This window comes from Numenius arquata, chromosome 24 (assembly GCF_964106895.1).
Source record: "Numenius arquata chromosome 24, bNumArq3.hap1.1, whole genome shotgun sequence".
NCBI lineage: Eukaryota > Metazoa > Chordata > Aves > Charadriiformes > Scolopacidae > Numenius > Numenius arquata.
Window position 1 is genome coordinate 3139755 of NC_133599.1, and position 127552 is coordinate 3267306.

At 60.9% G+C, this 127552-nt stretch overlaps 5 protein-coding genes across 5 annotated transcripts; 4 read left to right on the top strand and 1 right to left on the bottom strand.

Annotated features, from left to right (window-relative positions):
* The first annotated feature begins 35039 nt into the window (after positions 1-35039).
* Positions 35040-52896, top strand: PLEKHA6 (pleckstrin homology domain containing A6). The gene is made up of 20 exons (XM_074163344.1): positions 35040-35141; positions 35238-35342; positions 35435-35507; positions 35997-36097; positions 38806-38942; positions 39155-39643; positions 40050-40560; positions 45675-45743; positions 46155-46235; positions 46506-46655; positions 47109-47204; positions 47653-47764; positions 47922-48061; positions 50268-50394; positions 50527-50636; positions 50929-51111; positions 51289-51453; positions 51693-51826; positions 51941-52083; positions 52781-52896. The coding sequence occupies exons 1-20, from the start codon at positions 35040-35042 to the stop codon at positions 52894-52896; spliced, it is 3144 nt and encodes a 1047-aa protein (XP_074019445.1).
* Positions 52897-56470: 3574 nt separating this feature from the next.
* Positions 56471-57918, top strand: GOLT1A (golgi transport 1A). Its single transcript, XM_074163445.1, has 5 exons — positions 56471-56495; positions 57086-57177; positions 57287-57465; positions 57629-57692; positions 57880-57918. The coding sequence occupies exons 1-5, from the start codon at positions 56471-56473 to the stop codon at positions 57916-57918; spliced, it is 399 nt and encodes a 132-aa protein (XP_074019546.1).
* A 6164-nt stretch (positions 57919-64082) lies between these two features.
* On the top strand, positions 64083-68685 carry REN (renin). The gene is made up of 10 exons (XM_074163214.1): positions 64083-64183; positions 64818-64977; positions 65125-65248; positions 65474-65592; positions 65761-65957; positions 66665-66673; positions 67055-67177; positions 67738-67882; positions 67992-68090; positions 68524-68685. The coding sequence occupies exons 1-10, from the start codon at positions 64083-64085 to the stop codon at positions 68683-68685; spliced, it is 1239 nt and encodes a 412-aa protein (XP_074019315.1).
* A 3441-nt stretch (positions 68686-72126) lies between these two features.
* On the top strand, positions 72127-80477 carry ETNK2 (ethanolamine kinase 2). The gene is made up of 8 exons (XM_074163215.1): positions 72127-72402; positions 76243-76502; positions 77247-77384; positions 78541-78683; positions 78786-78869; positions 79297-79466; positions 80167-80240; positions 80405-80477. The coding sequence occupies exons 1-8, from the start codon at positions 72127-72129 to the stop codon at positions 80475-80477; spliced, it is 1218 nt and encodes a 405-aa protein (XP_074019316.1).
* Positions 80478-82542: 2065 nt separating this feature from the next.
* On the bottom strand, positions 82543-91115 carry SOX13 (SRY-box transcription factor 13). Its single transcript, XM_074163375.1, has 13 exons — positions 90915-91115; positions 90217-90322; positions 89954-90040; positions 89415-89587; positions 88734-88802; positions 88437-88551; positions 88273-88355; positions 88030-88189; positions 87724-87833; positions 87500-87596; positions 87266-87409; positions 84495-84711; positions 82543-84374 (listed from the first exon to the last, which is right to left on the bottom strand). The coding sequence occupies exons 1-13, from the start codon at positions 91113-91115 to the stop codon at positions 84101-84103; spliced, it is 1836 nt and encodes a 611-aa protein (XP_074019476.1). The 3' UTR covers positions 82543-84100.
* Positions 91116-127552: the final 36437 nt, after the last annotated feature.

Consider the following 127552-nt stretch of genomic DNA (forward strand, 5'->3'; position numbering starts at 1 on the left):
GCTTCTAAAAGGATTTTAAACTAAATGAAAACAAAAAGCCCCACTGGTATTTCCCCTTTGAATTTCCATTGGATTAAGATATAAAGAAATAGGGGGAGAAAAAATTCTCTTGTGGAAAGCAATAAAAGCTGATTTATTTACCTGGCAGGAGAGAGCCTGGAGCTGCTTGGGATTCTTGGCTGAAGGTCCTACAAAGTCCTCCAAGAACCTCAGCGTTATTTACCCTGGGGGCTGCACCAGCTCCTTCTCCTTTCTGGAGATGAGTCGGTCCCCTGTGACTGCCGGGGAGAAGAGAGGGGGACCCTGAGAATATTCATGGTCAGGGGCACGGGGGTTACTAGAGAAGGAAGGAAATCCTTTAGGATCAGATGAGGTTATCTGGCACGGACCCTGATCCCTCAAACCCTCCAGGCACCTGGGAGAATAACCCTGCAGTAATGGGAGAGGTTTTGCCCTGGGCTGGAAGGTGAGGGCCATGCCCAGTGAGCTCCTGGGACTGCAGGGTGGGCTCGGTCGCTTCTGCTTCTCTTAAGGTTTCTATTTCATGTCTCTATCAATAAATCGGAAGCGGTTTTGAGAGCTCAGCCCTGAAAGCTGTACGATGGGGAGATGGCGGCATCGTCTCAGGAGCGGTGCCCGGAGCTGCTCACAGACCTGGCTCCCGAAACCTTTGTGCTGAGAACTAACCCCATGTGCGAGCCGTGACTCGGGCGAGGGGCTGCTTCCCATAAAGAACCCCCCGTCTGTGAGCGGCTGCAGGGACAGGGAGGCCGGGACGACCCGGTGTTCCCCACAGTGCCATGGTTATCCCTGCGGCGCCTCCCCCAGCGCTGAAATAGGATTAAGGCAGCTTAGGAACAGACCTCTCGCCACGTTTGACTTTATAAAACTATTTCTGCCTTGAGCCAGCACGTGCCACAAGCCATCTCTCGGCCAGGGCTGGCTACTGGGGCTTTTCCCCCCCAAAAAACCCACGATGGAAACAGTTAAATGTGGCAGCTTTGTGCACAGACGCCTGTTTTCGGTGAGGAATGGCATGTCCTGGCTCCCAGGTTGAATTTCCCTGGGTTGAAGCACCACCAGCCCGAGCTGCTCATGCGCTCCCGAGGTTTGGCCACAAATATTAATTAAGCCCCGGGATTTCATCGCTGTGGTTTGGCTCCCTCCTGCAGACCCCGCGTGGATGCAGAGGCTGGGGAAGCGGAGCTGCCTCTCTCAGGGTCACCCCATCACCTCCCCAGTCTCGGGGTCGCACCGTCACCTCCTCAATCCTGGGGTCACACCGTCACCTCCCCAATCTCAGGGTGCACTGCGGCATCAGAGCCGCGGGGAGTTCCCGTGGTAGTTAATCGGGCGGTGGTTAATCGGGCGGTGATTGACGTTTAGCTCGGCAGCCGGGGTCACAGATGGTAACGTGATAAAGGTGGCAACTCCCCGGCCGCTCCGGCGTGACCGTAACCTAACTGGGGCGGGCGGGCGGCCTCGGGGTAACGCTATCCCTGTTTTGCCCAAACCTGGGCAAAAAGCCCAATTTTTCAGAAAGCTGATGCATAACGTAACGCTGGCGAGCCGTGCTCCGAGCCCCCCCGGGGCCACAGGCAGGGGGGTCTGAGCAGGACACGAGCTTGGCCCGCAGTTTGCGTCCAAGCGTTTCTCCCATGAAATGGAGCATCCCCAGGTGAACTGATGCCCAGGACCGTGGCATCACTTCCTGCCGTGCCGGGGTCCCATCGGATGCTCTCCCCACAGGCTCGCTGGCACTAACCAGACATGTTTTTCCCACCCAGTCATTCAAAGAACTATAGGAAGAGCCTTCCCCGAGGCTTCGGGTGAACTGGTTTCCCCAAATCCTGGCAGGGAACTGCTCTGATGTGGGGATTGTGCCTCAGCTCGGCAGGGCAAGCCCTTTCCTCCCTGCTTTGGGGACCGGCTCCTTCCTTTCCGCCTCTCAAGCCTCTCCTGAATCGGCATCTGTCCCCTTGTGCCACGAGGAGCTTTGCAAAGGCACCGCTGGGACATGAGACCAACTGCCTCCTTCACTGTTGCCCAGCCCAGGTGCCTCCCAGCCCCACCTTTCCCCTTAAAAGACATTTAATTGACGGCTAAGAACAAGCAGAGAGAAAATACCCATTGGGTAGCTCCGAAAAGCACCGCAGATAATCATCAGGGTGCCCTACATACTGCCTCGGCTTGGCTGCGAGATCAGACGGGGGAGAAGAATTTGACATTGTTTAAAATGAAAAGGAGAGGGAAGTAACAACTCCATAATTACTCACCCCTGAGTTAATTGACGGTAATTACGCCGAGTAGGCAGTGGAGGAAGCAGTGACGGGCTAGCCCCGAAGAGTCATTCGGAGAGCCGTGCTGGGAGGATGCCCTCTGAACCCCGGCTGGCAGGCGGGGTGGCAGCTCGGCTCCGAGGGGGTTAAGTTGATGGGTTTGGTTGGGATTTTTTTTTTTTTTTTCCTTTCCCTCCCTCCTCGGTTGGTTATTTGCAGCAAACAGAGTCTGGGTGGAAGGTCTGAGCTGAGCAAGTGTTTGCTCCTGGCGGGGGGGGAACGGGACGGGACGAGACGGGACCGGGAGTGGTTTGGCGTTTCCCGAGCCGGGTGCCGTCCCTCTGTGCGGCGTGGGGCTGCTTCTGCGCCCCACATCTCCCACCCCCGCCGCCGTCCCCATGGCGGATGACATCGACTGGCTGGACCTGCCGGGCAGGTGGACCTACGGCGTCTGCGGGGACGGCCGCGTCTTCTTCATCAAGTACGGTCCTGCCTGGCCGGAGCAGGGGCTGCTGCGGGGATGGGGTTTAAGATGGGGCGCTGGGGAAGCCGGCTGTGTGGCGGGGGGGGGGCTACAAAGTGTGGGGGGGGCCTAGTCTGGGTTGGGAACAAGGGGTACCCCTTGCTGCAAGCCTCTGCGTCTGGCTGTTTTTCTGTCACACGTGGCCATCTCTCCTTTCCCCCCTCTTCTCTCTCCTCGGGGCTCATCACTGTCCCAGCCTGATGGATGCTGTTCCCCTCTTTCCTGAAAATCCCCTCCTTTTCATTCCTTTGGCTGGAAAAGTCACCTGTGTTGCAAGGACCCTTCCCCAGTGGTGGGAAGGGGTTCCCTAGACCTCCCCCCCGCCTCCCCGGGTGCTGACAGCCCCTCTCCTTGTCTTTCACAGTGATGAGACCAAGACCACGAGCTGGGTGCACCCCGGCACGGGATACTCCATCCAGAGCGGGCACTTCTCCTGCGCCGGTAAGGGATGGGGCTCGGCGTTTGCTCTCTGCCCTCCCCGGACACTGGTCAGAATTTGGAGGTGTGGAGTGAAATCCTGCAGAAATGCTGTGGAGACCCCAAAAAGTTGTGCGAGCAGGAGCTGCCTTGCAGCTGGGGAGGGTTGGGGGGACTTCGAATGACGCGTGAGGTGATGCTGCATCTCTGGGACCTGGGGTTTCTCGCTGGACAGATGTTCTCAGGGGGCTTTTAGGAGTCCCCTTCGGCAGAGAGGCTCCCTGTGGTCTCTGAGACCTGTCACTGATGAGGGGGGCACACAAGCTGCTTTAAAAATGCAGTTTGAGTGTATAAGACTTGAACATGGAAGGATGCTGCACCCCGTGAGGGCCACAATCATCCCATGGCTCCCTGACCATGAGCTCCTGCCCTTCTCTAGTGCTCCGGGGTGCAAGGAGGGGGGGTCTGCTCCATGGTTACCTCCTGGTGAAGCCCCCCACAAGACCAGGCATTGCCAACTGTCCGGCAGCAGGTCCTTCAGGCAACAGCCCAGTCCACAGCAGGACACTGGTGGGGAGGGCAGGGGCTGTGTGTGGGGGCGATGGAAGGTGACCGCTGCTTCTGCCCTGTCCTTCCAGGGCTGCCCCGAGGCTGGGAGGTGGACACCACGCTGCACGGGGGCTTCTACTTCATCAAGTAAGTGAGAAGGGGCTGAGGGGAGAAGCTTCACCCTCCCGCTCGCCCAGGGCCGTTGCACCCTGAGGATGCTTCTCCCTGGGCTTGTCTCTGCCCAGAGGCAGCCGCTGCCAAAATCCATGCGAGTGCAGCGCGGGTTGTTGTAATCCAGCCCGGTGGAGGACCAGGGCAGTAAAGATGTGATTTGGGAGGCTTTGGAGAACAGTGGTTGCTAGAGGATGGGGCCAGGACCGTGCTGCTAGTGTGTGCCGAGGTTTGGGTGGGTGCCGTGGCCCTGCGGTGGCTCGTCCCATGCTGCTGTGGCCATGGCTGTGATGGGTCCCACGATGGCTTGTCCCACACTGCTGTGGCCGTCGCTGTGATGGGTCCCACAGTCCCAGCAGATGAATGAACCCGGAGCTTCCACTGGAAAGGGAAAAAGCAGCATGTGGGGTTTGGTAGGCATTTGTAGGGCCACGTCCCAGGGGCTGCTTGGATGCTGCGGTGAGTGAGCCTGGCATACCTGAGCTTTGGCAGAGGGCTAAAGCCCATCCCGAGGCCAGGCTGGAGAGGAGAAGGCTCCAGGGAGACCTCATAGCAGCCTTCCAATACCTGAAAGGAGCTACAGGAGAGCCGGAGAGGGAGTCTTTGTCAGGAAGTGTAGTGACAGGACGAGGGGTAATGGTTTTAAATTGGAAGAGGGGAGATTTAGATTAGATATTAGGAGGAAATTCTTTCCTGTGAGAGTGGTGAGGCACTGGAACAGGTTGCCCGGGGAAGTTGTGGATGCCCCATCCCTGGAAGTGTTTAAGGCCAGGCTGGATGGGGCTTTGAGCAACCTGCTCTAGTGGAGGTGTCCCTGCCCATGGCAGGAGGGTTGGAACTCGATGATCTCTAAGGTCCCCTCCAACTCTAACCATTCTGTGATTCTGTGATTCTGTGTACCCATCCCTGCGTGGCCGTGGCAGCCCCTGTAAGTGATTAGCAGGGACCAGACCCAGCTCTGGGCGGTCCCCTACGCCTGGATCCTGCAACTGGAGCTGCTGGGACAGGTGAATCTCGCCCCATCCCTGCGCACAAAGCAGCTCCTGTGCCAAGTTACCGTTTCAGATGCAAATATCTCTTCTGAGGGCTCTGGCAGCTCCCGGGTGGCGTGGGCGAGCCAGCCAGCCCCCCGCCCTGCATCATCCCTTGGGGACAGGTCCCCCGGAGCTCAGTGGGGACTTTCTCCAGGGCCTTGCAGCGCCCAGCCCTTGTGGGAGGGAGCTCAGTGGTGCAGAGGGTCCCCGGGGGCACACACCCCTTGGGGCACGCACTGCAGAGCTGGGGCGAAGGCAACAGGAGCGTAACTCGGTGCGGAATCTGGCCCGAGGTGTTGCTCCGAGAGCCCTGGTTCATCCCGGCGGGTGGTTTCCCATCGCCTCTTGCCCCTGTCCCTGCCTCCAGTCCAGGAACTGGGACCCCGGCAGGGTGATGCTGGTGTCTAGACAGGCTGAGCTGCAGGGCTGCCGCCGTCTCACCTCGCACGGGGCTCCGGGTCCTGCTGGGTGAGGGTGTTTCGGTCGGGATCTTTGTGCCCGTCCCTATCTGGCGCGCGGGGAGGTTCCTCTGTTTGCTCAGACGGCAGTAAACCCGGCGAGAGCAAAGATCCCAAGGTGGGCTGGAGCAAAGCGCCAGGATTAGCCGGTCTAATCTGTCGAGCAGAGCCAAGGTGTCCTTGAATCAGCCCCGTGCTGGAGTCGCGCAGCCACAGACGTCGCCGGGAGTGGGTGGCAAACCTCCCGGTCAGGTTGGAGCTGCTGCCTGCAGCACGTCTGCGATGCTCCTGCGTGGCTTCCCCCCGCAGCCGCCCGTTGCTGCGTGGTATTATCCGTGCTCATGGTTCCCTGTGCCCCCTTCCATTTGGGAGCACCGCAACTGAGGCGGGAGAGGGTCAGGGCTGGAGGTGGGGGGGTCTCCGACCGGGAGCTGCTCCCCAAATCCAGCCCTGGCTGTGGCGGGCTGCGCTGGCTCCTGCCTTTGCGACAGCACCCACAAGGTGGCATTGAGGCTGGCACAGCGGTGCATGCCCTGCACGTTGCTGCACACGTGTGCAGGGCCCAGCTGCGGGCAAGGGACCCGCTGGCTCTGCGCGATGCTGGCCACCCTCCCACCAGTGCCAGCCCGGGGTGCCGGAGGGCAGCACCCAGCCCCGTGGCCCGGCTGGGTGCTCCTGCGGGGAAGCATCGCTACTAAAAGGGCTCTTTTCCACCCCATTCCTGCCTCCAGCTCTCTGCCGGCAGAAGAAAAGGTGCCCCTGTCTCTGCGCCTTGGGGTTGAGATGGAGCCGGGAGCCGATGCAGGCACCGGGCACCTCTTGTCCGTGCGAGGGGATAGGGAACAACCGCCCCCCAACCTCCCTGGGGAGCACACACAGCTGTACCCTTCCCTCCTGCTGCTTAGGGCTGCCTGGCTAGGCTGGGGGGGGTGTCCCTGAAAGCACCGCAGCTCCCCAGTTGCTTATGGGCTTCCTGGGCTGCTTTTCAGCTCTCCTGGGCGGCAGGAGGGCAGTGGGGTGCAGACCCCCCCCAGAGGGTCCCCAGTGGCTGTGGAGCAGGGGAATGGCTGGGGACAGTGACCTTGGAGAGGGAACGACTGCCAGGCACAGCGTGTAATTTTTGGGGGTGTGAGGGTCCCTCTGCTGTGGGCTGGCAGGGAGGGAGGGGAGGGAGGATCTCGCCATTGCTGGGGGGGGCAAGGAGGCAGAGATGCAGGATGCAGAGCATCCAGTGAAAGCCAACCCCCTCCACAGCTCCTAATGCCGTGTGGCTAATGGGGGATTATAGGATCAAGGGCAGCTGCCAGTTTTTTCTTCCCGGAGAGCCTGTGTCTCTCCCCATGCCAGCTTGGAGGAGGAGGAGGAGGAAGAGGAGGAGGAGAAGGAAGGGTCCCTGCAGGGTCTGAGCCTCCAGCCGGGCGCAGGCAGGGTCCCAGCAGCTCTGACAGACAGAAGTAGGGCAGTGCCATGGATCGGGGCACGGTGCCATTGCTGTAGGGCTGCAGTTTGCAGCTCCCCAGCGCCTCCGCGAGCGCCCGGCTCTGCAGCCTGGGAGTCACCCCGCTACCGGGCCGGGGCTGGGGGCCTGTGCAGGGCTGGGGAAGGGTCCTGCCAGCCCTGCCCGAGCCATCGCCGGCCCTCGGCACGGACCAAGCGGTGGCCTTTGTGCTCCAGAGAACAAGCTGTGGTTGTTGAGATGTTTTGCTGCCCGTTCTCTGGGTGCTGCATCCTCTCCCATGTGAGTGGCTCTCCCTGGGGTGCAGAGCCTGGGGGGTGCAGAGCCTGGGGGTGCTGCCTGACCTGCTGGGTGGGCTTCATTGGGCCTGGCTGGGAACTGATGGGCTCCTCCACCCCAACAGATGCGGGATGCAGGGGGGAGCACGGTCCGGGCTGCCCCCCTGATGCTGGGGTGCAGGGGGGAGCGCAGTCCAGGCTGCAACCCCTAAAGGATGCAGGGGGGAGCGTGGTCCGGGCTGTCCCCCCAATACTGAGGCGCAGGGGAGAGCACGGTCCGGGCTGCTCCCCCAGGGATGCACAGGGGTATCAGGGGGGCAGTGTGGTCCAGCCCCCCGTCCAAGTGCTGCTGGGGGGGCACTACGGAGGCGGCTCCCCCCAGACGATGCTGGAGGAGGACGGTGCGTTACCCCCCCACCCCCGGGGTGATGCCGGGGGTGACAGCGCGGGGGGGCGGCGGGGCGGGGGCGGCCCCCCCGCCGTGCTCGGTGCCAGCCCGGCATCACGTGCCGCTCGGCGGCCCCCGAGCATGCCCAGCTCCGGCTCCAGCTCCGGCTCCGGCTGGGGCTCGGGCTGCGGCTCCGGCTCGGGCTGGGGCTGGCCGGGAGGATGCTGCGCCCGTAGGCAGCGGGGGGGACCCGGACGATGCCCGCCCCGCACGGTGAGTGCCCCCAGCGCGGCTCCCTTCCTCCTCCTCTTCCTCCTTCCCGGGCGATGCGGGGCGGCAGAGCATCCCCCCCCGCATCGGGGACGTGTGCCGTGGGGCAGGCGGGGGGGCGAGCGAGCCGTGCAGGGGCTGTTTTCTCGGGGGAGGGTGAGGGAGACCTGCGCCCCAGCCGGGGGGGCGGTCAAAGCCCCCCCGGGGTTTGCCGTGGCCGGAGCAGGGTGCGCTGCGGAGGCCAGCACATCCCAAGGGGCTGGGGGCCAGGCTCCCCCTGCACCCCCTGCCCCTCCTGCGGTGATTTCGGTGAGGCGTGGGGACCCCCAGAGCTGTCCCCCCAGTGTGTTTGTGTGCTCCGCGCTGGCTTGTGTCCTCGGACCCCACAGCTGCGGGCTGGGATCCCCCGGGCTTGGACCCCACTCTGTGCACAGGCGGGTAGCACCGAGCCTTCAGGAGAGACCTGGCTTCTGGAGCCCTGGCTTAGCACCCCCAAACCCCGCCGTGATTGTGGCTGGGGGCTGAGATGGGCCAGACCCCCCCCAGCCCTGCATGTGGGGCTGGTCCCTGTGGCTGGGCGCTTTGCTGAGGTCGCAGCCAGGACGGGCTGTGATGGATGGAGCCCGAGATACCGTCTGGCGCTTCCCGGGGACCCGAGCACTTCCCTGGGCTTCACAGCTCCCTCCTCTCTGCCTGCTTGTTATCCAGGGAGCCAGCCTCCTCCTCCTCCTCCTCCTCCTCCTCCTCGGCAGAGAGCAAGGGCGAACCGCCTTGGGGATGCGTGTCGCCTGCGAGATGCTGTTCTTGCTTGGCCCCCCCCTTGCATCGAGGTGTCTGGCAGTGCCGGAGACAGCGTGCGAGCCGCAGCCGCTTCCCTGAGCCGTCAATCGCAGCTTTGTTGCGCCGCTGTGAGATCTGAAGGAACAGGGTCTGATTCATCACATGATGGGGCATGTTAAATACGCCACAAGTCTATTAAACCCCAGCGGAAGGGGCTGGACCGGCCGCCCTGTGCCATTCCCCCCCCCTCCCGGGACTCGGTGGGGACCCCAGCTCCAGCCGCGGTGCCCCTCTGCGGAGGGAGGTCCAGCCCCTCCATCACCCCTTTGCAGGGTCTTTGCCATCCTCCCAGGGCTGTGCTGTGGTGTGGGAGGGCCGAGTCCCTGCGTCCACAGTTCGATCCGTTCCGCCCGGCCCTGCCACCCTGCCCGTGACGTGTGCCGCGGTCCCTTGGGTGCGGGGGGCCGGCTCCCCCCCCTCCAGATGGCTGCTGGAGCAGCTGTGTAATCCCTCCGTGCGGGGAGGCGGGAGGGAAGCCGCGGCGGGAAGGGACTGCGTGGCCATCCCGGGGTGTGGAGGGGTGCAGGGACCGGGCACGGAGGGGACCAGGGTGGCATTTGCTGGGGGAGGTGTCCTTCCAGGCAGGCGAGGCTGTTTGCGGCGCTGCGTGCTGCTCTGCAGACGGGAACCAGCAGCACCCGTTGGTTTCTCCCACTTCTCCACGTCAAGAGCGTCTGCATCCCGCTGTGCATCCCGCTCTGCATCCCACTGTGCATCCCCCGGGCTGAGCGCAGGGCAGAGCTGGGACCACTGCTTGCCGCACCGTCACTCCCAGTATGGCTCGTCCTGTGGTGCACAGCCATGCACATGCGTGTGCACACGCGTGCACACACTGTGTCTGTGCTTGCAGCCCCTCTGGTTCCTTTCCCCTGAACATTCCCAGCATTTCCTCATTGGGAAGGAGAGCTCCTGTCCTGCTCCGCTCTGCACTGGTCTCTCTTGTCCCACCGTGAGAGGACAACCCTTCCCTGCATGGCCCCGGGGGAGCCCCCTTCCCTCCTCCGCCTGGCAGGAGTCATGGCCAAGGGACCCCTGGCCCAGTTGCCCACCCCAAGCCAGCCCCTCGGGGAGCCAGAGCCGGGATTAGGACTCGCGGAGATGGGGTGGCCGAGGTATTAAAATTCTTGAGCGTCTGCTAAAAATCACATGGTGATCCCAAAGCCTGTCCCCTCCGGCTGCTTTGGCTGGAACCTGCCTTGGGGGAGCAACCCCAGCCCCTCCAGCCCACACTGGGGAGCCCGGCGGGCCACGGCACCCATCCCACTGCACCAGACCACCAGTGCCATCCTGGCTCCGAGCACCCCATCACCCTGCCCACATCCCTGGCTGTCCCCTTGGGGAGAGGGGCTGTGGCCAGGGGTCCCTGCCCTCCCGGGCAAGGCCAGGCACAGTGGCCCCTGAGGCAAACATGGTGACGGGGCCGCTTGCTGCCTGGGTTTGGGCTGCCGGCGCTGGGGCTGGCCTTGCTAGAAACCGTGTTTTCCTGCCGAGTTCCCATAGAAACCAGCGGGAGCAGCCGCTGGGCTGGTGGGGATGAGGAAGAGGAGGGACGAGGGAGAGGAGGGACGGGCAGGAGCAGGCAGGAGGGTGAGCTCCATGCCTGGCGCTGCCGGGATGAAGCCACTGGACCGCGTGCCGGCTGTTGCCAGGGTGCTGGCAGCCATGTCCCCCCCACCCCGGCTTCTCCCTGCCATGGGGAAGATGCACCAGCATCACCCCGTCCACCGGCCGTGGCTCGCCGTGCCACGAGCTGCGTGTGCACACGCGTGTGTGCGTGTGTGTGTGCACACCCATGCACGCCGCTGCTTTGCGGCCAGGCCTGGCATCATCGGGCACAAACACCAACCCAGATGGGCAGCGTGGGGGGTTTTAATCCCTCCCTGGAGGCTGCCGGGCAGGGGCTGGGGTTGTTTTCTGCTCCATCTGTGCCCCTGGGACTCAGCGGGGCTGGGGATTTCTCCTGCCTGGCTTTGCTCGCTGGAGGGGAAAGCGCGGCTCCTTCTCTGCTCTCCTCTCTCTCTCTCAGGCATTTGTAGTAGCATCCCCCCCTTCTGTTTTCCTTAGCTTGAAACACGATAATCCGCAGCAGGCAGAAATAGTACGTTGAGGAATGTGCCGTCTCCTCTTTAGCCTCGTTTTTCCCTGTTTTCTGGCAGCCGCCCGGGGAAGCCCCGCTCCAGCAGCGGCCGTGTAGCCCCTTCCCACAGCCCTGCAGGGAAGGGGGGGTGCCTTGTGCCAGCCCTCCCCTCCGAAAACACCCCTGATTTCATGGTGCTGCCGGAGAGCATCATCCCCTGGCGTGGGACGATGGGCAGATGGGGAGGCAGAGGTGACCTGCAGGGACGGGGAGGGGGCACATGTCCCTCTGACCCCCACCCCCAGCCCTGCCAGTTCCTTCCAGCATCCGAAGCGGGAAAAAAAATCCTAGAAATGGGTTGTTTCTCTGCAGGCAGGTTGGGGCCCTCCTGGTTTCCAGCGTGGTTCTGGTTTTAGTCCGGTTTTGACTCCGCAGCAGGGCAAAGCGAGGGATCCCCAGGGAGCGGGGGGCTGCGGGGAGAGGTTGCTCCGGCCGCGGTATGCGGGGAATCAGGTTGGATGATCCCAGCGGCCGGTTGTGCCCTTAATCTGCGAATTCACCAAAGCTCTTTAATAAAAAGACTCAAAGTCACCAACTTCTCAATTAAAGGATGAGAACAGCTCTTGATCCGTGTTTCTGGGTCAGCTGGAGAAAGGCCATTTAAGACCTGGGCGATTATTTTCCTTTGATGTTTCTGGAGGAGACGACTTTTTGAATAAACACCTTTGAGCAAACACCTTGCCAGCATGCGCTGTGCAGAAGGGCTTGTCGCTTGGCCGCCTCCGATGAAGGACCCGCAGCCCGGAGTCCAACCCCGGCTGCTCACGGGTCACGGGCTGAGCTCGGGAGAAAGTCTCTCCTCTTTCCCTGCGGAGCTCGGGTGCTCCCTGCCGCCTGGTGCTGGGTGACTTCCCGCTCCCTTGGGATGCTCTGGGCAGTGCCACCAGCTTCCCAAGATCCTGCTGCTCTCTGGAAGGTGCAGGGTTCCCTGCTCAGCCCTGGCAGGTTCTCCCGGAGCACCTGAGGGGCTCAGGGAGGGTGGGTCAGACCCTCCTGGAGCTCAGCACCGGGGCCACCTACTCCTCGGTGCATGCCCATGGGTGGTCTGCACCCTGCCAGGACCCCCCAGCTCTCTAGGGTGCTTCTAACCCTCTGTTTACCTCAACAACAGCCGTTTGCATGGGTGTTAATTGCAGGAGCTGCCAAGGCACTAATTAGGGGATAATGAGATGGCTTTTGTGTGCGCCTAGCATCATGTCGACAAGCGCCCTGCTCCAGTGCGGTGATGGTGATCCCCCTGTGCCGTGTCGGTGATCCCCCTGTGCCGTGTCGGTGATCCCCCCTGTGCTGTGTCCGTGGTGACCCTGTGATGTGTCCCCGATGCCCCTGCGCCATGTCAGTGATGTCCCTGCGCTGTGTCCCGCTGGCCCCTCTCCCCTGCCTCCCCCCCAACCTGCTCCACAGCTCCAGCCTGGCAGACTGGGGCAGCTCGGGGTTTTCGTCCACCACCCCGTGTCCACACCGTGATGAGTCTCAAAACCACCTCTCGATGCTCCTCTGATTATTTCAAGCAGAGGAGTCCTCGTCCCTGCTCTGCGGGACTCTGGTGGCAGCTCGGCTGCTCTGAGCCCCTGAGTCCCCCTGGTAATTAAGCAGCCACCGGAGCCTTCCCCGTTCAGCCCTTTGTTCTCGGGGCAGGGAGGCACGATCCGGCACGGATTCAGGCTGCCCCCTCCGCTGCCACCATCTCCCCTCACCAGGTACCACCCCTCCCCATCCTCATAGTGTCCCCAGCCCTGGGGGGACTGGAGTTGGGGACTGAGGCTTGTCCCCACGGCTCGGTAACCGAGCATAGAGCATCCTCCCGCATCCTCCCGCCGCGCAACGCTCCGGCACCCATCCTCCTCCCGCTGCCGCCGCCGGCAGAGCCGTGCATCCCTGCCGAGCAGCGAGAGGCTGTTGTTCCTCTCCGCCTGCCTGCGGTCGCTGGGGACTCGGAGCCAGCGCTCGCCTTGGAGGCTTCTTTACGTAACCAGCAGCAGCGCAGCCGCTCCGGTAGCGCCGGTGACTCGGTGCTGCCGAGGCCTGGACCCTCGCACCGGCTGCTGGCAGCCAGGTAAGGGCCACCCCAGCACCGTGTAGGACATAGGTGTGTGGCTGCCAACAGCCTCTACCCCGTGGTGATGGCACCGGCACTGCCGGGCTGGGCTGAGTGGGAGATGCTTCTGGGGGTGCAGCTGGGGTGGGAGCACCGCTCCTGTCCCCAGAGAGCCGGGGGATGATGTGCCGTGGGTCGGGCTCCCGTCGGTGGCTGGCGCCCGGCAGAACAGCCAAGACCAGTCTGGCAGCACCGGCTGCCTCCCAGCCCTTGCTGGGCCGGTTCTGCACCAGCCGGCACGGCAAGCCCCGGTGCTTCCCGGGGCACCGGCCGGGTGCCCGGGCGGCGGAGCTGCTGCACACCCAGCGATGCAGTGGGTGCCAGGCTCAGCACCTGTCCTGGGGTGCTGAGCCCCCGGGGGAACCGTGCTTGGCACCAGGTGAGGATGGGGGGTGTGTGCCCATGGCGCAGCACAGCATCCCAGGCTTTGGGGGGGAGGGGGGGGGGGGGGGAAACAGCTTAAAAACTCCATCATCCCGCTGGCATTGCCCCCCGCAGCCTCCTGCCCCCCGCTCCAGGCACTCAAGGGAGGGTTTGGAGGGACCCAGCTGGGGTGGGAGGTCCGAGCCCCTCCGTGGTGGGAGCTGAGCTGCAGCCGGCGGGTGGGTGGTGCGGTGCCTGTGATCCGGCAGGCGAGGGCTAATTACAGCCCAGACTGGCTAGTTCAAAGGGCTCAGCCGGCGCAGGTGGGGCTGGCCAGGGCGAGCCCGGCGTGGGCTCAGCGTGGGTGCTTGCTCAGCCCAGCCTCCCCTCCTGCGCCCCCACCTCTGCCCCTCTCTGCAGTTACGGGAGGTGAATCCTGCAGGGATTCACTTCCAGCCGGTTAAAACCTGTGGATGATTTGGGCTGGGGGGTTTTGTGTGTTCCTCAGGGCCCGGCAGACGGGTGCAGGATGAGGCCAGCGCTGGAGGATGCAGATCAGGCAGCTTTAGCATCCCCGACCCACCAGGAGCATGGCCGGAGGCAGCTCAGCTCCTTCCCCAGGCTCCTGCTCTCCCCATCACCCCCATCCTGGAATCACCATCACTTGTCACTTGTCCCCGTGTCACCTCTGCACAGTCATCCTGGCTCTGGTGGGGGTTCAGCTCTGCCCCCCACTTTGCAGGGGGATGCTCGAGGGGCGGGAGGTCCCCCAAAGCCCCCGGCCGTCTGCTTGATGCACCGAAACTAATTTTCTAGCCTTTATTCTTCCGGAGAATTTGAAAATGCGATGGCACCCTCAGGGCCCAGAAAGCGAGAGCAAATCAGGAGATATAAATGATAACAAATCTGCTGGTTTCGCCTGCGTCTGATTATTTTAAAGCGGATTGCATGGTGCCAGCCTGCCAAGGCCGGGGTGCTGAGGGCTGGGGGGGACCCCGGTTTGGGGCAGGGTGGGCTGGTGTCCACCGACTCCTCCGTCGTGCCGATCTTCCCGCAGCGTGTTCGCCGTATCTGCCGTGCGAGTGTGGGATATTGTTGGTTTTTTTTTTTTTTTTATAAGAAAAAAAAAAAAAGCGTGTTTTGTGAATGTGCAAATGCAGTGACCTTTCGCGGGGGCCGCCCGGAGCTCTGGCTCTGGCTGCCGGCTGCTCTCCCGCTTGTCAGGGAGATGAGGGTTTCGAGAGCTACGTGCAAACTCCAGGGCCTCTGGGCTCCAACACTCAGTTGCAATTGCGGTGATGAGTTCCTGGAGGGGAGGAAAGAGCTCGTTTCCCGTCTCTCCCCGAGCGCCCGGAGATGCCAGGCCCTTCACCAGCCATCAGCGCTGCTGCTGCGCATCCTGTCCCCGTCCCCCCCGCGTCTCCCCCCTGCTAGATCCAATCTGTTATTGGCATGACCTTGTCCCCCCACCTCCTCGCCGCCGCAGGAAGGTCTGGTGGCAAAATGTCCCCCCCACCCTGTCCCTGAGGGTCCCTGGCACTGGGCAGCCCGGGATGGACCCGCGATGCCACGGGGCGATGGGGCAGAGCACTGGGTGCCGGTGGGGAGGGTCTGGCTCCTGCCCGTGACTGTTCGTCCTGCACGATCCGGGCAAGTTGTCCCCTTCCCTGGTGTCCTTGGGCACGGCGATAGGGCTGGTGGCCTCCGCGGGCTGCGGACAGGCCTGTGCTAGCCCTCCACAGATAAGGGCTGTGCCGGCGGGGAGCCAACAGGAATGTTATTTATGCGGTTAAAGTTCACCTGCCCTTAGGAGCCGTCCCGGGCACATGCTCACGGAGGTTTGGAGTGGCTGAGAGCAGGGCTGCCCTGTCCCTGTGGTGGCAGGGTGGCCCCTGGTCTGGGTGCCACCGTAGCCCTGGTCCTGCTGGGAGCGGGCTCTCGGGGCTCCTCCGGTTCCCAGGAGGATGCTCGTGGGCAGCAGGGGGGTATGGACCCCAACTCCCAGCCCAGTGGGACTGGGGTTCGGTGGCAGCATCCTCATCAAACTGCCAGCTTGAGGATGGCAAAAGGATGGGGCCGGTGGGATGGGGATGCTCCTTGCTGATGGAGAGCTGCTGTCGGTGCTTTTGGGGTGCAGGGGGTGCTGCGGCAGAGGGCAGGGCTGGGGGGGCCCAGCACAGGGGTGTTTCGATGCCTCTGGGGTGGCTGCAGGAGAGTGGGGAGAGGCAGGACAGCGGCTGGGAGCAGGATGCCCAGCCACAAGTGGGGAAACTGAGGCATGGAGCTGGCACAATGGGGATATAAACCGGGATGCCCAGCCACAAGTGGGGAAACTGAGGCACGGAGCCGGCACAATGGGGATTTAAGCTGGTGCCTCCCTCTGACGTGTCCTGTCACCGCTCCAGCGAGCTCCTGAGGTTTCGTGGGGTGAGTGTGCATGTGCGTGTGCGCCGGTGCACGCGTGCACTATCTGGCACCCAACAGTCCCATTTCCTGATCGGGGTTTGGGTGTTACCATCATATAATTAGTCTCTAATTGCTCTGTAATGAGGGAGGAATCCTGCGGCGGGGCTGCACTTAAAAGGGTTTCCCCCGCCCTTGGAGGCTCCCCGCAGCCCCCCCTCTCCCCCCCGGCATCACACCCTGAGCCCCGTCCTCCTCCGCAGGCTGCCGGGGTGAGGGGGTGCCTGCCATGGGGTCAACACTGGCCCTAGGAGCGGGATGGAGAGATGTGGGGCAGGATATGCTGAAAGAGGGGGGGGGTGTCTCCTTTGTGCTTGCCCACCTCTCCCGCTCTGCTCCTCCCAGCGGGTGGTACTGGGGGCACTGGGAGGTGGCGTGTCCCTGTGGTGCCCGTGCCAGTCTGGCAGGTTGCCCCGGTGGCTATCAGCGCTGCCTTTCACTCCCTCCTGGCACTCGCCCCACTGCCTCCAGGGCCCTGTGGGGATTTCCTCTGCCTCACCCCCGCTTGTCCCCGACGGCACGGACACCCCGCTGGCACGGACACCCCGCTGGCGGCATCCGGCTTGCCTGACCTGCGACCACCGTGTCCTGCTCCCGCATCCCCCCAGGGGAAGAGCCACCCCACCCTGGCCCCGGCATCCCCCCCAGTGCCACCGGGTGGGTGCCCCGCTCCTCTCCCTTCCTCCCACCCCGCGGGGCTGTTTCCATCCGATCCCGTTTAAACCCCCCCACCCCGCAGCCGGAACGGAGAGTGCTGGGTATTTATAGCCTGGCACGGATGCTGGGAGGCAAACATGCGTGGAGGGGGGGGCTGTTTTGGTCTTTTTTTTTTTTTTTTTTTTCCCAGTCCTCCTATTTTAAAGGCCAGGCTGGCTCCGCCGGAGGTGGGGGTGCCCACGCCTTGGCAGATCCCGTTTGTAGGTCCTGGGAATGGGATCGAGGGTGACAATCCTCCCTGTCCCCTCCCTGTGCTGCGGGCAGTGAGTTCGGGTGGGAGGGAGAAGGGGCTGGATACGGAGAGGCTCCAGGGCAGACCCCATCTTTTGGGGGGTCACCAAGAGCCGCTCTCCCATCCCCGGGGGGGGGGGGGGAGTTTGCATCCTCCCGCCCTGGGATGTGGCATCGCCCCACGGGGGATGCTCAGCCCCGGTTCTGGGCAGCACAAGCAGGGGTGATGGGGTGAGAGGCAGTGAGGAGGAGGAGGAGAAGTCGTCCGAGGAAGGCTCAGGTGCGTGTGCAGGCCCCGGGTGAGGTCCACGTGCCCCGCTCCGGCATCCTGTGGGTTTGTTTTCCTCGGCAGCATCTCTTCTTTCAGGTCGGCTGAGCAGCAATAATTAGCAATTCCAGTTTTTATTGCGAGCCTAATGCCATCAGGTTGTGTGCGCCTCTCCCCTCCCCGTCCCCCCCCCCCCCACCACATTTGCTGCCAGGTTTCCCCAGACAAATTATTTCATTCGGTGTGTGGGTTTTGTTTCTTTTTCTTTCCCCCTTCCCCTTCCCCCCCACCCGCCTTGTCTCCCCTGAATCAAGGGGATTGTCTGATTTGGAAACAACAAGCAACTGTTGTGTGTGAACGTAATGAATCTTTTAAAGCTCATCAACGTGAAAGGTTGCCTGTGTGCTGCAGGGGGGGGAGGCTGCTGTGAGGGGGTGTGTGTGTGTTTGGGGGGTGCAGCGCCCCTCAGCCTTGGGGCTCAACGCCGGAGGAAGAGCTCGTGGGGCCTTATCTTATCCCTCCCTTGCTGGGCTTATCACCAGACATGCTTGTGCCACAGATAAGCAGGACCTTGGGTTCAGGCGCGGGTTGGCGGTGGGGGGGGGGCGTGATGCTCTGTCTCCTGGCTCTGTCTCCTGGCTCCGTCTCCCGGCTCCGTCTCCCGGCGCAGGGATGGACCGTGGGAGCCCAGTCCCCCAACTTGGAGGAGGGGGGGGGGGGCATCGATGCTGGGGTCCCTCTGTGGCCAGGCTCCCCACCACCTCGGTACAGCCCCCTCCCGCTGGTGGGTGGAGGATGCATTTTTCATTGCATGGATGGTGCCGAAACCAGGGCTGGGAACCGTGTGTCAGGTTTGACCCCATCCCATCTCGTCTTTACGCAAAAGAAAGTCCAAATCCCCCATTTTTAGGCCAAGATGATGACTGTGGGCTCATCTAGGTGCTTGAGTAGTGTATTTAAAATACCCAAGGAGGAGCCCCCAGCTTCTCTCCCCAACCCCCAAAATCCTTGTCTGTGCCAGCAGGAGCCCCGGACCTTGCTGGTGGTCTCTGCTCCATTCCCAGTGGATTGGTGGTTTGCTGGAAGAAGATAATTCTGGGCACTACTGGGCCATGTCAGTGTGCACTGGAGGAGCCGGAGAGGAGAGATGTTCACGCAGAAGAGCTGCCCGGTGCCAGGGCTGCTTGCAGGGCACAGTGGGCGCTGCCCCGGTGGGGCAGGAGGACCTGCCGTGGGGCCAAAGTCCCATGGGATGGCCCTGGGGAGGAAATCCCTGCCCGAGGCCACCTCATCCCCCTCACGCCCAGTCAATCCAGACTCTCCGAAGGCAAATTTGCTCTTCCAAAGTACCTTTGCCAGTTGCTGGGGGTCAGGGTGCTCCACGGGGTGGAGCCCCATGCTGGGAAGGGTCCTCGTGCCGTGGTGGCGTTTCGGTGGGGGGGGTCTGGTGGCAGCCTCTGGGGGGGGTGGTAAATGAATGGCAGAGAGTGCCCAGGGAGCCGCAGGCAGCCGGGCTGGGGATCGGCGGCATCTCCCGCTCTTCCTCCCCACGATCGGGCGGGATGATGAGAGCTCTGGAGGCAGGTGGCTGGGGCGATGCCCTGCCCGCAGCCGGGGCCTCGTGCTGCCTGCTCCTGCCTGCTCGTAAACAGGCTGTTATTGTTTGTGTGCAGCCGGCAGCGCCCCAGGGCCGCTTGTGCAACCAGGGCGGGGAGCTGGCTCTGAGCACTGTGGGGCTCGTTGCACCCCAGATGGAGACGCCTCGACCCCATCCGCCTCCAGGAGCACAGGGAAGCCCTGGGCTGTGCTCCTGCAGAGCTGGCAACCCCCAAAGATGAGCTGCCCCTTTTCAACCCCGAGCACCCCAGCACGGGGATGCCATGTGCGATGGGGAGGTCCTCACGGACGTGCCCACCGAGACCCTCTCCGTGCCATGGAGCGGCTTCACCCCCAGCTGGCAAAGCAGTTTGGAGAGGCCCCTTTCCCGCGGGTGATGCCCAGGACTGTCCCCGTGTCCCCAAGCAGGACACACGGCACGGCCCCGCTCGCCCCGCGGGCTGGAGCCGGGGTGAAGCAAGCAGCCCAGCCTGGCTGCTGGTATGTGGCCGCCCCGGTTCTGGGCTGTAGATGAGCCTGGAGAACTGGGAGAAACAGGGCAGGGTTTTGTCTTTCTTGAGTGTTTCCTCCCGCTGGAGGAAGCGCGGCCGTGGCGGCGCTGGCACAAGGAAGTCCCGCGGTGGCACGGCGCGGCCACGCTCTGGCTATCGGCCACCATGGCCCTGGCAAGCAGAAGGGCTCAGCTGTGTGCTCCGCTCATCGGGGACAGAGCTGGGCACCCACCACCCTGGATCAGCATGTGGCATCACTGCCCATCACCGCTGGGCGAGAGGGACCGAAATTTTCTATTTTTTTTTTCTGTATTTCTATTGCGGGCACCCTGTGTGTGGTGCCGAGTCCCTCCAACCTCTTTTATCGGGTTAAAAATATGCACTATTTGCTTTTCCCACATTGCTTTTTTTAGCACCCAGGCAGGTGGTGTCCGGCTGGTGGGTCCCTGCCCCTTTCCCGAGGCACAGAGCCCGCTCCCACTGCCCGGGGAGGGAGAACTGTCTGGGGCATGAAAATACGCCATAAACCAGCGTCAGGCTTTGCTTTGAGCCGGTACCGGTGCGTTTGGCACCAGGACTGGTGGCGGGGGGGTCTCGGGCGGCGTGGCCGTGGCCGGCGGAGGGCTAGCGGGTGCCTGGCGTGGCCAGGAGCGGCGGGAGTGGCGTGAGAGCCGGCGCGCACGGGGGTGTGTGTTGTGTGTGTGTTGTGTGTGTGTGTGCGAGCGAGCGCCTGTTTATATAGGAAGGAGCCAACCTACAGTTTCAGATTTCAGACCTCACTTATCAGCCCTGGGCCGCGCTCGGACGTGGCAGCTCTCGCAGACGGCTGAGGCTTCTCCCCCTTCCCCACCAGCCCCGGGGGCTCCCCGCCTGGGCACCGAGCCCACCGCCCTCCCCACGGCCGGCACCGTAGCCCCGGCGGCTCCCGGAGAACAGGTAGGCTGAGCTGACGGACTGTGGGTGCTCTGTCCTCGCCGGCTGACCCATGGCGGGGGTAAGGAGGGGAGCAGGGGGATGGATGAAGAGCCCCCAGGGCTGGAGCGAAGGGGATGGAGATGCTGGAGGGGTTTGCACCGTGCTGCGGGGGCTGCCAGCGAGTCGGGCTTTGCCGGAGAATGGCTACAGAGCCGCTCGTGGGGCAAGAGCTCATGGGGACAGGGGCTTGGGGACACAGCCCTGGATGTCAGGATGGTGGAAGCATCAAGCTCGGGGACGGGCAGCGTGTCCCACCGGGCACGGGAATGGACACGATGCGCGGGAAAGCCTGGCTGCGCTCTGCCAGGGGTTAAACTCCTCGCAGGGAGCTAAATGGAAGGTGTGGCAGCACGATAAGGCTGGCAGAGCTGGGACTGGGGCAGAGGCACAGCTCTGCTTCCAGCCAGGATGTGGGGTGGGATCCTGCCCACCCGGTGGCTGGTGGCTGGGAGGGGATGTGCCCGTGCCCCGTGCCGTGGGGTGGCTCTGAAGCCTGGGGGAGCTGCCGTCCCTGCCCTGAGCTGAGCTGGCTGGGGAATAATGCTGCGATCTCCTGGAAGCGCTGCTTAAAATCACCTCTTCTCCTGGGGGAGAGACCCGGCTGCGTCGCCTGCTTTGTCCTGTTTTGAGAAAGGCTTTTTTAAAGCAACCCTCTGCTCTGCCCTCTGCTCTACCCTCTGCTGTACCTGCCGTGCCTCCCTGTGCTTTCCCAGAGCCTGGAAAAGCCCCTTCCTCCCCATACCCTCCAGCCGAGCCTCTGCCATCTCAGGGCAGCCGGGAGGGACGGTGACACCAGCACCCTGCAAGTGCCAGAGGATGCTCCAGCACCGGGCACTGGCGGGTACCACAGCCCCACTTTGGCATCTGGTAGCAGCCTGTGGCTGTCATGGGTCTTCTCCACTCTGCAGAATGGGATGGCTGTGGTTTCCATTCAGATGCTCCCAGCCCTCCACGGGGATGCCCGGGAGATGGGAGGGATCTCCCCGCTGCTCTCCGGCATTGACAGGGTGGTGGGTTTGTAGCTGAGCCTGATCCTGGCACCATCCTGCTCCGTCCTCCCCTGTTGCTCCAGTGATGGCTCTGGTCTGGAGCAAAGCACTCCCTCCTCCCAGCAGCATGTCCTTCACTCCATCCCAGTGCTGCAGGGCCACTAATTAATTTTGTGACAAGAAGGGACCTTTGGCAGCTTCTGGCAGTGCCCAGTGTGGTTGGGACGCCACCTCTGTGGTCCCTGTTCAGTGACTGCTTTGTCCTGCTGGGGCAGGGAGACATATGGGGAGGGAGAATGCATTGGGGCAAGTCAAGTGGCTTTTTTCCATTTACTGGTTTCCTACGGAGTTGAGATTTGTGATCGCATTCCCTTGTCCATTCCCACTGACTTCTGGGCCAGATTGGGCTGGGGACACTGGTCTCCGTGCATGCGGAGCATCCTCCCCTGACCCAAACCCACAGGAAAACAGGAGCCATGCCGGAGGCACACGGTGAGGGGATCTCCCACCTCTCTGGCGCCCGCCTGCTCTTCTTGTGTATCAGGCCCATCTCTGCCCTCTGGAAACTCGGCACAAGCCTCCGGCTCTTCCCACCACCGAGCAAACCAGTTCCTTGTGGAGGGCAGCCGCCGTGCTTGCTCCCTTCAACCAACCCGGCGTCCTCGGGGGGATGCTGCGGGCTGCTGCGTCGGCGAAGGGCTCATCCGGGATGCGCCACCGGTGGCAAAGGTATCGCCAGCCCGGCTCAGCGACTCCCGTCCCACCGGCTTCCCTTCCCCAGGCACGGCAGAGGACGCGGGGCTGGGACCGGAGGCTGCATCTCCCCCCCAGGACGGAGGGAGGGCCGGGGCGGCGTTTATTTACGTGATGCTGGAGGAGAAGGGGGAACTGGCAACAGGCTCGCTCGCAAATGGGATTTCTGGGAAGCGGAAAGCTGGCGCGCGTTCAGCCTGGAACTGTCCTGATTTCCAATTGGAAACATCCCACGGTGACTAAACTTCATTCAGGGGAAGAGCTCGTTCTGCAGAGCCGACGCCGCGCCACCGAACTCGCCCGCGGTGTTTGCACCATTGCGGAGGTGGCTGCGGGGAGGGGGGACGAGGAAGAAGAGGAGGGCTGTTTGGTGGCACAGAGGCGTGCCCTGTCCCCATGCTGGCTTTGCACCACCCCGGGAGACTCTGAGGGTCCGGTCTGGTGGGTGCGGAGGGTTTTTTTCTTTTCCCCCAGCAAATTCCTTGCCTTTCCCCATGCAGCTGTCCCCCAGGACTGCTGTCAGCTTTGTGTATTAATTAGGACGCGGTCGGGAAGCTGAAAACCGTGTCGGTGATTCACCGGGAAGCTGTACCCGACTGCCCCGGCCACGGCCCTGGCCACACCAGGGTGTGTTGGGCTGGAGATAGCAATAAAATCAGGGCTGTCCCATCCGAGGGCAGCGGAGGAATTGCTGCGCCCGTCCTGGCGCTGGTGCTAATGGCTGAGCTGAGCGTTTCATGGCCGGTGGAGGAGGCTAATGGCTTGATATGGCAAGCACCTGCAGATAGCCGAGCTCTCAGCAGGTATTAATAGGAAGAGGACGGCGTCCAGCCTCGTTTGTCTGCCCGAGCCTGTGCCCCGGGATGGCTGTGCTGGAGGCAGGAGATGGCAGATCCCCTGGCTCCCCAGTGCCCACATCCTGGGGCAGAGCCGCTCCGAGCTCAACAGTAGGACCCTGGGGTTGGTCAGCTGTGGTTTATGGGACCAGTGGGATTTGGTGCAAAAAGCCCTGACAGATTTCTCTCTGCTTCCAGAGACCCGTTCTGGCTGTGTCAGCCCGGCACAGGGCTCGGGGGGGGTTTGCTGTGGTTGCCCCTGGGATGCTCTGCACCAGGATGGCATCTCTGCTGGAGGTAGAGACCAGCTCGGCAAAGGCAGCGGATCCCGAGCCTGTGCCTGGGATCTGGAGGAGGCTTGTTCATGTTTGGTTTAGTCTGTTTGCTTAAGAACAAATCTCCCAGGCTTGGGGGACCTTTGGTTCCCGCTGTGTTTGTACATGGAGGCCAGGTGGCTCTGGGGCTGGGGGCTGTTGGTGCCAGGGCCAGGAGGAATTGGAGGCACCACCGTGCCGTGGGTGCCGGGCTCAGCTCCTGCCCATGGTCGATACCCACCATGGTGCCTGTTCCTGGGCACTCAGGAGTGCTTTTGGCTGCTCTGCATCCACTGGCACCCCCACCGGCAACCCCACCGGCTGCTCCCCGGGCCGTGGGACACGCTGCAGGCGGCTGCAGGGTGGGGGAGCCTCACTGGTGCTCGCCCCGTCCTTGGGAGCTGTTTTGGTGCAACACACGCTTGCACAACTGAGACGCGTGCACTGTTGCGTCACAAGCTCGGTTACAAGCTGTTCCGAGGCCTGTGAAGGTACAGGATCAGATCTAAAAATGGAGAGTTTCCCCATATACCGCCATCACACCCATGCCGACGTGAAGGGAAGGGTGGCATTGCACCAGGAAGGCAACTGGGACAGCGGTCGCGCTGCTGGGGAGGATGACGGGCTGCCCGCCATGGCAACCCATGGCACAGCAGAGCTGAGCTGCTCCTGCCTCGGGCTAAATCCCCACGGGCATAGGTGGCCACGCTGGGCCGTCGTGGCCATCAGACCATGATGAAGCCCGGGGATGCGGGAGCCTCCTTGGGGAGACCCGAGGGTGCTGCTGGCCTGCACCCAGCCTCGCCGCTCCGGCAGGTGTGGGGCTCGGCGCCGGCACGGCACGGCACGGCCGGCTATGCCAGGAATGTGCCGAATGCGTCGGGGCTTGACTGCGGGAGGTCGGGGCGCAGAGGAGCCGATGAGTCACTTGGAGGGCTGGCAAAAGCTCGGGAGCTGGGGCAGAGCCAGAGCTGCCGCATCCCCCTTAAACCCGCAGCCTCCCCGCACCCCGGCGCCGGTGGGAAACGTGCCGGCAGCACCCTGCCACGGTCCCGCGGTGACAGCAGGGACACGCAGGCTGGCAGTGCCAGTGTTAGCAGTGCAACGTGCCGTGTCATGCCCCCTGCGCCCCGGGGTGCTGCGTTTACGACTTTATTTTCCATCCGTGCGAGCGCACCCTTTTGCCAAAGCACTCAAGTGAAAGAGGAGCCCATGGGAAATCCGACAGCGGAAAATTGGTAATTTAGACAAAAACAATCAAAAGCCTCTGCAGGGATCGGCACGACCTGCTGCGGCTGATTGAGCCCAGGCTGGGGCTCACCCCGCTCCCTCTCCCGGGGGGGCTCAGAGGTGAGCACCCACCTCTGCAGAGCCCCGAGACCTGTGCCGGGAGCAGAGGCATCCCCGCACCAGGGCATCGCTGCACCCCGCGATGGGCCCTGCGCCCTCCGAGTGCTCCCAGCTCGGCTCCGTGTCCCGCGTGGGTGGGGGGAAATCCAGTTTTGAATGGGAAATGCAAAAGCCGTGCCCGTATGCAAAGGGGCCACGTACACCCCGGGCACGGGGAGCCGAGCCCAGCCCGGCCGCCGGCGGGTCTTATCAGCATCTGCACGGATTTACAGCTCGCTCCCGCCTGGGGTTTTTTTAGCCATTTGATGGTCTTATATCATGATTAAAACCATCCCCACAGCAGCCCTCTGCTTTCCAGCCTGCGCGGGGTGGTGCCGTGCAGATGTTTGTCCAAGGCTATTTATGAGCTCTCGCAGCCCGGACGCCCCCGAGGCCGCGGCTGGGGCTGGAGAAGGCAAAATTCGCTGCGTGTCGGTGCGCGAAAGCCGGAGCCGGGCTGTGGTGCCAGAGGGACGTGGCGGGCTGTGAGTACCTCCAGACCCATGGGAGCCCCCGGGAGGTGGGACGGGGATGAGGATGGGGGCTGAGCCCCTTTTGTGCCCCTCTGTATTGGCACAAAGATTGGCACAAAGCCCTTGCCCTGGGCTGGCCAAGGTGGACACGTCCCTGCTCCAGGGCCTGGCACAGGATGCTCCTGGGGCAGCAGGAGCCGGTGACGCCGGGTGGGCTTGGAACCAGGGGGGATACAGGTTTGCTCCCCACTTGCTGTCGTGCCCCAGGGCGGTGCATGGGCAGAGCAGGGCTCCGCCGGCTCCCGGCGATGGCACGGCCGGAGGTTAATCATTCAACCCCTTCGCAGGTTGGGTAACGCAGCCAGTGGCGGCGGGGGGGGGGACATGTGTCCATCTACTTCTCAGACCTCAGACAGGAACAGCCCCTGTGTTCCTCCTCCAGCTCCAGGTGCCTGTGCTCCCTCTCCCTGGCGGTGATCCGGAGAGCCCCGTGGGTACCGCAGCGTGCGGGAGACCCTGGCATTGGGGCACTGGCAGCACCGTGTGCTGGCTGAGCGGCAGCCTCGGGAGCTGAGCTGGCCCCCGGCACGGCCCAGGGATCCAAGAGCCGGGGGTGGGTTGTAAACACGCTGGGATAAAGTTACAGCCATTGATGTTCCTTGGAAAAGCTGCGGAAAAGGGAGAGCTCGGGGACCCCTGAGCGGAGAGATCCCATCCTGGCCTGGCTCCCACAGCGAGGAGGGGATGGATGTGCCTCCTGCCTCCGTGGGCAGCCAGGGGGTAGCAGCCCCACTCCTTGGGGGGCAGAGGGCTGTGAGGCTCAGCACCCCGGCTGCCCCCCCAGGACGGGGGAGATTGGGGCTTCCCCATGGCTGAGTTCCTTACGGCTCGGCTGGATGTGGAGGCAGGATACAGCCCTCGGGGCTGCACGGGGACGTGCAGGGCGGCTTCTGGAGCCCACGCTGCCGAGGGAGCAGTTTGGGGTGCATTAAGGTCCATGGGGGGTGCGGAGCCCCTTGGAAACCCCTTTGCATCCCTGGTGGGTTGGGCTGCAGCAGCGTGTGACACCGCCGTGTCATTAAAGGGGCTTTAATGGCAAAGGATGCCGTGCTGTGCTCGCCCCGCAGCGGCGCGGTGCCGAGGGGGTTAAGGCTGCCGGCAGCTGCGGTGGCTGTTAATGATTGATACCAATGACGGTCTCCGTGGGCTTGGAAGGAAACCATCTACCCTGGCTGCTGCTGCGGGAGAGCCACCACCGGTTTGGCAGGCGGCGTGGACGGAGGGGACGCGGGGTGGCACCGGTGAGTGCGTGCGTGTGTGCGTGCGTGCAGCGTCGGCAGGGAGCCCAGCCATGCCACACGTGGGGCCATTGTCTGCGGCCGGTGGCCGGCGGTGGCCGAGAGCAGCCTGGGGACCCGAGGGTGGCTGGCACGGTGACGGGCGCAGCTGGGAATGTGGCGGGCAGGGATGGCGGCAGGGGAGGCGGCAGGGTGCCCATGCGCTGGTGTGATTATCCTGTGCGATGGGTTAAGCAGGTGTAGAGGATTTGTCCCAGCAGGATTTTTCCCAGCTCTGCTGCCCTAATCCCTGCTCCTGACCCGACCTGGCTGGGGAGGGGATGGGGCCGGGGTTGTTTTGATGCCTCGTAGCGGCGATTGCTTAGGACAGGTATTTCTGCCGCTGGAAGTGGTTTCCTAAAGAGCTTAGCGAGAGGTTTAAACCCTCCAGGTCTGGGTCCGGCTTGTGGCTTGGAAGCTTCATTAGTGGGTCACCGTTGGCAGAGGTGTCACAGCTGCCCAGGTACCTCCGTACCCCCCAGCTGGGTTTTGGTGGCAGTGCCAAGCCCAGCCACGAGCCGTGGCCGTGCCACCCCAGCCCCACAGCGGTTCCAGGTTTGTGGGAGGATGCAGAGCGCGAGGGGAGAGGCTGAAGGATGGCACCCTGATCCGATAAACGCTCTTCATGTCTCGTGTCCGCTCACCCGTGATGGTGGCCCGTGCTTCTCGGTGTCTGCCGTGGTCCGTCTCGGTGTGCCAGCAGCCTCCCGCCCTGGCTCCTCGCCTCCGAGCCCCGCAGTGTGCATTTGTATTTGTCCACGACTGACTTCATCCCTGCTGGTCCCCTGGGGGTCCGCTCCCAGCTCCCAGGCCACCCCACAACTGGGGAAGGATGCTTGGCTGGTGATGCCACAGGAGAGCTGCCAGCTGCCGTGGGGCTGCCCTGTCCCGCGTGGGCACGGTGGCTCGGGGATCCTGGCGATGCCGTGCACGTGGCGTCTGGGTTTTGTCCCCAGGAAGGGGCGATGGATGGTTAAAATAGGGCGATGGATGGACTCAGCACTGCCGGGGCGTGGACCGTGACCTGCTCTGACCCAGGTCCTTGCCCACCCTGTCCCACCACTGTGACACCCCCACACACATGGGACGCCGCTGCGCCTGCCCTGAGCTCTCCCTCTCCTGCAGCAGCGCTTTTTTGGCTGGGCCACCCCCCGTGGGCCATGCCTGTGATGGAGCCGGGGTTGCCAGGGAGATAAAACACAAACTCCCCGTGCTTTTTGTGCTTTTTGTGCTTTTTCCTGACCCCAGCTGGAGCGGGAACAGGAGACTCGCCCTCCCCGCCGCCGGCGATGCTGGCTGCCAGCAGCCGCTTTGTTCTCTGGAAATCCCCTGGCTTCCCCCTGCTCCCGGCCATCCCTCCCTGTGCTGCCGAGGGCAACGGGGGGGCTTCTCCCGCTCTCCGTCCCCCCCACCCCGGACCACGGCCAGCCGGGATGTCCCTGCTCGGGGGCCACCACCGCTCCTGCGCCAGCCCGGCTGCGTGGCGACGGTGACGTTGCACGTGGGTCGTGGGCGCGCGGAAGCCACCATCCGCCCTTGCCGAGGACTTTGCCCCAGCACGCAACAGCCCTGCTGCTTCCCAGACGGATCCAGCTCAGGCTTTTCTGCCGTCTCTCCCGGCAGGGCTCCCACGGGGACACTTGGGGCTAATGGCGAGCGTGTCCTTGCAGGAGCCTGGCCTGGCCGCGGTGCTCGCTGGCTGCAGCCTCTTACGCCCAAACCCTCCCCAGGGTGCTCTCTGGGCTGAGGCCGCTTTGCTCCGGGGAGGCTCTCATCGGTGGTGGGTGCTGAGCCACGGTGCTCCCTGCCTGCCACCGTGGTGGCAGATGACGTCTGTGCTTTGTCACAGGGGTGAGGTGGCAGAGGGGACCGGTGCTGGGACCAGCACCCTCCCTCCTGGGGCTGCTCCCACAGCAGGACCCAGCGCAGACGAAGGCAGGAGGCAAAATTAACCTTTGCTTTTGCCTCCCCGGCCCCATCGCAGTAGCGGTGGCACTGGAAAGGGAGCGTGGTGGGCTGGCACGGACACCGCTGGGCTGTGCCGGCACCGAGCCGGGCACAGGAGGAGGCTGTGCCTGCGCCGGAGCTGGGTTTTGTTAGCACAGGGTGGGGGGGCTGCGCTGCCTCCTGGCCCCCAGCCCTGATGGACGCGGTGCCGGAAACGCTTGCTCAGCTGGATGGCGGGGCCGGGATTAGGACAGGGATGAGGTTATGGAGGAGAAGCGGCTGCCGGTCCCTGCCGTGCCGGGAGCAGCGGGAGCCGGGCAGCCGGCAGCACCGTGGGGATGGGCTGGAGAGAAACCTTGGCTCCACACCGGGGGCTGGTTTTCAAGTGCCCACAAGCCACTTTCTTCCCAAAGGCTGATCTCCCTGGGATTTCCAGGGCTCCTGGTCGGCTCCGATCAGCCCTTGGCAGTGCCTGGCTAGGCACGGGGAGGGTGTTTCTTGCAGCTCTCCATCCGCCTTCGCCTCTGTCTCCTCTTCCCCTGCAACCTTTTCAACTTTCGCTGCCCTCTCCCAGGGTTGGCACGGAACTCTTCCAAGTCCAAGGCAATTCGGAAACAGTGAGCAGTGTTTCCCACCGGGTTGTGGCCCGGGCTTTTGGCCGGGGCTGGGGCTGGCACAGGGTGCCCTGTGGCCGGCTCAGCCCTGCCGAGGGCGTGGGGAGAGTGTGGGGCTAGCTTTTATTTTTTCCTGCTTGAGTCATCTGACAGGGGCTGAAGTAGCTGCAGCGATGGAGCAGCCCAGAGCCTCGCTCGGCAGAGAGCCGGAGCCGGAGCCGGCCCCGCGCAGAGATGCTGGAGCAGCCGAGCTGCTGGCACTCGTCCCCTGGCTGCAGCGACTCCGCCAGACCCGCTCGTGCTGCGCCTGCAGAATTTCATTTTATTTTTTTTCATATTTTTTTTTTTTTCCCTATTGCATCTCGAACACGTGCTGCACCGGCCCCACGGGGCAGAGCCGAGTCCCCTGAACCCCCAGCACCCAGCGGGACAGCCCCGGGGGTGTGGAGGGTCCCATTTATTAGTGGATTATAATGGATTTGCTCCTGCCCTTTCTGTGCAAGACGGGACTCGGCAGTTTGCGCTTTCTCATCCAAGGGTGGATTTTCTCTGCCAACCCCCTTTGCAGGGGCCGCGGGTGACCCCGCATCCCTTCCCATGGGTGCTGAGCGCTGCAGTTAACTGGGAGAAAAGGGTTTTCAAGGGCTCCGGTCAGAGGAGAGGGATGTGGCACAGGAGGAGGAGAAGAGGTGAAGAAAGGGCTAGAAAAACAGAGGAAGGAGGCCAACGCATAGGGCGTGTTTGGCCAGTGGCCACGCAAGCCCCTTGCTCGGGAGCTGCCTGGATGCTCGCCCCGAGAACACGGGTAAAACCTCCAGACGAAGGGTTTTCATTATCACTTGGGAGGGGGGCTGCCGGCAACCTTGGCCGCTTGCCTCCCCCTCCTCCTCCTGCTGCTGCCTGCCATGGTCCCAGGGTGGAAAAGCCCAGCAGCCACGATGGCAACCCCTCCATCCCTGCCAAGTCCCCCAAGGGTTGGGGCGATGGGGTGCAGCAAGGAGCTGAAATTCGGGCTGGGATGTGGGAGGACACGGTGGTTGGATCCACATCCCTGGCAGGGACAGGGTGTCCTGGTGGGGACAGGGCGGTGGGGCTCCCCGTAGCCCCCCTCTCTGGCCATTCCGCTCTGGATTTAGAGCTTGGCAGGCCCCGGTGCCTGGGCGTTGAGCCTGCATCTCCCCTCCTCCTGCCGCCCTCGCAGCCGCCAGATAACAGCCAGGAGCCCCGACGTCCCGGGGAGGGCCACGGAGCAGGAATGGTTCCCATTAGCTGACGTCTGCCGCACTACGGGGGGTTTGAGGGGCTGCATCCAGCCAGCCGAGCTGAGCTTGTTGTGTGTTGTTGGAGAGGACCCCCCTTGCACCCCACAGCAGCCCTCAGAGGGCTTTTTCCATCCCTTCCAGTACATCCTATCCCACGTCCAACAAGGAGATCTCCCCATGAGGAGGGGTCTCGATGCAGCTGGCTGGGAATCGTGCCCAGCAGGAGCAAGGCTGGCATCATTCACTGATGCTTTGCCCCACTGGCATCACCTATTGGTGCTTTGCCCCACGGTGAGCGGTGCTGGGGGCTTGCTGCTCCTCGCACCCACTCCCCCCGGCGCTGGCTGCCAGCACCCTGGGTGCACCAAGCCTCGGCGTGGGCTGGTGCCGGGAAATCGCTCCCTCCTGTCACCGTTTCACCTGCTTCTTCCCAGCTGGGGTGGCGTTAACTCTCTCGCACCCTCAGCTGCAGCCGGGGGTGGCTATAAAGCATCCCACCCTCCTGCCTGTGGTGGTTCTGGCATGGCTGGGTTGCACTCAGTGCTGTTCCTGGTGGGGGTCTGGGTGATGTGGATCTGGCACTCACACACTGTGTTGTGGGGGTCCTTGGGCTTTGCCGTGGTTTGCAAAAGCTGGAAATCCATGACCTTCATGGGCTGTGGAAGAGCAAGGGGGAGCCAGGAGGGTTTTCTTCCTGCTCCCAACAAACTTCAGCTTTAGGGAAGGGGAAGAAAAGCAGCTTTGAGTGAAAGTTCTGTTCTTCAGTTATTGCGTTTATTCCCTTCTCTTGCTCCTCACCTTTATGAAAAAGCAAGAGGAGGTTCAGAGGGTTTTTCTTTGATGTTTACCCCACGGAAAAGCACCGGCTCTTCTCCCCCATGGTTCTTCTTGGAGGTCTGGGGGAACCCCCCACCCCTGAGCTGCCGCTGGGAGCCCTGGAGCGTGTCCGCTCGGTCGGCCGGGGAGGATGCCGAGTTCCTGCCCGCCCCCGGATACTAATGACTGTGAAATAGCCCAGCTGGTGCAGGGAGAACCGCGCCTGCTCTGGGCTGGCAAAGCCAGGGCTGAACCCGGGTTCAAGGCTCCCTGCGTAGCCCCCCGTGCCGCTGAACTGGGGTGATACCCCCACACTGGGGGGGACGGTGCCTCTGGTGCAGCTGCAGGCAGACTCCGTGGCTCCCACCTGCAGCATCTGGCACGTACAGAAGCCGTCTTTTCTGCTCCTGCCACACCACCCCCTGGGGCTGCTGACCCCAAAAGGGGCCACAGCTTCAGCTGGTGGCTCCCCTGCCTCTGTGGCCACTGTGCCACTGGGTAAGCATCGCCTTTGGCGCATGGCAGAGGGCTGGCATGCACCCATGGGCCGTTGGGGAACCTTGACCCCGACTGCTTCGCTGCGGAGGGTGGCAACCATCGAGGAGCGGGTGAGTCGCTGCTGCGGGGACACGGGGACAATCAGAGCTGGTGGGTTTGCCAGCGGGGTGGACTGTGATGAGGAGGTTTCTCCGTGCACGCCTGACTTGCCCCGTGGCTAGTGGCCAGCAGCGTGCCAGCGAGGAGAGCAGTGGTGGCACCGTTCAACTCCTCCATGCCCAGGGAGCAGCCTGAAAGGGATGGATTTAGGTGTTTGGCCATGCCAAACCATTAGGTTTTTGGTGATGCCACTGCGTTGGCACATCCTCTGCCCATGCTGGGGGGACGTGGTTCCCATCCCTGGCTGCTCCCCGCTACCCTCCTGGCAGGGACCAGCTGAGGAGCAGTGGGAGCATCCCTGAGCCGGGCACTGGTGCTGACCCAGCTCTCCCCAGGCTCAGCGAAGTTCCAGGGCACCGGTTTTCGGGAGGAGCAGGTGAATGATGCAATTGCTGGGAGAGGTGGTGTCCCGAGGTGGTCCCGGGGTGGTGGCGGAGCGGGGACGCGGCGTGATGGAGGCCAGCTGGCTTTCTGTGCTCCACTTCCTTCTTTGGAGGTTTCTTTGAAATGTCAGCGCTGCCTCCCCTCCCTCCCCAGGCATTATCATCACAGCCCTCGTGTGTTTGCCTTCGCTTTCCAAAGGGCCGTGCCCAGCCGGAGGGTGGGACACCCCAAATCCTGCTCCCCGGGCTCCCCCCTCTTAACCTGCTGGGGTGCAAAGGGCTTCCCGGACCTTTGGGGGTGCTGAAGCCCCGTTGCTGGGTGCCCTATCCCCCCCCCCCCCTCCTTTCCAGCTGCTGGGCTGCTTGTGCCCCTCCCGTTCCCCGGAATTTTCTCCTGGTGTGACCCGGGAAAGGGACGGCGGTGCGGGGAGGGATGGGAGGGGGAAACGGGGACGGTTTGGGGACAAAAGCAGGGGGAAGGGATGCAGGCAGTGAATCCAGGGCAGCGGCAGAGCTCATCTCAGCGCGGCTGCCTCCCTCTCCGCGACACCCCCTAGCCCCCCCCTGCCCCGTCCTTTCCGGGCAGCAGACCCCCCCCCCGCCCCCCTCGCCTTGTACCGCTGCCTTGCCGGGGTGTGGGGGGGCGGGCAGCCCCCCATCCTGCCCCTCTCGCCCTTCTCCCGCCGCTCCCCGACACCGCACCTGGGCTGGGGGAGGCGGCGTGTGCGGCGCTGCCCTTCGCCTCTCCTCTGCCGCGGGGACGGCAGCGGGAGCTGTTTGTCCCCGTGTCGCCTGGCTGCCGCACACCGGGGCTCGCCAACCCCGGCCGCACCGGAGCCCACAGGAGCTCCGCCACCGCCACCACCGGCGACGCCGATGCCACCGGCGCGGGGTTGGGGGGACTGGGGCAGCTGGGAGAGGACAGCGAGACCCTTCGCCTGCCACCGGCATCCCCTTGCCCGCCTGGGGCTGGTGTCCCCCATGGCACATGCCACCGCCTCGTAGCGTGGCGGTAGGTGACACCGGGCTGGCCGTGCCCACCGCTGCCATGGTGGGAACCGGGAGCCGGCGCTGAGCTGGGAGGGCCCCCGGCATCATGCTGAAGTTTCGGGCGGACCGGAGGGTGAGGTAGGACCCCAGGGTGGGCTGTGGGGGGGGACCGTGGGCAGGCGGTGGCAGGGGACCCTCAGCCCGGGCAGTGGCTGCTGCATTGCAGTGCTTGGGAGGCGATGTGAACTCGGGAGTTTCTGGAGCGGGGTCAGCCGAGGGGGTGGTGGTTTTAAGGAGGTTTCCCGGCTGTTCCCAGGGTCTTGTCACATCTGGGGATAGGGGTAGACTTTTTTTATTTTGGGGCTGGCGGGGGGGGCGTGCGGAGAGCAACGGTGTGGGTGCCAGGGGGAGCCACAGGGGCTGTAAAGAAGGGTGGGTGTCCTGGGCTTGGCAGCGGGATGGGGGGAGAGTCCAGCCTGCGGGAATAGGAACCTGCTGCGGCGTGGGGTGCGGGGGGGACACGTCCCCAGCTGGGGTTTAGGCATGCTGGTGGGTCAGGGCAGCCCCCGCTTTCCAGGGCTGGGGCGGTCAGGGTGCTGCTCGCTCGGCGTTTGCACCCTCCCTGTGTGTCAGCGTCGCTGGGGAGGCTGGGGACCTGCTCTGGTGCCACTGTGTTGTGCCCCTCCAAAGTCACCTGCCGGGGGCAAACAGTCCGGGAGCAGCTCCAGCCCCGGGTGACAGAAACCCCCTTTGCTGCTGTGGGAGCGTGGGCTGGGCGGGCTGTTCTCCGCGGATTACGCCTGTCGGTCATGACACAGAAAATCCCGGTGCTGGGGGGGCGGGGGGCTTGGGGAGCAAGTGCTGCACCCCATTACAGGGTGCATACACATCGCCTAGGTTTTTAAGGTGACCCCGAGCGAGGGGAAGGGCTGGCAGAGGAGGACAGATCCGTGGCAGGGCGCAGGATGGGACCTGCAAGGGGGAGCGGCTCTCAGCAAGGCTTTTTTGGGCAGAAAGCAGTTAATATCTTCAGAGCCTGGCTGCAGCCCAGGTTGGGGGTGAAGCGTGTGTGGATGGGATGGTCTTGGCAGCAGCGTTTTCTTGCTCAAACTTCCCCTGTTCTGCTGACAGGCAGGAGTTCAGCTGCGTGCCGGGCTGTTGGCGTGTTGGCTTCACGTGTGGCTGGGGGGGACCCGTGTCCTGGTGCCCGGAGCTTTGGGAAGGAGGGATGTCACGGGGATGATGTCCAATGCAAACTTCCCGGGATAGAGCCCTGTTGGGTCCATCTCATCCTTTGCTCCTGAGGCGGCTCCGGCAGGGAAGCAGCGTGTGAGTGGGTTCCCCAGTCGGAGCAGTGAGGTGCCGGGTTGCCCGGCAATACCGGCTCTGTGGGACAGGGCAGGGACATGGCAAACACTGCCAGCGCTGCCAGGGGACCCTGCACTGCCCGTGGTGGCCGCCTTTGCCAAAACAGCACCGGGGCCTGATCCAGCGGCACCAGCTTGTGCTGGTGGGTCCTGGGCTGATGGTCGGGGTCTGCGTGGGGCACAACCCCACGTCGCCAGGTGCCCCTGCTCTTAGCCTGACTCGAGGTGCTTTGACACATGGCTCCGAAAGCAGCAAGCCAAAGGGGAGGATGTGACGTCGGGAATGTCACTGGCCCCCAGGATGGGCCATTGCGGCTGCCGCGACTTCTTCTGAGTGGGGTTTATGGTATCGTTTGGGACGTGCCCAACAAAAGGAACGAGGGCTCGGCCACCATAGAGCTCGTTTTGGCTCCCAGCGAGGCAAACACTTCCTGGGAAATGGTGATGAAATGTGCTGAGCAGATCTGAAGTGGGGGTTAGTGGGGGCTCGGGGGGAGCGATGCTCAGGGGTGGGACAGCGAAGTGCTGGGGTCAGGGCAGCAAATGTGCTAAAGGCAAAGGGGTTCGGGGGGGGACACAGGGACAGGAGATGCTAACCACTGCCCTGCCGCTGTCTCTTGCAGCCACAATGAAAGGCGGAACACGTTCCTGCACCCAGTGACGGGACAGGTCCCTGAGGACAACTCAAGACTTGACTTGCAAAAGTAAGTTGGCTCCCGACTCCTCTGGTTTTGGGGCCCAGGAGTGGGTTTTGAAGAGGGACCAAGGTGGGCTGGAGTGTGGAGGGCCAGTGCCCAAGGTGGGGCTGCCCAGGGACAGCTTCTGCAGGGTGGAGAAAGATGGCTCTGCTGACTCAGCTCTCCTCCTGTGCCACAGACCGACCTTGGACATGTCAAGTAAAGCGGGTGGCAAGCGACCGGCGACCATCACCAGCGAGCCCACCAACCACGCCATGGTGTCAGAGGTGCCCCCGGAGCGCCCCGGAGGCCGGGTGGGTGCCCGGAGCCATGTGGTATGGCAAGCGGTAGTGGAGACGGGGTGCTGGGGACCCCCCCAGGGACTGAGTGGCTCCTCTCCCCCTCTGCAGGCTCCACGCTCCTCCCGCAAGGGCATTGCCTTCGGGAAGCGCTCCAATTCCATGAAGAGGAACCCCAACGCCGCCGTCACCAAAAGTGGCTGGCTCTACAAGCAGGTACCCCAGCCCCTGCCATGCCGGGTGCCCCCCCCGGGGCTGTGCCGTCCCCTCCCTGGGTGGGTGCTGCTCTCACGGCCCCTCTCTCACAGGCCAGCTCGGGGGTGAAACAGTGGAACAAGCGCTGGTTCGTGCTGGTGGATCGCTGCCTCTTCTACTACAAAGGTACGGCAGCAAGTACCTGCCCTGGGTGCCCCCTGCGGCTTGTGCCCCCCCAGCAGGACCCAGTGGCCAGCAGTCAGGCACCTGCAAGCAAACCCTGGGCTGTTACCAGGCTCGGAGCAAGTTTTGCCATCGTGGGAAAAGGGGTCTGGAGGTGACAGCCCCCTGGGGAGCGGTGGCCATGCACAGCAGCCCTTTGTGTGGGTGTTTGCCACGCCGGGGACCCGAGGGGTTAATGCAGGCACCTTCCCTCCCTGGCAGCTCGATGGGCTCAGCCCTGGCAGCCCAGCCAGGGCGGGCATGAATAATTGAGCAGGCTGTTGTTCCAGCCACATTAGTGCTGCCGGGGAGCAACAGGCAGCGGTTTCCCACAGGTGGGAAATGCAGGAACGATGGGACCCATGTCCCCACAGCACCTCGTGGGTCCTTGTTGGGGGGCAGCTGGGGCTCCCAGCCCCTCCGTGCGTTGTAACCCCTGCATTTGGCCGGCAGACGAGAAGGAGGAGAGCATCCTGGGCAGCATCCCCCTCCTCAGCTTCCGTGTGGCAGCCGTGCAGCCCTCCGACAACATCAGCAGGAAGCACACGTTCAAGGTCAGTGCTTGGAAGGGACACGGAGCACCGGGACAGCGCTGGGGCAGTGGTGATGCTCGCAGGGTCCCCGCCGCTCCCTCTTCTTGCTTTCTTGGTGACGGAGCATGAAGCAAGCCGGAGAGAGGGGGGACGGCAGTGTAACCCCCCCAGGGATACCCTGCGCTATGCAGATGTGCCTTCTGCTGGGGAAACTGAGGCAGGTGTGGGGCCAAGCAGCGTTTCCAAGGTCATCACCACCCTGAGACCTAGGCTGCTCCCAGGCTCTGCCCCTTGGGTACCCCGCTGTCCCTCAACTCAGGGAGATGCTGGGTGTGGGGCAAGCAGCACTGATGCTCTCGTCCCTCTCCCTGCCCCGCTTTCCCCTCCGCATCGCTGCTCCTGGCCAGCCTGTCCCTGCTGCTGCTGCGGCGCTCCTCGGAGCCAGACGTAGAGAGGTGTCCCCAGCTCTGATTTGTTTTTTATTTTTTTTTAGCCTGCTCTGACGGGTGTGCAAAAGAAAGGGAAATGTAATTGCAAGGGGGTAGCCCGTAATGAGTCGCTGCTCGTCAGCCTGCGCTGCTGTGAGCGTGGGAGAGGAGGGGGCTGGTGCAGCCGGGGGTCTCCCGCCCCCATCCCCAGCAGCAGAACTCGGCTCTCCCTCGCTCAGAGCAGGGGCTGAGCTTCCCTGGCACCGCACGGCACTTGTCGGCATCACCGTGCACCTTCACCGGCACAACTGCTCCTGCTGCCTGTGGCTGTGTTAGCACTCGCTGCTGGACCGATATCGACCCAGGCTGGCTTCCACTCGTGTGCACTTGTGCAAAAACCCAGCCTGCACCTTCCTGCCCAAGAGTGTGGCCTGGGGTCCCCGCAGGGTGCTGTGGAGGAGTTTTCCCAATCTAAGAGATGGATTTTTGCAGCTGCCACCCTTAAATCTGCGTTGATGCTATAGCTGAGCCCAGTTTAGGGGTGAGGTCTCTCTTTGCCCGTGGCTTCTGTAGCTGAGAGCAGAGAAGTGACCTGGGGGTGTCAAAATGTCTCTTGGCTTGTGAGCAGGGCCACGGAGATGCTGGGAGGGCTGGAGCCCCTCTGCTGTGAGGACAGGCTGAGAGAGTTGGGGGGGTTCAGCCTGGAGAAGAGAAGGCTCCGGGGAGACCTTGGAGCCCCTTCCAGTCCCTCAAGGGGCTCCAGGAAAGCTGGGGAGGGACTCTGGATCAGGGAGGGGAGCCATAGGAGGAGGGGGAAGGGTTTGACACTGAAAGAGGGGAGATTGAGCTGAGATGTGGGGAAGAAATCCTTTGCTGTGAGGGTGGTGAGAGCCTGGCCCAGGTTGCCCAGAGAAGCTGTGGCTGCCCCATCCCTGGAGGGGTTCAAGGCCAGGTTGGAGGGGGCTTGGAGCAACCTGGTGTGGTGGGAGGTGTCCCTGCCCAGGGCAGGGGGTGGCACTGGGTGGGCTTTAAGGTCCCTCCCAATCCAAACCATTCTGTGACACTGGTGGGGAAGGAGCTTTGCAAAGCCGCTGCCCACCCACTGAGCTCTGCAGGCAGGTTCCTGTGGCTCCATCTGCACGTGAGGGTTTTAGGGGGATGGTTTTGTTCAGAGAAGGGTAGAAAGGGCCCCAATGACCAGGAGAGGTCTGTGCTGCAGCACCCGCGCTCCTGCCACACTGCGGCTTGACCCTTGTCTGTGTTTCCTCCTCTCTCCGCGGGCGAGGATCCCCGGACAGGAGGTCTCTCTCTTCGTGCCCGTCCACTGCTCCAGCACCCAGCCACCACCTAGGTAGTACCTTCTTGTGTTTCTGATGCATGCAGAAGGGTGAGGGACCCGCAGGCTTGCTGGCATGCTCTGCTCACCCTGCTCGCACTAACTCTGGGGGATGAATCGGTTTGGTTTGATCTTTTGCTCTGGCCACAGAGCTTTTAGAGGCAGGAGTGCACGGGGATTGCAGGGGGTGACCCCACGGCTGGTCACGGTGGCTGCATGCTCTGGGGAAGATGGAAACCCACGGGAGGGTTTTAATTGGATCCCCAATTATTTTTTTTTAACTTTGTTTTTTTAAGGAAGTCTTTCGAGGAGGAAAAAGCCTCCTGCTTTCTCCCTTTTAATCCTCCTCACTGCCTCCCATCCCTTTCCACGGAGGGGGAAGGTGGAAGCTTCAAAAAGACCCTAAATAACCCTGCCTTCCAGTTGGAGAGTGGGCACTGACATCTTTGACCAAAATCGAACCTTTTTCCCCCCCCAAAAATGTTGTCTGGGCAAAAAAGCCACCTTCCTCCTAACCCTGCATGAACGGTAATGCTCCATCCAGCGCTGCTGCTCTCACTGGGACGTGGACCCTTTGCCAGCCCCGTGCGCCCCACGGGGACCCACTCAATGCTGGGGCGCAACATCCTCTACACTGGGGTGTGGAGCCTTGGGAAGGGTGGTCCCGAGCATCACTGGCGGTGACCACAGGGGACTCATGGCCCCAAGGGATGCCCTGGGAGGGGACGAGGGCTGGCGCTGGAGCCTTCATTCTGCTTGGTGCTGCCGAGGATGCACGTGGCTCCGGCAGGGAGGGAAGGACCATGTCTGTCTTCTCCTGCGGTGGCAGGACCTCGTGCTGGGGTGGAAATGGAGCTCTCACCCTCCCATTTGTCTCTCTCCCCACTTCTCTGCCCCCCCTGCAGGTGACGGTGTGCTGGGTGGAGGAGATGCCGGCGAGTAATGAGCAGTCCCTGTCTCCCCAGGCGGAGCACGCTGGCATCCGGACATACTTCTTCAGCGCTGAGAACACGGAGGAGCAGGAGTCCTGGATCCAAGCCATGGGCGAAGCCGCCCGGGTGCAGATCCCCCCGACCCAGAGGTCAGCACCCACCATCTCCCCGTGCCACCCCTCTCCCCTGGTCTCCCAGAGATGGAGCGGAGGAGGCCGTGCATCGCGGCCGGGGACCTCCTGGGAGTGTGAGGGTCCCTCTGGAGAACGGAGCTGGGGGAGCGTTGGCTCCCCAAGGCTGAGGGAGGGACAGGACGTTACCGGCCACCCCAGGGCTATTGCAAAGGGAAGGTAACAATCTCTCGTGCTTCGGCACCCTCCAGGCATGAGAAGCCAGACTCTGAGAACATCCCCCCCAGCAAACACCACCACCACCACCGCAACGCCGCCCACCGGGAGCACCCCAAAGCCGACCCCGACGCCAAGACCCGGGGGGAAGGCGACGGCCGCGGCTCGGAGAAGATCGAGAGGAAGCCGGAGAGGACAGAGAGCAAGAAGGAGCCCTTGGCCAAAGCCAACGGCATCGCCGGGCAGGAGATGCCCTCGGAGCCCGGCAGTCCTTACCCCGAGGCACCCCGGGTACCGGCGAGCGCGGAGCGGCCGCCCCAGCCCAACGGCTGGACGTACTCGTCACCCAGCCGCCCCGGCAGCACCGCGTACCCCCCGCCCGATGGGGACAGCGTGACCCACCGCCGGAGCTTTGCCCCCCGCACCAACCCCGAGAAGATCGCCCAGCGCAAGAGCTCCATGACACAGCTGCAGCAGTGGGTGAACTCGCGCCGGGGGGCCGTGCCCCCCGAGGAGCTGCGGAGGTGAGGGCTGTGGTGGGGCTGACAGGGGGTAGAGGGAGGGGTCCTGCTCCTTTTCTCCAGGGCTGCCCCTCAGGTGATGCTCTGGGAATGATTTTCCCCTTCCCACCTGCTTTATCCTCTCCTGGGGTCGGAAAATCTCATTTCTGGGTTGTCCCCATGTGCCAGCTCCGAGCTGGGAATGGGACACCCCGAAAAGCCAAGCAGGGTGGATTTTGGAAGGGGGGGGGTACCATGGGGTCCCCAGGAGGAGGGATGGCATCCAGCCCAGCTTTCTGGATGCTGGTGCCAGAGCTGCCTGCTCTAAGGCTGTCCTCATTCGCTGGGACCCCTGGCTGCAGAGCAAGGTGCCAGGCACCTCCTGGCCACCAGCCCGGCTCTCACATCTCTCCTCCCCCTCCCTTTCCAGCCCCACCAGGTTTTACCCAGTGTCTCGCCGGGTGCCCGACTACTATTCCCCCTACTCGCCCCAGTACCCCGAGGACTACCAGTACTACCCGCCGGGGGTGCGCCCCGACAGCATCTGCTCCATGCCCGCCTACGAGCGGGTGAGCCCCCCCTGGGTGTTGGAGGACAAGCGTCACTCCTTCCGCAACGGGGGCACCTACCAGCTCCGCGACTGGAAGGAACACCCCGGGTTGGGCCGGCAAGACGTCCCGCTCTGGCTACCCGGTCCCGGGAGGCAACCGACTTACTTAGATGAGGTGGACGCAGCCTCGGGCTCCCTGCGACGGATGTCACTGCAACCCCGCTCCCGCTCCGTGCCCCGCTCGCCCAGCCAGGGCTCCTACAGCCGGGCGCGGGTGTACTCCCCGGTCCGCTCCCCCAGCGCCCGCTTCGAGCACCTGCCGCCTCGGGGAGAGGAGATTTACGCCGACCCCACCACCTTCATGATGAGGCGATCCATCAGTTCTCCCAAGGTAAACGCCCCTCGGCGCTCGGGGGGGAATGGGGTCGGAGGGAGACCCTCACCGGGGATGTCAGAGCAGGGATGCTTCAGCACAGCCTGGCCTCAAAATGCCACCAAGTCCGTGGCTTGCAGCAGTTGATGGCTTTAGGTCCCCTTTTGTCATCCTGCAAAGCTGCCCAGGTTGTGATTGTTCCCTTCTGGCTGCTCCTTCACTGCTGCGAGCCCAAAGGGATGAGGATGGGGATGTGGTGGGGCGGGATGGAGATGGGGATGGGGATGGTGTGCTCAAGGCCACCACGAGTGATGTGCTCCTGAGCAGGGAGCGCTGGTGTCCCTGTCTTGCTGCTGTGCACCCCAAAGCCAGGCCTGACCCTGCTGCGGGGCTGGGGTCTGCCCTTGCATGTGCTTTCTGGCCTCTCGCACACCTCTCACATGTCTCTGGTTTTGGGGTGGGGGGGGGTCTCCTCTCTTCTCAGTACGACTATCTGGGTGACAGACGGCCCATCCCTGCGGGAATGTATCCGTACCACTACCCGGCATCCCCCACCGTCCATGACAAAATGGTACGTACGCTGCTGGCACCGAGGGGGTGAGCCCCTCAGAGCTCCCCGGCGAGGTGGGCCAACTCGGGGGCTCCTTGCTCGGGTGGCTGAGGAGGAACCGCTCCACTCCTGTGGGCCAGAGCTGGGCTGCTCTGGGAGAGGTTGGGACCGCATGTCCCTTTACTGGTGTCTCTGGTGCCTCCTGGCTGTGCCCAAAGGAAACCCTGATGGAGAGGCCCCCAGTTCCTGCCCTGCAGCCCCCAGGTCGTGGGGACAGTGGGACACCCGTGGACCCCCGTACGCCCTGCGATGCTGGCCTGGGCTTGTCACCCCCAGGGTGGTCCGTGGCTGAGGCTGGCGCCCACCCTGCACCTCTCCCCCTCTTGCTTCTTCACTTCTGGCTACAGCTGCTGCTTTTTCCTGCATTGTGTTTCCCTTCGGAGCTGGTGGGGTGAGACCGGGAGGTTACCCCGCAGAGCACGGTCCCGAAACCACGGGGCGGGACCGGCCGTTGGAGGAGGGAGAAGCACAAGTTACCATGAGCTACCCATTCTGCCATCCATCCTCGCTGGCCGGAAAGGCAGGGAAAGGGCCGTGCCTCTTCCAAGGCAGCGTTAGCCGGGAGGGAGAGCCAGGAGGGACAGCCAGGGTCTCCCAAAGGGCACATCCATGGCGGCTTTCCCAGCTCTGTGCCCAGGGATATGCCTCTCTTCCCCGGCCAAGAGGTCTTCGCATCTCCGTAGCCTTCACCTAACCGCTTTGCTTCTTCTTTTATATGTTTTGTGTGTTCGTTTCTTGCCGCGTGCCTGCTGGCTCCTGGTAGGATGAACTTTTAGACCTTCAGTTGCAAAGAAACCTAGAGTATTTGGACCAGCAGGTAGGCAGAGCTGGCTGCGAGCCTCACGCTGCTTATGTCCCCGTGTGCCCTGTCCCCAGTGGCGTCCCCTTCCCTCCCAGTGCAGCATCTCTCCCCCTAACATCCATCTGCACCCTTCTCGGCATTAAAGCAGCACGAGTTGTCTTTTGGTTTGCTTCTTCCATCCTTCCCGTCCGTAGGGTCGCTCATTGCTTGGCAGAAAAATTCCCCTGACACAGTGCCTTCTGTGTGGTGTGTTGGAGCTGGAGGGGGGGGAGGAGGGGAGGATCCTTGGGGAAGCCAGGACACCTTCCCACATACCCAGAGCCTTGGGGAGCTGCTCCTGGGGTGCAGGGGAGGCAGCTGGCTCTGGGGTGGTGTGGGACACCGATGGCACGGTGCCACATGGCGTGTCCCCGCACCCAGCAGTGCCACCAGCGTCGGTGTGAGCTGATGGGCTGCTGCAGGGACCATGGGGCTGGTGCCCCCCATGCTGGGGGCAGCCAGGCAAGCCGCGGGGAGCCGGATGAATCTGAGGTTGTTTTGGTGACGTCCTGACCCTGTTCCTCCTTGAAGGCAAGAGGTTTGATGCAGGGCTGGGGTGAGGGACCCACTGGGACTGCTACCAAAGCAGCAGTTCCTAGGTTTTTTGCATGGCAGGGAGTGTTTGGAGGAAAGCTGTGAACAGACTTCATCCCAGGAGCCGGGCTGGGGGCAATCCAGCTGGGAGAGGCCCCCAGGACTCAGGGGAGTGGAAACTGCAGGCTCTGGCTGATGTCAAAGCCAGGGACAGGAGCCACCGGCCAGTGCTGCAGCCCCAGCGCTTGCCTGCAAAAGCCGGGCTTGCACTAAGGGAGCTGCTCCAGAGACAATCTCATTAGTCTGCAAATCTCCATCGGTGCAGTAATCGCCAAGATCTGTGTCTGCCTTGGAGCGGAGCCAAGGACAGGCAGGAGCACTCGCTGCAATAAAAGCTCTCTGGATTATTTCGCAGCCATGGGCAGCAACGCTCGCTCTCCCAGGCTCTTTAAAACACTCCCTAAAAAGGCTTTGCATCTCCTCCTCCTCTGGTGCTGACCTCTGGAGAGACTAATTCGGACTGACACTGTCGAGTGTCTCTTTTCAAATGGCTTGCTGCTTTATTTTCTCTCTCCTTGCTTGTCTGATCGTGGGGACGGCTCCCTCGGCTCCTCCCACCTTGATGATGACCTGCCTCCAGCTGGGGTTTGGTCCCTGGTTTGTGATTAAACTGGCATCACCCTTTGGAGCTCGAGGGTCCTGGTTGTGGGGTGCAAGGGATTTCCCAGCCCTGGGCAGTGGGTTCCTGCGGCATTTCTGCTGGCAAAGGCAGGGGGGAAGCTCCAGTGCCACTGATGGGGGGTGCCCTGGGCTCCCTGGTGCCCTGGGAACAGCAAACCCCCCAGGGTGCAGGGGTTTGAACGGGCTCTGGGGCCAGGGTCAGGGTGGGCTTGTGTCTGGGAGGGCTTGGCACAGCCTGGGATGGAGCTGTGGGCTGGCTGCAGCTCTGGGGGGTGTACATCCATGCCCTGAATGCCATCGCATCCTTGTCCTGCCCGGCAGCACGGCCACAATGTGCCATCTCCACGGGAGCACGCTGTTCCCACCCAACTCCTCTGCTCTAGGCTGGAGAAGGGGATACTGCTGTCCCCAACCCCGGGCTTCGGTCACCTCCCCCTATGCCCAGAGCTCGTCTGTGCGTTCAGCAGGGCCATCCCAGCCCTGGCTTCACCACGAGGGCAGGACACTGAGCCGTTTGTCAGCAAGAGGAGTCTGTCTGTCTGCTGGGACCACACTGTGCCTTGCAGCCCTGGGCGTCTCTGTGCAAGCTTGTGTCTGTGTGTGCAGTTTGCTGCCGCCCGGCTTGGAGCCGGCTCGGTTTTATCTGTGTTTTCCCCTCAACAAAGTTTTCAGGGCATGCAACCAGCCCAGGATGCTCTTCAGTACGCAAACCCGGAGCAGCAGCAGCAGCAGCAGCCCGGGGCAGCCTGTCCCCAGGTGGCTCGAGCCTCAGAGCCATCTCTTGGAGGTGGCATCTTGCAGCTCGGTGGACCGAGCCGCCTCGCTGCTCCGACGGCCGCCCGAGCGCGTCTCCGCTGACCTCTCCACTTTCCTTCCCTGTCTGCCGCAGATGAGCGAGAGCGAGACCCTGATCAGTATGGTCAACAGGATGGTGGAGACCTCCTCCCCTAGGGCTCAGCTCTACATGCAAGTAAGCCTCCGGCCAGCGGGCCGCGCATGGCTCGTGCATGGCAGCCACGCCAGCCACCCCGCGCTCCATTCTCGAGGTCACCTCCTGCCATTTCCACTCATGCAGGCTCCGGCATCCATGCGGCTCCGGCACATCACGCTCTCGGGGACCTGCTAGCCCATCACAGGCTTTGCTAATCCATCCATGAGCCATTAAAACCCGGTAAATCCTTGTGCGGGGAGCACAAGGTGGGGACGCAGCAGTCCTCGGCTCTCACCTTCATCTGGGCTGGACTTGGGTGCTTTGCCCACCCTCTGGTTGCCGTCGTGTGTTGATGAGGCAAGGAGAAGGCGTGGGATGTTTTAAAGACAGGAATCCAATCCAAGGCTCTTAAACCAAAGCAATAACTCCCGTAACAGGGAGAGGAAACAGTTTTTTTATTGCCTGAGGCTCTGGCTCGTTCTGTTCCCCAGCCCAGAGAGGGCTGCAAAAGCATGGGGATGTCCCCGCTGATGTTGGGCTGCAGCTCCAAGCACGGGCAGGTCCCGTCGCCTTGGAATGTGTCTCTGGGTCACTGGGACCCACCGCCAGCCCCAGGCAGGGAGTCAATGGTCCCCACCGTCCTGCCCGGGGCATCTCTGGCTGTGTGAGAAACCAGCAACCGGGCGATCGCTGGGGTTTTCCGATGAAGGGAAGGTGCCTGTTCCCATCTGCTGTGTGTGGGGAGCTGGGATGTGCTGGAGAGTGAAGCCGGAGCTGCCGAGATGCTCTCGCTGGCCAGGCTCCCTGCCCGGAGGCAGCAGCATCCCCATCCGCCCGGCTCTGCCTCCAGCCGCGCCGGGCATTTCCCAGGTTCAGGTCTATTTGCATCGTCCTATGGTTTTAAATGGCTCTAAAGTAGCATCTTGCTTTCTAGCAATAATGATCCCCTTCTTCCTATCTTATGCCTTTCATCTCGAGATCTCGGAGGCATTTAATTGGTGAGGTCCCATTAGTAATTTAGATTTCCAGGAAAGGAAAATGACTCACAGAGAAGCCGGATGGTAAACAGGCCCTGATGCTGCTGCTGCTGATGATTTATAGGTGTTTCCACTCTCCGAAGTGGGATTACAGCTTAATCCTTCTGCCTTTGTTTCCCTGCCTGTGAAATGGTGGCGGTCATACACCAGGCAGTTAATGATTCACGAGGCATCTCTTTAACTCAGCTCTCGGCGTCCTGCGGAGAGGTTGTCTCCGGCTAATTCCCGTGGCTCTCCCAGCTGACGGGCATCGGGGCTGGGAATGGGGAAGGAGGTTGTGCCTTCATCCGAGCCACTGGGCAGAGCTGACATCCCGTGCCACCCGCTGCCTCCCCACCTATCCAGTGCCTGCCCGGGAGCAGGGAAGCACCCACCGCCTCCGGAGACTCGTCTCTTGCCTCTTTCCCCGCTTCCAGGGATGGGGAAGAGGGGCTGGGACCTGCCTCACCTTCCCCCAGGGGCTCCCAGAGCCAGGCTCACCCCACGCTCTCCTTGCAGGTGACACCCTTCCCGGAGGCCTACAGGGAGACACTGCACGCCTACAAGATCAGCGAGCAAGACACCGATGTAAGGGCAAACATCCGTCCTCCGTGTCCCCTCCTCTGCCCCGCACTGTTGTCCCTGTCCCCGGCAGCAGCAGGTCTGCTGTCCCCATAAAGAGTGCTCCTGCACAGCCAGGTTGGGACCTGGTGATGCCCCAAGTGTGGTGTGTGCTGCCCGGGGACTAAATCCTCGGCTGAATTGAACTGCTTGGTCTTGCCCCGTGCCCAGATTTGGCCCGTGTCACCCTGCTTGGGGCTGAGGTCCCTAAAATGGGAGCAGCGGGCTGGAAACCCTCCCCAGAACCACACGTTGTCCCATCAAACCAACCCTGTGGACCATGTCCCGGCTGTATCCCATCTCTCCCAGCTGAGCGTGGGGCCATTCACACGGATGCTCTCATTCTCTCCTCCCTTTCTCTTTCCCTCCCGGGGACAGAAGCTCCTGGGGAAGCTCTGTGAGCAGAACAAGGTGCTGCGGGAGCAGGAGAGGCTGGTGCAGCAGCTCCGAGCAGAGAAGGTACGTGGTGGGCAGCTCAAGGGGCTGTCTGGGGACAAACCTGGCTGCACGGCGATGGCTGTGCCCGGGCAGCACCTTTGTGATAAGGAAGCAACATGTCCTGCTCTCTTGGGGACAGCTCAGTGGGGATATTTCTGAGCTGGAGGAGATGACCTGGCCATGCCAAGGTCCTGGGAGTCCCCTCATGCTAATGGCCTGTTAAGGAGAAGGGAAGTAGCTCCTGGACCAGATGGGCTCTCATGGCTGTATCTCCCTCCTCTTCCCCCCCAGGAGAGCTTGGAGAGTGCCCTGATGGGGACGCACCAGGAGCTGGAGATGTTTGGGAGCCAGCCCGCCTACCCAGAGAAGCTGCTGCACAAGAAGGAATCTCTCCAGAACCAGCTCATCAACATCCGGGTGGAGCTGTCGCAGGCCAGCACGGTAACGGGGTCTCCCTCTGCAACGCTCCCTGGCGCTGGCACTGTCTCCCCACCCGCTGCCATCTCTTTTCTCCTTTCCTTTAAAAAAAAAAACAAGAAGAGAAATCTGCTTAGCTGGCTGGGGACCCTGACAAGCCAAAGTCCCTCAGAGGGGACAAAGCAAATTAACCCTCGTGGTGCCGAGCTGGCACATGTGCCCGGAGCCGTCTTGGCTCCTGCTTCTGCCTCTGACTTCCCCAAACTGCTGTGCCCTGAGTGCCATTGGCACCAGGGACTGCCATGGACACAGCTTGTACCCCCCTGCTGCCACCCCATCCCTGGCTCGGGGGCGGGGGGGGGGTGTTGGACTCCGCAGCCTCGTGCTTTCCCGGGTGTCCCCATGCTCTGCTGGCCAGAGCCGCTGGAGGAACCTGCCAAAGACCCCCCTAAACTCACCCGCTGTCCCCCTCCCCAGGCCTTGGCGAATAGCACCGCCGAGTACGAGAGCCTGGAGAGCGAAGTGTCCGCCCTGCACGACGACCTCTGGGAGCAGCTGAACCTGGACATCCAGGTGAGCAGGACCCCCCCCAGCCCTAGGGTGCCGTCCCTGGGGTCTCCTCCCGCCAGCCCCATGGAGGTGGAAGCTCCCTGGTTCCTTCAGCCCCAAGGAGCTGGTTTGCAAGTGGCTGCTCCGTGCTCAGCCCTCGGTGTCCTGCTGTGGCCACGGGCAAGCGCAGAGGGGCTGAGGAACCATGGGCACCTGGGTGCTATCGAGGGGCTGCAGCCCAGTGCTCCCAGTGCTGCTGGGACTCCATCAGCTCTCCCCAGTCCGTGGTGGGGCCCAGGGGAGCAGAATGATGGCTTCTGGTAGGATATGAGTGGTGGGCGTGATGGCTCAGACTTCCCAGGGCTTTGTCTGCCTCAGATGAACACCCGTGGGTCAATGTGGGGCTGGGGTGCAATGGGGCTGGCAGTGGTGGGAGCCACTCTGACCCCTGCCTTTTCTCCCCTCCCTCCAGAATGAAGTGCTCAACCGGCAGATCCAGAAGGAGATCTGGCGGATCCAGGACGTGATGGAGGGGCTGAGAAAGAACAACCCGTCCCGCGGCACCGACACTGCCAAGCACAGAAGTGAGCAGGGTCCATCCCTGCCCTCGCCCAGCACAAACCCCACCGTGCCAGGGCTTGGGACATCCCCAGTGCCTCTGCTACCACGAGGCAGGTGGCAGCACCTGTTTGGGGACATGGATGCCCCGGTGCAGGCATTTATTTCTGATTTTCTTCGCAGTGGCCATCGGCCCCTCGGGGACGTACAGCTCCAACAGCCCCGCCAGCCCCCTGAGCTCGGCCAGCCTCACCAGCCCCCTCAGCCCCTTCTCCCTCATCTCCGGCTCCCAGGGCTCGCCCACCAAGCCAGGACCCAGCGAGGTGAGTGAACCAGGGTGTCCCCAGCAACCTCTTTGCCACCATTAGGTCCCCAAGCCTGGCTTGCAGGCTGGCCCGAGCCCTCACTCGCGGGGGACGGGTGGCCACCAGGCACAGAGGATGGCTGGGTTTCCTTGTGGCTCTGCCTGGGGATACCGTTTTTGCCACATGTATGGGCTGTGGTGTCCCCTGGTGACATCTGGGTCTGTGGTCCTTGCAGCTGGGCTTTGCAGCCTTTGGGCTTCTCCGTCAAGCAACCCTGAAGGCTGAGAGTTGCTCAGCTCCAGCTTTTTGGCTTCAGGACCAGCTCCTGCTGCCACCACAGTCCCCTCTCACTGCCCGTGCTCAGTGCTGGTCTCACCTTCATCCCTGTGAAGTTTAGGGTGGAATCTGGGGACCCCCCCAACCCCACCTGGTTGCACAGAGGTGATGCCAGTGTCTCCTGGGGGCTGCCAGCCCCAAGCTGGGGAGCCCCTTGCTCGGGCAGCCCCTGAGCCCTGCCTGCCCCGCTGCCCTGGGGATGTGCAGCAGCGAGGGTGACACGAGAGGTGGCAAGCACTGTCCCCCTCTGCATGGGGACACGGGGACCGCAGGGAGTGGTGGCCAGCTGCTCTCCCTCCTCCTTTCCTTGGCTTGACGCTTCCACTGTGTGTTGTCTCGATCTTTCTCTAACTATCTCTTCCTTCCCGGCTCTCAGTGTCTCTGCTCTCATGCCTCACGCTCCTCTCCACCCCAGGAACCAGGCCCGCCTCGACCTCCCCTCCCCAAGTCCTACGTACCCCTGGAGTCTCCTCCGACCATCCCTCCGCTCCCCGGCGAGAGCCGCCTCTGGCCGTACCCCACCTCCCCTTCCTGGCAGCAAGGCGGCGAGGCGAAGAGGGGACAGGTACCGAATCCTCTCCAGAGCAGCCCCACAGCAGCGTCCCCGTCCTCGTCCTCCCCGAGACATCAGCCGAGGCTGGGATGAGACGGGCGATGGGGCTGAACACCCTCTGCCCTGGCATGTCGGGGACGGGGACAGCGCAGAGGTGGCACTTGGCGAGGGGACAGCAGTGTGTGGCTGGTACCTGCTCTATCCGAGGGGAGCCGTGTCCCCCCGGCAGCCTCGCCATGGCCCTCCTGTCCCCACCAGGTCCCCTGCACCCATTGCACTCGCTCAGGACAGGGACGGGCTCTTCCTGGGCAGCCCCCAAAGATCCCACAGCCCCCCAGTATCAGCCCCTCTGCTTTCCTCTGCCCTCGCCTCTCTCACTGTCCTTCCGCAGCGCTGCTCCCCGCCGTGCAGCACTGGCAAGCTCTGCTGATGGGGGTGACACACACACACACACACCCTCCAACTCCCGCCCAGCCGGGGCAAACCCGGATTTGGGAATTCCTGGTAATGCCTCGTCTGTGCTCATCATGGAGGAAGTGGCCAAGTTTGGGCACCAGGAGACACAAGCATCCTTGTGGCCGGGGGGGTCAGGATGTGGGCACAGCAGGGCTGGCACCACAAGCTGAGCTGGGGAAGTGACAGACCCCAGTGCGAGTGCAGGTGACATCTCCAGCAGCCGTGGGGCTGCAGGGTAGCACAGTGGTGGCTGCATGCTGATCCACGGGGTGTAAGGGGTGTCGGGATGTATCATCTCTGTGCGGAGCCACAGGGTGGTCGAGGGGGGCATGCTGGGCTCCTCAGCTTGTTGCCGTAGCCCTCCGTTTTACTGGCACCATTGCACCAGTGCCCGGGCCCTGGGCAGGCTGTGCCCTGGGGATGTAGGAGGGGAAGGACCTCAAAAATGGCCCTTTGCTCGCTCTCTGCTGCTGCACAGTGTCCGCCCCTGTGGGACCCCGTCTTCTCCCACAGGCATGGGGTCGTGCTGGAGCTCAGCCCCATCCTGGGGCTCCCAGGTGCCACCTCTGAGCCCTGGCAGGACTGTCACCCCTACAGGAACCTTTTCCCATGCAGGAGCCTGTCCTGTCCTGGTGCCCAGACCCAACGGGCCAGGGAATAGCAGGGCCAAGCACTTCAGAGCCCTGCGAACCCCTCTCTCTGCATGTTTGGGGTGCACTGGTACCGCCTGGCTGGCGTCTGTGTGTCCATCACTCCCTGCAGTGTGTCTGCGGGGCCGTGTGTCACCCCATGGCTCCAGAGAGCGGCAGGTCTGTCCCCAGGAAGAACGTGGCCCCCAGGCAGGATGGGGTCTCACTGGGGTCCTCCTTTCCCCCGCAGCCCAAACCCAGCTTCGAGCAGAGCAAGAAAGAGGTGCAGCGACCGGCCCCCACCGGCCCCCCAGCCGAGGGGCTCCCGCAGAGCCGGCAGGAGCAGGATGCGGAGAAGCAAGCGGCTCTCAACAAGGGTACGGCACTGTGCCCAGCAGGTCCCACTCCAGCAGCACCCTTTGTGCCTCCCAGGAGCACACAGTGTCTTACTGGGACCCTGCTCTTGCTCTCCGGGGGGGCTCAGCCTGGTGTTTTGGTTTGCTCCGCAGTGGGCATCGTTCCCCCCAGGACCAAGTCTCCGGCAGAGGAGGAGGTGATGCCGGCGGCCGGTGTGCCGAGGAGGAGCATTGGTGGCATGGCCAACGGGCTCAGCTCCCGGGTAGGGCTGGCATGGAGGGGCTGGGAACCAGGGTGGTGGGGCTGGGGGCCAGGGTAGCAAAGTGGGGGCTGTACCACAGCCTGTGGGGCTGGGGCAGCGCGTAGGGGAGCCCGTCCATCCCTGTGTGACTCCACATGCAGCATCCAGCTCCTTGGGGACCCCCTCCCCGGGCTATTTCGGTGCCTTCCTCCCACCCCGGGAGGGGGCTGAGCAGCCCCATTGCAGAGGGTTGTTGTGGCACTGGGTGGATGGGGCCGGACCGTGCATGACTGTGGGGTCGGGCTCCCCCCAGGAGAGACCAAAGAGCGCCGTGTTCGCCAACGAAACGAAGGTGAAGATGAGCGTGGAGGAGCAGATTGACCGCATGAAGCGCCACCAGAGCGGCTCCATGAAGGAGAAGCGGCGCAGCCTGCAGCTCCCCAGCAGCCAGCAGCCCGACCCCCCCGGCACGAAGGCACCCGCCTCCTACAAGGTGGTGAGTCCCTGCGCTGGCCACGGGGCTGGGGCAAACCAACCTTTGCTTTGCAGAGTGCCCGAGGCCCCTTGACAGAACAAAGGGGACACTGGGGGCTGGAGAAGGAGGTGGCTGCTGGGGCAGGGGACAGTGTGCCATCCCAGGGGGGTACTCAGTGGGGTCGGGGGTCTCTCGCAGGTGCGCCGGCACCGCAGCATCCACGAGGTGGATATCTCTGACCTGGAGGCAGCCCTGCGCTCCGACGACCCCGGCAAGGTCTACGAGACCCCCCAGGAGGAGATCGCCCGCCTGCGCAAGATGGAGCTGGAGCCCCAGCACTATAACGTGGACATCAACAAGGAGGTGAGGGGGGGCTGTCTGGGGGGGTGGCTGGCAGCCTGGGCATGGAGCATCCCACCCTCCGCACCCTGCACTGGGGGGTCCATCTATCCTCCTGTGCTGGTCAGGATCCTGTTGCCACTGGCCATGGCTGGCCAGGGGTTGCCCTCGCCCAGGCAGGTGTTCGGGGTGAGTGGGGCAGGTGGATGCTGGCGTGGGGACAGGTCCCTGGCACTCAGCTCGGTCCTTCCCGCTGCCCCCAGCTCTCCACGCCGGACAAAGTCCTCATCCCTGAGCGGTACGTCGAATTGGAGCCCGACACGCCGCTCAGCCCCGAGGAGATGAAGGAGAAGCAGAAGAAGGTGGAACGGATCAAGACCCTCATTGCCAAATCCAGGTGAGGCTGCTGTCCCCGTGCCCACGCTGGCCATCCCGGGGTGCCCCCCCCTGCACCCCTTCCCCAGCCCCATCGAGGCCGGGCATGGGTGCTGATGGCGGGTGCTCTGCCCAGCCTGCAGAACGTCATCCCTCTGGGCGAGGGGGAGGTGGACGCCCCCCAGGACCCCGAGACCCAGCTGCAGGAGCAGGAGAAGAGGATAGAGATCTCCTGTGCTCTGGCTGCTGAAGCCTCCCGCCGGGGCCGCATGCTCTCGGGTAAGGCACAGGGTGGGCACAGTGGGTCAGAGCCTGCCAGCCCCATGGGAGAATGGACCACAGGGAGCGTTATGTGCCAAGCAAGGAGGAGGGATGAGGCGGATCAGGCAGGTTGGATGCAGGATTGATGGGCTGGATAAGCAGCAGGAACAAGGGCTGCATCGATCCTGGAGCAGGGCATCCCTGTGCAGTGGGAGAGCCAGCCTGGTGATACTGGTAGCTACTGGGACCCTGCCCACGGTGCCTGGGGCTGTGGCAGCTCTGAGCATCGTGGGATGGAGCAGCCACTTTGGCCGGGAGCAGGTTTTGGGACCTCATTAGAAGTGTTGGCAATGCCACAGGATGGGAGCACCTGGCCGTGCCTGGTGCCAGAGTGGTGGCACACCATCCTCAAACCAGCGTGGTGGTACACCGTGCCCAGTGCCAGCATGGTGGCATGCCATGCTTTGTCCATGAGGAGCCCTGCGGGGAGCTCACGTGTGCCTGCTGCGGACGGGCACCGCTGCGGCTGTTTGTCCTGACCACGCTTGCTTCCCCCTTTCCTTCTTTCCTTTTTTCCTTCTTTCCTTCCTTCCTTCTTTCCTTCCTTCCTCTCCCTTTCCTCCCCTCCGCTAACCTCTGGCTGGGTTGCCTCCTTCCCCTCGCCGCTGCCGGCAGCTTGTGTCCTTCATGCCCTTCTCCCATTTCTTGTTTCCAGCTCAATGCGCTACCCCAAGCCCTCCCACCTCCCCAGCCTCCCCGACTCCACCGACCAACCCCCTCTCGTCTGAAACATCCCGGGCCGCCGACAACAGCCATTTTATGCGTGTCTGAGCCATGAAGTAAGAACCTCTTCTCTCCTACTTCATCCCATCCTCTCTCCATCCCTCGGGGGGCTGGGCAGGGGCATGCCCGGCGTCTGTCCATCGCTGCTTGCTCCAGCTAACATCTCCCGAGCCACGTCAGCCCCGTCTCCTCCCATGGACCAAGCGCAAGTGTCCTCCAAGGCAAAGTCGGGGACCCCAGGGACACCAACATGGGCAGGGGGGCACTCAGCAGGCTGCTGCGGGTGGGGGGGGCCCCATGCAGGGACCAAAAGAGGGGGGGCGGGTCTCAAGGCCAGGCTCTGGGGGACACCTGACCTGGCACATCTGCATTGGTGGCTGCAAGCTGGGGGGGACACGGCGTCCCCTTGCTCGGTTGGAGGTCCCTCCCACAGAGGTGGGGGCGCGGAGCTGAATCTGCACTAGGTTTTCCTCTGAGCAGGGCAGGAGGGGTCCGTGGGGTGGGCACAAGGGGCTGCCCCACCGCCGGCCACCCCACGCGTAGCTCAGCCCCCCTCTTCTCTCCCTCCAGCTCAAGCCCTGGCTGCTGCCGGCGCCATCAAGTTCCACGGGGCCACGTTTTAGCCCCCCCCCCCGGCACGACACTGAGCCTCTCGCCATCATTTTTGGTTCTCCCAGACCCTCTTCCCTCCTGCCGATGGCGAGACCACCCGGCACGGTCCAGCAGGGAGATGCATCGCCCACACCTCCAGCTGCTCTGCCCTGTCCTGGAGGAGACATGCGGCTGCTGGCAGGTTGTCCACTGGAGTGTGGTCCCCCGAGGAGCCCCCGGGCTGCCAGCCGGCACAGGGACAGATCGGCGGTGTCCTGGGCATCAGGCAGGGGCATCTGCAGCGGTGGCCCCCGGCACAGTGGCCATCTCCCTGCCAGAGTAGTCCTGGGGGGAGTGTTGGAGTCCCCAGGCTGATGTGTTGGTCTCCCAAAGGTCTGTAAAGGGGCTCTTCTGGGTGGAGACCATCCAGTCCCCACCATGGATGGTTCTTCCACCTTATGCTGGACCTGGATGCTCCATCTCTGCTTCTTGGGCACCTCTTCCCCTCTCTGTGCCCTGAACCTGCTTTTAGCATCCCTCTGGCCGGTGGTTGTCACCGATGGAGCCTGGCCTGTCCCGTCGCCCCTCACGCTGGTGGCTCAGCAGGAGGAAGAAGGACCTGTGACAAGGACAGGAGATGGGGGGGAGGACACGGAGGTACCCAGGGGACGGTGTGCTCAGGATCGGGGTGGTGTGAGGACTGCCGGGGGCACTGGTGCGCCGCTGGCACGGAGCAGGAGGGATGGGGACATGGCACGGGAGCAGAGGAGCGATGCGGGGAGCTGGGGTACGAGGTGGGACGGCAAAGCCGCGGGCTCGGCAGGGATCCCTCTGCGGTGGATGGGGATGGTGACAAGAAGGAGAAGGTTCTTGGGGCCAGGTGGCAGCAGTGGGGCTCATCCTCAGCGTGGGGAGCAGTGCCCCGACTTGCCCCCCCATCCTACTGTCAGCTCATCCTGCTGTCGCCTCTGTCTCGTCCCCTGTGAAAATCCAGCACCGCGTCTTGCCCCAAGACCTTGCCAACAAAACCCTTCAATCTCTTCGTTTTTCCTGTAGCAAGTTTACCCTTTTCTGTAGCTTTCGGGGGGGGGGGGGGGAGGGAGAGGGGCAAAAAAAAAAGCTGGTTCTGCCCAGAAAAGTGGAATTTCCCATGAGGTTGTGTGGTCGGTGGGGCTGGTGCCACGGGGCAGACGGAGTGAGGAGCTGGGTACCCTCCATCCTGCAGCTATTTCCCTCCTGGCCTGATCCTGACGCCCACCAGGACCCTTGCCCCGCACACACCCCCTCCTGCACCCTCTGCACCCCCATTCCCCCCCCGCACACCCCATCTTAGCAATACCAGTAGGATCCCAGGAGCCCCGCGTCCCGCTCCGCTCCCGAGCCTCCTGCAGCCCTCTTAGCTCATAAAGCTGGCCCTTTATTTTGCTATTACATGCCTTAATATATGTTTTATGGAAATTATACATTTATAATATATATCTATATTTGGTTTTTCTCTTCTTTTCTGGGAGGTACTGTTTTGTGCTAATCTCTCTCGCCGCAGGGTTGTTGGCACCAGCCCTGCCCATGAGTTACAAAAGCAGATTCTTTGCCAATCTATCAGAGGAAAAAAGAAAAAAAGAAAAGAAAAAAAAAAAAGAAGAAAAAGAAAAAACCTATTTAAAATATATATATTTTTTCTGCTTTTATTAAAAGCAAATTTATTTAAAATAAAATATAAAGAGACTGTAAGTTTTAAGAGATATGACGCGTTTATTTCCCTGTCCCTGAGCGTGGTGGCTGGGGCAGGCTCCCCAGCTCGTGTAACCGGGGGAGACCCCACTTACACGGGTTGCGGGGACACTGCCGGGGACCACGGTGCACGGCTGTGGGTGGCCCACACAGAGGCTGTGCTGGCCCGGTGGGGAGCCAAGGGGGCACCCAGAGCCATAGGCAGGAATTCCTCCTGTCTCGGGGGCCGGAGGGGACAAGGAGCATCCCGGTGCTCCTGTTCCCAGTGTGCCCGGCGCAGCCCCGTGCACCAGGACCCCACGGCTGCCCTGTTGTGGAACCTGGTGGTCGTTATTTTGGGTTTTTTTTTAAATAATAATAAAAAAAAAATCGAAACTTAATTCTTAATTTTATTTTGGTTATTATTTTTCATAACACTTCATATACCAGTGACTTGTAACTGAGAAAGGATTTGCATCGGGAGGAAATCTATTTATGCACTGGGGAGGGTGGGAAGGGAGGCATTTGTTTTCTGGGTTTTTTTGCTAGTGTTAGAGAAATAAAAGTATCTAAGAAACAGCGAGGTGTCCGTGTCTTTTGTCTAGAGGTGACCTTGGCTAACTCTTTGATATGAGAGCGAAGAGGCGGTGGATGAATGGCTGCAGCAGTTCAGCCCTTGGGGAAGGGTCTCACCTTGCCCATAGCTCGCTCCAGGGCTGGTGGCACCTTCTCCTTCCTCTCCCTGGTTTGGGGGGGTCATTGTCCCAGTGGGGGTTTATTTTAGCTGTAGCTCCTCTTGGAGGAATAAACCCCCACATTTCTACCTGGCAAATTTGTATAAAGCCAAGGAATAAAGGCAGCTGGGTTGTAAATGTGTGGAACTGGTCCCTGCGGGCTCTCCTGAGGGACACGGGTGTAGAGGTCCCTGTGGGGTGGCTCAGGGGTGGCACATGCCACGTGGGGACCCTGCGTTGGCCACAAGCAGCAGGTCTGGCCGAGCCATCAGGTACCACTCAGACACCCCAAGGGCCACCACAGCTGTCCCCTCTTTCGGGGATTGCTCCAAGCCATCCCTTCCCAGGGAGGACACACAGGCTGGAAGCAGGGACCGGTGACCACCAACCCCTCTATGTGTCACCCTGCAGCAACACCCAGCCACTGCGTCCCCCCCCGAAGGAGGTGCTGCTGACATGGGGCGGGCGCTGCCGGGCTGTTAATGATTTGCAGGGTGACGTGGGGACTAAAGGGCTTTTCCAAGGGTCACTGCTGGGGAGGGCACGTGGAAGGGTGGCCGCCCTCGCCCAGCCCCGTCGCTGCCAAGATGGTGTCTCTGACCGACTTCCAGCGTAAGTGGGCGGACGGGCTGGGGCGGCCGTGTCCCCGGGGTGATGCCCATCCCTGTGGGACCAGGGCACACCATGGGGATGTCCCACAGCGCCCAGCCAGGGCTGGAAGCTGCTGATGGGGGGCGTCACCAGGGCAGGGAGGGAGTGCAATGCCCCGTCCTGGGGTGGGGGGACATGGGGACCAGGCAGGGCTGTGTGTGGGGACCAGCACTGTGGATGCTGCACAGCCGGGTTTGCCCTCATCCTCTGCCTGAGGTCTGCATTGGGAGCGGTAGCTGGGAATGTACCTGGCTTGTCCCCAAAGCATCTCCAGCCTCTCCCACCGGCCACCTGCACCAACACCCTTCATGCAACTATCTAGAAAAATGCTGGAAACAACCTTCCAGTTTATTTTTTCTTTGTGGTTTACTGTTTGTCTGGCAGCCCAGAGGGGTTTCTGGGGTACCGACAGCCTCCCCAAGGCCTGGGCAGGTGGAAAGGCTGTTTCTAAGCTTTGGAGACAAATACAAAGCACGTTTGTGGGAGGGAAGGGGCCAGGGATGTGCCAAGGAGGGTGACTGCAGCCCGAGGTGCTTCCCTGTCCTCCGCAGGGATCGGTGTGGGACTGGTTGGCTTTGGCCTCTTCTTCCTCCTTTTTGGGATGCTTTTGTACTTCGACTCGGTGCTCCTGGCCTTTGGGAATGTGAGTACAGTGGGGCTGGGGCTTCCCACAGCGGGCACTGGTGCCCAGGATGGAGCCATGGGTCCATCTGGGCAGGACTTCTCTGACCTGCTCCCCTTCATCCTCCCAGATCCTCTTCCTCTCTGGCTTGGTCTTCATCATCGGCTTTAAGAGGACCTTCACCTTCTTCTTCCAGCGGCCAAAGATGAAGGGCACCAGCTTCTTCCTTGGTGGGGTTGTCATCGTCCTCATGCGATGGCCCCTCCTGGGCATGTTGTTGGAAGCTTATGGCTTCGTCAACCTCTTCAGGTCCGTCCCACAGCACCCAACTCCCCAGTGTGGCATGGGTGCCCTGGGCTAGAGACCGGGAGCCATCAAGCCCCATGCTCTGAAGACCTGGGCAGACCCCTACTGCTCCCATCCCGGCAAAATCCTGGCACGGAGCTTAACAGAGACTTTTGTTTCAATGCAGGAGTTTTTTCCCGGTGGCTTTTGGGTTTTTGGGCTCGCTGACAAACATCCCCATCCTGAGCAAGGTGAGCAGGGCGCTGGGCACAGTCCTCCTGGGTGGATGTGACCCTTGGTGTTTGCAGTCCTTGGGTGATATCAATCCCGATCACTGCGGTTGGGACCAGATAGAGAAGGTCACCGTGGTCTCTCCGCAGCTCCCCCAAGGATGCACTGGCAGATTTTCCTGCTAATCAGGATCTCTCCATGTTGCAGCTCTTGCAGAAGGCGGGAGACAGCAGCTCCATGGTGTGACCTGCGAGATGAGCCGCATCGCCGGAGATGGGATGGCACAAGAAAGCCCTGGATCCGGCTGTCCCGTGGTGAGCTGCCACCTCTCCTGGCTCCGGGACCCTTGGTGCTGGTTGGAGCCACCCCCGCTGTGGGGATGATGCCTCACTGCCCCCTGGGGCTCCCGTGAGCAGCTCCTGAGCAATGCTCTGGAGACCAAATGCTGTGCCAGGCAGGCTTCTGGAATTATTAGCGTTATTTTATTCTTTTTGTCTTCCCCTGTTGAGAGATTTAATTAAAAATTGTTTCAGTCTGAGACTGAAATCAGGCTGTGCTCCTTTCCTCTGGCTCCAGGCTTGCTCCAGCTCTGGCTCCTCTTAGTGTCACCAAGAAGCATCATGGCCATGGCTGGAGATGACACAAGGACCTTCCCTTGTCTGTGGCTAGAGGTAGCACGGGGACCTTCCCATGGTCACAGCTGGAAATGGCATGGGGACCTTCCCATGGCTGTGACTGGAGGTGGCATGGGGACCATCCCATGGCTGTGGCTGGAGATGGCACAGGGATCATCCCATGGTTGTGACTGGAGATGGCACAGGGATCATCCCATGGTTGTGACTGGAGATGGCATGGGGACCTTCTTATGGCTGTAGCTGGAGATGGCACAGGGACATTCCCATGGCTGTGGCTGGAGATGGCATGGGGTTCTTACATTGGCCATTGCTGGAGGTGGCATGGGGACCTTCTGGTGGCCATGGCCCCAGCTGCCCTGGCCAAGCCCTGGCCAGTGAGGGCAGCCCTGGCTCGCAGGCAGTAGCCATGGCACTGCCTTCCCACGCGTCCCGCGGGGACATGGGCTGCGGAGAGCAAAGCCCGGGGAGCCGCGGGAGAGGGCAGGGGAGGTTAGGAAAACACCCATTAAACCACATTAACATTTCATGACCCAATCGGAGGAGAGCAAATTACCCCGTTCAAATTCAGCGACCATGAAAAAGCAAATGACATCTGGGGTTATTAATTAATTGAGAGATGCTGGGGTGGGAGGGGGGCCTGGAGCAAATCCATGGAGTTACAGTGCTGGTTATCTCTGAGGATTTTGGGCAAGGACTCACATTTCCCATAGAGCTGCTTCCTGCGGGATGTGGCCGGGAGGGAGCAGAGTTGGACCCGCTGGCTGGTGCCTGGCAGGATGGAGCTGGTGGGAGCTGTGGTGGCAGTGAGCTCTGCTGGGGTCTGAGCCAGGAGAACATCTCCAGCGCCCTGTGCCCATCCCATTGCCGACATGGGTGCTGGGAGCAGGGGGGCTGTCTGCCTACCCATGACCCAGCTGTCTGCATCACTCCCACTGAGATCTGTGATTTACACTCCAGAGAGGGATCCAGCCTCATCCACTGGCATTCAAAACGCCTTTTCATCTGCTGCACATCCTCACAGCTCCTCATCCTCACCTTCTGGGAGGGCGATGGGAAGCTCCTGCTTTCCAGCCTGTGTTTGTAGGAACAGAAAGTGACTATTTTGGCCAGCTGCTGGGTGCCCCATCACATCGCGTCACCCACTCCATCCTCTCTGTGTCCTCTCTGCAGCTGATTTGGCCCCAAGAACCACTCGGGCCCAGGTACATCAGGTGCCTTTAGACCCTGCTTCAGGCAGGACCTGCGGTGCTGGATATTCTGGAGGATGAGCATCCCCTGGTGCGAGGGGCCGGCTGCTCGCTGGGAGACAGACCTTCACTGCAGGCAGGAATCTGAGGATGGCACAGAGCTCAGATGATTTTAAAGAAGCTGTTTCGCTGGGGCTGCGGGAACTCCTCTCCCCAGGAGAGCAGCCAGCACTGCTGGGGAACTGGTCGGATAACTCAGCCGCTCTGTGCGATCAGAGACACAAGCTCAATGGATGCGAGCCAGGTTTCTATGAGCGCTTGGGAAGCTGGGTGCGAGCTGGAGCTTAATTAAACCCCGGCAATCACATCAAAGCTGGTCCCTGTGCAGATACCCTTCTTAACTTGCAAGAATTAATTAATGAGTTTGAGTTAAACCTGTTCCCTCTTGATTGAAGCGCAGCCTGATGGAGCTGGTGGCAGTGCCTGTTGGCACTTGGCAGGTACTGCACCGGTGCCCAGTTTGCAGTGGGTTGGCACCAGGTGAAAACTGGGAGCAGCTCTGAAAGCTCAGCTGATGTGGGGTAACTCATTTGGCTACCCAAACCCCAGCCCCAGCAGCTTGGTTGAGCCCTGGGGAACAGAGAACGAGCTCCCCAGCAGGTATAAATGAGGGCAGCCCGCCCCCCCTCCAAAGCTGGGTATGGATGCTTTGCACCCCTGGGAGGGCTGGCTCTGGAGAAGCTGCTCTCTTGATGCTGGTTTTTGAGGGGGTGCCTTGATTTTGAGTGCAGGTTGCAGCAGAAGGCTCCTGAGATTAAAAAAAAAAAAAAGACAAAAAAAAAAAACCAAAAAAAAAAACCAAACAAACAAACAAAAAAAACCACCCAAAAGCAAGCAGCTTCCCAGCATCAGCTTGGCTGCGGGCAGGAGGAAGGCAGAGGTGGGTCCAGCTCTGCTGGTATCAAGGCCAGCTTTGATGAGAGGTTTGGAGCAGAGCAAGAGCTGGGCAGCTGCTTGTGGAGGAGGGGTGGGATGGGCACCACACAGGTAAGCGAGGGCCGCAGCATCCCTGATGCCTGGCTGCAATTCCTGTCTTTGCCTCACCCTCGAGCTGTAGAAGCAACTTTTCCTGGTGAAGTTTCATCTTCAGGGCTTCACCAGAAGAAAGAAGAGTGGCCCTAGAGACACCACACGCAGGATAATGCAATTGCTCCTGTTTAATGCCCCATCCCCGCAGCAGCAAGCATGGATGAGCTGCGGGTATGCCCCCGTTGCTTCACCCTGCCGGGAAAATCAAGCCAGGCTGGAGCATCATCCCCAGCTGGCAGCAGGAGATGCTTCCCATCAGGGTCCAGAGTGACCTGGGGAATTGCTGTGGGCTGTCTCCATGATGGAGCAGGCAGCAGTGAGCCGGAGCCGGCGCTGCTCTTCCCAGCTTATTGCAGGGAAATGTTTTCCCTCTTGTTCAGTAAATCGCGATTTCGCTGTGCCCTGCCAGAGCAGCTCTGGTTCTAAGCAAACACTTTGGGTGAAGGCCTGGCTCTGCTGACGTCAATGGCCGAATTCCTCTGGTGTCGGTGCCATCCAGAGCCTCCTCTAAGTCCTTCCCAAAAGTTGCTTTGGTGCTTGAGCTTTTCGATCACCCGGAACAAGGATTCTCACAAGCCTTGCGTGTTTTTACTAGCAACAAGCTCACCAACTAGAAAAGCACATAAAATGTGTGGGAAGGACAGAAATGTGCCTACCTTTTTGTACCGTTTTAAAAGATCCCTTAAGAAATAAGGCTGTTCAGTAAAACTTCCTAATGATTCCATTTAGAGAGGGAAGTACTCAACATTTCACATTTTATTGGAAGAAATGCTCTTGTTCAGCCCACCACTACAGAGGAACACATTTGTTTCTCTCTGGAAAGCATTTTTCCTTGAATTCACTCTTAGCTCAATCGTTCAACTCCTTGAAAGCAGGCAGGGAAATAACTTAAGAGCATTCCCCTGCTATTTCCAGATGAGCTGCTCTTCGTAGGATACAGAATTGTAGGAAACCCAGCCCTTTGCAGCAAACTGCAGCCGGATTCCCACATCAGAGCACAAACCGAGCAGGGAGATTGCAGCCTTTCCTGCTGGCCTGTTACCTTCAGTCCTTGCGGATTCAGGTTAAGTGATGCTTTGGTTAGAGCTGATGGATTCTCCGAGGCTGCGTGGGAATTGTTAAGCATCCTCCCTGTAGGTCTGGGTCTCCTGAAGGGCTGGGAATAAAATCAATGCCATCTCAGAGCTGGCTGATGTCCCTGATGCCGTCCTTCCCCGTGCTGCCCTGCAGAGCCTGGCTCTCGGCACGGCTCCTGCTCCAGACCTTTGAGCCTGGGGGGGATGCTCCTTCCCCCTCCCCTGGTTCCTATAACCCTGTGCACAAATTCACCCTTTGCAGGTTATTTAAAGCCCCGCATCAGGTCTTTCCATCGCTTCTCCTGTGCACCATCTCCTCATCCTTGCTTGCTGCTGGCAGAGGTGAATGGAAAATCCTTCTGGGGATTTTCCTTGCGTGGGGAAGGTGTCCTGTGCTGAGGGCATTCTCCAGCCCTGGTGCTGCCAGCGAGGCAAGTCGGCCTCAGGGCTAGTACTGGCCACTGCAAGGCAACATCCCTGGGTTCTCTGATGGGCTTGGGTAAGTTGGTTTTTACCTGTTTATGCCTTGGTTTTCTTTCTAAAGGGTCTGTGGTGCCAACCCCTTGGCAGGGAAGGGCTGTCTCCCTTGGGCACCCATAGCCCTCCATCATTCCCAGCTGCATCCCACTCCGGCTGCCCCACGGGAGAGGAGTCCATCTGTCCCTCCCAGGGAAAAGCCATGCCCAGAGCATCTAACACTCCTCGGGACTCCTGTCGACGTGTCTCCCCTTGGCCATGGGTCAAACGGGAGCCAGAAAAGCCAGAGCCCCAGGGCCCCACATCTTGGGACCACCTTCCCAGGCTGACGTGGCCCCTTCCCTTTGAAGTCACACTGCAGTCCCAGCATCTCCTTTGGGGAATGGGGCTCGGCAAAGCGAGCAGAGCCCGCGGGATGCCTGGAAAGGGGATTTATGTCCGGTGGCTCCCTGCCAGGCTCTCTCTCTCACATCGCTGCGGTTCCTGAGCTGGTTTGCTGCCTCCTGACCTCTGCACCTCACTGCAACCTGCTCCAGGGCACAAGGCTCCCCCGAGTGACGCAGCACCGGGGCTCAGCGTGGGAAAAGACGTCAGGGCCGGGGGGAACGGGGCTGCGACCCACAAGGCAGAGCCTTGGTGCCCGCCGAGGTCAGCCTTCCCCTGGCTCCAAACGCTGCAGCCAAAATCTCCCAGGGGAAGGAGGCTTTGGAACCCTGGTTTTGGGGGGAAGCAGTCCATAGCTTGTGGGGTGTCCTCCTCAACCCCACCCCCAGCACTGGTGTCCCCTGGACAAGGGTGACAGCAGTGCCCTAAACAAATCCCATCCACAACAGGAGCGCGCTGGAGTGGTTGCGTAGCTGGGGTTTCGAGGCAAGGGCAAGTGTGTCATCAGGTTTCTTCTTCCAAGAACATTTTTATTGCCTTTGCGGTCATTTCCCACCGAGATTTCCTGAGCTCAAGCTCTGGGCTTGGAGCCACAGGGCCTGATCCGGCACCCACTACCCTGGGCTTGGGGAAACACAGCCGTGTGTGAGCTGGGGACCAGGGATGCACCTCGTACAGAGGAGTCCTCTGCAGCCCACGCTGGGGTTTTGGAGCAGTGTCTCCCTTCCAAAGCACAGGGCAGAGCGGGCACAGCAGCACGGGCACCCAGAGCCACGCTGGGCTCCTCTGCACCCCACTTGTACAGGGCAGAGAACAGACTGCTCCTCCCAATAGTGCTGTGCCTGTCCAGGCCGTGTATGCTTGTACCTTGGTCTTATATCACATGCAACACCTGCAATGAGTTCAGCTGTTCTCTGCCCCAGGCTCTGCTCCCTCACTGGTGTAATGGAGCTGGGGGGGAGGTTCCCCCTTGCTGTGCCCCCATAAGGGCAGCAGGGTCTGATGGGTTTGCAGTCAGTGTCTGTGTGGCTGGAGGGGCTGTGGCTGAGTTCTCTTTGCTGTTCCCGACCCTGGGCCTTCAGGGAAAACCCCATTTCTCTGCAGCACAGAGCTCGGGGACATCTCCTTGGCCAGACTGCCCTCTAAACCTGAGCCACCTGTGTCAGCATCACCCACCAGCTCTCCTGATTGACACCAGCAGGCATTTGGCCCGTGCCCTACGCATGCCCTGTTAGCAATGGCCGGGTGCTGACACGTAGCAATGCCATTAACCGCAAGGAGCGTGGGTTTGCGGATCCCAGTTATTCACAGCTCCCCTTGCCAGCCACACTTGTCAGCTGTGCCCACCAGGCACAGGGCTCTCCTGGCCATGCCACCCTCCGCAGCGACTGTCACCATCCAGCCACCTGCCCATGGTGCTGCCTGTGGGATCCCCAGCCCTCCCCCGGCCAGCGGGGAGGAGAAACCCACACGGATGCAGAAACCCGGGCTATAAAAGCATCCTCCCCTCTGGGATGCAGCGAAGCTGCGGACAAAGGAGGCGGCTGCCCTGGGAGAGCACGATGCCAGCAGGACACAGCAGGAGGGTGCAGCAGTACCTGATGGTCTTGGCCGTGACCTGGGGCGCCAGCTTCTTCCCCTCACCAGCCCAGGCTTTGCAGAGGTAGCAGGCGTGCGTGTTGCAGGTGGCCCATGATGTCGTGGGTCTCGCTGTCTTCCCCCTTGTTTTTTTGGGTGCTTGGGCTGCTGCTGAGGACCGAAGGAGAAAAACCATGCTGGGAAACCCCTTTCCTCCTCCTTTTCTGTTCTGTGCTGGCACCCCTGCTCTTCCTTGCTACTCTTCCTCTCTCCCCTTGAGCACTGCATGGCTCAGCATCACTCTTGTCTCCCAAAAAACGAGGAGGCCAAGGTGAAATGCTTTGCTTTCAAACAAATGAGCCGTGTGTGGGGCTGGGCTCCCCCGTGGGTGGCTGCCCGGTGTCGGTGGGTGCCTCCTGCAGCAACCAGCCCCCGGGGGGGGCCGTGGTACATCCCGCCTGCTGCATCCACCCGGGGGCCGGTGTGGGGCTGGAGGGTGCCGTGGGAGCGGGACCCACCGGGGCCCGGCTGGCAGCCCCACGGTGCGGGGAGCTGCTGCCATCTAGAGCCGCCCGGCTGGATTTCCCACGGCAGGAGCGCTGCGGTGGGGGGGAGGGGGGGGTGGTGGTGGCAGGGAGCTGGGAGGGGGTCTTCTGCGGGTGCCTGGGTGCTCCCTGGCCCCCCAGCCCTGCCCTTCCTCCCCACCCCGCCCCCGGCAGGATCGCGCTGCGGAGGATGCCCTCCATCCGGCAGACGCTGCAGGAGATGGGTATGAAGGTGTCCGACGTCTTCCCCGAGCTGAGGCAGAGCAGACACAGCAGCAGCGTGGCTGGCCCCAGAAACGGGACGGCTCCCACCCTCCTCACTAATTACCTGGACGTGAGTCTCTCCTTGCCTGGGGGCTTGTCACCCCGACACAGCCCTGCACCCCCCAGCTCCTGCTCGCTGCCTCCCCGTTGCATATTTGCTGCTGGGGGCTCGGGTCTGTGTGACCTCATGATGGTCCCCATGCCATGTCTCTTCCAGACTCAGTATTTTGGCGAGATCAGCATCGGAACTCCCGCACAGACCTTCAAGGTGGTCTTCGACACGGGCTCGGCCAACCTGTGGGTGCCATCCTACAAGTGTTCCCCCCTCTACAGTGCCTGCGGTGAGTACGGGGGCACATCCCTCCACCTCAAGAGCTGATCAAAGTGGGCTGGGATGGGTTTACCTTTGCACGGGGGGGGTGTCTCTCTGCTGCTGTCCCATCCCCTGGCACTGGGGCAGGGTGGGTTCATCATCCCACAGAGACTGGGGGAGCAGAGACCCTCGGCTGGTCCTGCCGTTGCTGCCTCCATCCCTTTTCTTTGATGCACCTTCTCCCTCTCCCCAGTTTCCCACAGTCGCTACGACTCCTCCAAGTCACGGACGTACATATCCAATGGCACGGGCTTCGCTATCCGCTATGGCACGGGAAGCGTCAAAGGCTTCCTCAGCCAGGACATCGTCATGGTGAGTGCGTGCCCTGAGTTCACAGACCCAGAGCTGCTGTGATGCCCACGTGTGGCTCTGCTCCCCTACATGAGCAACCCCAGTTACCCGAGAGTGTGGGGGAGGGAGGGTCTGGTGGGGATTTAGCCCCCCCCAGCTCCCTGCGTGGACACTTGTGCCCTTCCCCAGGTATCAGACATCCCCATCATCCAGGTCTTCGCCGAGGCGACAGCGCTGCCCGCCTTCCCCTTCATCTTTGCCAGGTTTGATGGGGTGCTGGGGATGGGCTACCCCAGCCAGGCCATCGACGGCATCACCCCCGTCTTCGACCGGATCCTCTCCCAGCAGATCCTCAAGGAGGACGTGTTTTCCGTCTACTACAGCCGGTGGGTCTCGTGGGGTAGCAGGCACCGAGGCTGGGGAGATGCTTGTTTTGCAGGGGATGGGCATTGCAACCGCAGCGGTGCTCGGTTTGCATCTCGGGACCGGGAATGCAAGGCTCAGGCTGGGTTGGAGGACACGGGCATGGGGAAGGATGTCTGGAGGAGCTGGGGTGGAACGAGGCAGCACAAGAAGCAGAGCCAGGTGGATGCTTATCTGGGGCTGCCGGGCAGGGAGTGCCGAGACCGAGAGAGGCTGCTCCACGCTCGTTTATCACTGTCGGATTGCACAGTTGCCAGCTCTGCTAGTGGGGCTGGAGCAATCACAGCCCGGAGTGGATTTAGTGTTTCATCTAAAAGGAAAAATTTAAAAAAAAAAAAAAAAAAAACTATTGAAGAAAAATCTGCACGAGCAGCCAAACCCCCTTTCATTTCTTGCCCCAAACTGTTGTCCCCCAGCATCCCTCCTCCCAGCAGCACCAAGGTACCGCAGCCTGGCAATGTGCAGTGACAAACAGCCCCCCAAACGCATGCTTAAAGCAGGCACGGTAGCTCTTTACCTCAATTAAAGGTGGATCCATCAATAATGAACAAAGCCTAACGATGCTGGCTGCAACTGCAGCCTCATCTGGGTGCTGCTTGGGTCCCCTCTGCACCCAAGGGAGGCAGTCGCTCTGGGACCACAGGCTTACGGAGCATCTCTCTCTTTGCAGAGCTTCGAAGTAAGAAGACGAAAAGCACGAGCGCTTTTGAGACAGCACCCACTAACAGTCACCCGTGCACCCTGGGGCTGAACAGCAGACCCCACTTGCACCGCCTGGCCCAGGCAAACCCTGTACTGGTCCATGGGAGCTCCCACCATCCCAGGCACTGCTCACATGCCTGCCCGGCACAGCTCGAAGACCTCAGCATGTGGCACCCCCTCTTCTGCCGGCTCTTGCACCTCTCTGAACTAACTCGGGGTTTCTTCTGCTCCACCTTGCTCTCTGCCGCTGCTCATGGGGTCAGCAGAGCCTCGTGCCTGGAGCTGGTCCCTTCTCCCTGCTTTTTTTTCAGGGACAGCAACCGAGGGGGAATCACTCCGCTGTGTTTTACACCCTTAGGAATGCTCCTCTGAAACCCGGGGGGGAAATAATCCTCGGAGGCAGTGACCCAGCCTACTACACGGGGGACTTCCACTACCTGAACATCAGCAAGAGCGGCTACTGGCAGATCAGCATGAAGGGGTGAGGCCAGGGATGCCCCTGCATCCTGCAAACCTCCCTGGGAGTGCGAGGCGGGGGGCCTGGGAAAAGCTTGCTGGGTGTTGGGGAAGGTGGTCCACGGAGGGATGTGTTCATTCCGTGCTGCTGGTGGATGCTTTTCCCTCTGGAGGGGAGCGGAGTCGGTTCCTCCAGCACCGAGTTGCATCTCCAGGCTCAGGGAGGAGCTGGGGAATGCAGAGGGGGTGGCACCGTGGGCTGATTCAACTTGGAAGCCGCAGTGGAAGAGTTTTAACCCCCTTTAGTCCTACTGAAGGAGTGTGAGGCACTGAAACAATCCTGCTTTGTTTGATTTAAATAAATAAATAAATAAATAAACCCCACATGATGAAGCTTAGCATTCGCATTTGAGACGGTTGAAGGGAGGGTTCCCAGTGCCCCTGGAGAGTCTCTGCTCCGGAGGCACCGGGAACAGCACATTCTTGGCTTGGCCGGTGTTTTCTGGCCAAAGATGTGGCACACTCGCCCGTGGGTGTGTACAGCCCTGGGAGCCCAACTACAGCCGCTCTGCCCTCCCGCTCCAGGGTGTCCGTCGGGGCTGAAATCCTCTTCTGCAAGGAAGGCTGTTCAGTGGCCATCGACACAGGAGCATCCTACGTCACTGGCCCCGCCGGCCCCGTCTCCGTGCTGATGAAAGCCATCGGGGCAGCAGAGATGGCCGAAGGAGAGGTGAGCAACCCTCCCCTGCCCTGCTCCGTGTCCCTGCCTCCCTGCTGCTTGTACCCCAGCCCATCCCTCCCCCAGCACATGGGCTCAGCGCTGTCTCCCACTCCTGCAGTACGTGGTGGACTGTGACCGGGTCCCTCAGCTGCCCAACATCTCCTTCCACCTGGGTGGGAAGCCATATGTTCTCAGCGGCTCAGCCTACATCCTTCGGGTAAGCTGCATCCCTCTGTGAGGGGCAGGAGAGGGGGTTCTCCCTGCAGTGGGTGCATCTTGCTGGGGACAGCAGTGCATCTCGGGGTGCAGCTGTCCCGCAGCATCCAGCAGCTCCCGCCCTCCTGGCTCCCCTAAAGCAGCTGAGATGAGCCCCAGAATGATGCTTCTTCTTTTGCCCCAAACCCTCCTGTTCGGCAGAGGTGTCCAGATGAGCCAGACCAACCTGTCGCTGCCTCCTTGGGTGGTTTCGGGGAGATTTGGGGTGAGCAGCAAAGAGCAGAGACAGGCAGGGATCCTCCTTCCTGGAGGAAGGAATGTCGAGGCCAAGGGAAGGGTGTTGAGAGGGGATCACAGCCCTTCCTTGGGGACGCTGAGGTAGAGATGTCCCTTCTGGCAGCTCCAACACCACCTGGGTCTCCTCCTCTTTGCAGCAATCCCAGTACGGGGAGGACGTCTGTGTGGTGGCTTTCTCAGGGATGGACATCCCCCCACCAGCTGGTCCCCTCTGGATCCTGGGTGCCAGCTTCATCGGGCACTACTACACCAAATTCGACCGGCGCAACAACCGCATCGGCTTTGCCACGGCCCGCTGATGGCCGGGGGGGGCTGGGGAGAGGGACGGGGGAACCAGCCCGAAGGCAAGAGTACCACTGAGAAGAAAGGATTTGAAGCGCAAATGAGAAGAGCGTTTCCTTGCAGCTCAGCCACCTCCTCTCTGCACCGAAGCAACTGCAAAACCTCGCCTTCTCCCACTCCAAAACCCCCGCTCTGCTTCCCGAGAGTCTCTGCTGCTGGGGAGAACCGAGCCTTAAATCCCTCTTCGGGTGAGCGCGTTCAGTCTGGAAATCCAAACGGGATCCCGGGTCTGGAATTGCAGCCCCAGGGATTTTTAGGGTGATGTGCACTAGAGCGGCTGGCATGCGGTGGGCTGCTGCTGGCACGGAGGTGCTGGCGGGTTGCAGACAGACTGGGGAGGGACAATCTGGTGGTTTGTGTTATTCCTTGGATGGGAGAAAAAGAATCTGGCTGTGTTTGAGGGTAGTTTTAGCCAGTGTTTAACCCTGCCCCTCTCCATGACTTTAATATTAAACAATCTTAGAGCAACAGGAGACTGAGTGGCTGCTTATTCTTGCAGAGGGGGAGGGATCAGACACTTTTATTAAGAGAACTGGACAACAGGTGTTCCTCTGTGACCCACCACTGCATTTATGTCCCTCCCTGCGTGGTAAGAGTGAAACACGCTCCCAGCACTGATGTGTAGGCAAATCAGGGTCTTTCCAAACAGCAAACAAGCTCTTTCTGCAGGAGGTGAGCTGCTGTGTGGGCTACCCATGCCCTGACTTGCCTTCCCACGGTGGGCTCAGGACCACTGGTCGCACCCCTGGGGACAGAGGGACCGGGCTGTATGTCTGCTCTGCTGCTCTTTGGGGAGGGGAAGGTGCCGGCTGTGGTTAAGGGTGGCTGACTTTGCCCCCCCCCCCCAGGAAGGCAGCTCTTGTTGGATCTGTTTTCGTTGCCGCTTTGGCTCCAGATAACAACTGGAGGCTGGTCTCTATCCCGGCCGTGTGCGGAGATGATGCGCAGCGGGAGCTGGGGCTGCGAGCCCCACACTGGCTGGCTTGGCAGGAGAGACAAACCAGTGCTCCCAGCTGGAGGCTGACATTTCCAGTCCTGCAGGAGAGCTGCAGCCCAGTGCTTGGAGTTACAGCCCAGCAGCTGCGAATCCAAGCGCTCCCCAATGCCAAGCGGTTTGCAACACACTCCTCTCCAGTTCCACCAGCTCAGGTCTGCGACTCGGTCCACAGCCGAGCCCTGGAAACGCGCCTGTACAGCCGAGCATGACGCTGGGGCTTCTGGAGCAGAGCCTGGAGCCACCATCTGAGTGTCACCGCTCCCAGAAGCTTCTCATCCTCATTTCTGCCACCAGCCACAGCTGCTGATGAATTCCCAGCGCTGCCCGAAGCACAGGCTGACACGAGCTGCCTCCCGGGGACATTCCGGAGAGAGATGCTCCTGCCAGCACCGAGATGGTGGCTGCTGTGTGACCTTTCCAGCCAGGTAGGCAGCAGCCTCTGCTGCACTGGCAGCCCTCTCCTCTTCTTCCTCCCAGTGTGGCCCTTCATCCTCTGCCCTGCCCCACCGAGCAGCAGCAGCAGCCTCCCAGCAGAGAGGATGTGGCCAAGCGGATGTTTGTCCCTCCTGGGAGAATCCCTGCAGCCATGTAGCATTTAAACCTCTTTGCACTGGGATGCACAACCCTGTCTCTCCAGGGACGGGAAATTCAAGGCACTCAACGATGTTACTGGTTTCTTGCCATCGTCTTCTGCAGCACTGGTCCATCATCTCCACCACGGGGGCGAGGGGAGCGGTGGCGATGGCTCTTTGGGGGCTGGGGGTGGAGGGAAGGGGGCCCAGCTGTCAGTGTGTCTCGCTTTTATCCAGCATTTCCTGACCACTCCTGGGCAGTACAGGAAACCCCAGGGGCTGGGAAGCAGCGGCAGCGCAGGCAGGGAAGGCACAGGGAGGGAGGGCAGAGCTGCCCAGAGACCCCCAGCTTGGGGACATCCGCGCAGGTCAGAGCTGGAGCTACAGCCCGACCTCTCCGCAACCTCCTGGCCGTACAGCGATGCTGGCAGGCTTCTCCCCTTCCTTCCTACCGCAGGGAAACTCTCCAGTTGGAAATAACTGAGCCTCCTCTGTCCTATTCTACACCGCAAAGGAGAAGACTCGAGGGGGCGTGAGCTGACTTAAGCCCCTCCATGATGGTTTCTGCCTATAGCCCTCAGCTGGAAAATGGTCAGGCTGGCCTAAAATAAGGATATTTTTGTGGATCCAGTTCTGTTCCTATTCAACACAGTTGTTCCGAGCAGTGGGAGGGTAAAAATGCCTGGGCTGCTTGCGGTGCGGCTCCTGGGCCCCTTAAGCCATCCTATTAACACCTCTAATCGCCTGTGCCAGGGCAATTTCCTGGTGGCTGCTGCGCGGGGCCGGCTGCGAGGCACCGCTCACCCGCAACTGCCCCGTATTAACACTCGTGATTGTTACGGGCGAGCAATTAGGCCACGCTCGGGCCAGCAAAAGCGGCGGGAGCAATTATGACCATCCTATTAAAACTGACAGAGCTCGCGCTATATTTAGAAACACGGGGAGCTGGCTGGTTTGTATTTTTATTTTTTTTTTCCCTGTCCTTAAACGATTTTCCCCAAGTCTCCACGGTCCATTTAGCTGGTTTCAGCCGCAGCCAGCTGTAAACTTTGGAGGGGGCATTCTCCGCTCCCAGCCATGTGCAGTTGTTATTTCCTCCGATAATGAAGCCGGGGCTGGAGCGGTGTCCAAAAGCTGCGGGGGGGCTGTGCCAACGGGCCAGCCGTGCTCTATCTTTAAATATCAAAGCTCTCTCCAGCCCACCTGTAAAACCCCCGATGGGGGTCGGCGCTTGGTGGGTGAGATGGGAGAGGGTGGTCCGGGGAGGATGTGTCCCTCTCCTGGAGCCCAGGATGCTGCCAGCACATCCTGGGGTGCATCCTGCGCCTCCCCATCCTTTTTATCCCAGACCCCAAAGGGATGGGGGAAGCTGTGCGGAGCCCCCCCTGGGTGGCTGAGGGGGTTTGGGGGTGGGGGGGCATGGAAGGCAGTCGCAGCAGGTGCGGTGGGCGAAGGAGGGGGTCCCGGTGCGGGTCCCGGGGGTGTTCCCGATGCGGGGTCCTGGTGTGGGTTCCCGAGGGGTGTTCTGGTGCAGATTCCGGGGGGATCCCCGGTGCGGGTCACCGGAGTGGTCCCCGGTGCGGATCCTGGGGGGGTTCCCGGTGCGTGTTCCGGTGGAGGGTCCCGGGGGCGGTCCCCGGTGCGGATCCCGGGGTGGGGGGTGGGGGTTCCCGGTGCGGATCCAGGGCGGGTGCCGGAGGGGTTCCCGGGGGAAGTTCCCGGTGCGGATCCCGGGGGGGTCCCGGTGCGGGTCCGGTGCGGGTCCCGCTGACCTCACAATGCGGGCGGGCGCTGCCGCGGGAGGCGGGCGGGAGGCGGGCCGGTGACTCATGGCTTCCCAACGGCGGGCGGCTCCTCCCCGCGGTCGCCGGCCCCGCGGCAGCCCCCGGCACATGGGCCGCGGCTCCGGCAGCGCGGAGCTGGGTATGGCCGTGCCGCCCGGCCGCTGCCCCGACTGCCCGGGGCCGGAGCCGGGGGGCGGCGGTGGGACCCCCGCCGTGCTCCACCTCGGCATTGCGGTGGACGAGGGGGACGTGCTGCCCGGAGCGCTGCGGCTCATGCGGGAGCTGAGACCCGGCTGGGAGCCGGAGAGGGTGAAGACCAAGGTACGCCCCGTCGTGGGGGGGGGGGGTGGGAGCCTGCGCCGAGCCCCCCGGGGACCGGCCGTTGCAGCCTCGTCAGAGCCCACCCTGGGGGGCTGGAGGGTCCGCCCGAGGGGGGCTGTGGGGCTCACCCTGAGGTGCTATAGGGCCCACCATGCGGCAGCTGTAGAGCTCACTCGGGGGGGGGCTATAAGAGCCACCTGAGGGTGACTGTAGGATGCACCGTGGGGGGCTATAGGACCTGCCAAGGAGGGTGCAGGTCCCCCCACCCTCAATTCTCCTCTCCGCTCTCAGAGCGGAACCATCAGGTGCACAAAGGTGTGACGCTGCCCCCCCCCCCCCCCCCCCCCCCAGGCTTTGGGGACCCCTCGGGCAGTCATGGAGCGGTGACAGTGAATGCAAGCGTGTCCCCAGGGTCCGCCGAGGCTGCCAAAGTGGGTGAAGGCTGGGGGGCTGCCAGGGTGTCTGATAGCCCCCCAGAGTCTTCTCTGCAGGTGCTTTACCCCTGCTTGCACCCAGCACCGTCCAGCAATGCTGATACTGGGAGCAGGTCACGCTTGGGTTATTTGGGGGCTCCCACCTTTGCCAGGTCGCGGGGGCTGAGCACAGGTTGGGATGGGAGCCGGGGTTCAGTGCTGGGCTCCTGCACAGGACGGGGCTCAGCTGTCCCGAGCTGGCAGGGCTTTTGCTGGGGGAGTGGGTCCTGCAGGGTTGGTGGCTGCCTGGCGTGGGGGTCCCTTTCCCCCTCCTCACTCCTGCCTGGGGGTGCCAGGTCTGGGGTGGAAACGCGAGGCTGGAGGTGTCTGTGCCCTCACCGGGCTCCTGGTGATGGGCACGGGGGTGCGGAGGTGGCGGTGCTGGGTGCACTTAAATGTATGGACGTGTGTATGCATGTCCTCTGAAGGTACACGCTTCCCCTGTGCCTGGAGTGTCATTAAAAATGTATTAATAGCCAAGTGTAATTAAATACAAGAAGCTGCAGGAAAATACATATGAAAGGGCAGATGGCAAAAGGCAGGAACTCGGAGTTCCTCGGAGCGCATAGTTGTAGGGGCAGGAAATGTCTGTGCAGCACCGAGCACAGACCTCGGTGGCGATGGCTGTTGGAGAAGGACCCCAGCTCTCTGGTATCCAGGCTCTCTCCAGGCATCGGAGGGGGTCAGTGTTCAACAGCAGCTTGTGTGTGCGTGCATGTGTTTTTAATTAAAAAAAAAAAAAAAAAAAAAGCCAAAAAAAAAAACCTTAGGAGTTGTTGGGGGGGCGGGGGGGAAGAGCCTCCAGTTGCGTTTCTCTCAGCTGCTGTTGCAAGAGCTGTTCGGGAGGGGATTGGAGCAGTGCACTGGTCCTCAGCTGGTTCCTATTAGCGTTCCTGTCCGCTTTCCTCCGCGTGCTGGAGCGGTGCCCGCTTCGCACCACCTCGTTGCAGGGTGTCAGTGCACAGCTGCTCGCCGGGGCTGTACCAGGCTGCGCCGGTGATACGGGAGCAAAACCTCCCGGTGCTTGGGGCAGGGTGCGGACGATGGGGAGGAAGGGTCTGGGCGCTCGGCCTCCCCTGCCTGCTCCTCTTCTCGCTGCGGCGGGGGGGCTTCAGCCCCCTGTGCTCCAGGTTGTGCCCGCTTTCCAGGGCTCCTCATCCTTTAAGCTCCATCCCTGGGCAGCAGCATCTCTGTACCGAGAAGGCACGGGCGGTATCGGTGAGTCAGCCAGCCGCGCTGTCAGGGAAGCAGGCACTCCTCCATCCCTCATCCGGCGATAAGAAGAGCAGCAGCGATGTGGAGCCAAACCCCTGCCAGGACTCCAGCGTGGTTGGACTTTTTTTTTTTTTTTTTTTTTTTTTAGCCCGAATTTGGCGACAAGGTGCCCTGCTACAGCCTGGCCCTGGGCTGCCGGCGCTGGGGGTGCCTGCGCAGGGAGGCAGCCGATGCTTCGGGGATGCTGAGGGGTCTCACGGCAGACGCAGCACCGGGGTGTCGGATGGAGCTGCTTCGCTTCAGCATCTTTGCACCGAGCTTGGGTCTTGCTTCGCATTTAATTGCTGCAAAGGCTCCTGGTGTGGACTCACACTCGCTTTTCCCCCCCCTCCCTGCTGTCACACAACCGCAGCGGGGAAGGGGTTTGGGCTGGTAGCAGCACGGTGGCTCCTCTGAGAGCTGACTGCACTTTGGATCCACAAGGAATGGCACCAGGCATCTGCCAAGCAGCGTGCTTGTCCCTCGGACAACCCTGTGTGCAGGTTGCTGACGAACCACGTGTGAGTCTCCAAAGTTAGTGGCCTGGAATTCAGGGGGGATAAGGCCCGGTAATCCCATTAAACCCTCTGGAAAGGGCTTGACGGGGGCTGTGGAGCAGCAAAACAAAGCAGCACGAGGACTTTGCAGGCGAGGCAGCACTGAGCATCTCGATGTGGAGCAGTTCACCTGCGGCTGACGGAGAGCACCGGCCTTGGGTGCAACATCTTCTGCGTGGATGGGTCACGGCACCTTTTGTTGGCTGAATTTCTGGCCTCTGGGGCCTGGCAGGACAAGGAGAGGAGAGAGCCGAGCGTGGCACCGTGGTGGAAACACAGATTATCTGCCCTGGGGAAAGCAGCTCAGTTGCTTGAGAAGCATCAGCCCGCCCCAGCCGCAGCCAAGGGGGCAGCAGCCCCGTGGGACATGGTGGCCAGCTCGCCGCCCGCCGTGCTCACCCCGAATCCAACACCGGCCAGCTGTGGAACGAGGAGCGTCAGCGCTGTCTAACTCCGGGAGCCTCATTCCAGTGCTTTGAGTTTCCCTCGGGAGGCTGCATGGGGAGCCCTATATATAGGCACCCTATATAGGAGCGTGAGTTGCTGAGTGGGATGTCTAAAATTAGCTGTCCCACCCCCGGGCACCGCTGCTGCCGTAACGTGCGCCCTCGCCCCCCTCCTGCTCCACCAGCATCACACCGGCTCCCCCAGCCCAAAGGGGATAAAGAAATCACTCTTGTGGGGAGCAGCAGCACCCCGGCACGGTCGGCTTTGGGGCTGAGCATCCCGCCTGCTTGGGGGCCGAGCATCCCACCTGCCTGGTGGATGATGGAGCAGGGGGTCTCCCATGTGGCGATGGAGACCCGAGCCCCTGGGAGCACCGGAGGCCACTGGAATTGCCGCGGGATGGGGAGAGGAGCCCCGGGGCGGGCGGCAGCGGCAGCCCCTGCATGTGCGCGGGCAGGCGGCCAAGCCGGCGGCGGGAGAACAAAACTCTCTTTCCATCTGTGAGGAGCCATCAGAGCGATGACACGAGACGTCCCCAGCAGAGACGTCCCTGCCTATCAGCAACCCAGCCCCACGGGGAGGGTCGGGAGGAGGAGATGGGGGTGGTGGTGTTTGCTCTGTGTTGTTTGCTGGTTTGGGGGTTTTTTGGTGTTGATTTTTTTTGTTGTTGTTGGTTGGTTTTGTTGTGTTTTTTTTTTTCATTTTGTGCCAAAAGATTTACGCTGGTTTTTTGGGAGTGATTCCCAGGGCTGCTCAGGTGCCAAGCGTGCTGGCGGCACATCTGGCCTGAGCTATTTCCAGGCTTCCAGGTAGAAAATGGCAGGATTTCCACTTGAACCACCAGCTTTGCGCAGCTGAAGCCTCGTGCTTGCGGCCGCAGGCAGAGCCCCCAGTACACGTGTGAGCCTCGAGGCCTTGCAAACTCGTGCCATCTACTGCGGGAGCTTTCCTGGCTGCCCTGGGCACTGCAGCTTCGTGCCCTCTTTTGCCTGTTATTGCCTTTGCCACGTTGCTTTCTCCCTGCTGGTGGGGAGGGGGTTTCCCCCCGTGCCCGGCTGGCGTGGCAAGGATGTACAAGCATCGTCTCTGCCACCCCTCTCCCCCTCCAGCTCTTCACCGATGGCATCACCAACAAGCTCGTGGCCTGCTACACGGATGAGGGCATGGCGGACGCGGTGCTGGTCCGCGTCTACGGCAGGAAGACAGAGCTCTTCGTGGACCGGGAGACGGAGCTGAGGAACTTCCAGGTGCTGCGTGCCCACGGCTGTGCCCCCGACCTCTACTGCGCCTTCCAGAATGGGCTCTGCTACCAGTTCCTGCCGGGCATCGCGCTGGGACCCGACCACGTGCGGGACCCCCACATCTTCAGGTGTGCGGGTCTGGGGAGGAAATGCAGGGTGGGGAAACCAGCAAGGGGTTTGCTCCGTGTTTCCAGCTCTCTCCCTCACCGCCTTTGCTCCAGATGGGTGCTCGGGCATCGCTGGTGTGCACAGACCTGTTGCTGGGGGGTAAATGGGCCAAACTGCAGCCAGGTTTATAGAATCACAGAATGGTTTGGGTTGGGAGGGACATTAAAGCCCACCCAGTGCCAACCCCTGCCCTGAGCCCTGGGACACCTCCCACCAGACCAGGTTGCTCCAAGCCCCCTCCAACCTGGCCTTGAACCCCTCCAGGGATGGGGCAGCCACAGCTTCTCTGGGCAACCTGGGCCAGGCTCTCACCACCCTCACAGCAAAGAAGTTCTTCCAAATATCTCATCTCAATCTCCCCTCTTTCAGTTTAAAACCGTTAACCCCTTGTCCTATCGCTCCGCTCCCTCGTAAAGAGGGATGCTCTTATCACCATGCTTTTAAAGCATCAGCTTTTGGTGAATAAAGAGCACGGCATGAGAACCCCAGCTTTTATCTGGAAGGGTGATCTCTGCGTTTGACCCAGACAGGGTCTGGAAATGCTGCAGAGGCTCGCGGCTGAAGTGGAGGGGATTTTCAGCTGCGCTGACCCCCCTGCCTTTTTAAACACAGCTTTCGGGGAACCCCCCTCAGGGCTGGTTTCGAGGAGTGCTTTTCCTGGGAATGCTGCTGCGCAGCCACCTCTCATCCGTGTTTCCTTCCAGGCTGGTGGCCCAGGAGATGGCCCGGGTACACGCCATCCATGCCAACGGGAGCCTCCCCAAGCCCATCCTCTGGCAGAAGCTGCACAAATACCTCACCCTCGTGAAGACGGATCTCAGCCCAAAGGTATCCAACCCCAGGTAAAGGCAGAGGGATCCCAAAGAGCCAGGCTCTGGCTTGGGCATCCGCTGCCCACCCATCTCTCAGTCTTCCCCGTACGGGACCTGGGGGAAGAGCCCCGGTTCCCAGGTAAAGCCTCTGCGGGACTCTGGGGCTGGGGATGGTGTCGGGGCTGGATCCGGGCACGTGGCAGCTTCTGGATCATTATCCCTCCATGAGCAAAGTCGTGGTCGAGCTCCCCCAAGAGCAGGTGGGATGGAGGCATCTCCGTGCACCCTTCAGCATCTTTTCTGCCAGTCTGGGAGCAGGGTTAGGGCAGAGACAGCTCTGGGTTGTGTCCAGAGACTCCCACCCACCATAATAATCCATCTCCTCCTCCTCCTCCCTGCATATCTAGCCAGCATTTTAAGCCCTCCTTAGAATAAGCTGAAGCTCAAGCCCTTCTTACGGCGGGGATGTGAGCAGCGAGGTTCAGCTAACGTTGGTGGAGGGGATGCTGGAAACCCAGTGTAGATTAGAGCAGCCAGCCCCCATTTCAAACCAGTTCATCCCATTTCTGGGAGCCTGGGTTCACGCCAGGTGAGTGCCGGGGTGTCAGGGAAGGATGTGGGCAGCCCCAAGAGGCGGCGGAGGTGAATGAACCCGAAGGCAAGCGAATAATTAACCTTGTTCCCTGAGGGGCAGTGGCAGGACACGGGGCTTTTCTCAGCTCCCACCCCGCCGCGGGCAGACTTTACCCAAGCCTCTACCTTCAGTGCAGCCAATTAAGTAATCATTAACTGGCTCTCTCCTTGGAATTGAAATTTCTGAGGTTACTGTGAGGGTACGTGCCCTGGCAGGATCCCAAAAAAATTTCCTGTTGCCTGGGGGTTAGTCGGGCGCTTTGGGAGCGAGTGCTGGGGGGTTCCGTGGCTTGAATTTGGGGGGTGGATGGGGAGAAGGGAAGGGCTGAGGCTGCACCGTGGCATCTGCCAGGCACCCTGGGTACCACACCAGAGGGTGTCCCCACCAAACCTGACCTGCCCACCAAAAACAGCATCGTTACCCCTCGCTTGGTGTCACTGATGAGTCTCTTTATAAAATGCACGGAGGGAAGCAAGGGGCAATGCTGTCCCTCTGCCCCCGAGGGAGGTTCCCCGTAAGCAGAAGTGATTCCACCCCGTTCCCCTTCCCCAGCCTCCAGCAGGACGTGCCCAGCCTGGAGATGCTCGAGCAGGAGCTGGCCTGGATGAAGGAAACGCTCTCCCAGCTGGGGTCCCCTATCGTCCTTTGCCACAATGACCTGCTCTGCAAGAACATCATCTACGACGGGACACAAGGTTCGTGGCAGCAGGAGGGGTCTGTCCCCTGTCAACCTCCCCGGGGAGGGGCGACAGCTCCATCTCCAGCCCCTCTCACAGCCTCTGCCTTTGCCTCCGCAGAGAACGTTCGCTTCATAGACTACGAGTACACGGGCTACAACTACCAGGCTTTCGACATCGGAAACCACTTTAATGAGTTTGCAGGTGAGCTGGGGTCCTCCCCGTGGCACCGAAGCCACCCCCCGCCCTCAGTTGCAGAGGCTGCCCTGAGGTCTCCCGCTCCCTGGGGATGGAGGAGGCAGTTGCATCCCCAGTCCCGTGGTGGGAAATGGGACAATTCCTGGGCTGCCCGGGGTTAGAGCGATGTGTGAGGGAGGGTCTCTGCTGGTGGTGGGTGCCGTGCTGCTGGCAGCAAGCAGCCTGGCTGCTGCTGGGATGCAATTCCTGCACGAACCCAGCTCTTAACAGTGCAAGGGCTGGGTGGGTGCCTCGAATCAGCTTGTGGACACCTGGAGCTGCAGGGGTTTCGCTCACCCGGCCATGCCCTGTGGTCAGGTCACTTTGCCCTGGAGAAACCCTCCCTTTCCCCCTTCCTGCCCTTGGGCATCGCTGACCCCGGCTCCCCTTGCAGGCGTGAAGGAGGTGGATTATCGCCTCTACCCCAGCAAGGAGACCCAGTTGCAGTGGCTGCGCTCCTACCTGCAGGCCTACAAACAGCTCACCCAGGGGGACCGAGGAGGTTCAGGGGTGTCCGAGGAGGAGCTGGAGACTCTCTACGTGCAAGTGAACAAGTTTTCTTTGGTGAGTGGTGGTGGCAGGAAGGAGCCAGCCTCCCTCGAGGGCTGCCCAGGGGGTGGGTTTTGCTCTGCTCTGAGCTGGGGCTTCATGCTGCAGCTCGGCTGGTGAGGATGGGGGTGCAGGTACCAGCCTGAGGTTTTGGGGTCACCAGGAGGCTGCCCTGAAAAGCCCGGCTGCACCTCAGAGACACTGAGCCCTCGGGCAAGGTCAAAGGTAGCTCTGGCTGCCTGCCATCCCCCTGACACATGCCAAGGGACAGCATGTCTCTGATAGCTGTGGCCTTGGCCATCCCTTCGGAGAGGTCAGGTGGACCCTGGACGCAGCTGAGCATGAGGAAATCCTCTTTGGTAAATGCCATGGGCAGGCAGAGCTGATTTCCTGGTAATTTAGGGAAAAATCTTAGCTGTTTTCCTGGCCGGAGCTGCCAGGAGGGTCATCCCGGCTGCAAACGCAGAAGCTGGTACCCTGAGCAGGTTGTGTGGCTGTTCAGCATCCTTCCTGCTGGCATCCCTGGCCCAGGCTGGGACCAGCCTCCGGGGCGTATAAAAACACACGTTGGGGCCAGCCCCAGCTGGCTGCCACCCCGCGTCCTGTCGTCACAGCCACGGGACTCCTGGGACCCGGCCAGGAGAGGCGCAAGAGGCTCATCTCACGGGCAGGGATGCTCCGTGCCCGTTTCTGATCCTTGCTTTGTCTGTCGCAGGCATCCCATTTCCTCTGGGCATGCTGGGGCCTGATCCAGGATAAATACTCTACCATAGACTTTAACTTCTTAAGGTGAGTCCGCCAGGGCTGGGGGGCATTTGCTCCCAGCACAATTCAGTGTTAAATGACTGGAGCAAGAGGATCCCAGCGATCCCCCCCATGCTGGAGGGATCCTTCAAGGCAAGGGGACACGGGGCTGGGGCACGAGTGTCTCACGTCTGTCCCTCTCTCCTCAGATATGCAAAGCTAAGGTTTAAACAGTACTTCAAGATGAAGCCGGTGGTCACAGCCCTGCAGATTTCTAAATAGCATCTTCGGCCCATGAGACCCTGAGCTATATTGTCCTTGCTGCGTCCAAAGCCCTCGCATCCCCCTCGCCCCTTCCCCGCCCCGGCTGGGGGTGAGGGCAGGTCCTGATGGTGGGAAGGGGGAAGAGGAGATCCATCCCAGCCACCGACTAAAGGAGACCCTTGGACATACCTGAGACTGGACCATGAGATGCTCGAGAGGACCACGGCCTCGGAGAGGCCCCTGCCTACCCGAGGAAGCCTTACCATCGCCTTAACGCCGAGTCCCGGCTCGGCCCCGGTGCCCAGCAGGTCCGTGCTTTGATGGCACCGCTGCTGCTTCGCCTGGCACCCGGATTGCTCCCTCCGTGCTGTCCCCGAGGGGGGAAACGGGTGCCACCATCTGCTCAGGAGCCCCCAGAGCTGCCCAGTTGCTTTAGCTGCCCAATGCAGACGCTGTTCCCGTCACCTTTGCTGCTCCCTCTGTCCCCTCTTGCTCGCTCGGTGCCGCTTGGGCTCCCACCCCCAAACCAGCACCTTTCTCGGGATCAGTGTCGGCGCTGGGCTGGGGGCTGTGTCCAACCATGGGACCCTTTTCCACAAGGATGCTGCTGGGTTGGTGCAAAGCAGCAAGGGGAGGCCACGGCCGTGAGCCGTATGGGCTTGGGGACCAGTGGGCTTTTGCTGGTGGGCACTGGGTGCCTGCACCTCCTGCAAGGTGCTCAGCCCATGGCTGGCTCTGCTTTTCCTCATGGCCATGGTCTCCCAGGCTCCCGATAGCTCCCTGCTCCCGTTGTGGCTTCCCTCCTAGCATCCCACGCTGCCAGAGCAAGGGGCTCCGAGCTCTACCTCCCCCAGGACCAGGGGGGGTCGGTCCTGCCCCCAACATGGGCACCGGCCCTCTGTGGGACCCCCAGCAGGAGGTTGAATGGGGCTGACCTGCTCCATGAGCTGAGCACAGCTTTATCTCCTCTCAGCACTTGGCTGGTCCCCCATCACAGGCTCTGGGAGGGTGATCATGGCCCGCTGAGGACTGTCCAGCTCATGACAGTGGTTGTGCATCAACTGGGGGTTTGGAATCAGACCCCTCTGCCCCTGCTCTGGCCGCTTGGCGAGCGGTATGGGGACGAGGCAGCTGTCCCTGTCCCCTCCACATGGGCACAGGAACCTGCCCCAGCAAGAACCCAGGACTGTTGTTGCGTCTGGTGTTTGTTTTGGTGCAAAATAAAAGCTGCTGGTAGCTGGAAACGTGGGATGGTGGGTCAGTGGGGCTGGTGCAGGACATGTGCCGGAGCAGGGGCAGCACCCCTGGGAGCTGGGGGTGTGCTGAGCCCCTCTCCTGCAGCTAGAGGTGCCAGGGAAGGCCGGACCAGGAGCAGAGATGCTGGCAGAGGCTTTTCCTGAGAGGGTGGGCTGCTGATGTGTCCCCCCCCGCTCCATGCTCCTGACCTCCCTTCAGGTGTTTGTGAGCAGTACTCGCTGCCCCTTCCCTGCTGGCACCAACTGCTGGGAATTGTCCTTGTCCCTGAGCAGTCCTTGTTCCTTCCTGTGGTCTGAAACAGCTTTCTGTGGAGCTGAAGGCTGGTCCCACATCTTCATCGTGGTCCCCCTCCAAGGCCCTGCTGGGCTCCAGCTCTGGCACGGGCAGGGTGGCTGCAGTGGGCACAGGGCAGAGGATGCTGAACCCTAAACCTGCTGTCATGTGGGGTAAGACCTCAAGAAAATACCAGAGGTGGGAAGGAGAGAGGAGCAGCCCAGGACCCACCACGGACAGACAGGGCAGGAGAAAGAGCTGGGAAACAGCACGAGTGAAAACATCACAGGGAGCAGAAGCCTTAGGAGGGGGCTGTGCCAGAAGAGGGGCAGGGAAAGGGGGGGACAAGCACCCTCCATCTGTGCCCACATGGGGTGAGAGCTCCCCATCCAGCCCCCAGCTCTCCCCGACCCCAGGCCGGCAAAGCCCAGACCCTGAGCTCTGCTCCAAAAAGTCATCTTTATTGTGCCAAGGGCGGGGGGGGGGGGGGGAGAGAATTGTAAACAAGTATGTGAAATATACAGGTTAAGTTACTCATCGTCTTATTAACAAAATAAAGCTCTATCTATATTTACAGTCTTAAAAAAAAAAAAAAAATAATAAGAGAGAGAGGAAGAGCTGCATCTTTGTGGGGCACATCTGCTTCCAGCCCCCTCTGCAGCACAGCCCGTCCCACCCTGGGAGCTGGCCCCCCCCTTCCCCAGGGACCCTGGCCCTGGCCAGAGCAGCACAGGGAGGGGGAATAAATAAAGCACTGATGAAGGGAAAGAAAGGAGAGAGGCGTTTGCTGGGTGGGCGAGGAGGCAGGACCCTCCCTTGGATAAACATCATCCTGCCGGCAGCCCCGCGGGGTGCTCCGGACCCCCCACCCTGTGGCTGAGGACATGGATCCGCTGCAAAGTCCCCATTGCAAGGCTTGTGTCCCCCCTGCTGCTGGAGCCTGGAGCCACGGTGCCTGTTTCTGGCTGTTGCCACAGGGCGGTGCACGGACTCTGTGCACAGCCGGACACCCTGCACGTACAGCCAGACACCATACACACACAGCCGGACACCGTACATGCCACCCTGCACCCCAAACACCCCTGGACCAGGCTCTGACCGGAGCAAGGTATTATTTTTTTTTTAAATTAATTCTTTTTTTTTTTTTTTTTTTAAATTGCTCTTATTTTTTCTCTCCCTCTGTGATTTTCGCGCTGCAGGTGGAGCCTGTGTCTTGCAGAGCCGGGGTGCGGGAGGGAGAGGTGCCCAGGGATGGATGGGGCACAAACGGGGCGCCTACCCACCGCAGCCGGGGCTCGTGCCCGGGGCAGGGGCTGGCGGGGGGGGGGGGATGGCGGGGGGGTAACGGTGCAGCCATGGAACAGGCACCCGCTTTATTTACAAAGTGGGCCAGAGCTGTCAGGAGCACAAAGGGCTTCTCAGAGCCTTTGGCTGGTGCCCGGCCCAGGCGAGAGCTAAAAATGGCTCCATGGGAATTTGCTGGCAGGCTCTAAAGATCGAGCGGGAAAGTCGGTGGGGAGGTCAGGCTGCGCTGAGCGAGGGACAAGCCTGTCCCCATCCCGTGTCCCTGGCAGCCACCACAGGTGAGGCTCTCTGCAAGGGACCCATGGGCGCTGGAGAGCTCGGGGATGCTCTGGAGGTTTTCCTGCACCCTGATGCCCTCGGGTTCCTCCCAGAGGGGCTGAGAGGGGGTGGCAACTCAGTAGCCATGCCACCCGCATCCCTGGGCCAGGTGACATCTCCTCCCCATGTCCCTGTCAGCCACTGATCTTCAAACTGGGCGAGCTGGAGCCACTTTCCCAGCAGCAGGAGCCCTCACCAGGTTGCCCGGCGGGGTCAGCACGTCCCAAAACCGGTAACTGGTTGCAAAAAAAATGCAACCAGCAGCATCCACCACGGCTCATCCCACCCAAAATGCTGGTTGCCCACCCTCCTGGGATACGCCAGCAGCATCCAGGGGCAGCAGCCACTCCTGCCTCCAGGGTAGCAGCTCTCCTCTGCTCCCAGCACAGCCCTTTGGCCGAGTCCCGTCCCATCGGGGGATGCTCTGACCTCCTTTTCGGTGACACTCATCCCTGCCACCCCCACCCACCGCCCCCCAGGTCCCCCCCTCAGTCCGTCAGCACCACCAGCTCGCCGTCACTCTTGTCCTCGCCCTCCGAGTCCTCCTCCTCGCTGTAGCGGTACATCTCACCGTCGGCCACCGAGTGCCCATCGTCGCCGCCGTCGCCTTCCTTGAGGCTGCGGGTGTTGACGATGACGGGCATGCTGGGGTCCATGCTGCGGGGCAGGTAGTGCTCCATCAGGGGGGGCGTCAGCTGCATGCCCACCGGCCGCTGGTACAGCACGTCCGAGGAGGCGGGGGGCATCTGGCTGCCCTGGGGCCTGCGGGACAGGGGAATGCAATCACCGGCCGGGGGGGTGGAGGTGCTCTCCCTGCCTCCCCCACCCCACGGGCGCCTCGGCGAGCCCCCCCCTTCCGGATGGGAGGAAGGGGCGCGTTACCCTATCAAGTATCCCTGCCTGGCGTCCTGCCGCCGGTTCCTCATCAGCGCCTTGTACTCGCCCACGCGCAGCCGCTTCCCCTCCACGATGCAGGTGCGTTTGGGTCGGGGCTTGTACTTATAGTCGGGGTATTTCTCCAGGTGCTGCCGGCTCAGCCGGGCTTGCTCCTCGTAGTAGGGCTGCTTCTCCTGGTTCGTCATGGATTTCCACCGGGAGCCTGTGGAGAGAGAAGCCACAGGATGTGCTTATACCCCACCTGCTGTGATGAAACCCATGCCGGCTCCCAGCTGGGATAGTCATCACAGGAGTTAATTAATGCTCATAGAATCATAGAATGGTTTGCGTTGGGAGGGACCTTAAAGACCATCCAGTGCCACCCCCTGCCCTAAGCCCTGGGACACCTCCCACCAGACCAGGCTGCTCCAAGCCCCCTCCAACCTGGCCTTGAACCCCTCCAGGGATGGGGCAGCCACAGCTTCTCTGGGCAACCTGGGCCAGGCTCTCACCACCCTCACAGCAAAGGATTTCTTCCCCACATCTCATCTCCATCTCCCCTCTTTCAGTGTCAAACCCTTCCCCCTCCTCCTATGGCTCCCCTCCCTGAACCAGAATCCCTCCCCAGCTTTCCTGGAGCCCCTTGAGGGACTGGAAGGGGCTCTAAGGTCTCCCCGGAGCCTTCTCTTCTCCAGGATGAACCCCCCCAACTCTCACAGCCTGTCCTCACAGCAGAGAGGCTCCAGCCCTCCCAGCATTTTCCTGGCTCTCTGCTGGACCCGTTCGAACAGCTCCATGCCCTTCCTGTGCTGAGGACTCCAAAGCTGGATGCAGTTTTCCAGGTGGGGTCTCACCAGAGCAGAGCAGAGGGGTCATATCATCCCCTGTGCAAACAGCACCTCAATTTGCAGGCAGCCGGTGAGAGCGGCTGCTCCGATGGGAGCCCCGTGCCCTCCCGGCACACCGGGAACAGGTCCCCAGCCCTGACCTTCCCTGGACACCTCTCGGGCCACGGCTTTTGATCCTCTCCGAGGTATGGAGAGCAGGTGCTGCAGCTAAAACAGGCTGTGCCGGTGTGTGACTCGCATTCCCCCACTGGCTGACCTTTATTGTCATCGCCACCAGCAGCCCGGGCAGGAGGACAAAGCAGGGCACAGCACAAAGGCTGGGCTGGGAGAGGGGCTCGGGGCAAGGCTGACGGAGAGAAAGGGATTCATCCCCTCAGCTCAGCACCTGGGAGGCTGCAGCTGGACTGGCGTCCAGCTTGGGAGAGAGAAGGACAAGCTGGAGGTGCTTGGAGATCCTCAACATCCTTGGAGATGCTCAACAGTCAAGAGGACACAGCCCTGAGCATCCTGATGGGACTATGGAGTTAGGCAGGCTTTGAGCAGGGTTTTGGGCTGGTCAACTCCAGAGACACACCCCCCACATCACTGAAATCCTCCTGTGAGTCCTCATGTGCCCCTTTCCTGGGTGTTCTTCACCCACTAGCACGGTGAACCTCCCCCCAGGGAACGCCCACACCTGCACCATGAGCCAGGTGGCCCAGGTAAACTGAGGCACAGAGGCATCGAATCATAGAATGGTTCAGGTTAGAAGGGACCTTAAAGACCATCCAGTGCCACCCCCTGCCCTGGGCAGGGACACCTCCCACCAGACCAGGTTGCTCCAAGCCCCCTCCAACCTGGCCTTGAACCCCTCCAGGGATGGGGCAGCCACAGCTTCTCTGGGCAACCTGGGCCAGGCTCTCACCACCCTCACAGCAAAGAAGTTCTTTCTAATGTCTAACCTCAATCTCCCCTCTTTCAGTGTCAAACCCTTCCCCCTCATCCTATGGCTCCCCTCCCTGATCAAGAGTCCCTCCCCAGCTTTCCTGTAGGCCCCCTTTAGGGACTGGACCGAGAACATGCAAGCCCCTTGCCCATGGTGTCCTCCACCACCTCCTTCCCCGCACGCTCAGCCACTCGCACTGCCCTCAGACCCACATTTCCATGAGCAGGAGAGGACACAGGAACCAAACCCCCCCCCCCACACACACACACACCTGGGTGCATATGGGCTCTGGACCACTCGTCCATCTGCTAAATTTGGACCCCTCGAGCAGCGAGTGGCTCCGGTCCCCAGGCAGAACCACACGGACATCCTATTTAAAGCCACGGACATCCACCGTGACAGCAAGCAGCTCACCGCAGAGCTCCTGCTCCCGGACCCCCTCCCCCGGACCCTGTGGTCGCGAGGGGGTAAGCGGAGCAGATCTTCCCCATGAGCTCTTTCAAAGGGAAAAGCTTGGCGGTTGTTTTGTTGGGGTTTTTTTTTTTTGGTTTTTGTTTTTTGTTTTTTTTTTTTTCCCTTCAATGAGCAGAAACGAGCTGCTAAAACGAGGTGGTGGTGGCAGAGCGAGGGGTGCGTGTCGGAGGGAACCCACGGCGCTGCACCGCCGCTGCACGCTCGCTCCCGGCCCCTTCCCACGGACTCGTTGGCGACCGCACCGCTCGCTTTTAATAGCTTTTAATGGCCGCGGGGAAGGGCTGGTGCGACCGAGAGCCGCAGCAGGACCGCTGCTGTCGGGGGGAGGGCGTGCGAGACGTCACCTGGATGAGGCTCGTGCTGCTACAGGCACCTCCAAGAGTGATGCTACAACAAGGGGAGCATCATCCCGGTGGGCATCACCCGTACGCAGGAGGATGAGGGTGAGCGGAGCGAGCAGCCGGGCCCTCCGTGGGGATGCAGAGGGGGGTCCTGCCCCAGCCCCCCCCGCCCCCCCCGCCAGCACTCACCCAGGATCTTGCTGATGCTGGAGTTGTGCATGTCCGGGAAGGCCTGCAAAATCTTCCTCCTCTCGTCCTTCGCCCACACCATGAAGGCGTTCATGGGCCGCTTGATATGGTTGTTGTTCCTAGACTCGGGGAAGTGCCGTGAGCCTGCGGGGGAAAGCCCGGCCGAGGTCAGGAGCCAGAGGATGGAGCAAGAGGCGGAGGGGGTCATACCAGCCTGCTCTCAGATGTCCTTACCGTCCATCTCACAGGTCAACAGAGCCTCGTCCAGCCGATGGGCAGGGGTCTCCTCCATCCGCTCCTTCACTGGGGAAGAATCAATCCCGCTGTGGTCCTGCAGGAGAGCGGAGGGTCAGGAACCAGCTCCAAGCCATGGAGCCCACACAGATGGAGCCCCGGCTCTGGCAGCCGACGGTGGGGTCAGAGAAGGGGATGGTGACCACCCTGTGGGGTTTCATCACCTTGCGGTAGGGGTTGCTCAGGGATCCCTCCATGGCTCCGCTGTGGCCATGCAGGAGCTGCCGCGCATCCTGGATGGCTTTGGTGATGGCGTCCCCTTCACCCAGGAACCCTGGCAGGACAACAGCACCCATCAGCGCCAGCGCCCACTCCTCCAACACCCCACAGCACCCCATCCTATCCCAGAAATCACACGTGCCAAGGAGGTGGCACAGAGCAGCAGGTGGCCACCCCAGGGACCAGAGATGTCCCCTGTCTCTGGGAGGTGGCCATGGGACATCCATCAGTGAAGGCACTTGGGAACCCACCCAGAGGCAGGTTGGACGGGCTGGTCTGCAGGTCCCTGGTGGCCCCATGATTCGGCGTGAGGGACTGGCAGCTGCTCATCTTCAAACTGGGCGAGCTGGAGGCACTGGGGAGGTCGGAACCTTTGGGTTTGGCCGTCAGGTTCAGCGGCTGCGAGGTCTCCTGTGGTGGAGGGGGGGTGGGGGGATGAAGCACAGCCCCCACAGCACCTCAGCCCAGGGGATGGAGATTCTTTGGGGCTGTACCTGCATCTGGAGGTGGCCTGAGCCGGCGGGTCTCTTCAGCGTGGGAGGAGGGGGGCTGTGAAGCAGCTGCACAGGGTAATCCACTGCGGGGAGCAAAGGGAGAGGGGTTGGGGGGACAAGGCCACCCCACAGGGCTGGGACACTCCCCGGGGGACCCCGCTCACCTGGTTTGCAGGGGATGGGCTGGATGGGCAGCGCTAACTGGGAGTCGGGAGTGACGGGAAGAGGCTGGTGGCTGGGGGTGAAGGCGGGAATCATGACGTAGGGCATGTTGACCTGCTGGAGGGGAGACGGGGGGAGAAGCGGAGAGACCAGACAGCCGCTGTGGGACACTGCAGGGAGGTGCCATCCCCTTGCCTGGCCCCGGGAGGGGACACCAACCCAGCACACGAGGGGGCTGCAGTCACCCAGCAAGGGAAGGGAAGGGGGGGGGGCTCGGGGAGGTGTCCCCCCACCTCTACCTGGATCTGTTGCTGCAGGAGGTTGATTTTGTGCTGCTGCTGGATGAGCTGCTGCTGCTGCTTGGCGATCTGGCAGGAGGGAGACAGCGGGGCTCAGTGGCACCAACGGCAGCGCCGAGCTGGCCCTGGTGGGGCTACGGCCCAGCAAGAGCTGCCCAACACCAGCAAAACGGAGACAAGAGGTCTGCAGAGGGTCCCGAGGGCCATGGAGAAGGCAGGCAGGGGCGGCTGAGCTGCCCCCGAGCCACCTTCCAGGGCACAGGGAGAGAAATGGGCTGGGAGGGACGGTGTCACCCCCACCCCAGGGTGTGCCAGGAGTGTCACCCGTGCCCTTAGCATCGTATGGGCCACCAGAGAGGAAAAATAGGTGTTCAAAGAGCAAAGAGTCAGGAAGGATCCAGTGTGGTTCAATTATTTCAAGGAGTGCAATTCCCATCTTCTTTGACACATCCTCCTGGGATCAGGGAACAAGACAGGGAGTCTTTGGGAGGGCACATTAAATGGGAGGGTTTCCAGGGAGAAAGCAAAGTCCTGCTGCCCCTAAAGCTATCTCCCCACCACTCCCAGGGGACCCTTTCCCTGCACCCACGGCCAGCAGATCCCCAAGGGATCCCTGAAGGGATGGATGGTCCTTGGCAAACGCTTCCCCAGCGCAGGTTGCCCATGGAGACCGGAGCTCACCTGCTCTTGCTGCTGCCGCGCCAGCTCCATCTGCTGCTGCTGCTTCTCGAAGAGCATTGCGGCCATGTTCTTCTGCTCCGAGTGGGCCGTCAGGAGCTGGTCCCGCAGTGTGGACAACTGGTTGATCATGACAAGTAACTGGAGCTCCTTCTCCGCCAGGCTCTCCTGGGTTCCTGGAGGAAACCAAGCGGCTGCGGGTCAGGGGCTTGGGGAAGGGGAACAGCATCACCACCACCGTCGGGTGCTGGGGGGCAATGTGTGGCCAGGGAATGGCTAATGCGCGGGGGCATAAAGATCTCCCTGTGCTAAACCATCCCCTCTGCACAGAGGCAAGTCTTCATCAGGGATGCTCCCCCCAGAAAAAAATCAAATTCATGTTTTGGTTAAAAAAGTACAAATCCCTACTAAATACATGCACTTGCAGGCACATTTTCCCTCCCACTGAGGTGGGAAATGCCGTGTTTCCAGCCCAAACTGCCCAGGCACGGGGTGTCAGAGGTAGGATGGTGGAGGTGGGTGGCCCGGGGTGGGGGCCTCACCTTTCACTTCCTTGGACTCGGTGGTGTTTCTGCCCAGCAGCCGCTCCTTCCAGTCGCTGGAGAGTAACTTCTCGATGGTTGGCATCACTGTCCGTGCCGGCCGGCACCCGGGTCGGCAGAGCAGGGAGAGGGAGAGGACAGGCAAGTGAGCATCCCATCTCATCCCATCCCATCCCGTCCCGTCCCACGGCTTTGCAAAAATAATGAGAGGCCCCAAGGGAGTGACAGGGGGGACCCAGAGGCCACTCAAAACCTTTTCTTACCCTCCTTCAAGTTCTTGTTGAAGTCCAGCTTCTCCTGGCCACCAACGGCCGGCTCGAAGGCAGAATGCCTGGGCTCTGGTGCATCGCTGGTGGGCGAACGGGACTCCTGCAACACACACAGCGTGACTCGGCACCCGCTCCCACAGACAGGGACGTCCCCAGGTCTCCAGGCAGGAGACACTTGGCCGATGGGATGCTTGGAGCCAGCCCTGCCCAGCTGACTGATGGACCACACTCTTGGCATGTTCCCCCCATGCCTGAGATGCCTGAGAGCATCTCTGCTCTTTCTGCCACAAAACCTTGCTTGCTGGAGGTTTCTGTAATTTATTTAGACTGCCCGGCTCCTCCGAGCCCCATTCCCCCCGGGAGGCAGCGCAGGGAATGGGAAGGCTGAGGCTGGTCAGGGGGAGAGAAAACCCAAGAGTAATTAAAAAGGGAAGCTGAAGGGACAGAGCATGTCTGGAGGTGGCTCCATGCCAAAGGTGAAGCACTTAAATCCCAGGGCTGATCCAAGAGCATCAACAAAGGCCACAAAGTCTTGGGGGAGCCTCAGGTTTCACCTTCGTTTCCTCAGGATGAGGAATAACCACCCGGGGAAACAACCACCCCCTCTGCTGGGGATGGAGCCTAGGTCCGGAGCAGGGGTGACCAGCGGGACCTCAGCCAGGACTAGTGCTTGTCACAGCCATGGGACTCACCTGGGGAAGGGCCTGGGGGTCAGTGCCCTCCCTCGGCGGTGGCCCCGGCGGGTCGTTGGGATGGGGCTCGGTGTTGGGGGCAGCCCCCGGCGGGGACTCGTAGCCGCTCTCCTTCTTCTCCTCCGTCTTGATGGTGCAGTTCACCATGCTGCCCGCTCCATCGAGCTCCAGGTGGGGAGAAACGGGGCTCCTCATGGACATCCTATGGGGCAACAGGGTTGTCAACAGAGCTATGGGGCACCCCCTGGCCACGGGCATCCCTTTCCCAGCCTGGCCCCATACTGGAGTGCCCTGCGCTGCTGGTTTTTCAGGGGCAATGGTCTTGCTTTTTGCCATGGCTGGGCAAAGCTGAGCTCTCATTCCTGGCTTCCTGAGCTCAGGTTTTGGCAGATTTGGGGCTCAGTGGCCAGAAGTCCCCAGGGAAAACAAGTCCTTCACACTTTGGGCTGTGAAAGGAAAGGAGCAACAAAGCAAAGCCCTAAAGAAAGAGATGTAAAGGGATGAGACTTAGGGCAAATACGGGCACGTGCCTTCGTGTTTCATCCGGCAGCCCGGCAGAGAGAAACCCAAGGCTGATGGTGACAGAGAACCCTGCCAGACCCGAGCCAGCACCCCAGGGGTCCCCGGCTCTTGGCTCACGAGTGGCTCCCCCCCGCGCCACCCCAGGAGCGTGCCTAGAAAGCTGTCAGGGCAGCAAAGCCAGTTTCCCACTCCAACGGGAAATGGAAATCCTGGCCCCGCCAAACAATGGCTGGGACGGCCACCAGAATCGCTCCTCCGGGAGTCCCCGGCACGGTGTGGAGCTGGGACCGGCTGAGTCCTGGCCAGGGCAAGGGGCTGGACCCGGGGAACGGCTCTCCCCAACTTCGCCATGGATGCCGGTCCAGCTCCCGGTGCTGCCAGCTGCTCAGCCGGGCACCAAAGAAGGGACCATGAGCTGTTATGGAGCACGAGGTGTATAACCCCAGGGGACCCCAAGCACAGCCACAGCCAGTATTTTCAGTGGGAACTGCTCCCCAAAGTGTGTCACAGCCAAGTCCCTTGCAAAGCCTCCAGCAATGGCAGGGCTGTGGGTGCCGGATCCCTGACCCCATGCCGGGCACGCCGGGATCTCACCATCCCTTTGCTGCAAAGGGATCAGCTGTGCATGGGGGGCAACCTGTAGCCATGCTCACGGGGACTCACCTTCTCAGGGCCACCAACAAGAAGGGGAACAAATATTACCCTCCCCAAGCTCGTCATTCAGGGAGGAATAATGGGAAAAGGAGGCCCTTAAAGAAGGGATTTGCACTGGCCGCTGCCAGGATCCTGCGGGACCACAGGGGCTGCTGAGGTGGGATGGGGCAGTGGTGGGATGGGGAGAGCATCCTCCCCGGGAGCTGGCACCCCCACAGGCAGGACCCCCTCTCACCTCTGCTCCCTCTCACCTCCCCGCACCCCGACGGCTCCTCGGGACCCCCCGAAATCAGGGCTGGGGGGTGGGGGGTGGGGGGGGGCGCGAGCCGGGGCAGCAATGACATAACAAACAAAGCCCAGCTCAAGCTGCGAATTAATCAAACCGCTGAAAATAAAACCTTCCTCTCAGGAACTTCAAACAAAAGAAACGAAAACAACAAGGCCGGCTGGGTAATGAAAAGCCAGGGCTGTGAATAGGGGACAAAAGGAAGTGGAACAATAGGGTGTTGGACAAAAGCAATAAAGTAAAGGGAAGTGTGACAGCTCCACAATAGGGCACTGTGTGCGCCAGCCTTTCTGATCTTAGCGGGGCTTTTTTTAATCTCAGTTCCCTCGCCCTCCGCTGAACAAACCATCACACTGGCCGGGCCGGCCGGCTTCCTCCCGGCGTCGGCATCGCCCGGTGGCCACTGCATCCTGCGGCACCGCCTGGTCACCCCTCCCTCGTCCTGCCCCGGCTCACCTTGGCTGGGAGGGCCACCTTGGGCACGGGCCAGCATCCACCCGAAAGCCCATCACCCGCATTCGACACGGAACCGGACACGCTTGGCAGCGGCGTGGTGGTGGCAGGTGGCCAGCGGGCAACCGTGCCCATGGCTCCGCTGGCTCCAATGACCCGCGGAGGCAGGATTTGCTGCTCCAGAGCCCGCGCTCTCCATGTGCTACAGGTGGGGAAACTGAGGCACAAAAGCACGGCAGCTGCAGCATCTTGCCCTGGGTGCTTTCCTAACTCAGGACCCGCAGGTGTGGGTGAGCAGCCACTCCCTCCTTCCAGCATTTTTGGCTTTTTAAAGGCAAAAAAAACCCCTAGCCCTCCCTCCCTGCAGCTGGGATGGTGCCTGGGTGCCCAGGCAATGGGGTGGCAGCACCAGTGCTGCTTCACAGAGTGATGCCTTCGATGCCTTCAGTTTGAGACACACACAAAAGCGACGTCCCACTCCTCCAGCAGGTCACATTTCTATTGTACTCGACCTCCCGGTGCCACTGGAAGTTTACTCTTAAAAATGTGGCCGGTACTTTAATAGGGGTCTGTTTGAAAGAGGCCTCATTGTGGATTTATTATACGGTTTGCCGAACAAAAAATAAAATAAAAAAAAATAAAAAAGAGAGAAGAAAAAGGAGAAAACGGCGCCGTTATCTTGTTACAGGGCTGGTTCCTCACAGCTCTGTGCTGCCGGGCTCAGGTGCTGGGCTCCGGGGCTGCCTGTGGCAGACAATAGGGACAGGAACAATTGCCTTGGCACGGAGAGCGTAACAGATCCTTGCCTTTAATGTTTCCCATTTAATGAAGGGCGGAGGGGAAGGGAGGGAATGGCATTGGGATGCGAAGTGCCAGCCTGGAAGACCAAAACCTGGACCCACCAGGGAGCCACGAGTCCCCGGTGAGGGACCAGGGACCCCTGGAGCTGCTTCCTCCGGGCACGGTGTTTTAGGGAGCACGAGGGGGGCACTTCCCACAAGCATCAAAGCCCTAAAACTCTCCAGGCATCACTCCGAACTCCAGCCCAGCAAGTCCAAGGGCTGAGATTTTTTGGGATGGCGACAGCCAGCTACTGGGCAGCTTTTCTTTCTCCATTCGTACCCCCGACCGGCACGTCCTGCAATTCTCACGGTGGCCGTGCCACCCTTCCTGCCTGCCAGCCGATCCTATCGGCCCTGTTTGTGTCGCGGCAGAACAGCTCGAAAGGACAGGGGATGCCCAGGCGCCACCAAGCCCCCACCCTGCCTGGCACCACAGCAGCTTGGGGGGCACCGGTGAGAAGCCAAGACACACACCCCCCCCTGCCAGGCACCTTGAGCCCCCTCCAGGTCGCTTGTGCAGGATCTGGCTTTGCCAAGAAGGGGCTGCCAGCATCACCCCGCCGGCACAAAGCACCAAGGGGAAGAAAAGCCAAAAAGCTGCCTGTCAAAGGTGTGGTGTGGGCTGGACCAGGCTTCCTCTTGAAATTTTAAATGATCCTGTGGAAGGATCATTTAAAATTTCAAGGCCAGGTTGGATGGGGCTTGGAGCAACCTGGTCTGGTGGGAGGTGTCCCTACCCATGGCAGGGGGGTTGGAACTCGATGATCTTTAAGGTCCCTTCCAACCCAAACCATTCTATGATTCTATGATTCTCCCTGCAGCAGAACCTGCCTGTAGTCATAAAAAAAGGGTTTCTGCTCGCAGGGCGGCTGGAGGAGGAGGAGGATGGAAGGTGAGACAGCCCAAAGGCATGGGGGAGGTTGTCTGCCCTTGCCTTGGGCAGGGACGAAGCAGGTTCCATGAAACTCAAGCTCTTTGCAAAAATACTGGAGAGTGCAGGAGGCCAGAAAGCCACAAACACACAGTTTCCCGCGCTGCCAGGGTGCGACGAAGAGACGCAGGGATGCTCGGCTCAAGGCAGTGGCATCCCGGGAGAGAGGATGGGAGTGCGGGAATGGCCCCGCATCCCTAAACCATTCCAGAGCATCCCTCCCCCATTCCAGAGCATCCCTACCCCGCGCCGCAGCACGTCTGCCTCAAGATTGATCCTGCCCCTTGGCTCGGGGAGCCGGGCTGCCCAGGTTTTTGGACTGGCCTTGCCCCCACCTGCCTCTCAGGCAGACCAGGGCACCAGGACAGGCTCTTGGGGTGTTTTTATTTTCCTCTTTCTCCCCAATTACAGCAGAAAGCTATCGGTTCACGAGTCACTGCAGACTATCCCCTTCGGGAGCCCAGCATGGTACCCAGCCATCCCAAAACCAATCCACCCATCCCGAGCAGCGCACGACCACTCGCCCCACGGCCACATCCCACCCCCACAGCCCAGGTAACCCACCCAGAACCACACAGGGCAAAAACCCGAGGGGAAAAACACCCCACGGGAGCAAAACCAGCAATGCCGACGAGAGCCGGGGTGGCGCAACAACCCCACCGTGCACGCAGCAGCCACGTGCATCATTCACAGCCCCCGGCACCCCCTCGAGAAAGAGTAGAGGAAAAAATAAGACACACACGGACGTTTTCTTCTTCCAAGAAGGGCCCGAGGAATCCCGGCCGGCCACCGGCACAGACAATAGCCCATCTCCTGCCAGACGAGCGGGCCGCTTTCCTGCCAGACTTGGAATGTCCTTTCGGGGCCGTTTCCGCCCCAGCGTGCCTTCACACATAAAAGAATGGATGGCTTCCTCCGCCGTGCCCGGGCAGGGATGGCCAGGGACGGCCCTGGAGCACAGCCCCGGCCGGGGGAAGTTCACGGGGCTGCCACCATCCCCTGGGGACGCAGAGCATCCCGTGATGGCAGGTTATTCCCCGGGAAGGCAAAAGCCGGGAAGGCCACGGGGGATGTGGGCTCTGCCACCCCCAGCTGTGCATGGAGGGGGATGCCAAAACATTTTCTACACACTGTAGGTGAAACGGGGCAGAAAGTGTAAGACCCTGGGGTTTGCTGCTTCTGAAAAAGCAGGTTTTCAACCCAGAAGACATCTGGACGCTGAACGTGTTCAGCCCCAGGGATGCTGTCCCCAGGTGAGAGCCACGGCTCCACGTGTCCCTGATGGAGAGCAGCCTCTCGGAGCAGCGGTGCTGGCAGGACACGTGTCCCCCCCCTGCCACGGATCTGTGTCACAGGTGTGCCCCGACCCGTGCTGCCCCGCAAAGCAGGGTGCTGCAGCGACGGAAACGCTCGGCATTTAGGGGAGGTCCAGCCAACGCTTTGCTGCGCACCCTCAAAGGCTTGGGTTTTCTACCCTCTTACCTGTCAGCAGCGCTCCCACGGAAAGCCGCAACCTCCATCTGCCCAGAAGGCTGCCGAGAGCTCCGGTTGCCGGAAAAGCTGCAAAATCAACGCCGAGAAGGGAGATCTTTGGCAGGCGGTGAGGGGGGGGGGGGGGGGGGGTGCATTTTGGGAGCGTAATGCCCCAGGGGACAGAGGGGCAGCAACAAGTGCCCCGTACATAGAGAACTGGGCAGCCAGCTGGTCCCTGCCTGCTAAGCCCTGCCGTGGGCAGGATGATGACCACGTGAGCTGCCCAGCAGCAGCTTCACCAGCCCAGAAAGACCCCCCCCCCAGACCCCAACTGCGCCTCTCCATCCTGGCAAGACTCGGAGTCCCATGGGAAAAGCTCTGGCGTCAGCAGGAGCTGGGATTTCCCACTGTCCACACACAAAACAGACCGGTCTTTGTCCAACCTCCATCCACCATCAGTTCCCTGAAGGCAATTTCTTGCCCCCCCGCCTCCCCAAAAAAAATAACGGCCTCCGGAAACGTCTCTGCAGGGTCAGAGCAAAGCGGTGATGCTCCGGTGAGAGCATCAGCATCATGGAAACTCCCGGGAACGGCCGGCGCGGGAAGGAGGAGTGGGTCACCCCTCTGCAAGTGCCACCACAAGCACCCCTCCTCCCACCCAGGTCCCCTCTGTCCCCTCTCTGACCGGGCCTGGGACCCCCATCCTGATGCCCTTGGGGTCTCCCCACTTCACCCCTGGAAGAGCGCCTGTTGCCGCAGCCCCAGCGCTGCCACACTGCGGCTCTTTGGGGGTGGGGAGCATCAATTGTCCATCTTCTAAGATGAAAAGCAGCAACGCAGGTCTCCTATTACCGCACTGCACTTGGAAGATTTAACCCTAAAGCAATTACAACCATCTAGCATAGCATTCACTAATTCTATCCAAAAAAAAAAACCCCAACCTGCCTTCTTCAAAGGCCTCCGGGCCACGGCCAGGGCTGCTAATGAAATGCATATCTCTCTGATGCATGCCAGCAGAGAAGCCCTTCAGAGGTTCAGGGGGAAATCGAATCAATCCTGCTATTCAAAACTGGAGGAGAGAGAGAAAATAACCCCGTATTAATCACTAAATTCACTTAAGTTGAACACTTGCGAGCCAGGGAGAAAAAGATGTAGGCTCGGGGAGAAGCAGAGGATGTGGGCTGCTGAACAGAGTGACTCTGTGTCCTCCATCGCCTCCAGCAGACCCCAGCTCGGTGGAGGGTGTCTCAGGGCACTAAGCTGCAGCAGAGCGAGTCCTTAGAGGGCAGCTCTGTCCTCAGGGACCCGGCTCCTGCCTCTCTGCGCCTCGTGGAATAATCCCACTTGCCGAAATCCACCTCACCCCCTGGGGGGCTGCCCTCTCCCTCCTCTGCCTCGGGACCGGCCGGACCCGAGGAGGCGGTGATGGGCACGCGGGATGCTCTGGGTGGGAATAGGAAAACGAAGCCTCCCATGATAACGATGAGACAAGCGCAACATATTCCCTGTGTGGTCCATTTGGCCCAGCCCCGGCGCACCTTTTAACTGGGCCACGTCCCAGCCTCCTGATGCCCCCCCTGCCCTTACTAACCATTTCCAGCTCACTGCTGGTTTCACAGTGCTCCTGTGGCAGGTTTTATCACCTTCCTCTGGTTTCTTAGGTGATGGCAGAGGGGCAAAACGCTTTCCTGTCTTGGTGTAAAAGATTACTCACCCTGCCCGCATTGCCCCCCCACCATGAGGGCTTTGCTGGGACTCCCCCATCACCACCCAGCCATGCCTTCGTGACCCAAAAATCCAGGGATGCCGCCTCCCGTGAGCCCGGCTGCGTTGGGATGCAGAAAAAAAAAAAAACCCGGCCAGTAGTTTTATAACTATCCAAACAATAAAATTAAATACAAGGAGGCAGTCGGATCCTTCCTCGGGTGTAAACTGGCACAGCTCCACCGCCTTCACAGCCACGACCCAAACACATTTTTTCCTTTAGTGGGATGAGCGATGGGATGCTTTTAAGCAGGGGGAAAATTAAAAACTGAACCTCAGGTGGAACTTCCTGGCCGCGAGATTTATTAGACGGGGAATGATCTCATCAGGGAAGCGGAGGAAACTCCATCGCGCTGGAATTATTTAAAACCGTGCAAAGCCCGGAGGAAGAAGGCGCGGGAACAATCCCAGCGACAGCCCACGTGATGGCCGGGGACCGCGCTGGTCATTCCCGTTTCCTGGCCTCAAGACTAGACAGTCTGCAGGATGTTTTATTTTTATTATTTTTTTGCTTCCACTCAAGAAGGCGTATCGATAAGGAAAAAAGAAAAAAAAAAATCCCTTTACACCGTCTCCGGCTTTGCAGGCAGATGGGTTTCTTGCCCAGGGAAGGTTACGGGATGCAAAGCATCTTTAAGCATCTGGCAGCCCCGGTGGTGCGCGGCGGGAGAAGGGGCTGCTCAGCAGAGGTGAGACCTTTGCTCCGAGCGGGAGAAGTGCTGAAAGAAGGAACTCCCCTTCCCTGCAGCTCTAAACGCTCCAGGGAAAAGCGCAAACCCCCCAGTTTTAATATTTTCAAAGAGCCCCTTCCTACTGCCTCCCTCTCCTCTGCCGCTCCTACCTTCCCCTGCATCGCACCTCAGTGAAAGACAGAAATATCACGGCGTGTTAACAAGGGCAGACACAGGGGAAGCACGAGGAGGGAGGAACTCTGAAGAACCGGTATCTACTCCTTCTTTCCTTTTTGTCTGCATCAGAAATAATTTTTTTTAAACCATTTTCCTCCTTTGCACGAGGCTTCACCTGGATGCAAAAGAAACGGGAGCAAAACCTGCTGAGCCTTTACTCCCAGCGCCGGGGGTGGCTGGATCAGGCCCACGGTCCCACCGATGCCACCAAGGTGGCAGATGGTCGGGGGAGCTGCCAGGTCCCTGGGACCCAGCGCAGGTCCTCGGGGCTGCTCCCAAACCCCCTCCCACCACCCCAGCACAGGCATCGGCGCGTTCCATCACCCCCCTCCCCAATTGAACCAGCCTCCATCAATCAACCAATTACGGGAAAGAAATTTAAAAAAAAAAGTCAGCAAACTCGGAGCAAATAATGAAGCCTTCCCCGCCTCGTAGCGGGAGGTGAAGGATGGGGACAACTCACCCAGCCAGCCCTGGTGGGACGGCGCGGTGATGCTGGCACGGCACGGGCACAGCAAGGGAAGGCGGTTAGCGCGTCTCCCTCCTTTTCTTCACAGTTTCTGTCCTCCCCTCACCCAAAAGCGGCCCTCGGGCTTATCAGGGAGGCCAATCTCGGTGTCGTTTTTGTGTAATTTCACTCACTCAGCGTTTCCAGGCAGAGCGGAGGGCACGTTTGACTCGGCTGCTTCGTAAACAATACTTTCCTATCGCATGACGGAGGGGCAAAGACATCTGACCCTCTTCCTCTCCTGCTTAGAAAATAAAAAAAATAAAAAAGACTTGGGGCTCACCCGCCTCGACAGTGATCTGCCCGGGCTGGGGCTGCAGGGTGGGCAGGATGTTCCGAACCCTTTTTCCATGCACCGTGACACGGGGGACACGGTGAGCTTTGTGGCACGCAGGACCTGGTGCTATTTCGACACAGCCCCGTGGTCCATCCCATGGCACCAGCCAGTGTCCGTCAGCCCCTTGTTGAGTTCCTCGTTGCATTTTACACCTTCCACTAATATAATTATTTTTCCAGTCAGCTCCAGGCTTTGGGGGGGAGGTCTTTTTTTGGGGGGGGAGGGGGAGACATCCCATCTTGTTCACACTCCTGTTCCCCCAGGTGAGCCAGGCAGACGTGCGCACCGAGAGGATGCTCGGAGCCAGCCCTGGCGCCTCTCATACATGGCAGCCAAGCCCACGGTGGCAACCAAAAGCCATGGGGCTGCTCTTCCGCCCGCAGCGCCCCACACCCTGCAGCGCCCCAGAAACCTTCGGGGTCCCTTTGCATGGAGATCTGGAGCTGCAGCAAACAGGTCCACACACCCAGGCTTGGACACAAGAGGGACAAAGGCTCCACGGAGCCCCTTCGCCCTCCCCAGCTGCTGCCCAAATTTGGGATGGGGGTGGGGGGGGAAGCTCCAGCTGCTGGAGCCACTTGACATTTTCAGCAACAGATTATTATTTTTTTTGCCTGCATGACGGGAGCTGCCACACAAGCCGCCGGGGACACCGTCAACCTCCCTCAGAAAGAAAAGGCAGCCTGAAGGATGGGTGCTCGGTGCCAGTAACTGTCCATTATCTGCCCCAGATCATCACACCCTTATCCTAATGGCAGCCCCGACTCCGCTCCTGCTGCGCTTCAGCTCGCAGAGTCATGCCTGGCCGAGCCAGGATGAAGACCCCCAAGGAAAAGGCTTTCAGCCTGACTTCTCCCCCTTATTAGTGTAAGCCACGGTCACTTTGATGGTGTTACCCCTAATTTAAGGTGTGAATTCATGGCTTGGGAGGCAGCTCACCCCTCCATTGTCCTGCGCCCCATGGGTGAGCCAGAGCATCCTCCAGCAGCAGCAACAGGGCTCGCAACCGGCATCGCCTCGGTCGTGTTAACGGAGCAGAGAGAAATCACAGGAGGGAGCAGGAGTCTGGTTCATGCTTTTTTTATCCTACCCTTATTTTGGCTTAGGGAGAGACCCCTGGCTCTGGGGGACCCCACCACCACCCCATCCCACTGCAGGACCCACGGGATCCAACGGCAGCGACCCTCCAAACCGTGACCCTCCTGCAGGGCTGGGTTTGCACCTCACCCTTTTTCTCCCCTCTGGCTACGGAGGAACTAAACCCCATGAAATCCTGGTCGTGCAGCAGCTCCCGGCCCGGGATCCTCTCCTCCGGGGGAGCAGAGAGATTTGGGAACAAGCTTTTACTGGCCCATCGGGATCGTTTTCATCGCACACAAAAAAAAAAACCCAGCACAGAGGAGGGCAGAACCACTCCAGCAAGAAGCTCTCAGCCCTCCCCGTTTGCGAGGGGGTGTCCGGTTGCCCCCAGCCAGCCCGGGGCTCCCGCAGGACACCCCAGCGCACAAGGGGCTCTTTGTGCCCGGTGCCACCTGTCCCCCCAGCCCCGTATCCCCGTTTCCCCTGGGGTCCCCGAGCCTGTTCCCTCCAGCGAGGGGCTTTGGCAGCTCCTGCCTCCACGTGCCGCGTTCCCCTGCGCGGCTCAGCGGGGCTGCGGGCAGGCACAGTTGTGCTCTGCCTGCACAGGCAGAGACACGCACCCCGCTGCCACTGTGGGGTGGGTGTCTGGGGCACACAGGGAGGACGAGAGGGACCCGGAGGCATTTCACGGCCACCCTGGTTGCCGGAGCCACGTGGCTGCTGGGCTGACAGGGCTGGGAGCCCCATGGGGATGGGTCAGCCTTTCTTTGCCCCCCTAAATGAAGGATGGAGAGGACTGTAAGTGACTGTGGGGCTGTGGTTTGCAGCCCGAGGTGCTCCCGGGCAGCGCTGGCTTCAAGCTGTGTGCTCCCCATGGCTGTTGCACCAAGAGCCACGTCCAATGTCCAGCCCCAACTACCAGCCTTGCTTGAAAACACCACCACCCCCGAAAAAATGCATGTTCCCCAAGTCAGTTCCCAGGATGGACCCACAGACCCGAGACAACGCAGCAGGAGGGACGGGGCAGGGGGAGCCCAAAGGCCAGTGTTGCACCTGGAGACCCAAAACACAGCCCGAGAGCCTCCAAAGAAAGGCAAATACTCCTCTGCCTCTGCCCATGCTGCAGCCTGCGCAGGTAGGGATGGGTCCTCCAGCCTGGGGACCTCCCACAAATTAACCCTCCGGCTCCTGAAATCCCTGTGTCAAGGCATGGAAAATGAGCAGGAAAGGTCCGGAGCAGCCGTCTCCTGGGGAATTCACCTGCAGAGCTGCCCACGGGCAGAAGCCCAGGTTGGAGAGGACGGCCCTGCCTGTCCCTGCCAGCCCTGCCTGTCCCTGCCCGTAAATCCCCTCCTGCACAGACAGGCACACTCGTGTGCAAGCCCCTGCCCCAGGGGACTGCCTTTCCGCCTGGGCGTGCAAGGTAGAACAATAGGGCCGAGCCCTCTATTGTTCCAGACAAAAGATAAGCCGGGCTCTGGCATTCCCCTACGCCCTCCTGGGCAGGCAGGGAGCAGGCAGCAGGCAGGGAGCAGGCAGGGAGCAGGCAGCAGGCAGAGAGCAGGCAGGGAGCAGGCAGGGCTGCCAGCCTGGAGCAGGGCAGAGGGTTTTCTAAACCCTTCCCACACCAGCTCACTTTTAGCAGGTGAACCAGAGTGTGACCCTCCTGCCCAGCTGGGAGCTCGCACACACACTCCATCCCCACAGCCACACTCGCCCTGCCCTGGGCTTTGTCCCAGCTCTGCGTGGTCCCTGGTTTCTGCTGCAGTGGCCTCAGGCACCCACGTGTCCCCAGTGTCAGGACACCGGGGACAATCTGTGCGCTCAGTGCCTACCCAGCCTCTTTACAGACCTCGGTCCCGTCCTCTCCCCACCCTGAGCTGCTTCTCCTCTCTGCATCCCGCGGGGACACGGCGGGGACAAAGCACCCTGCCAGCCATGTGGTGGTGGCAGGAAGGATGTGGGTTGTCCAATACTTGGGGACTGGCTCCCCAGTGGCCTCGCCAGCCGGCATGGGGAGCAGGGTAGACGTCTCTGTGCACCCCGACACATCCACTGCAGTCCAACCCGCACCGTCACCCAGCTCAGCTTCCTCAAACAAGTGGTTTTCCAGGCTCCCAACAAGGCGGTGACCCGGAGCCACGCTGTGCCACCACCACCCAGCCAGAACAAGGGAGGAAGACCACGGGGGATGAGGGCTCCTCGCTGCAAACCCAAACCCAGGCAAAAAGCTGCACGAGGTGACAGTGCTGGAGGTGACCAGTGCTGCAATGGGTGCTGTGAAAAGCCTTGTCTCTGCCGGGAAATGCCCCTGCTGTGTCCCCTGCCCATGCTCGGCCTCGCTGACTTTCCCAGGTTGACTTTCACGTCTGAAGAGTTTCGATTTCTGGCTCTCACCAGGCAGCAGCACCGACCCCAGCGGCGGCAGAAGCTGCTGCCTGGTGCTGGTAACACCATCGGGTATAAAAAATAAAAATATTCTGTGATTCTGTATTTCTATCTACCTGCTTCTCCAGCTTCTCTTCCTTCTCCTGTTGGGCTCAGCCCAGCTCCCGATAACCCCATTTTGCAAGGGCAAAGAGGATCAAATACGGCCCCCCAGCCTCGCTGCCACCCCACGTTCTTTTAATTCTCTTCCCTATATTTAATTTACAATCTTATCCTCTTTCCTCCCAACAGACAACGAACTGCCACAAGCTGTCTTCACCGAGCAGAATTAAAAAATAATAACTTGGGCCAGCAGATTTCAGGCCTGGGCTAGTTTTTGGGTGGGTTGCGGGGGTCTTGCAGGCGGCTTTAAGGATGAGCCACATTATCTCGTTCTTCTCCGATAAGACACCCGAGGGTCCGTGGGGGGGTAGGGGGGAGGCTGCCCGGCCTCTGCAGCCACCAGACTGCATCTTTGATAACGGTCACATGCCTGGAGCAGGCCTGGGCGGTAATGGAGCATTAAATTATGGAGAGGCAGAATTTCAAATATTTCAGATCCATCTCCCCAGTTTGCATTCTGCAGCTGAAGGGCTGCAAGAAGGAGTAGGGGACAAGAAGGCAGGGAAGGGAGCTTCCCTCCGGTACCAACGTTCGCAGAAGTAGTTTTCCCCTGGAAAAACAACACATTTGGGCTCAAAGCAGCTGCAGAGGCATTCGGGGACCGAGGTGCTGGGGGGGTGCTCGGAGGCGAAGGGGATGAGGCTGTTTCAGCTAATACTACCCTCCACCTCAACCCTGTGCTCCAGTGCACTTGGAATAAATGCTTTGTTGAGGCAGATTCAGCCTCTCCATCCCCTACTCGGGTTTTTACTGACCCATTCAAGCGGCAGGGGCATTTCTGATGTGAGCCAGTCGTCCCCCCCCCCGGCACCTCCCCAGCCTCCCTCCCCACCGAGCTGGTGGGACTGGGCAGACCAAGGGCCCTTGTTTGGGGCTGGAGCGCTTCCAGCTTGGGACATGTGGTCCTGGAGCAGGTGGACACGGAGTGGGAGGGAGGGAGGGAGGGAGGAAAGGAAGGCTTCCAAGCAGCAGAAAATTTTCCAAAAGTTGATGCCTTTGGACCCTGCCAACTTTCCTCGTGCCGGAGGAGCCCACGCACTTCTCAGCCGTCCACCAGCAGCACCCGGCCATGAGGAGCTCCCTGGGGGCACGGCACGGCCAGCTCTACCCGAGGATTTCACTCCTGAAGTTACTCCCCAAAAGGCAAAGGATGGGGGAAAGGCACCAAGATATTTCCCAGCAGAACTGTCACGAGCTGCACTAATTTATTTCCCTTTTGCGTGTTCTTCACTGGGTTAAAAGTGGGTGGAAATTAGTGATGCATCGAGCAAAACTTTTAAGCGGCCCAAATCTTCCTCCCTGCAGTGCAACGAAACCAAAACCTCCGCGAAGTTTGTGAAAAATAAAGCAGTGGAGCCTCGGAGAGCCCAGCCCTGGCTGGTCAGGGGTGGCCACCACACCGCAAGGGACCCCCCAGCCGGGGAACGCCCGACCCCGGGGCTGCCCATCTTTTCTGGGCTCTCTCTCCTGCCAAGCACAACTCCTCCGTCAGCCCCGCTGCTGTCGGACGCACGAAACCAGGCAGTTTTGACCCATCAGTTATTTTCTAGCTGAGGGAAAAGGGAAAAATAATTTCATTAGGAGCCCCCCGGTTTGTAGTGATGCTCCGTTCGGCAGCGCGGCCGCGGGAGAGAACAAAAGAGGCCAGTCGCCTTTCTCCACGGCATCGCAGGCTGGAGGGAGCGACCGCCCTGCCCGCCAGTGGCTTATTTTTTTTCTTTTCAATAAACGTATTTTCTTCAGGAAAAGCAGCGGCACGCATTTTATTAGCGTGGCTGGCGACTGGCGGGAGGTAAAAGCGGAGCGGAGCCGGACTGACAGCGCGTCCCCAACAATCGGTCACCGCCGCCTGTTAAAGGTTGTCGCTTCGGTAATAAAAGCTTTTCTGATTTCTGCAATTACACGTGCGCGCACAAAGCCGGCCCCACACAGACCCGCGGCGAGTGTTTACAATGGGATCAAGCTGGAGCAAGCGGGAACGCGGCTTTGCGGCCGGCAGACAAAGCGGGGCTCGCCGCGCTCCACGTGCGGGCCGGCTAGTAGCCACGGGCGGCGGGCTCCCGGGCCATCCTGCTGCTCTGCCGGTCCCCAACCTGCAGCGAGGGACCCCCGAAAGCAGAGCCACCAGCACTGCTGCGACGCCAGCCACCAGCCCCACACCACGATCCTTCAAAGTTTGGTTTTGCTGGAGGATGGACAGGATCCCCAAGTAGCCACAACCGCGCCGAGGGCTGGGGACAGCAGAGGTGACCCGGCTCCCCCGGCAGCGAGCAAAGCATTCCATGGTGTTCATGGCACAGCCCACCGTATCCCACTGGGATTTGCTCCATCACCCCACCCGCTCAGCAGCAAACTTCCAATTCCCTGCATCCCGGAGGATGCTCCGTCCAGGGGACACAGCCCAGACCCGCAGGTGGCACGCCGTGACCCCCAGGAGCAGCAGGCAGGCAGCCCCCCGCCATCTCCCCCCAAACCAGCCCTGAACACTCACCTGGGGAGCGCAAAACACACTGCTGGGGGGGTCCCAGAGCTGCCCTTCACCCCGTCCCCCAACCCGCTCACAGGGTGGGCAATGGGTGCTCGGCCCCAGCCAGTCTCGGTTGCAGGAAGGTGACGGGCAGCGAGAGTGGCCACCGACTCAGGCAAGTGGCCAGGGAGCCCACCGGCAAGTCACAGGTATAAAAATAAACCCACTGAAAGACTAGATTTACTGTGCTTCTGCCTTCCCCTGCACGGAGAGAAAAAAAACACAACCCTTCCTCTGCATCCCATGAACGAAATCAAAACCCCTCCAGCACGTCACGAATTTACGACCTGCTCCATCCTCCCTCCGGCCCCGCGTGCCAGGGCACAGCTCCCCCGGCCCCCCCAGGGAAAATGGACATTTCGGCAGGGAGACAAAAAGCCCAGCTATTCCCCCCGGGACATCTTGCACCCTGGCTGGAACAAACTTTTGCTCGTCAGAAGGACTTTCTGGGGGCGGTGGAGGGCTGGGGGGGGGATGGTTTGGGTGCTCCAATTTGATAGAGGTAAAAAAAGCAAAAGTGGGGGGGACATGCCAGAGGAGGGGAACTGCCCGATGGCACGAAGAGAGAGATTCCTCTTCACATCGGAGAGGAAAAATCAATTTTTTCAGATTTTTTTTTTTCAAATTTGGGATCTCCACTCCTACCTATTACTCTATCCCAAAGGGATGTCGCCTCCTGCGTGAGGTGCCAGGTCAGATGCCAAGGGCAAGCCCCCAGCCCCGTGGGAGGGCAGCCCCCGGCAGCGGCTCTGCTGATTGCCAGTGAAACAAATACTAAATAGCACGAAGGGGAGATGCTGGTAAAAATGTGTCACTCCCAAATGATTTAGAAAACTGTCTTTAGCCTGCCCACGTTTGTCAAAGGACAGCAGCTATTTTTAACACAAAGCCTCTGAAATCGCAGGCTTTCAAAAAAAAAAAAAAAAGGAAAAGAAGTAGTACTGTATCAGTGTCAACAGAATGGATTCTGTACAAAATTAAATTGAACTAAAAGGAAATTGCATGAATTACAAACACGAGTTATTGGCTCAATAGGAGAGTAACTGAGTGATATTATCTGGTCTCTGCTACGGGGAAAAGCACATTAGCTGAGCTAATGGTCCTTTTTCACTCCTAAAATCTATTACTCCAGATTTGCTTTGGAAGTCAAGTGTTTTCCGTGCTGAAGGTACCTCGCAAGATGTAACTGAGACTTGAACAACACACGGCCACGGTCTGTAATTTTTCCTGGGAAGCGTCCCTCACTGGCACCGAACCCCCTGCGTAAAGCACTGGAAACCATTAGGCGGAGGTGGAAAGAAGCACAGTTTTTTTATTTATTTGCGCATTTCACACGAAAACCCTCTCCTTTAGGGCTCCCTGGGCGAGGCATCTCTCCCTTTCTCTCTTCCGCCACTAACTTTGTCGGGGTTTAACTGCGGGGGTCCCCCAGGGGCGAGCACCCAGCTCCGCTCCATCACCCGGGGGGTGAAATCCCCCAAGTCGCCCCGACCCCACGGCACAAGCCCCCACTGTGCCCCCAGATTCGGCCCCCAGAGACCCAAATCTGCCCGGGAGGGGTCTGACATGCTGGACACGCCATGGCTGCCGGGGAAGACGTAATCTCAGTGACAAGGTTGATCTGCTCTTAGATCCCAGAGAGCGACGTTTAGTGCTGACCCCGGTCCCAAACCCCCTCTCCGGACGTGCGTTATCGTGATGCCGTCGCTGCCGTTCATCCGAACAACCCCAGCCCCTCTCGGACAGACAGACAGGCACCCGCACGTGGCACCCACGGCAAGTTTTCCTGCCCGGACCCCGTGCCTGCTTCCCAGCCGTGCTGGCGCAGGGGACAGAAGCCACCTCTCCCTGCCAAAAAGGTGGTGGGAATTGTGTGACGGGGCAGGAGCGTCCCATCCATCCCACGGCGGGGGATAAGGGATGGGGACCCCAACCCCTGAACGGTCCCAAGCCCTGTGGACACACGTGTGTTCCAGGCATGGCCACCAGGCCCTGAGCTGGCCCGCGGTGTCTGTCTGTGCCAGCACGGCATGTCCATCTGTCCATACACACTGTGACCCCCAATGCTGTGTCGGGGGGGGCTGCCAGCCTATACCCTGCTGCCCCCCCTGTATCCCTGACCCAGAGCACCCGGTGGGGGCCGGCGTTGTGTGCCCGGGCCGGGGGGACAGGTCCCACCGGGAGCCACGGTCACCAGCGGGAAGGGGCGAGAAACCTTCCTGGGGGTCCCGGGGAGGGGGCTTCAGCGGGTCAACCCTTGGTAGCCAGGTCAAGGGTCGGGGGCGGGGGGGAAGGAGGATGTCGTCCACGGATTAACCCCTTGCCTGCCGGCCCTGTACCCCCGGGGGGTGGTGTGGTATGTGTGCCCGTGGCTTAACCCCTTGCCTGCCGGGCTCTCCCTCGCCTCGGCACGGCTACCGGCGCTGGGGGGCTCTCGGAAGAGAGTTTGCAGCCCCTGAACTTTGCAGCGGGGACGGGACTGCGGGGAGAAACGGACCCTGCACAGGGGCTTTGGGAGGGCGGGGGGGGTGTGCCAGTCGCCCCCGCATCCCCGCTCAGCCCAGCCGGAGTCGGCGACGCGACCGGAGAGGATGCTCGCCGCCCCGGGAGGATGCGCACCGCCCCGGGGGTCGTGTCGGCGCCCCCCAAGGCAATGCCCGTGCCCCCCCCCCCCCCCCCCCCCCGCCCCTTTAACCCCCGTGCCGTGCCCCCGGCCGCACTCACGGCTCTGCCGCGCTGCAGCGCTGCTCCCCGGTCCCCGCCGCCGCTGTCGGTGCTGCCGCCGGTGCCGGTGCGGGCTCCGCCGCCGTCGCGCCCGGCTCAGGTCCGCTCCATGTCCCCAGCGCCTCCGGTGGGAGCTGCCCCGGCGCCGGGCGGAGAGAGGGAGCGAGGAGGAGGAGGAGGAGGAGGAGGAGGAGGGGAGAAGGAGGAGGAGGAGGGACACCGGTCCAGCCAGCCAGCAGCCGGCTCCGGGGCGGCCCCTCTGTCCCGTCCCCTCCCCTCGGGACCCCCTGCCCCGCTGGGGGACCCACGCGTGACATCGCCGGGAGCCCCCGGACCGCTCTCACCGCTCTGGAGTTCTCTGGTGGTGCCGAGACATCCCCAAAGACTGAAGCACGGTTCGGAGGAGTCCTGGGGGGGTCACCATGGGACACCCCGGGACCCCCATCGGTGCAGGGACCGACCCTACCCGCTCCCAGTGAGGGGCTGGAACGGTGCCTGGATTCCAGGGAGCACAGCCCGCAGCTCCGGGGGGAGTCCCAAAACCACGGGACAACAAGTGACAGACCCCAAAGCCCGGCTTCCAGCCTCTCTTCCCCACATCACCCCCAAATTTTGCTCCTTCGCCCAGACCACCACAACAAGCCCAGAAAAAAAGGGAAAGGGGACCCTGGCAGGGCTTTTGCTGCCCTCGGCCGCTGAGGAGCTCGCCCCGTGCCCTGCATCCCGCACTCCACACCCCGCATCCCACACTCCACACCCCGCATCCCGCACTCCACACCCCGCATCCCATCGACGGCTCTGCTGGGAATGCCATCACCCGCCTTCCCGAAGGAAAAAACCGCTCCCTTCAGAGCAAACCGGTGCTCCAGCTGGAGGGCGAGGGGATGTTTTGGACAAACAAATGTTGACAAACAGTCTTTTTTGTATAATGCAATCTTTAAAATGTTATGTCAACATTGAAGGAGAACTGTTTACGTTTTACCAACAGGGAAAATTCCCATTGACTCGGAGCCGTTTCCTCCCCCACACCGTCATTCTCTTCCATGGGAATTTCTTTTTTCCAAACATTGTTTTCACCCAGTCCCAGGAGCAGAAGACAAGAGCTCAGGCTCCCAGGACTCCCCCAGTTGCCAAGGATTAACCAGGAACATGGGGGTTCCAGAGGGGTTCGGGCACCCACACCCCATGTCCACCCTGCCACACGGTCCCCCCTCGCTCTGTGCCCATCACACAGGAACGCACGGGGCTGGGCAAGAGCCAAGCAAGAAGTTATCTGGGAGAGTTTCCCACCTGGCATCTTTACCCAGAGGATTGAACCCGAGGCACGGCAGCGTCTGGAAGCCAAAGGCAGCGAGTGGGCTGCACCCACAGACCCCAGAACGTAAAGGAGCTCCGTGATACATGTTCCCATTTCACAGCTGGAGAAACTGAGGCCCTGAGAGGACACGGCATTCCCCAGGGCTGTGCAGCAAGTACTGAACATGCAGCAGAGCAGAATGCAAAGGCAGCTCCCCCTGTGCCAGCCAGCGCCCCCCTCCCCCCCAGCTCCTCTGAAGCCCCCTCACCACCTGGGGACACTGGTGGCCCCAATGCCACCCCATGCACGGGCAGTGCAGGCAGCCTCATGCGCCCACTAAAGCCACTGACTTCTCTCTGCCGGCTGCCGACGCTGTCACCCCCCGGTTTGGGAGAAGACCCCGAGAGGTCACGTGGGGGAGACAGTTCTTGGTGGCCAAGAGAGCGCCAAGGGTGCAGGCGAGCCCACGGTGACCTCCCCGTGCGCCAGAGGCTGTGGCTGCCCCAGGGAGGCCCCCCGAGCCGCTCCGGGGGCAGGAGGAGGCGGGAGGCGCAGCCCCCAAACTGGACAGAAAAACAATTAACAAAAGGGTTGAGGACCCGCACAACTGAGCCAAAAAAGAGGGAGCGGGAGCTTTGTTCGGGTCGTCATAGCAACAGCCAGGCCGGAGGAGCAGTCACGGACTTTCACTTTCCTTTCCTTCCTCCTGGTCCCCAGTGCCCATGATGGCCACAGTAGCCTTCCCTGCCCGGTGCCTGGCAGGTCCCCCCCAGGTGCTAGCCACACTGTGGTCCCTTGGGTCCAGCATCACCTTCCAGGAGGTGGTGGCCCAACTGCCCATCCCCAAGTGTCACCACTCACACATCCATGGGTCTTGTCCCCATCCTGGCTCTGCTCCTCCCCATGTCCTCCTTTGAGCCACACTAGCTCCACCTGCATCTCATTCCCTCCACCTCAGCTGTGAGGCATCCCCAGGACACATGGGGCATCCCCAGGACCTGCTGAGCATCCCCAGGACCATGGGCACGAGGTGTCAGGGTGGACACGATGGTACAGAGTCAGTCCCCATCCTTTCAGACAGGGGTCACACGGGGACCACTTAGCTCCTGCTCCATCTCTCCCTACCTGTCTGAACCCAGGCGAGCAACCAGGCTGCTCACCCTGCAATCCCTCCCCCGGCTTTCTGCTTCCCTCAGCAGAAGGAAGCCGGGACAATGGGTGGAGGGACCAGGAAAGCTGGTGGGGGCAAAGATCCCAGCGCCGCCAGCACGAGGGGCATGGAGGGGAAAGGCACGGCCAGCGCTCGCCTTCCTTTTCCCAAGCCCCCCACCCTGCTGCGGAGCCTGCGGTGGCGCTGGCCGCAGGAGCCGTGCCTCCTGCTCTCTGCTGGCTGCGAGTCCCAGCCTCCCCATCGCAGGATACTGGTGACTGAGTCATGGAAATGGTTCAGACAATGGCTTGGCCCCTTTATAACTGGCCGGAGGGGGCAAAGCAGGGAGAACAAATCCGACCTTGCTTCCTGCACGGAAGCGGACCCATTGTTTGGAAATGGGCATGTGCTTTGCTCCTCACCAGCCTGGGAAAGCTGCAGAGCGATTGCTAACAGGGAGTAAGCAGCGTGGGTCCTGCCAGGCGCCCCCGTGGCTCCCCCCCTCCTAAAATCCAGGGAAGATGCAGATGAACGGGCTGTCGCTGCCCACCAGGTCACTGCCACCCGCCCCCCGAGTTGCTCAGCTGGTCCAGGCTGGTGTGGTGGCATTGCCCAGGCTGGCGTGGTGGCACCATGTGCCATGCTACTGGTGAGCCATGTGGCAGCTCAGCTCCTCGCTGTATCAGAGAGGTCGGGCTCATCGGGCACCTCTCCCGCCTCCCTTCCCTTCTCCCATCCAAGCCCTCCTTTGCAGCACACGGTGGAAGAGGGGCTACCACTGGGCATCTCACAAATCTTGCCAGAAAAACCGAGCATGGTGTCATCCTTGCGCTGGCCCTGGGGAGGCAGAGCACCCCGAGAAGCAGCCCCAAGGCTTTGGACGAGGAGCAGCACAAGCAGGGCCAGGGGACGGAGAGCAGGCAGGGAGCCGCTCAGGAGCCTTGGGACTGGGGAGATGATGGGGGGTCCAAACCTTCCCAGCTCCCGCCTCCAGACCTGCCTTGTGCATCTCACGATAACCCAGGCGTGAGGGATGCGGCTGTCCCTGCAGTGTCCCCATTTGCAAACCAAGCCCCATGGGGCGGCGGGTGGCCACGCTGCTCTTCTCAGACAGGAGGAGCTGTGCCAGACTGGCGGAGCAAGCACAGGGACTCAAAAGGGTCCAGACCCAGCGACAAGCCCCTGACCAAGAGGCTCCAAAGGCTGGACGTGCCCCGCTGAGGCCAGCACGGTGTCCCCAGCCATTCCACACGGTGAGAACCGGCTCTCAGGGAGCCGTACCAGGCGCACGCACTGTGGTCTTGCACGGGCAGACAGACAGACATCTGCAGCCCATTAAACCCAAGCTGATACGACAATGCTAACAGAGAAGCTCAAACCCTCTGGAACTGCAGCGGCTCTGGGGCTGTCCTCAGTTCACCCCACTGTATCTGGCTCCCGTGGTCCACAGGGCTGAGGGACATGGCACACTAAGGGCTCCACTGGCGACCTGTCTCACCCAGCCCTCTACACCCCCAGGCAATGGGCAGCTTCTCGGGATGGTCTTGGACCCACTTTGTGGCTCCCAAGGCACAAAGGTCCTGCCTTTCCCTGCGTGTGCTTCCCTGGCAGAGCTCCTCCGGTCCCTGCCTGCCAGCTCCCCCGGTTTTGGGGCTCAGGGTGGGAACACGGCCGGGCCACGTGCATCAGGGGACGATGGCTGTGAAAGCAGCACATCCCAAACCTTCCCGGAGCCACCAGCTTCTCTCCCCGCTCCCCATCCAGCACCTGCCCTCGTGGGCTCCGAGCAGGGTGGTGGGTGAGCTCCAGGAATTAAGCTATCAATTATTGCCACCCAAACGCCATAATTTATCCTGGCCACTTCAGAGGTGTTTCCAGGCGTTGGGAGCTCCGTGCTGCCTTCCTCCCTGGCGCTGGCAGTGCCCGGCTACTGCAGGGAGTCGGGGCTGTGCGAGCGAGTCCACCCGCAGCGTAACAGGCTCTAATCTGGGCATAATAAAACCAAGATGTTCCAGGATTGCTCTACGGGGAGCGCACTCGGAGCAGCTCAGTTCTTAGCCAATGCTCAGGGAGAGCTCATCTGAAAAGCAAAGTAAAATCGAGCAAATAATGATTCTGCAGGAAAGCAGAGCTGGGGTGGCATGGGCTGAAGTCGCAGGTGGACTCCGGCTGGTGCACGAGCAGAAACACCTGGGCAGAACATTTAGAAATGACTGGAAGGCTCCCTGTGGCAGGCACAGCACACGATGCTGCGGCTGCAAGCGTTTGGACACGGTGCTAAAATCCTGCATCCCACTGCCCCGGCCCCCTCCTCACCCGGCCACCAGCCTCTGCCGAGGAGGGTGGCTTTGGCCAGCGCTGCCAGCAGGCAGGGCACGGAGGAGATGCCACCACCCGCCACAGGGAAGACGTGCGGCCAGGGCAGGTGACGGAGAACAGACTCGGGAGCAGGGCCACACTTTGGGGCTGGAAAGGGGATTTTCAGAAAGCCCCTGGCTCTCGCTGTGTGGTTCTCTGGCTGCCCAAGAGCCTGCCAGATTGGCACCTCCAAAAGATGCCGAAATCACCCACCGCTTCCAAAACCATCGCAGCTACAAGCAGCCAAAGCACCCCGGGGGGTTGCCAGCACCCCGATTCCATCGGGGCTCCCTTCCACCATCACTATCCTCACACCACGCTGGCTGCCTGACCCTGGGGGTACCCGCTGCATCCCCCCGCAAGGCGGCACGCGTAACACAGCCGGACCCCATGTGTGCCAACAGCCCTGCCAGGGACTTCCAGCTCCAAACAGGGATCCGACAGGGAGAGGAAACAAAGCGGCACGGCATCTCTGAGACTCTCTATTCCCAACCTGAATGCTGCTGCTGTTTTTAATCCAGACGATGCGAATCGTCCTCCCCGGAGCACAGCCACACACAGAGCACTGACCGATAGCTCCTCTCCGAAGGGAAAGCCACGGGGTGGGGAGGAGGCAGCCAGCCTGGCAGTGTCCCCAGAGCGTCCCCAGCCGTCCCCACGCCACGGGGTTGGGGCGGCAGACAGGGCAGGGGGCTGCAGTGTGTGGGGGGGTGACAGCAGGGAGGGGAGCACAGAGTGGGGTGATGCCGAGCAGGCTGAGCCGGAGAGACGCGTGGGGAGGGAAGGGGATGGTGGCTGGACCACACAGCAGGACGGGAGGGGACGGCGGCCGGAGGGCAGCGCAGGAGCAAAGCCACGTCCCCCAGGCTGCTGCCGACCTCCACGCAGCACCCGAGTCGGGGTGGCACAGAGGGGGGGGTGGGGGGGGTGGCGGCCATGCCCATCGCCTCCGATTCTTTAAAGGTCCCTTTCCAACCCAAACTATTCTATGATTCAAAGGCGAAACTGGGCTCCCGGGGCCTCGGCTCCCAGGCTCCGGCGGCCTCCGCCAGCCCGGCTCCAGCGGGGACCCGCAGCACCGCCCGTGCCACCCACCTCCCGCCGGGCCGGGACCCTCCAGCTCAGCCCCGACAGAGGGGCTTTTCTTGTCCCCTGCCTTTGTTTTCTATTTAGTGCTTTTGTTCTCCCCTCTTTGGTCCTTTGTTCCAGCTTGTCCTTTGTTCCGATGCCTTTGGTTTCTCTTCCCTTTGATGCTTTGTCACTCCCTTCATCTTGGTGCTTTTCTTTCCCCGGGTTTTTAAGCTGGCGGTTGTTTTCTCTCCCCGCTCTGTGCTTGGCATTTTTATCCTTTCTCCTGCCTGGTCCACTCCTCGGGTCACATGGGCCCGGCCCAGATTGTCTTCAAATCCCCATTTGTCTTGTTTTGGTGCCTGGATTTCCCTGCCTTTATGTCCTTTCTTAAGAGACTCTTAGCGATTTCTTCTCCTCAGTGAGGAAAGTAGGGGGGGGGGGGGGGGATGTCGGGGTTTAATTAATTAGCGAGTGTAATCTTTAGATGCGTGGCACTGCAGGACGTGTGGAGCATCATTATTATTGTCATTAGGATGTTAAGGGTTAGAGAGGGTTTAAATACCAGCTAATTGCAGCAAAGAGCTCCAACTTCACAAAATTCTATCAGAAAGAGCCAGGCTTGTTTTTGCCCACCAGGCTTGGGAGAAGAGAGAAACTCCTAACGCAGACAGGCAGGCAGAGGATGAGCAGAGGAAACACATCCCGGTCCCAGCCCTGAGGGCTGGGTGATGGTCAGAAAGGGCTGCCGGGAGCAAGGAGGAGTGGGCTGCTGGGCTCGCCTCTCCCAAGAAGACCAAAGAGCATCATCCTGCCTCCAAGGATTTGAAACGCAGAGATGGGTGACTCCCCGGCGTGGCAGAGCCTGGGGGAAGCACGAGGGTGTGAGGGCAGAGCTGCTGTCCCAACAGAGGGGGTTATAAAGTCCCCAATTTTTGTTGGTGGCCATCGCACAGCAAGGCCAGAGCGCCCTTCGGAAATCGTAGAATGGTTCAGGTTGGAAGGGACCTTAAAGATCATCGAGTTTCAACCCCTCTGCCATGGGCAGGGACACCTCCCACCAGACCAGGTTGCTCCAAGCCCCCTCCAACCTGGCCTTGAACCCCTCCAGGGATGGGGCAGCCACAGCTTCCCTGGGCAACCTGGGCCAGGCTCTCACCACCCTCACAGCAAAGAAGTTCTTCCCCACATCTCATCTCCATCTCCCCTCTTTCAGTGTCAAACCCTTCCCCCTCCTCCTATGGCTCCCCTCCCTGATCCAGAGTCCCTCCCCAGCTTTCCTGGAGCCTCTTTAGGGACTGGAAGGCTGCTATAAAAATGGGGACTTGCAAAGGGTTTGGCCTCGCCGAGCTCCTGCCTGTGGCAGGGCAGGACGCAGCCCACGGGTCTGCTTCTCCAGCAAAGCCAGAGGGTACAAGGGCTTTAACCTGAGGGGGGACAACTGTTCCTGCACTGGCTCTGCACCTCGAGACACCGCTCAGAGCACGCGTACAAACACAACCGCAAATTCAGATGCCAGGTGGTCAAGATCAGGGAACCGTTTTCCTGAGAACAACTTCAATGTAAGACGCTGCCGCTTTGCTTTGATTTAGTGCCCCAAGTATCTCCACACACACACACCCCCCCAGCACCGTGTCCTCAGCATCTGGCCGTGGCTTGATCCACTGGCCGGGCAGGAAAGGGCAGGATGGAACCCTGCTCACCATGGCACCTCCCAGATGTTGAACCGCTCTTGCTCACCACGGTCAAACGAAACCAGGGATCCATTTTTACAAGCACCAACACACACCCCCCCACCCCCCCCCCCCGCCCCGTGCAACACACGCCGTCCCCACCGCGCAGGTTTGAAGCAGCTGTAGCTGCATAACAGCTGTTGAACGGAGGAAGCAGCCCAAGTTAGCAACAGGATGTACCCTCAGATAACGTGATCGATATCAGAAAATGCAGCTTTTCAAGTGAGAACTAAACCCATCTGCTAAAAACTGGGTGTCTCGGGAGATCGGCACCGATACAGGGCATCTCTGACTCTCTCTTCGCAACACCCTGATTTCTCCTCTCCCAAGTCACTTACGGTAACAGGGTGACATCCCCACGGTTCGTGGCAGCGTGGGAGGGATGCATTTCCGAGTGTGGGACCAGAGGGCACGAGGATGCCGGGAGCGCCAGGAGGGGACAGGTACCCGGTGGGAACATCATTCCCTGCCCAAACAGATGGGTCCAGCGGGATCAGAAAACGCCTGGGTGCTGCAGACGGGGTGCTTCGGTAACATGCCCTGCAGTAACAACCCCACACTGTAAATGTGATGGTGTGTAACCCTTAGTGTGACCCTGGGCTTGCAATGCAGCCAGCCCAGTAACAGGCAGAAAAAGACACTGGGAGACAACTGGGAAGGCCCCAAAGGAGGGTTTTCCAGGCAAAAGCTAGAGGACACCTACACCAGCTCCACTGAAGGCCATGAACCATCACAGGCAGAGCAAACGAGCTGGGAAAGCCTGTCTGATGGGAGCAGCCACGCACCGGCTCCCATGGCACATCCCAAGGGGCTAACGCTGATTTACACCAGCTGAGGATGCGGGATGCTGGGGACAGCGATGGACCAGCCACCTGCACAAGCAGGAGGCACGATAAAGAGGGCGCAGAACAGATCCCCCTCCTGCCCCAGCCCCATTAGCCATGGCAGCGGCCACACAGCTCCTGCCAGCCCCGGTATTTACATGAGAAAAGCCTGCGCAGCCTTTCCTGTGGCTCCAGGTTGTGCTGGAGCTCGGTGGTCGGCAGGAAGAGGCAGGATCCGTTGGGGACATCCTCACCCAGGGCGGACAGACTCTGCTCCGGCAGAGTGCAGTGTCTGAGCACGGCAGAGCCAGGACCTGCAGATTAACTCTTCCAAACTGCGCCATCGCCTCGCCTCATCAGGGCTGGGTGACTCACCGGTGGCCGTGGAGCAGGGGACGGGTGTGGAGGGATGCCAGGGAGCCACGTCTGGCAGCTCTGCCAGCACCCGAGAGGGGGGTTCCCAGCCCAGCGGGCACCCCCATCCCTGCCCGCACACTCCAGAGGTTAAAAACTTGAGTGCTTGAAACAAAAGCAGCTGGGAAAAGCCATCTTTCTGGTCTGCCCGGTTCTGGTTTCAGGCCTGTAAGTGGCAGCTGGCCGAATGCGAAGCTCAGGGCTGATAAGCCCTGGACATGAGTCATAAAACACACTGCCCCGGAGCCCTGGGCTCCCGCTCGCACCGGGGTGCCAGCCCTGCCACGGCTGCCCAGGGGCGCTGGGGACCCAGCCTGGCCCTGGCAGGAGGCGGCATCGACCGATGCTCGTTCTCCAGCGAAGCTGCACCATCCCTCCTGGCACCGGCGGGTGGGCTCAGCCAGCTCTGCCCACCCACCCCCTCGCTCTGCCCCGCTCTCCAAAGGGCTGGAACCTGTTTTTATTACAGAGCTGGCACCGGGAAGGCAAAAAAATAAAATAATAAAAGAACCAAACCCCCCTCATCTCTCTATCTGCAGCCATGCAAGGAATATTGTTCAGCGCAGCACAAAAGCATCCCTGAAAATAGAAGCGCCAGGGCCAGGCCTGCCAGTGGCTGTGTGAGATAACGTCTACTTGCAAACAGTGTGCCTTTGTGCCGCTGTCACTGTCCCCATTGTTCAGGAGCCTATTGCCTCGGGGATATTGTTCCCTTCTTTTGTCTCAGCCCGGCTCCTTTTTGTTTGACTTTACTTACCATTTCATTCCTCTCCTTTGTGCCGGGGTTCTTTCTTTTGTCTCTCTCTCTCTCCCTTTTCTCTGTGTGATTTGTATTTAGCAATTGTTCCCGGCCCGTTGGAAACACAATGTACTCCGGGCTCTTTTCTCTCCTCCATTCATTACCTATTCAGGTGGGTTTGTCTGCCCATAGGTAACCGGGAGGAGCAGGGGCCTCCGGGAGCTCCCAGGGGCACAGGAAAAGGCTGGCGGTGGCCTTTGGGGACACCCATGTCCCCGAGCCTGGCATGGGGTTTCCCTCTCCCTCTGTGACAAACGAGCACTTGGAAAAGGATAAACCGGACCCCAACTCGTTGCTGCCCCGCTCTCAGCAGAGGATGGTGACACAGACACGATGGTGACAGCGTGGCACAGCCGCACACAGAGTTGGGGAAGCAGAGGCACCCAGGTCCAACGTGTGTCCTGCTCTGACTCCCAGAGCTAGGACGGGGCAGGATCCGAGCCCTTATCCACACCGGATCCAAGCCTGGCCAAGGATTCCTGGCCCTGGCATCGGTGGTCCCCGGTTAACACAACCTTGGCTCTCCCCCATCCCTCCTTTTCGGGAGCCAGCGAAGGGACGAGGAGAGCATTCAATGGCAGGAAACACCAAGGCTGCCTTGCAGCAGCATTCCCACTGCCCAGATTCCCCCCCCCCCCATGCTGCGTGGAGACTGGGTGCCCTCCAAGAGGGACCCTTGGGGCTGCAGGGTGGGCATTCACCCCCCACGCTGCCAGCCAGCAGTGCCCAGAGCTGCTGCAGCCCATCTGGCAAAGCAAGGAGGGGATTCACCCCTCTGCTCCGAGATAGTCCCCAGCTGAGGACCACAGGGCTACAAAGAGCCACTTGATCCTTGGGGATGGCTGGATGCGGTCAGGAGACAGAGGGAAGAGAGCAGAGACATCTGGAAAGTACCTCAAAGGCTCCTGAGATGCCCCAAGGTGGTGGGGACCCCTCACGCCCCATCTCCTCCTGCCTCCTCCCCAGGCCCACGCTGCTCCCGCAAGAGCATTTGGGGGTGTCTGCAGTGACCAGGGTGGGCACAGCCACTGGGGGTGTTTCTAACCCCAGGGGGAGGAGGAAGAGGAGGAGGATACACCAGGAAACCTTCAGGGAGTGCCGTGCTGGCCAGAGCTGATGAGTGGCCATCCCCGGAGACAACAAAGCCCCGCTGTTCTCCGGGACACCGACCGCGTGACCTAACGGGACTTTTCCATCCCTCCCACTGATGAAACCCTGAGGATCAAAGCCTGCGAGAAGCCACCTCCTTCTCCTCTGAGGCACAACCCGCGCGGACAGGGAGCCATGAGGACCCCCAAGACTCACCCCACGAGCCAGGGATGGGGGGACAGCGAGCAGCGGTGGGTCCTCGGGGACGGCGTGAGCCCCCGAATGCAGACAGCCCCGGGGCTGCAGGACGGGGCTGCAGGGAAGGGGGGGGGGGGGCGTGCCTGGGAATAAAGGGAGCAGACTGTGGTCTATTGTTTCATTGTTATGGCTTCAAAGGACAATGGGGCATTGTTGTCTCTGGGGATCCCATTGTTTGCTTTCGCTGCAGATCCCAGCCGCGCAGTGGATGGAGGTTTCCCGAGGGCCAGGCAGGCTCCGTGTGTGGGACACTAAATAACGAGGCAGGCATGTTTCCTTCCCCACCACCCTTCCTAAAACGGCACGGCACACTGCAGCCCGCCTGTGCCCGCGCAGGCCAGGGCACGGCCCCGCACAGCACGGGCAGAGGCACCAGGACCACCCATCTGAACAGAGAAACCCCCACCGAAATGGGGGGGCGAGGGCAGGGAGGGTTCACCCCTGAAGGGCTGAGGTCACTCCCTCCATCCCTGCGGACTCCAGCAAACCTGGGCGAGGGGGGAAAAACCCACCCAGCGCTGACGGTGGGAGCCGAAGCTCTGTCTGCTGCCAAGAGCCACCCACCTCTGAGGCAGAGCAGGATGGAGCTGCTGTGCTGCTGCTGGCCGGCAGCCCAGGCTCCCGCCAGTGGCCCCACTCCCTTCCCAGTGGCATTTGCCGGTGTCCCCGCTCTGTACCCACAGGAGGTGCACCCTGGCCACCTTACAACATCCCTGTGTTTTCACTGCCTCCTCTAATCACACAGCATCCCCTAAATACTGACATCCCCCAGGCACGCAGAGCAAGAAGCGTTTGCTGTTGTCCCTTGTCCCCTGCAAAGCCCGATTTCTCCATCAGTGCCAAGGAAAAGGTACTTGGTACCATCAAAGGGACTTGGCAAGGGACGACTCAAACCTGGGTCCTCCCTTCGCTGCTTGTGCAGCACCCAAAGCCCAGGACTTATTTGCATAGCTCCTTCCTATGTGAAAATAAATCTGGGTGCTACGCAAAAGCTGGGGGAAGGGGAAGGAGCAGGGAGCCGGCTCCAGCCCACAGCTGAGCCCCCCGGAGCCTGCCGCTGCCCCGGCACATCAGGCAGTGCTGGAGGTGGGCTGGGAGACCGATGGAGCAGGAAAGCGATCAGCTCTCCCCAGAGACACCCTTTCAGCATGAAGCTGCTCACAACAGCTGGGAAGGGAATAACTCATCCAGGGAGCCCAGGCTGAGCCCCAGGAGGGGTCCGGGGCTGGGCAAAGCAGCGCTGGCAAGCTCAGCCTGTCAGGGGGGAAGGGGACACCCACCCTGCAGAAACTCAATCAGCCTGGAACAGCTTCACTACCATGCCCTGTGCCACCATGCAGGGAGCTGGGCTCAGACCCAGCAGAGAACCCCCCTCCCCAGGGGTCTGACCACCCTCCCAGACAACCCGCAGAGAGGTCCCAGACGAGCTAGAAGGGCTGGCTTGCACAGCACGGCCCCCCACCGCTCCCCCCCGCTGCCTGGACCGCAGCCCTGTCGCCGGAGGGCTGAGAGGCTGCACAGGGTCTGGGCTCAGATCAGCTGCCGCCGAGCATCTTTCCCCACTGCCCAAATGCACCTTGGTGCTGCCTGGCCACCAGCCGACCCCCTGGGCTTGTCACCCTCCAAGGGGGAAAAGCCCAGCCCAGGCCATCGGTAGCCCCAGACCAACCTGGGCTTCACAGGAACAAATAACAGGGCTCGGGTTTTTCAAAGAGAGGGAAGCAACTGCATCTAATAAAGGTATAAATTCAACCTGGCTTGGTTTGTTTGTTTATCTTTTAATCCTGGGAATTCCCTCTGTTTCTAATCAGAAGATGAGGGTGGACCTCGCCTCTCAAATGCCTCTGGAAAAAGTACTGAGGGATTTGTTTGAGGATCAATAGAAGCTATTTGGGAAAAACAGGTAAGATGTGATAAGAGACGCTGGATCTTGGTGCTACTGCACTGCCTGCCTCTGCTCCCCGGGGCCTCGAATCTCCACCGTGGAGCAAGGGGATGTTTCCTCCCCTGAGGAGCCCGGCTGCAGCCTGCAGAGACCAAGCACGTGGGGTACCCATCCCCTGGGGACTGCACCCCGCGGCTCTGCAAGCTCTGATGCTGCTTTGGCTGCTTCTGCCGTGATCCCAGGGTCTCCCAGGGACTTGCTCTCACCCTCTCCAGCCGCCAGCCCAGGGAGGTGGCAGTGACCAGCTCCCCATGGGGGCCAGACCGACCCCAGCCTGGGTGGACACTGATCAGCCTTTGCAACGTGCCAACCCGAGCCCAGGAGCTGGCCCCAAGCCTGTCCTGCTCCGGGGGCTCTTTCATGCTCCTGACAAGTGTTATTTACACAAAAGTGCACGCACACGCATATAGACACACACGCTCTCTCCCCCCACTTGAATAGTGCCATTTCCTCTCAGATAAAGAGCTCCTACCGCAGCCCCCCTTTTCCCTCTCCCCCCAGACTCGTGCATGTCTCGTGCACCCATTTCGGAGCCCACCTTGGGCTCTGATATTATCTCACTTCCTCGATATGAATATTAGCTCTGTTGTTGATTTACGATAAAGGGATGGGCTCCAAAACACTGTACTTTTTGGAGAGGAGGCAAGTGGTGCAACCCGGTCTGCCGTGCCCCGGCTGAGAACAAAGCCTTTTCGAGAGCGGATGCTGGTACCTGCTAACTCGAGAGCCCATCTCTGCCAAAGCGCGGCTCCCGTTGGCGCTGCCCTCCTGTCGCCCCCCCGTCCCCCCTCTTCTGACACCTGCACATGGCAAAGCGGAGGGGGGCCCCCAGAGCAGCTCTGTGGGGTGACAAGAGCCGGAGGGGCAGGGAGCAGCTCTGCAGGTGCCACTGACACAAACCACGGGGGTCCCTGTGCAGTGGGGGACACTGGTGTCAGGCTCAAATGCTCGGGGTACAGCGACCGGTCAAACTTCCCCTCTATTTTGCGGCATCCTAAAAGTACATGATGCAACTGAGCATCCTCTAAAAATCCCTCACCAGCCCGACCTGGCCTCCTCCTAGCTCCCTTTACAAGGTGAAAAACGACCATCCCGAGCAGTCTCCTTAACTCTTAACCCACCCAACAGGGAGCAGAGGGAAGGAGAGAAGCATCCCCAGGAAACTCAGATTTATTTAGGAAGCAGATTGCCTGGCAGCAGGAGAGCCGCAGAGACAGCAGGTCGGTGCGCAGCGCTGTTCCACTCAGCTGAGGACATCACACCACTCCATCAGCCATCACCCCCCGGGGGACTATTAGATGTTGCTCCTATTTCGCAGACGGGAGACTGAAGAAGCAGCAGAGATAAGGGAAAATTCTGAAAAGCAGCAGCCAGAACCAGGGCCGGACCCATAGGAAAGCTCAACTCTGCTTTTGAAGCTCTGCAACGAGGCAAATCCTTCTGCAAACCTGGTCCCATATGATTTTGCCGATAAACGGGTAAAACCTGGAATAAGACACACGAGTGTTGTGTCTTAATAAATACTCGAGTGTGAGTAAAATAAAGTGCCCAAACGTGAAACGATCTCGTGGCTTTGTTTTACCCCAAATCCTGCAGTGAGGTGACAGCCTGCCCCACGGAATAGGCTGTAAATAACGATCTCTCTCTCTCTCTGCCGCAGAGAAACTGGTGTCGTTGCGGGAGAAGCCCAGAAAACGTTACCCACCCTGACGTTGTGCTGGGTAGGAGCACGGCCCAGAGACAAGTGCAGGAAAATTGGGCTTAAACATTGCAGTTGGAGGCACGGGAGGGAAAAAGAGCCATGTGGGAACAGGGTCGACTTTTGGGTGATGGAGTTAGCTACGATACCTTGGGCTTGAACCGCATCCAGGCTTTTTGTGCGTGGGGGAAAAAGAGCGAAGGCCACCCTCTCCCCACAGCCCAGGTTACCGCTGGGGGAGAAAAGCAGCAATAATCAACCGACTTCAGCCAAGCAAGTCCAGCTCCTCGCACGAAGGGGCCCGCTGGTATGTGAGGCAGCGGCGCGGGGGGGCGGGCGTTGCTGCTGCTAATGTGGCAGAGTTTCCCCGCTGAGGGCAGGCAAAATGCCCATGACTCATTTTTCCAAGAGATGTTACAAACAATAGTAATGATGCCCCTGGTGGGTATGAATGTGAAAAGGCCCGGCGGGGGGGCAGCCATGCTGGGCACCTTGTGTGTGGGCTGCCAACGGAGGGTACTGCCACCAACAAAACCTGCTGGAGCCAGTTTTTTGGCGTTGTGTGCGAGGAGAACCCGTCTGTAAGGGCTTTTGGGGGGGGGGGGGGGGGGGAAGGGCAAAAACGGCTGCCCGGCAAACTCCTCTCCCCATGGCATCCTCTCTGCTCGTGGTGGGTACCAATCCCATCTTCAGCCAAAGAGGGGATCGGTTTTATCGCCCACGGAGGAAAAATGGCAAAAACAATCCCAAACAGCTCCATCCCCACACAGGGATGGAAGAACAGGCAAGGAACAAGAAGAGGGAGGGAATTCAGGAAAGCATTACCGTGCTTTAAGGCTGCTCTCCCCCGGCTCCTGCCTCCCACCCTCCACACCAGTTTTCCATATTCAGATGCTGCCCTAAGGGGACAGCTTCTAAGCCATTTGAGTCCTTGACCTTCCACTGTTGCCTGTTTGATACTCTTATTTTTAGGCACACAAGCCTTAAAACATCCCGGCACTTGAAATAAGTTCCCAGATAATGTGCACTAAAGCACGAGGTGGCGAGACTTCGGGAGAAGGGAGCTCCGTGGGATCACAGAGCGCGATGGAGGGAAAGGCGATTTTCCCCTTGTACGGCTCCACATCCCATCTCCCCTTTACTTATTTTAGACACTTAGAAAGGGTTACAGGCCTGAAAAGACAGTGAAGGGTGATGGTAGCCCAAGCTCAGCAAGTAGCCACAGGCTACGCAAGGTGGCTGCTCCCGTTTGCGGTGCTCCTGCCAACACAGCCCCATGTCCTGCCTGAGGATGGAGCCCACTGCGTCCCCCGCAGCCCCAGCAAAAGTGCAGTGACGCCTCTCAAGAGCCAGGAAAGGCACCAACCTGCAGGCAGTTGGCTGGCGCCGAGGTTGAGGTTCAAGCGTATATAAAATTGTCCTAGAAATCACTGCATCCGACCAAAGAACCACGGAGAAACCGTTCCCCTCTGGAAAGGCAGGACCACTCTGCCTCCCTCCTCGGGGGGGACTCTTTCACAAGCACAGAGAGTCTCATCCCGCAAAAGGACTGGGCTGGGCCAGGACAAGCAATTCCCAAGTGCAAGAGGGAAGAAAGGCAGCCTTTTTTTCCCCAGAACCACAAAGCCACAGGCAGAGAAAAGGGACAAATATTTACCCAAAGCACCTTCCAGCGCTGTTAAAGGTGCTAACGCTTTTAAGGCAGAAAAAAAAATAAAAAATATAAAAATCAAACACTGCAGAGCCCCACCTGGATGTGAGTGGGCTCTCATCTGCCAGGCACAAGCAGAGCAATGGTCTCAGACTGAAACGCCGCGTGGAGAGAGCTCTGCTTTACGTAACCTGTGCTGTCGCTGGCGCAGAAATGTGTCTCAATCCCTCGCTTTTTAAGAGCGAGCTCTATTTCTACAAAAAAACAGGCATTGGGGTATGGTGAGATGGTATCTAAACCTGCCGCCAGCTCGGTTTTGGGCTGTGACACATCTCTGAGTGCTAGCAGCAGTAAGAAAACTTTCCCTGATGAACTCCCACCAGCCACGGGCACCATGTTTCCTAGAGATGTGCGAACGCTGCAGCGTGGAATTTGTGCCGCAACACGGCATCCCGCCCCAACAATCCCACCGCAACAACCCAACACGGCATCCCGCCCCAACAATCCCACTGCAACAACCCACCATGGCATCCCACCACAACAACCCACCCCAACAACCCAACACGGCGTCCCACCCCAACAACCCAACACGGCGTCCCACCCCAACAACCCAGCGCGCTGGGGGCACCCCTCAGAGTGCCACCTCAAGGCGTCTTCTTCAAAAGGAGCCTTTACACGCCTCCCCCTCACCCCCGCGTGGAGGGAAAGGAATGCGCACGTTATGGAAAAGTACATTTTCCAAAAGCCGAGGCGAGCGGCTTGAAGGCAGCAGAAAGGCAAAGCGACGGGAGTTTTTTCAAACCCCAGAGCCCAATTGCAAGCGTTGACTCTACCTTGCTCCTCCTCACTCGCTCAGCCAAAACCAGAACCTTCTACTCCTCATCCCCTGCTGGAACCGGACACCCCGGGGTGGGGGGGACGAGCCGGGGAAAGGTGCCGGTCCCCCAGGAGATCCAGGCACCCCGTCCGGCCACCACACGGGCCGAGAGTAGCCCAGTTTGCTTTCTTCCAGGTTTGTTTGGGAGCCGATAAAGCTGCCCGAACGCTGGGGGAACTCAATGTTCCTGCGGAGGCTTGTGACACTTGGCTGGAGGGGCAGGGGGGAGCTGGCCGGGCCCGCAGCACCCCCTTCTGTCTGCCGCCCTCTTCTGCAGCCAGTTTTGAGTCTCACCCTGGCACGTCCCCGGGGTGGAGAAGCTCATGAGATGTCACCTTCTCTCTGCCTGCAGCTTGGAAAAAGCTCAGGAAGCTGGAAGGATTCGGGGTTAAAAAAAAAAAAAAAAAAAAAAATTAAAAAAAAATTAGCATTGAGATGAGTCAGTCCTGTGGTTTTGATGAGGACAGACAAGTGCTTCTTGGGAAGGCAGTTGGGCAAAGCCAGAATTGTTTGTGTGCCCCGTCTATGTGCTGGTAATGCCTAGAAGCTCTGTTCTTGGGACCACAAGGCTCCATTGCCAGGCTCTCCTCAAACAATGGGGCTGTGTTTCCTCCTGGACATCCACACGCCCCTGGATTCTCCTGCTTTCGGCAGTTTTCACGGCTTCCTGCCGGGGAGCTTCTCCTTTTCTTCTGCAACTCCCCCACGCACATAATTACTGCCTATTTTGGTACCTTATCATGAGATGCTTCAGAGCTGATTAGCCTGGACTTCCTTCCTCCCATCATCAACCTACTCCAATATTGACGTTGGCTGGCGCTAATTCGATAATATCAAAGAGCAGAGGAGCTTTAGGAGGCATTATGGTGTCTTCGAGTGCACAATTTGGAGCTGGCGGCAGCGCTGCTGATAAGAACGAGCCATTTCTCCTAATGTCCAGCTCTTCTCAAAAAGCAGCCGCTCGCCAGCCACGTGCAAAGCGGAAGGAGGACAGACCCTTGAAGGCTCCCAGCCAGATTTACTTCAGTGGCCCTGGATAAACTGCAACGGGGCACATCCCATTAAATAGCTTTTTTTTTTCTAAACACACACTATTAGTGTAAAGTTTGGGAAGAGAAATGATTGCCTCAAAGTAACTTCAAAATTATTTCGAAGAGAGTCTGGATTTTTACCGAGGCTCAAGGTCCTCTTCTGTCTGTAACCACGGAGAGACACAGGCAGCGCTGAATCAGAAACACCCCTCATGGCAACACCTCAACTATTGACCGAGACAATCCATTCCTGCCTTCCCCGAGAGCCTCAGCTCTTAAAATACTATTTTATTCACAGAATCACAGAATGATATGGGGTTGGAAGGGACCTCTGGAGATCATCTCCTCCAACCCCACTGCCAGAGCAGGTCCATCCAGAGCAGGTTGCACACGAACGTGTCCAGGCGGGGTTTGAATGTCTCCTGAGACGGAGACTCCACCACCTCTCTGGGCAGCCTCTTCCAGGGCTCTGCCACCCTCAAAGTGAAGAAGTTCCTCCTCAGGTTGAGATGGAACTTCCTGTGTTCCATTTTGTGCCCGTTTCCTCTTGTCCTGTCCCTGGGCACCACTGAAAAAAGACTGGCCCCATCCTCCTGACACCCTCCCTTTAAGTATTTATAGGCGTTGATCAGATCCCCCCCTCAGCCTTCTCCTCTCCAGACTAAAAAGACCCAAGTCCCTCAGCCTTTCCTCCTAAGAGAGATGCTCCAGGCCCCTCATCATCTTTGTAGCCCTCCGCTGTACCCTCTCCAGCAGTTCCTTGTCCTTCTTGAACTGGGGAGCCCAGAACTGGTCCCAGTGCTCCAGATGGGGTCTCACCAGGGCAGGGCAGGGCAGAGGGGCAGGATGACCTCCCTCCACCTGCTGGTCAAGCTCTTCCTGATGC

Excerpts from the sequence above, each read along its gene's own strand:
- PLEKHA6 (XM_074163344.1), top strand. The coding sequence starts at position 35,040 with ATGTCAAGTAAAGCGGGTGGCAAGCGACCGGCGACCATCACCAGCGAG. Across the intron at positions 35,142-35,237 it reads CGGAGCGCCCCGGAGGCCGG|GCTCCACGCTCCTCCCGCAA; the intron begins GTGGGTGCCCGG and ends CCCCCTCTGCAG. Across the intron at positions 35,508-35,996 it reads CTGCCTCTTCTACTACAAAG|ACGAGAAGGAGGAGAGCATC; the intron begins GTACGGCAGCAA and ends TTTGGCCGGCAG.
- GOLT1A (XM_074163445.1), top strand. The coding sequence starts at position 56,471 with ATGGTGTCTCTGACCGACTTCCAGC. Across the intron at positions 56,496-57,085 it reads GTCTCTGACCGACTTCCAGC|GGATCGGTGTGGGACTGGTT; the intron begins GTAAGTGGGCGG and ends TGTCCTCCGCAG. Across the intron at positions 57,178-57,286 it reads TGCTCCTGGCCTTTGGGAAT|ATCCTCTTCCTCTCTGGCTT; the intron begins GTGAGTACAGTG and ends TCATCCTCCCAG.
- REN (XM_074163214.1), top strand. The coding sequence starts at position 64,083 with ATGCCAGCAGGACACAGCAGGAGGGTGCAGCAGTACCTGATGGTCTTG. Across the intron at positions 64,978-65,124 it reads TCCTCACTAATTACCTGGAC|ACTCAGTATTTTGGCGAGAT; the intron begins GTGAGTCTCTCC and ends TGTCTCTTCCAG. Across the intron at positions 68,091-68,523 it reads GCTCAGCCTACATCCTTCGG|CAATCCCAGTACGGGGAGGA; the intron begins GTAAGCTGCATC and ends TCCTCTTTGCAG.
- ETNK2 (XM_074163215.1), top strand. The coding sequence starts at position 72,127 with ATGGCTTCCCAACGGCGGGCGGCTCCTCCCCGCGGTCGCCGGCCCCGC. Across the intron at positions 77,385-78,540 it reads CCAAAGGTATCCAACCCCAG|CCTCCAGCAGGACGTGCCCA; the intron begins GTAAAGGCAGAG and ends CCCCTTCCCCAG. Across the intron at positions 78,684-78,785 it reads CATCTACGACGGGACACAAG|AGAACGTTCGCTTCATAGAC; the intron begins GTTCGTGGCAGC and ends TTGCCTCCGCAG.
- SOX13 (XM_074163375.1), bottom strand. The coding sequence starts at position 91,115 with ATGTCCATGAGGAGCCCCGTTTCTCCCCACCTGGAGCTCGATGGAGCG. Across the intron at positions 90,041-90,216 it reads CAACAAGAACTTGAAGGAGG|TGATGCCAACCATCGAGAAG; the intron begins GTAAGAAAAGGT and ends CGGCACGGACAG. Across the intron at positions 89,588-89,953 it reads CGAGTCCAAGGAAGTGAAAG|GAACCCAGGAGAGCCTGGCG; the intron begins GTGAGGCCCCCA and ends GGTTTCCTCCAG.